At 41.7% G+C, this 144,179-nt stretch overlaps 4 protein-coding genes across 4 annotated transcripts; 3 read left to right on the top strand and 1 right to left on the bottom strand.

The window, feature by feature from the left end:
• The first annotated feature begins 3,595 nt into the window (after positions 1-3,595).
• Positions 3,596-20,128, top strand: Afp (alpha fetoprotein). Its single transcript, XM_057772770.1, has 14 exons — positions 3,596-3,686; positions 4,296-4,347; positions 5,468-5,600; positions 8,978-9,189; positions 9,372-9,504; positions 10,470-10,567; positions 12,025-12,154; positions 12,754-12,968; positions 15,023-15,155; positions 15,766-15,863; positions 16,353-16,491; positions 17,957-18,180; positions 19,212-19,344; positions 20,084-20,128. The coding sequence occupies exons 1-14, from the start codon at positions 3,602-3,604 to the stop codon at positions 20,126-20,128; spliced, it is 1,830 nt and encodes a 609-aa protein (XP_057628753.1). The 5' UTR covers positions 3,596-3,601.
• A 5,025-nt stretch (positions 20,129-25,153) lies between these two features.
• Positions 25,154-46,220, top strand: Afm (afamin). Its single transcript, XM_057772626.1, has 15 exons — positions 25,154-25,241; positions 27,489-27,525; positions 27,732-27,864; positions 28,637-28,848; positions 29,671-29,803; positions 30,424-30,521; positions 31,128-31,257; positions 36,795-37,009; positions 38,387-38,519; positions 40,343-40,440; positions 41,261-41,393; positions 42,759-42,988; positions 43,965-44,097; positions 45,196-45,253; positions 46,116-46,220. The coding sequence occupies exons 1-14, from the start codon at positions 25,154-25,156 to the stop codon at positions 45,241-45,243; spliced, it is 1,821 nt and encodes a 606-aa protein (XP_057628609.1). The 3' UTR covers positions 45,244-45,253; positions 46,116-46,220.
• Positions 46,221-52,438: 6,218 nt separating this feature from the next.
• On the top strand, positions 52,439-92,452 carry LOC130876384 (alpha-fetoprotein-like). Its single transcript, XM_057772894.1, has 14 exons — positions 52,439-52,523; positions 55,149-55,200; positions 55,337-55,478; positions 57,499-57,710; positions 61,101-61,233; positions 61,907-61,950; positions 63,272-63,401; positions 69,915-70,129; positions 71,670-71,802; positions 73,770-73,867; positions 76,741-76,879; positions 78,483-78,709; positions 85,857-85,989; positions 92,384-92,452. Exons 1-14 carry the CDS (start codon positions 52,439-52,441, stop codon positions 92,450-92,452), a joined length of 1,812 nt encoding a protein of 603 aa, XP_057628877.1.
• Positions 92,453-98,389: 5,937 nt separating this feature from the next.
• On the bottom strand, positions 98,390-134,724 carry Rassf6 (Ras association domain family member 6). Its single transcript, XM_057772642.1, has 11 exons — positions 134,667-134,724; positions 126,521-126,619; positions 111,841-111,919; positions 110,255-110,397; positions 103,737-103,834; positions 102,538-102,719; positions 101,880-101,981; positions 101,590-101,641; positions 99,256-99,374; positions 99,052-99,149; positions 98,390-98,951 (listed from the first exon to the last, which is right to left on the bottom strand). The coding sequence occupies exons 1-11, from the start codon at positions 134,702-134,704 to the stop codon at positions 98,876-98,878; spliced, it is 1,086 nt and encodes a 361-aa protein (XP_057628625.1). The 5' UTR covers positions 134,705-134,724; the 3' UTR covers positions 98,390-98,875.
• Positions 134,725-144,179: the final 9,455 nt, after the last annotated feature.

The following is a 144,179-nucleotide window of genomic DNA, read 5'->3' on the forward strand; positions in this document are numbered from 1 at the left end:
TGGATAAATAAACCCCCATCTATAGAGTTCTACTCCATACCAGGGCTCATTCTGAGCTATTAATTCTTGATAGTTTGTTTAACCCTAATTTATTAAGAAGGTACTAGTTTTACCATAATTTTATAGATGAATATGTTGAAAATAAAGCCTGGGTTGAGTTGCTTGCCTAATGTCACCTGACTGACAGTCGCTACAGTCAAGGCTGGAACCTTCCTTATCCCAAAGTCCAGTTGGTCAGGCCATGTTGGTTTTGTGTGGTTCCATGGACTTAGGAAGAAGAGCTGGGGACAAGCATCTGGGGTGAGCTCAGCACTTGAGACCTTAGGTTTGTTTGCTTTTGGTGTTAGAAACCTTACACAAAGTCAGGCAGCAGATAAGTAAGGGGGCAAAATTCAAACCCGGTAGCCGTATCCACGAGTTTAACTGTGACCCTGTGTCGCCATTCCGGTCACATGCTTTGGAACTGCAGAGTTTCACGCCACAAGGCAGAGTGCACAGATGGATTCAAGGACGATGCAAATTCAGCAGGCCCTGAGCTGATCCAGGCCGTTCCTCCTGGTTTAGGTGTAGGAGCATGCCAATGACTTCGGTAGCCCATATAACATGCTTCTGTCTTGATGTGTACATATTTTCTGCAGTTAATTGCATATTTATGTGCATCTTCATATATAGCATGACTTATAAAAACCCAGATACAGATATTGGGGTTCAACCTGAAGACAAGAAATCAAAGCAGTCAGCCACTGACTCTTAAACCTCTCAGCTCTTCAGAACATCCTGCCTCACAGAAGAGACCATCAGATATGCTAGGCCTGTAGGCCAATGATAGATGTCTCATTCAAATGTAGCATGATTAATAAAAGCCCAGTTACAGATATTGGGGTTCAACCTGAAGACAAGAAAAGCAAACCAGTCAGTCATTGTCTCTTACCTTCACTGCAGTCCGAAAATGGCGATCCTGCCTCTAGGATTCATAATTTTAAATATCATATTTACTAGATCTTATTACACATGATCTGTCTAGTTGTTTTGAAAAGATGATGAAACTGGATGAGTGGCCTTGCAGATCATATACATACTAGTCTAAAACTTGAAATAGGATTTGTTAAGGTTGGAAGATCTCAGAGTGGTCAGGAGTGCTGGAGCACACCTGTAATCCAGGACTTTGGAAGCTGAGGTAGAAAACCCACAAACTCAAAGCCAGTTTTCCACAAACCAACTATCTAAACAGTTGACCAGCCAAGCGACCAAACTAAGGAAAACATCTCAAAGCATATAAATCCTGGAAGTTATCCAATGGAAACTCTTATTCCACTTTAAGCCCTTGTCATTGGCTAAACACCTTTATCATCCGTTCAGAAAGGGTTGAGTTCTACTTTGACACCACACTCAGGGACACACGTTGGAATTGTTTATCTGAGTTAGGGCAAGTGTGTAGAGCTTGAACCATAAAAACATATTTCAGTTCTTTATACCCAGTGCTTTACAGTCTGAGCGTTTCAGTTCTTCTTCAGAGTACTGTTGTCATCACACGTGTGTAACATCCAGTGTTAGGGCACTGCCATCTCCCTGTGCCGAAAGGCTGGACAAGGAAAGTCTGCCATTCTGAGAGGGTTCACAAGCTGGGCCTGTGTCTGAGATCAGATTCCTCTCGGGATGAAACATAAGATGGTCTGACCGTGGGAAGTGAAAACATAAGTGGAACAGCACAAGAAGCTCAGAAATCAGCACTCGTGGTGTGATAAATGTCTCCATCTGAACTGCTGCTGGTGAGTTAAGCCTTGGTTTAGACATTAGGTCACTTGATACATCATGCACAGTCTAAAATATACCCAACTTACTTCAATCGTTTATTGCTATTTTATTCAATGAGGAGGGAAGGAAGGAGAGCGAAGAAAAAGGAGAGGAAGGAAGGAAGGGAGGGAGGGAGGGAGGGAGGGAGGGAGAGAGGGAGGTATTAGTCACTTGCAATCTAGAAAGCTAACGCTTAGATGCCATGACATGCCATTGCTGTGCTTTAGTCTACTTATTTTGAGTAGAGTAAGGAGAACAGGTATGTCCTAAGAACGATGTCATACTACGTATTTGTTTTTCCTGCTTTCTATTAATGATACATTATGAGAATCTTTCCATTGCATTAAATATTGCTCCACAAAATTGGTTCAATAGCTGCCTTTCTCTCTATATTATGAATGTACTATATTCATTTTCTCATACAGATCATTTGTTTCTGTAATCATCTTTTTTTTAATATGGGCTAGACATATTACTCGGTAGTTACTGCACCCCCTGCTCTTCCAGAGGACCTGGGTTTGATTTTTAGTACCCATATGGCAGCTCACAATAATCTGTAACTCCAGTTCCAGGGGATCTAACACCATCTTCTGACCTCCTCAAGCAATAGCCATGCACATGATGCATAGACATACATTCAGTCAAAAACACTCAAGCATATAAAATACATGTTTAAACAATGAATTAAAAAAATAAAAACTGCAATAAAACTGATCACATATGAAGTCTTAAAAAGCACTGATGCCTGGATCTTAACTGCACAGGTTCTGACTTGTTAGCCTGAGTTATAGTTTAGGTAATCATGGAGAAGTTTTAAGAGTTTCCAGTCACTTTACTGTTTGGAGAAATTAGAAGTTACCACGGGCTCTGTGACATAGAGGTGAAGGTGTGAGAAGAAGCACTCTTAGGGTCAGAAGTACATCAGTGCATATTATTTAGTGTGGCCGTAACCATCTTGAGCTTCCGAGGGGTGATGGAGCTGACCCACTACCTGTGGCATACATAAATACAGAATTGTGGGTGATGGAGCTGACTCATTTACCTGTGACATACATACAGATTTGTTGATGATGGAGCTGACCCACTTACCTGTGACATACATCAGAATTGTGGGTGATGGAGCTGACCCACTTACCTGTGACACACATACAGAATTGAGAATGATGGAGCTGACCCACTTACCTCTGACATACATTGTTCTTTGGTATATTAATTAGAATAGGACTTGTTTCATCAAGGTTTATGCTGTAAGTTTTCTGTGTTAAATCATATACATCACATTAAATAAAATACACATTATTGACAGATGTTTTTGAGTTAAATAATAACACTATAATAAAATAGATTCATTAATGAAGAGTCTGATTTATGTTCAGTGACTAGCATATGATATGTGTTTTATTATTTTTAAAAGAATGTGTTTGAGTTACATAGTAAATCTTGTATCTTTCCTTTATGGCTATATCAATGTTTTAAACTGAAATAAAAATTATTCTTTAGTGTAGGGGACATTATCTATTTGAACACGTTAGTGGAGAAGAACATTTGCAGCGTCTGCAAGATGGTGTTTTTTTCTTTTTTCCACTCTGAAATGGTCTGTGTCCTTGAACATAAGATACAAGTGACCCCTGTGCTGTTAATTATTGGCAAATTGCCCAATCTCAATCTAAGGAAGTAAAGTAACATGTTTGCCAGCCGATGGTTACTAGTTAACAGGCATCACTTAAGAAGGGTATAAAAGGCCGCCAGCAGGACCGCTCCGCATGTTCGGCTTCCACCACTGCCAACGACGAACAAACCAGCCACCATGAAGTGGAGGGCGTCCATTCTTGTCGTCTTCCTGCTAAGTTTTGCTGACTGCAAAGTGCTGCATAGAAATGATTTTGGAATAGGTAAGATGCTATATAACTTAGGAGCTATTTTTCTATAACAAAATTCTTCAGAACTCTCACATTTGCATCTCTTCAGCTGTCTTGATTTGGGCGTCATATTTACTGTTGTGGACAAGGAAAGTATTTAACTGGTGGCTAGATCTGGGTGAAGCATAAATGTAATTTGACAAGAGGCTTAGAAAACCACAGCAATGTTTAACACGATTAGTTTTTGTGTAGTCCATGCTCAATCATTCTTGATTTATTTAATCTCATATGTGTACATATATACGAGAAGACATGAAACCAGGCCACACTCCTAGTTCCTTGAGATTGAGTAAAAGCATAGCATTTTTATTCTCATTAAGGTTTGACTCTATTCAAAGCATCACTGTGGATACACCAGCTGTAGCATAATTATGTCCAAAGGCTACTAAAATAAGCCAATGAGAACGCTGTACTGTTAGGGTGATAAATAGTGTCAAGTCTGCAATTGAACAGTCTGGTTAACTTCGTTTCTTAATCTTCGAGTTTTCCCAAGGGTAAAATTAAGATATCTGGGTTTAAATTCATCAGTGCTTGCTCTTTCAGGTGAGATAATCACTTGTCAAAATCTCTTTTGTTTTCCAGCTTCGACATTAGATTCTTCCCAGTGCTCGACAGAGAAGAATTTACTTAGCCTGTAAGTTTTGCTAACATTACAGATATGCCATGCCAAAAAACAAATTTAGATAATTGAATATTAGTTTTTTGGGGGACAGGTCTAGACAGGGTTTAGCTTTGGAGCCTGTCCTGGGATTCTCCCTGTAGGCCTGTCTGGCCTTGAACTCATAGTGATCCGCCTGCCTCTGCTTCCTGAATGCTGGGCTTGGCTCTGAATATTAGTTTTAAAATTACGAGAGAGAATCGGGCAGTTTAAAGGCTTCACTTACGTGGAATATCAAACAGATATACAAAATGTTGAGTTTTGGGGCAATGCCTTGCATATTAACCTGTACACCGCCTGGAATTCTATGAAGCAAACCAAATCAGATTTTCAAAACCAAAGATTAATTTCTCAGCAGTCAGTAAGAGTTCTGCATGAGTGCAGAAATCTGTCTTATCAGTAGGAAGAGAGTGCAGCATTCTCTAGGTTGCAAACTCTTTAGTATCAAGTCATAGGATGTAGAATACGGTTATTTTTGTTATTTGTGGAGGACGTTTTATCCCTTTAAATCTTGCTCCATTCTACCCATTTGAAATTTTATAGTAAAAAATTTAAATCTATGTGTTACCTGTTTGAAATTTTACAGTAAATAACTTAACCCTATGTGTTACTGGTGATGTTTGCATGTAGAAACCTGGACACACACCACTTTGAGTCAAACTGAGACTACCACAAACTAGGATTGAAATTCAGTCGTGATGGGAGCAAACGTAGCCGAAGGTCTAAAGACTTAATCTTTGCTTAAATTAAGAAAAAGAAAAACTGTAAGGACTATAGGTTTCCCCAGTTACCAATGCATCACAGTGAGCAGTGGTCCAGAAAGGAGGACATACATTTTCGGAAAGTCCGTTTACTTTGACTCGTAAGAGTTACACTTTATTTATGGGTGAGGGTGACAGAAAGAAAAGTGACATTCATTTCTGAGCGGCTAGAACTCCATCTCACATCGATCTTTTGCGCGCGGGGCGTTGGGGGGGGGGAGAGGGGGTGCCATATAAAAAGTTGAGGACGTAAGCCACCTAGAGAGAAAGCTGTTCTTGGAAGACAAGTGTGACCGCGTCTGGTCCCTAAGCCCCTGTATGTGGTTTTATTTCAGTGCCACCATCACCTTTACCCAGTTTATCCCCGAAGCCACTATGGAGGAAGTAAGCAAAATGACTAGCGACGTGTTGAAGGCGATTAAGAAACCCACAAGCGAAGAGCAGCAAGGAGGGTGTTTAGAAAACCAGGTGAGTGGCCTAACCACCACTGAGGCTGTGGAAGAGAAGATGCCGGGAAGATGAGGTTTAGTTATTTGAAAGCCGGCTGTATGAACGCAGGGTTCATTTGGTTCTGGAGTCCTGAACGGCTCTGATGCGATGCAAGTGGCTGCTAAAAAGAGCCACGATTACCATGGCGACTCGGCTAAGGTTACAGAGGGAGGTCCTCTGAGTGACTGTGAACACACTCCCTTCTTTGAGCTTTTATATCTACGCCATTCAGGGTGTCATTAAGTCCATTTAGAGTTGTCATAGAGATTTATGTTAACTACGAATGGCGGTTCATTTTCTCTTAGGCACACAGTGTTGCTGACATCTTTCTAGGAATTACTGCAAATGCGTTGCTAATCGAAACACTACATGGAAGATGATGTCCACCAGTCGAAACATCTGTCCAGTGAGCTAAGAGAACTTGGCTGCAGCTTATTGTCAGAATCCACATCTTATTTATAAATGCTAAATCATCAAGTTATATAACAATCTCTATCTGTTATATAATCAAAATCTTATGTAAAATTTTATTATTATATTATATGACAATAATAATTAAATTAGTTAAATCTCGATAATAATCCTCCAAGGTTGGGAACAGTTTTCCTGGACAGAACACTGAGGCCCAGAGGATTTATTCCTTTAGGGAACTGTAGTTTGACAGGACTGGTTTAAATGAGGACCTCTGGCCCCAGAAATAAGGCCCTTAGCAGGCTCCTCCCTCTGTTCAGCAGTGCACAGTGAGTGTGAGGCTCAGCAGGTTGTTCCAGTTGTTGGATACAGCAAACACACAGGAGCGTCAATGTCTGGTACCCACGTACGTCAGAGCTTCAGAAGAACAACCGAGTTCAAGTACACAGTCGTCCTGGTGTAGAAATAGTTATTATTCTTTAGTTTGCTTTTGTATAAAAATGGACTTTATATATTTTTTTGAATTATTCAAGAATGGAACAAAATTCCCAGAACTCTGTCCCAGTGGAGTTGAAGTGGCCAAAATGTTATGTGTCTGGGCACTGTATAAGAGATCGTCTAAAAATGTATATTTTAAAATGTATTCTTTGAGACTTTCTTCCAAAGTATTTTAATCACACTCATGTTCCTTTCGTGTCCTCCAGATTGCCCCTACTATTATGTCTCTATCTCAGTTTTGTTTCTTTTTCTTAAAAATCCACAGTCTCTTCCAGCATGTGTATGGGCATAGGGCCATCCACGGGCACATGTGCCAAGAGCCACACCCTATAGAAAACCTCCTGTTGTATTCCAGCAGCCAATGACTTCCAGTAACTCCTCTGCAAAGGCTGGGGCTTTCTGAGCCCCTTCCTATCCATGCGGGAGTTTTGACTAGCTTGGTTTTATGCAGGTCTCGTACAGACAATCACAGCCATCGTAACTTCACGTGGACAATTGCCCTGTTGTTCTGAAAACAGTTTTTCAGAAGTTCTCCTTCAATCTGTGGCTCTTACACCCCCCCCCTTTCTCAATGGACCGTGACCCTTGAGGGTAGAGAGTGCCCCCTCTCTATAGGTGTCCCATTTTGGTAGCTGATTTGCACTTTGATCAGCGTATTTGAATCTCTGTATTAATTGTCAGCCCCTGCAAATAGGAGCTGAGGGCTGCACTAGGCTCTGGCTATCGTGATGAGTGTTTAGAAGGCAGTCTGATGCTATGTCCATCCAGTCAAATAAATGGATGTAGGTTTTCTCTTAGGGCCTATGAAATACTCAACCCTGGATTCATGGCTCAGTTTACAGTGCCAGGTATGAATTCCACACTGTGAGAGCTGGCCTGAAATCCAATCAGAGCCGTGGCCCACCCTTGGGAATTTATGCCTGTGTTGCACCAAAGGATACACCGTAGCCAGGCTAATTGTTACTGTGCAATTAACAACTGTACAGTTTGCACGGGATAAGACTATAGATTAGATGACTTTTCAACCCCAGCAGCTTGCGCGGAAACTGCTGGCATTATGAAATCTAGCCAGTAAGATGACAACTTCAGATGCTTCCTAAAACGCTAAGATGCACGAGTTGCTAATATTCCTTGGTTTGCATATTTGGTTTTGTCTTTCTTTGTTAGTCAGTTAAAAACGTATATATGAATTATGCCTAAACACCTCGTATCGCAACTTTTTATTCAATTAGAGTTCAGGATAACGTTACAGATGGGGTGCTTTGACCCTGCAAATTCAAAATGTTTCTCTAAAAGGGTGGATTGAAACAAGCATGATGGTACACTCCTGTAATCTCAGTGCTCAGAAGGCGGGGGCAAGGGAATCAGAGTTTGAGGCCAGTCTAGTTTACATAGGGAGTTTCAGGCAGCCAGGACCACATCATGAAGAGAAACTATCCTAACCAACCAGAGAACATCAATAATCAAAAGTGAATATTGAGAAGTAGGGTCTTAAGTAAGACTGTCAAGATTTTAAGAATGGTAGTAATCATAATAGTTAAAGATTTTCCTAAAATGAATGAAACATGCATTTTTAGAGGCTTTCTTTAGAATACCAGTCTTGTCTAATCTCAGTGAATTTAGGCACTAAGGAAGAAAGCATCTTAAAAACCTTGCAGCTACGTCTGTGATTATGACTAATGAAGGGTGGTCCTATTTTTACTCCATTTTGAGGTCATTCCTATTTTTAACTGGAAATAATATCCAATTTTAGACTATTGTCCTGTTGTTAGAAGACCAAAGGGAATGAGCATCTATAAGACAACAAGGAAAGATTTTATTTTCTGGCGGCTAAATTTTTCATGAAATGAGAGAGTAAAATCACTTAATTTAAAACCAAGATAGGAAAGATAAACAATCGCATGCTCCCCCTTTCTTTTTTTTTCTCTTCTTTTTTTCATTTAATACATTTTATTTTATTACATATTAGTCCCATTTCCACCTCCCTCCTTTCTTCCCCTCCCCCCAGCTTCCCCTTATCCCACCCTTATCCCAACCCCTATCTGCTCCTCAGTGAGTCTAAAAGTGGTATTGCTGGGTCTTAAGATAGGGTGATTGCGAATTTTCTGAGAAACTGCCATAATGATTTCCAAGGTGGCTGTACAAGTTTGCATTCCCACCAACACTGGTGGAGTGTTCAACTTACTTCTCATCCTCTCCAGCACAAACTATCATTAGTGTTTTTGGTCTTAGCCATTCTGACTAGTGTAAGGTAATAAGCATCTCAGAGTCATTTTGATTTGCATTTCCCTGATGGTTGAGGATATTGCACTGTTTTTTTTTCATTTTCATTTTTTACTGGTTTCAATTCAGCTATTGGAAAACTTTACACATCTGTTCCAGTGGAGTTCATGGCTTTTCATAAAACAAACAAACAAACAAAAAAACAAAAGGCTTTCTTTTCCCAGATGTCTGTGTTTCTGGATGAAATTTGCCACGAGAAGGAACTCTCTGACAAGTATGGATTCGCAGACTGCTGCAGCCAAAGTGGGGAGGGAAGACACCAGTGTCTGCTTGCCCGCAAGAAGACGGCTTCCGCCTCTGTCTTGCCCTTTAACTTCCCGGAAGCTGCTGAGAGTTGCGAAGCATACAAAGAAAACAGGGAGATGTTCATGAACAGGTAAGGGCCCTCCACAGGGCAGTCAGTGTTTCTGCCGTCTGCAAGAGTACTCCAGAGTGTGTAGAACTCGGGAATAATAACCACATGCAGACCCAGCCTCCGGAGACGTTATCTCTTTCCCACTTCAGAGTAGTTGCCGTCCATTCGTGTTAGCAGATTTTCACGCGCTGTCACCTCCACAGGGTCATCTACGAAGTGTCAAGAAGGTACTCCTTCATGTACGCGCCTGCCATTCTTTCCTTGGCTGCTCAGTATGACAAGGCCGTCCCAGTATGCTGCAAAGCTGAGAACCCGGAGGAATGCTTCCAGACAAAGGTGGTAATTCTGTGCAGCTCTGTGAACCTAGATGGGGTCTAGCTATGACTCGGGAAAGCAGAGTTAAAAGTGGAACTATGGCTCGTGTGGAGAGAGCATGCCATTCTTCTCCATCCTAGTGAATATCTTTCCCATTATCAACGAAATCTCCATTTATTAAAGTTAAAGTTAGAAACAATATCCCTAATGGTAAGGCACAAGTTTAGGCCAAAGTAAAAATGTGTGTACTTTGCGGCTCCATGAATCAGCATGTACTGAATCTTTAAAGAAAGTGGAAGCAATAGCAATCTCCATGGAAGAGGTGACTTAGTAGCTATAATCCGGACAGAAGATGGAGCTGTGTCTCTTCTGCAGGGCAGAACAATGACATGCTCCCTATAGCTTCTCATACAAACATGAAACAATATTCATACACAATCAACAACCCCATGGCTAACTGATGGCACACTACAAGTTCAGCCAGGGTTAAAGAAGCTGAACACTGGTGGTGTTCATACATCAGCGAAAGGGAGCCTATTTTAGCTTCTGGTTTTTGCTTGCTTGCTTTCCTTTGCTTTTTGAGACAGTCTTGTTATATCGCCCCAACTGGGCCCAGATTCCTAAGAATCACATGACTTTCCTCAATACAGATTGTGATGCAATCTTGTGTTTCAATGGAGTAGGAGTCAGCAGGCTTCTTGCCTGGAGGCTGGAAAGGCACAGCCGTCCACATGGTCCCAGTATCAAAACTATGATGTTTTGTTTTGAAGTATTTTAAACAAATCTCAACCATATATGCATAAGAATTCATCTAAAAGTCATTAAGAAGTAATGTGTTTAAATGTCTGGTGATTCTAAGTTTAGTAAAAAAAAAAAAAAATTCCTCCATGCACGTTCATGTGTTGCCTGAATTCACCGCTGTTTTGATTCTTAGAAAGAATACATGCGTTTTCTCTTTTTAAACATTTCACCTCTTCTGCATCTAGAGAGCATCAATTGCCAAAGAACTAAGAGAAGGAAGCTTGCTGAATGAGCACGTGTGTGCAGTAATAAAGAAGTTTGGATCCCGCAACCTCCAGGCCACGTAAGTTTAAGCTTCTATGGAGGCAATCAGTCAGGCGCTGTAGAGTTGTGTTCATTTTTCTCAATGTCACTCTTGCAGAGTAAAGTCCCCTTTGGTGAGGTAGACTGAGACTACAGTCATGAAATCTCAGGATCAGAAGGAAGTCAGAAGATCAGTTGGCCATTGATTACAAAAGCCTCACTGGCATGATATTCGAGAGAGAACTTTAAGGTTTATATTGTTTGCCTGTTCTAGACACTTCAGTTTCTGACCACAATCAAACTATACCACCTCGTTAGACCGTATTTTCCTAGCTCTTCTAAAAAGCAGGTCAACCCTCCTGGAGGAGCATCTCAGACTTGTTGCCTAACAAGAAATTCTTCATGTTCACAGTGCTTCCTAATCTGCTCCATTGTCAAGTGTTGCTTCTCATTAAAATTTTGCCTTGAGGCAACAGCTTTAGAACCCGGCAATGGCTGGTGAAAAGAGAGTTCTGATTGACATGAGTCACGAGTATTATGCGCAACTGAGACTCGATAGGTGTTTTCAGTCATGCAGTGAGTTCCAAAGACTGGCCGGCACTTCCTGGAAGAGACCAGACTTACCCTTTAATTATCTCCCAATTCTGCTAGAAAGTTAGCAGTCAATTCGGGAAGTACTTTAAAAATCCGCCGTAGGAGTAAAATAGAAATGAAGAAACAATTAGAGCAGCGGCATAACGTATCTATCAGCAATAAAAGTCGCATGCTCCCCTGTTACGGCCCCACTCCCTCTTCATCAGCTGCAATGACTCAAGCATCTACTCAATGAAGCAGGACATTTGCGCGGATCGCCCTTCGCATGAAAGGAGTCCCTAGCTGGAGGGAGCTTTATTTTATACTGTCCTTCTGCCCTGAGCTGCTTGCTTGTCTCCAACATTGAGTCTTCTCCACTTCGTTCATTTCACTGATTTGTGCATCTGCACCCCTCCCTGGTTTCTCACAAGTATTTATTTCTATGAAATGAAAAGCAAGTGTTATTTTCCAAGAATTTTTCTGCCCCTTCATCAGTTATTCTGTCATAAAAATACCTATTTGAGGCAGAATCTGGTAGTTGAGGCTGGACTCGAATTCCCCATCCTCCTACCTCCACCTCCTGCCTGCTGAAATTATAAAGTGCCACCATGTGTGCCACAAGGGCACCAAATGCTCGGGTCAGGGAAGAACAAACAAGGACACCACGGATCTTGAGTCCCTAGAAAATCTTTGCGATGCTGTAAATTACTTCCCAATCATTTGGGCACCTAGCCCACAATCTACAGAGTTTCTACCTAGAGAGGTGGGGCCAAAGCTGATGAGATCTAAGATATATTTCTTGTAAAATAAGGCATCTCAGATCTTTCCCCCTTGGAGGTTCTCTCAACAGATACTCTATAGAAAATGCAATTTTATTCTGATGAATAACCAAGATGATTTTTAAAAAAAATCTTCCTCTCCCAGAACCATTATTAAGATGAGTCAGAAGTTCCCCAAGGCGAATTTTACTGAGATTGAGAAGCTGGTCCTGGATGTGGCTCACATCCACGAGGAGTGCTGTCTAGGAAACGCGCTGGAGTGCCTGCAGGATGGGGTAGGAGTCTCTCTCTTCCTATGAGATGGTTTCTGTCGCCTCTCTTTTCACTTCAGCTCATTCTAAATGAAGGCCACCGGGACCAGGCAGAGCACAAGACCGTTGGCTCAGTGAAGTTACAGATTTTCTCTCCAGGCGCCCGTTCGTTGTCTAGAGACTGCCCTCTGGAGGTCAGAGTGGCTCACTGCATATCTTTCTGATCAAGATGGAGGGGAGAGCTAGCAAGGGCAGAATGCCTGCAAATTTTGTCCACTGGAAAATTTCATTACCAATAAAAAGGTGTTATCTGGTTTGAGCAGCACTTTTCCTTCTTTTCTTGGAGATTTTTTTATACTAAAATAGAAAGTAGGACATAGATAAAGACTATGGGAAGAGGTCTGCAATAAATTGGAAAGCAACGAGGAAAAGCAAGATTGAGCAGAATAAAAAGGGAAAAGAGAGAGGGGTTAAAGACAGAAAGAGAGACAAGGCAAAAGCCCGTATTGACCTTTGGTTTTTCCCTTCACCTCTCTATCTCTTCTTCCACTTCCTTTCAAGCTTCAAGTGTCTACCTCAAAGGATAAATCTTTGAATCTTATATTGTGTTATGCCCATTTCAGGAAAAAATCATGTCATATATATGCTCTCAAAAAGATATTCTGTCAAGCAAAACAGCAGAATGCTGCAAATTGCCCACACTGGAACTTGGCTATTGCATCATTCATGCAGAAAATGACGACAAACCTGAAGGGTTGTCTCCAAACCTAAATGAGGTTTTGGGAGATAGAAATTTTGGCCAATTTTCTTCAGAGGAAAAAATCATGTACATGGCAAGGTAACATTCCCTGTAAATGTGTGTTCACAATGATCAAGACCATCGTGTGATTGGAAGCTTTGTTGTGTGGGAATGGGGGATGGTGGCTATAGGTTTTGAGCTCCGTTGAGGCTGTCTGTCTAGATGCGGTGAACCCAAGGGTTCACAACCACAGAGCTAGAGACTAGGGAGTGAGATCTATGGTAGAGAGACCAGACTTCCACAATGACCACTATTATTTGGCTTGCTTATGAATCTAAATATTGTTTTATATTTTCTCTGAAATGAGGAATGACATTCTATATAAGTATCTCATATGATAGCCATCATGAACTTATAAAGGTAATCTAGATATTTCTGTAATAAGGAAAGCTTAGACTGCCAAGGTGGCACAGGGAGTAAGAAGTGCTTGCCACACAAGCCTGACCACCTGAGTTCAAACGAAGGAAATTGGGACGATTGGACCAATTTCCAAAAGTGCTACTTGACAACACTCACATGCTATGGCATATGTGTTCCTCCTCCAGAACTAATAAATAAAGAAAATTAAATTTAAAAACAAGAAGAGCTCAAGATCATGAATAGAGTCTCTTGCTATACATGCTTTTAAGAACCGTTCCCCTAAATATAACTCAATAGCTAGAGCCAGATATAAGGCCTTTCGCTGTAGCAGGTTGCTTGCTATTTATTGACTTTTTAAGCCAATGAAAATGTGTTTAGAGATACTCGCACAATGGTAATTTTTGTAGTATAATCAATAGGCACGTACTCATTCTATTCGTGAACAGTCAAGTTAATACCTTTTCCTTTATTGTATGTAACTGTGGATGCTGTTAGAAGAGGAATTCGTGCAGCTATTAGGACATTAATCTTAATGGTTTTCCAGGGCCTTTCTCAATTTAAGAGCCTGGTTCTAATGCAGCAATGAAAATGATGGCTCAGTTTTCTCCCCAGTATTCCCAGAAGATGTAGCTCTTTTGTTGTGTCAAAATCAGGTGTTCACACATCATTTGTACTGCTAAATAAGATTGTGAAAACCAAAACAAAGACTAGATTTAGGAGACACATCTAGAGATTTTTTTTTTTGTTGGTATAAGTAATCACTACCAATATCTATAATTCTGGAGCACAATTTATACTAAAGAGCTATCCTTAGGTTTATATATGCATACAGATCTAAAAAAGTTACTAATTTTCTTCATAGAAACAGGCCTTCAGTGGCAAAGAAATTTCAGTGAAAATCTCAGCTAAGCAGGATCTTCCTCCAAGGCCTTGACTTTCCTCCACACACTCCTCTGCCACTGGATCACTTACCCAAAGGAGGTGTGCTTGACCACAAGCCAAATTAGTGACCACGCCTCTTTGGGTGCCAGCTCTCTTCTTGCCCTCCATCTTTCTTTACTTTTCTCCACTGATTTATCCCTACCGAGGATAGATGATCCAGTTAAGTTTGCTTCTGCCTCCTTATAACAAACGCTTGGGGGAGGAGAGGTATTTTTCTCTTTCATGGTGTTAGCTCTTCATTGTTCAGAGCAATTTTAGCATCCAGGACAGTCTGAAAAACATACCTGTTGAATGAATGATTATAAATCGCACAGCTGAAAAGCCGAAGTGGGATACGAAACAAAATGAAATAGCATTATTTGCAACATTCTTCTTTAATTAAAAATCATTTCACATACATGCATACATAGTTTTAGACCTACATTACACATATGAGAAAATAGGCACTGTTTACCTGACTCTCTGGCTTATTCGCTTAACCTAATGATTGCCAGTTCTATTTTCTGGAAAATGTCATGATTTCATGAAAGGACATTTTACAGGGTGATTTAAGGGACCATATATATATATATATATATACACACACATATATATGTATATATACATACATATATATATCACTAATAGTTTTGCTGTTCATAGAATTCAAATTATGTTTGTTTTTTCTGCTTTACTTGCTATTTGAGTTTTTAATGTGCTCTTCTCTGACTACTATATTGGAATACTTAGGGAATGAACAGTGTAACTTCGTCTTAGTTCCAAAAACATGATATTTTTCCTACATATTTCAGATTTATTTATGAATATTCAAGAAGAAACACTATGTTTGCCGTCCCAGTCATCCTAAGGATTGCTAAAACATACCAGGAGATAATGGAGAAGTGTTCCCAGGCTGAAAATTCAGCTGCATGCCAGAACAATGGGGTAAGCTAGCTGTAGAACTTAGGGGATAGTCTCTAAACCTGCACTGATGGGAACCACTGAAAATGCTGTTTGTGAACCGGTGAGATGGCTCATGGCTCAGCAGGTAAAGGCACCTGCTCTGTGAGCCTGGGGAACGGAGTTGGGGCATTGGGACCATGTAAAGGGAGACGGAAAGGAAATCTGCTTCACGAAGTTGGAGTGGCTTCCACACGCGTTCTTTGGCAATGCTCCTCACTGAATAATAAAGCATAAACTATTTTATTAGAAAAATTAAAATAAAATTAGCTTTATTAACTAGCAATTAGCTAGTTATACTTATAAACCAGCAATCTAACCATTAAGTAATTATGCTAGCCACTAACCAATGGCTTATATAAGAAAAAAAATGTTAGTCAAAAGCTCTATGGTGAGTAGAATAGAGAGAATATTCATTATTTGACAGCTCAGAGAAGACAAAAATCTTATACGGAAACTGCAATCCCCTACCCAGTTGTTATATCCTCTAGAGTTCATCTGTTTTAATCTCAAAAAAAGGTCACATTCTGTCATCTTTAATGCTTGTGTGTCTGGGAGGGGAGAGAAATGCATGTGACGCTGTTTGCATTTTTAGGAAGAAGAGCTTGAGAAACACATCCAGGAGAGCCAGGCACTGGCTAAGCAGAGCTGTGCTGCCTTCCAGAAGATGGGGCCCTACTACTTACAAAATGAGTACGGTTTTTCTAGTGTTTTCAGTGACTTAAAATTATTAATAGGTGAGAGGAACATGAATTGAAATTCTTAAGCCACTGCGACTCTCACTTCATCCCAAGTTGGATAGAAGTCAGTATAAATTCAATCACGTGATTCCTCCCAGGTTGTTCCCCCTTAATTGACAAGAACACCTGTGCAGTCTGAGCTGTTGAATTGGCCGCGGGTTCCCAAAACCCTGCAGTTTTCTGCAGGAGAGGTGTCCGATCCGCTCACAGCCCGCCAAGGTTCCAACAACCAAAGGTCACAGTTGAAATCAAAGTGCTGAGGTTGGGAAGAAAGCAGTCCACCGCGCCATCTGCACCCCATAGGAATGTGTGGGGAGGTCAGGGGTATGAGGTGTGGTTGTCAGAATGGAGACTTCTTCATTGCTGGGCCACAAGCAAAAGCAGGTCCTTGAGGAGTAATAAGCAAAAACTCGTGACGACACTGTCAAAATGCCTCTTTCAGGTTCCTCATTGCTTACACAAGGAAAGTCCCTCAGTTGACCTCAGCGGAGCTGATAGACCTCACCAGGAAGATGGTGGGCATCGCTTCCACGTGCTGCCAGCTCAGTGAGGATAAATGGTCTGCCTGTGGTGAGGGAGCGGTGAGTATTTCCATGCCAGGAGAAATCGTGGAAACCTTTGTGGAGAAGGTGTCGCTTGGTTTCTTTAGTGAGCTCAGCCGGAGGCTGGTGTGGTCGTGCGGTTTCTCATTGGTTTGCCGTTAATGGGGCTTCCTATCCTAAAACCCCTGGTAGAAGTGCGTGCAGTCGCTTTATTCAAGAACATATAAGTAAACTTTATGCATAGGAAGGATAATAGCCAATGTGTTATTCAACTTATTACTTCTTATTCTCTAAAGTCTCACTTTAATATTGAAAAGAAAGGCAAAGCTTTATTTATAATAGATTGCAAAAAGTTGTGTTATTTTAGCCATACTTAGGGATCTGCCTTTTGCAGGCCACTCTTACCATTACAATGATATTTGGGGCAGTTTGTTTCCAAGGTAAAGTACAGGAATAAGATCCATGTTCTGGATAATAACCCCTTCATTTTCATGTCACATTGAAAGGGGACTTTTGCCACTAAGCTTGAGGTGTTTGTGTTTGGTATTTAAGAATAAAAATTGTACCATTTTTTGTAGGATAACCGTCTTAGACTAGGTAATGTGAATGATTCACATAGGCTTAGCCTGAGAATAGTAAGCACACAATTATGCTAAAAAATGATTAAAATTTATAACTAGGTGTTTAAGAGATATCTTAAAAATATGTAAAATAGGAAGGATCTATGTTAAAGCTTAAACACACACTTACCCATTTTTTTTCTATTAGTTGTGTGGGTGTGTGTGTGTGTAGAAAAAACTGCAAAGGTTGGATTTGTTCTATTCTTACCTCCAGAATGTGATTCATTGCATCAAAACCCAAACTCAAATTGAAGAGATAGCTTGGACAATTAAAAGTGTGTACTGCTTTTAATCCCAGCACTCAGGAGGCAGAGGCAGGCAGAGCTCTGAGTTTGAGGCCAACCTGGTCTACAGAGCAAGTTCCAGGACAGCCAGGGCAACACAGTGAGACCCAGTCTGAAAAAAAAAAACCAAACCAAATCAAAACAAAAATGTGTGTACTATTCCTGTAGAGGACCCAGTTTTGGTTCTCAGCACCCACTAAAAATGGCTCTCAAACACCTTTTCCTCCAGATCCAGAGATTTGGTGCCTCTGCCTTCCACAGGCACCCACACTCAACTGCACTTACCACCCCTAAGTCATATAATTAAAAATAAAATAAATATTTAAATAAAAGCAAAACTCAACCAGATACACAGAGAAAACGACTTACCCATTGATTTGTACACATCAAGATAGAGATTTTTTTTGAAAGTCTGTATGCAGCTAGAAGCATGTTTTGGACAGTCACATGGCTTTCATCAATATCACATGTGTTAGCATCTGCTACTACACAGTAAGTTCCTGGACATTGGGTGTCACTGCACGAGATTTCTGGAAACGGGAGTCAGCTCGGTAGCTCATTTCATTTCCCTGCTTTCTTCTTTTTCATTCTCCCAACCAGGCTGACATTTTCATTGGACACTTGTGTATAAGACACGAAGCAAACCCTTTGAACCCCGGTATCGGCCACTGCTGCAACTCTTCCTATTCCAACAGGAGGCCATGCCTCACCAGCTTGGTGAGAGACGAAAGCTATGTCCCTCCACCATTTTCTGCTGACAAATTCACCTTGAGCAAGGATCTGTGCCAAGCTCAGGGCAGAGCCCTGCAGACCATGAAACAAGAGTAAGACATTTTTATTTTCCACCATGGAGCTTGACATTTCACGGGTTCACTAGACCATAAATGCCCTTGAAGCACTAAAGAATCTCTTTAAAATTAGTTCTGTTTCAGAGTTCATACAGCCTTGTGGGCGAAGCTGGTTTGGGGAAATCCACTAAGGCAAACAATTTTCTGTTTATGAAAAATTGTCTCTGTCATAACAATTGTGACGTATTTTGGGCAGAAGAAAAATGGATGGTATATTCTGAAAGATCAGGAGAGATCTGTGTAGTGAGTCTGTGACTTCCATTCCAGCTATGGGGAATGAGTGGTTATAAGCAGGTTAATTATATCTGACTCAACAATATAGTTAAAAAAAAGAATAAACACACATTTTATTCATGACAAGAGATATTCTGTAATGATGGGGATGAAGCCAGTAAAACTCACATTCTTCAAATGCCCATGCATTTTAATTTAAATTTTATAATCACTGACTTTGCACATGGGATTCCTTCCTTGGGATGTTCCATTTTTCTACACCCCGGCCAGAGGAGTGTTTCAAGAGGTAATCAGAATGGTGCTTCCCCTCTCCCCCCGCAAGCCTTCTCTATTGCTTTTGTGACTCTAAGTCCAACATGTAATCAATGCTACGTGAGGAGTGTAGATAGCCAGTGATCCTTGGGTTAAGGTATGACAATGGCTGGTGTCAGCATCTAGACACCTGGGCTTGTGTGCATGGATAAACCACACTGCAGAAGAGGGAAAAGAAAAGGATAAAGTAGATAAGCCAGACAGCGATCACAGTTCACCCCATAGAAGCATGTAGGATCCTGATATTGTGTTTCATCTGTCACCTGCACCAGGGGAGGCCAGCACTGGCATGTTTTGAGCCTCAGTCTTTCTGATGAGAAATGTGATTACACAATGATGAGAATAAGGAGTGTTGGCCGAGGGTGGGGACCAGGGCTCAGAAAACGTTCTACTAAAAGCATGTTGGGAAAATGCCAATGTATGACAGACTCTCCTGTATCTCCTTTTGCTTTAAACCCCAGGCTTCTCGTTAACCTTGTGAAGCAAAAGCCCAGCATAACAGAGGAGCAGTATGAGGCTGTCACTGCTGATTTCTCTGGCTTCCTGGAGAAGTGCTGCCAAGCCCAGGAGCGGGACGTCTGTTTTGCAGAAGAGGTGTGTGCTTTACTCCCCAAGGTCTTGGCATAGAGTATCCTGCAGTGAAGGATGGAAATAATAGCCTACAATTCTGCAACTTAAATTTAAGTTTTCTTTGGAAATGTTATGAGGTTTAGAATAATAACATTTTTTTCTAAGTACTAGGGAGAATTAAAAATTTAAACTATATCAAGAGGGCTGGAGAGATGGCTCTGTGGTTAAGAGCACTGACTGTTCTTCCAGAGGACCTGGGTTCAATTCCCAGCACCCACACGGCAGCTCACAACTGTCTGAAGATTCAGTTGCAGGGGATCTGACACCTTCACACCAATGCACATAAAATAAAGTTAAATAAAAATATTTAAAAAAAAACAAATAAACTATATTAAGAGAACCAGTAATTTTGATTTATTTTCTAATAGAGAGAATGATTATATATGTATATATATATACATACACACACACACACACACACACACACACATATATATATATATATATATATATAATTGACAATAATGTAGACTGTTTCTGAGCTAAAGTTAATCAATTTTTATGAACTGGATCAAAAGGTTCACTAGTTAGTGTTATGTAACCGAGACGTCAGGAGAAAATGTTTAGGACATATAGTTGAAGTCATGAGGAGCACATTTTTGTACAGCCATGGTAGAAATAAGGAATTGTCTGAGCTGACCTTGTGACTGGCACCATCCCCCATCCCTCTCTCTGAACATTTTTATGTGTTCTTGACTTTCAGGGTCCGAAGTTGATTTCAAGAACTCGTGCTGCTTTGGGAGTTTAAACTCCTTCAGGTAACAACAGTTTCAGACCAGGCTACATAATGGTGCTAGTTCTCCCAAAATATCAACCTGTAGTGATGAGAACCCTAAGAAAGACCATTAGTTTTCTTTCAAATGAATGTAATATAATAAAACAGGTTTAGTTTTAAAATACCGAAACAAAGGTTGGGAGACTTCAAAGGCTTCAGAGGATGCCTTCCTCAGGACTTTCTACATTCCTATCAGCAAAACATTTTTATTTTCTCTGCCTACTCAGTTAATAACATGAGCTACTTTTATATTTCACAGGGAAGAGAGGACCAAATGAGTTGATGGTGAGAGCTTTCTGGCCTCCTTGTCATTCACACTACTTTAATGACATGGTGAAGACTTCATGTGAGACTTCTCTTCCTAAGAAATAAAGACTTCCTAACTGGTTTTCTTCTCTGAGTCTGCTTATTTATGAAAACATAATTTCCTTAGGGAGACCTACATGTCATGGCCTAAAACGGGTCCTATTAAAAGTCACAAGTAGTGGCGTCGTAAAAGATGAAAGCCACCCACAATGGATCTATCACACTAGAGGCTGGATGCCTTGGTGATCTGAGAAAGCATTCTCAAGATAACCACGGTTAGATGCTGCCTGGCCCCAGTGCTCCTTATATGACTACTTAGGTGTCCTAGTAAAAAATGAAACAGATCATGAGAAATGAAGTTATTATGCTTTCATAGGATACATGAAAATCCAACATGTATTTCTTAATCTTGTTTGCTTCTCTATTCACAAGCATTTTAAAACATGTCCACCGTGCTGCAGTTGAGCACTGGCTGGCTGGCAGATCCCCGTCTCAGGAATAGTCACTCTATGATGGCTGATTCCCTAGTCACTGGTTTCTTTGGTGGAGAGTAAGAGAGACAATACAAAAGCAATGGCACTAAGCTGTGACCGTAAAGAGGTGATAACATGCTGCCGAGAGAACCACAGGGGGGGGGGGCGAGATCAGTTTGACACAGGAAATTGGCACAGTCATCGAAGACTCTGGGCAGTTGAGGGTGGGTTCTCTAGTTCCTGCCCTGGCACAGGGCTTTCCACAAAAGGGGAGAACACAACAAGTGGACTGGGCATGGCAAAGCAGCACAGACGGCTCCTGGGAGTATATCCATTATACTTAGAAGCAAACATTACAAAAGGTATGAATAGGCTGTATACAGAAAACTACAAAACAGTTTTGAGAAAGGTTAAAGAAGACCTTTAGAAGTGACGAGGTGTGCGTTGTTTGGAGGTTGGAAGATGAAATATCAGGGCCAGACTACTTTATTTTAAGGACTTTATAAACCTACATTAACAAAAATGGAACATTTATGTAAAAGCAGATAAACAGGCCAGTGTGACCGAACTAAGTGGCCAGATATGAACTCACACAAATATGGATAACTGATCTTTGTAGTGTAACAAGTTCAACACAGGCAAGGGGAAGGTTTTCTAACACATGGCTCTGAAACAACTGGAAATCTGCCCTACATTCTTGGGGAACTGAGAGCTATGCTTTATACCACACACAATGAACTAAAGTGGATCATAATGCAAAATGCACAATTACAAAACTTAGAAAATATTTTGGTTTGAGAGGCAGACTCATTCTTCTTAAATATGCCACCAAATGCACAGTCCATGAAGAAATAAATTGAAAATTTTATTCAACTCTAGAAGGCATCATCAACAGAATGAAAACAGATGAATCCAAGATTGGGGAAAAGGCTTTTGCAAGGCACAGACAAGCAAATCATATGTGACAAAGTGATGGAGGAAGGTCATTGGCTAATAAAGAAACTGCCTTGGCCCATTTGATTGGCCAGCCTTTAGGTGGGTGAAGTAAACAGAACAGAATGCTGGGAGGAAGAGGAAGTGAGCTCATATGCCTTAGCTCTGCTCTTTGGAGCAGACGAGATGAAGCTCCGACCCAGGATGGACATAGGCTAGAATCTTCCCGATAAGCGCACCTTGGGGTGCTACACAGATTATTAAAAATGGGCTAAATTAATATGTGAGAATTAGCCTAGAAGAGGCTAGATATAATGGGCCAGGCAGTGTTTAAAAGAATACAGTTTGTGTGTTGTTATTTTGGGGTATAAGCTAGCCAGGAGTCCGGGAGCTGGGTGTCAGGAACACAGCCTGCAGCTCCTACAATAACAAAGAGCTCACTTGTATCCAGATGATATTAACCATCTCAAAACTAAACAATGAGCAAGTAACTAACACAACACAATAAAAAGGAAAAGGTAACTAACTGATATCTTTACCCATGCTGTACCAAGTAGGCATGAGGGCAAAACCAACCAACTAGCTGGTTAACCAATCAACCAACCAAATAGAACAAGAAGACAGACCAAATATAAATCATCATTTAAAAGTAAAATGAAGCATGATCACACACCTACTAAAATGGTTGTAATTAAAATATTGATTATATCAATTATCTGCAGGTTTCCGAAAGCTTAGGTCTCACACTTTGCTTATGGGAATGTCAAATGGTTCAACTGTTTGTGAATTTGAATTTAAACACACATACATTATGGTACAGACATTCTGCTCCCCGATATCTACTGCAAAGATATTTATGTTCACACAAAGAAATGCACTCAAATCTTCTAGCTTTATCTGAAATGTCTTAAACTTGAAAGCAACACAATTGTACAATAGGTGGGCTGGTGAGACGAGCATGGAATATTTGCTTTTGTGATGCATGGAAAACTATGTAAGAAAAAAAAGACAATTGACATATCAAAGGGCGCAACTACCACTCCCAGGTACCATTAATGAAAAGTAAGATAACAGAATGCACATTTTATTATTACTTTCATATAAAAATAGAGAGAATGTAAATCACTGTATAATGATAGGATGGAGAGATCATGGTTTGTTTGAGGACAGATTCATATCTTAAGTGAACCCATCTCCATTAATCTGTGTATTGCCACGAGGCTGTGGCTTACCAGGTAAAGTTTTGTCTCGGGTGGGACTACATGGCTTCTCACTGACTCCGTCTTCTTTCTCCCAGCATTCAGTTTAGTTTGTTCTGCCCTGCTCTGCTATAGGCACAAAGCAGTTTATTTATTAACCAATGGTATTCACAGCATACAGAGGGGAATCCCACATCACCCTTTGATCACACACAGATCCTTCAGACAGAAAAGAATCATGGGAATTTTAGATTTGTATTATGCTTCAGACTAGACAAACTTGAGACATACACCGAACATTCTATTTAACAACAACTGGACATGTATTCCGTTGGGTGTCTGTGCAACTGAATTCTACCACAAATTAGTGCCAATCATCCTCAAATGCCTGCAAAATCAAAACGTTTTTTAAAGAGAAGTTTCCAGAAAACAAAAGTAACAACAACAACAACAACAAAAATAGCCATCACCTGAGTTAAGGATGCTACAAGCTGGGCTGACTGATCAGAACCGTGAACGTGGAGAGCTTGAAGGTTACAGCTCCACAGCAAAATCACCCTAGGCTACCTCCTGTTGCCATAGCATTCATTTATCATCCACCTCTGTGTTCAACCCAACATCATTAGGGTTGTCAGGTAAAGTCCTTTTGGGAATGGGGAAACAGACCCCTTAGCTCTACTAGCTCAAAGGCTGAGTATTTCATCAGAAGACATCTGAGGCCCATCACAGATTACCCACGTTACAGGAACATGCCTGATGATGCGCCCACCATACATTTCAAATATATCTTCATGACTTTCTTTGTTCTGTTAGTATGAAAACTTCATAAAACCATTACCACATTGGAGTAAATCAGATCTATAACCCCAGGTCATTGTTACACGTAGTTAGGTCCAGAATCAACTATCCTGATTCCCTTTGAGATGTGAGCTGCCTATCTATCTGTCTGTCTGTCTGTCTGTCTATCTATCTATCTATCTATCTATCTATCTATCTATCTATCTATCTATCTATCATCTATCTATCTATCTATCTATCTATCTATCTATCTATCTATCTATCTATCTATCTATCTACCTACCTACCTACCTAATCTAGTATATATCCTATCTATTTATTTATCTAATAAATATTTTTTTGAGACAGGGTCTCTCTATGTATTTTATACATATATAAAACATTGAGTGATTGAGTGTTCTGAAACTTGCTCTGTAGATCAAGCTGGCCTTGACTGCAGAGATCTGCCTCCCTCTCCTTCCAAGTGCTGGTATTAAAGGTGTGTGCCACTCTGATCCAGAATAAGGAGGCAAAGGGAATTTCAAGATTATTGGTCCTTACTAAAAGACTTGTTTTCTAAAAGCTTTGGATATATGAGCACTTTTTTCTCTATATAGTTCCAGAATTCTATGTTTTCAGTGTTGTCTTTGTTCTGTTCCTAAAGATTTAGTAAATATATTACTTTATTTTTTTTTGATTACAAGTGAAACTGTGTTTTGCTTGTCTCTATGAGTTTGCATAGGTGCAGCTGTTTGTGTGCGTGCGTGCGTGCGTGCGTGCGTGTGTGTGTGTGTGTTAGAGTTTCTCAGTGGCCTGAACACCATCAAATGGTGTAGACTGGCTGGCAGCAGAGTCTCGGGGACCTGCCCTGCTATACTCTTCAGCATTGAGTGATTGGTAGCATACACTAGCGTGTCTGAGTTACACAAGTTCTGGAGACTAAACTCAGGTTTTCTTACTTCCAGACGAGCACTTTATGGGCCGGGCTACCTTCAAGGCCCCAGAAACTTAATGCTTTTACAGTGCGTTTCCTTTTTAATGTGTTAGCTACTCTTTTCCTCTTTCACCCATGGACTCTTTTGTTTTTCTTTTTGGCAACTCGAGAAAAATTTTCTCCCAGTTAAACATAGCATAATTTCCCCCTAGTTAATAATTAGCAAGAAATTTGCACCATGACAAAAAAAGTCTCTGCATTTGAGACATAGATTAGCTAGGTTACTTTTTAACAACTGTAAGGTCAAAGAATACGATAAAAAGTTGATTTTGCCACAGTCACATTATCTCCTGTATGTGGCTACTTTTTCTTGAACATGAAATACTTAAAATTTATAGGCTTTATTTTTTTCTTATTCTCTTTGACTGAATCCCTAGTCCTACCCACAAAGCCTCAGGATGTAGGTAAGGAATTATCTTGTATATCATTAGGGAATGACCAAATTGGGGGGAATTACTTTTCCCTTTAAAATTTTTAATTACTTGTGGTTTTATATTTTTCTCTCTTTTCTTCATGTATGTATACTGGTCAGTAATTTTAAACAACATACAGATTTCCATTTTTATTTCATATTACCCAGTAGACAGGGTGTTTGAACTCAAAAATGGCCAGTAATCTATATTGGATAGAAAGTGTCTTTATATATAATTTGGACTTTACAATATCAGTAATTTCTTGGGCCAGGTATATTTATTCTAACAGAAGAACAATAGATATAGTCAGTATATACATGTACACATAGATAAAAATTATATACAATCTTTAAAAAACATTTGGCTGTCCAGCATGTCTCCCAGCTAGATGGCAAATACCTTCAGGGTGTATGAGACCCTTCTTGCTCCCTCCTTCGGCTCTCTGTTACACACCTACAGCAATAGACTATTCAAGGAGATGCCAATCTGGAGGAAAGGGTGATTTTCACATTGTTTTATGTCCAAATGAGGAAACTTTGAAATTTTTTATCCAAAGGTAGGTCTTCTTAAATCTTTCTGGCCAGAAAGATACATTCCTCTATCTTGTGTACATGAATGTAATTTGCTTTTTGTCAGTCCAGAAAACATACATACATATCGAATTAAATAGGAGCTGTATGGGCTGAGCATGTTACATATATGTATTGAAAGTATATATCTATATTATATATAATGTATGTAACACTGATTAATGAAAAATAGGCCATAAATTTGAAATAGAGCAAGAAGGGGTAAATGGGAAGATTGGGAGGGGGAATGATTTAATAATATTACAATTTCAGAAAATAAATTTAAAAAATGAATGTAATTTGCACAAAACATCTACCAGATCGCAGTGGTCCTGTGTCGTATCGGTATCCTACCAGACAACCCACGAGGTATCTGGTAGTGAGGGCAGTCACAGGCTTGATGAGATGCCAATTCTTGAGGTCCTCCTCTTCTTTCTCCATATAACAACCCATTTCAGATCCTGCTACTTTTGTCTATTTAATGGGTTTTATAACTATGTTTTCTTTCCTTTTTATTACTCCTAGCAAAATTCAGGTCCTGTTGTTTTTTCCAATAGAACAATTGTCACAGTCCCCTAATGGTCTTATAATTATATTCTATCCAATTATTCTTCCTTCTTCCTACTTGACCAGTAGTTCTGATCACTTTCCATTTCTTGGACACTGAGGGAGGGTCCAGAACATAGGATGCTTCATTGCCTGGTGTTTAATGTATAAACATGATCATATTTCTATCTCATATAAAGATCTCAATGGGCTACAACTGAAGCCCACAATTCTTGGTATACATGCAAGATTCTCATAATTTAAATTCTAAAAGAGACCTCATTCTTCTTATGAAATGGATTGTGTGTCTCCAAATATGTCTCGAGATTTCCTGCTGTTGTGTTTTTGCTCACGTTTTCTCTACATTTAAGACTGGGAATCTTACTCTCCCAGTGTGATTTTTAAAATACTTTTTCAGTCTTAATTCATGTGGCACTTCTTCTAAATCTTTTCTGGTCCTTTGCTTAAGGATTACAAAGCATTCATGATGAATATTTATATTCTAAATTGGGCTTCAGTCGTGTGAGTGCACAGGAAACCAAAGTTCAAGAAAGGTGTCTTTATTGATCATTGTTGATTGTTTCCTAGTGCCAAGAACAATATTTTATAAAAGACAAGCACCACAAAATATAGTCCATGTGGAAAACATAAATATTCTGTGATTTGAGAAGGAATCTGTGATTTTGGGCAAAGCTAGCGATCACATGACTAGCACTAAAAACTACCCTGGCTGCCACTAAGCATATTGTCATACCTTGCTTTGATGACATTACTGATCCACTAATCTTCATGCGACTCCTCTTGTAAATGATATATAAATGATAGACACATGAAATGGAAATGGCAAACCATCACTGAAAAATCTAAAATCTGCTCAGTTTTAGTTTAAATAAACAAATTCAATTTATATTTCCTGAATACATACTCAGCTGTGATTAGGTTTTATATTCATTATGTGTGTGTGTGACTTTTATATTCCTTATTAAACATGTTAAAATATTCCCACCATAAGTCTTTTATAGTTTCACACTTGAATAACCTGTAAAGCCATTTATTGGGAAAATGTTAAAATATAAGGATATGGAATAACCTAACTATTCTTGCTTTTCAAATCCCTTCAAAGCTACCCAGAAATTCATCGAGGAGAACACAGCATACCTGTGAGTTGCTCTGGATTCCCTTTGGTTGTGGGGCTTGCTCTACTGTTGTCTGACCCATTCTAGGAAGGCAAATGCTTCCCAAAGATAATTGAATTAAATAGCAGCTGTATTAAGAGTAAATACATTATCCATTTCTATGAGCTATTTTTAGACCCAGCTAGAAATTCTGCAGAAGGTCACTGTGTGTCCTCCGTGGACTGTTGCAGGACCATCATCGCAGTTGTCCAGTATGTACAGGAAGCATCCTTTGATGAGGTGGAAATGCTGGCGAAAGCCATGATGGCTTACAGGGATAGGTGCTTGGCTGATGGGACACTTCCGGAGTGTTCAAAAACAGCAGTAAGTAAACTCTGTGGGATTCTTATCCAAACAAGATCTGAGAATGGTGCTCTAGACACACAGAGTTTCCTGTGTAGTGATGTGGGCTTACAACAGCTAGGAGAAGTGACCGGAACAGCCCCAATGCAGAGAACAAACAAAAGTGACATGATCAAATTAGATACTTGAAACACTCAAGAGAAATGACTGGGCCAGCCGCTATGAAAATGGCTTGCGGGAGTTCCCGATTGGAGTTTTGCAGGACATCGGAGCTTCCTCTCCACAAATGAGCATCTGGCTTCTCATCCCACTGTGGGCATTTTTATATCATGGGAGGAACAACGATAACCTCTATGAGAAAGAGCACAGTGTGGTTAATATCCTTAGGTATTTGTGGTCTCCTTTCTCCCTGTCACAGAATTAGGTAACCAGCCTGTCCCAAACAGGAAATTTTAGAGGACACTTGAAATACATATGCTTGAATCTGAGACAAGGGAGAGCCTCCTCATTCCCAGAGACCACTTTCAACAAGCTTAAGGAACATGTGGTGATGTCTATTCTAGAACTGAAATGTAAGCATTAAAGAAATAGGCCCAGGATGCTTGCTGCAGGATGAAGTTTCTTAAAGTGTGGGATGATCGCCCAAGGCCATAGATAAAACCATTCTGTAGATAATCGTGGAAACGATAACATTTACCCCAAAGATAGTGCTGTCCTTTGCATCCCCTGAGCCTCTTCAGGAGGTGGAAGAGCTTTGCCAGGGCAGAACATTGTCTTCTTCTCTGCTGTGCAGAATGAGGTCATCCAGGACATGATCTGTGCTGCGGAAGGACTGCCACAGAAGTACAATTGTTCTCACTGCTGCAGTAAAACCAGTGTTGCAAGGAGCCTCTGTTTCTTCTACAACAAGAAAGCTAACACAGGCTTTCTGCCCCCTTTTCCTACTCTGGATCCAGAAGAGAAATGCCAAGCGTACAAAAACAACAGTGGATCTTTTCTAAATCTGTAAGTTTAATTTTGGTATCAAAAGGATTTGTAGTATTGTTCTTGTTATCTATTTTTTTTAATTTTAAATTCTTGTTTTCCAACCATCTTCTGCTTTTCTCTATTTTTGTATGTCTGGATTCATTGAGGAATAGACTAATTTATGAGGTCATTATTCAATGTTTATTGTGTTGGGATCTGTACTCAGTGAGACTGTAGCCATAGACCCTGTTCTTAAGACTCTTACATTAGCGCCCTCCATCCTCTGATGTGATGACCCTCAGCACAGAGGTGTAGACACAGCATTTAATAGCTGGGATACATGAGGATGGAAGCATTTTCTTCCCAAGGGCAGTTGTACGTTTTACCTTGGGAAGACTTAATTTCTTTGCAATAATGATTGCAGAAGGAAAGATTTTTTTTTTTTTTGGTAAAGTTATTGTGCTTTGAAACAACCACAAGTTTGTTTGAATTTAAGGAGGTATGGTCCTTGAATCCTGGAAGGCGTGTTTAGACGGCTATTGTTCTTTAATATGGTAGGGAGGTAGGATTCCTATGTCAGAGGGAGGGAGGAGAGGAGAATACACACAGCTCAGTTCTCAGGATGAGAACTGCCAAAGTCTTCCTTAAGTTGGAGTTAGCAGCTCCAAGGTCGAGGGCTGGAAACGGTTGATTCTGCTTTTCACTGAACTTTCCAGCAATAGTTGGCCTTTCTTAACCTTCCCTTCGTTTTTACAACTTCTTTTTCTTGCCTTCTTCTCCCCACCCCTTCCTTTTCCTTGTCAATCATCCTTCTCCTTCTCCCTTTCCCTTCTCTCTTTTAAAAACCTTTGTGTTTTATAGCTATATGTATGAGGTTGCCAGGAGAAACCCCTTTGTCTTCTCCCCTGTTCTTCTAACTGTGGCTGCTCGGTTCGAGGAGGCGGCGGCCACGTGTTGTGAGGAGCAGGAGAAAGCCATCTGCTTTCAGGCCAAGGTGGGTACCACGCTTGTTTCATCAAGGGGATGAAAATGACCAACGCCATAGCTCCAGATCTTTACTTAAAATTAAACATTACAAAAAGTATGTCTTCCATATTCAGTGTTATCTTACCACACTCACTGATGGTAAGTTCATTGGTCACCCACTGATAGAGTGCACCATTTACCCGAAGCCTATGAAAGACTTTCACCGATTGCCAGGGTCCCACTTTGGGTTTTGTTTTCCTTATAAATTGGAAGAAAGCCCAAGGGCGGGAATGTCCAGGGTAAATGCTGACATGGTGCTTCTTGTCCATGACAAACTTTCTTTTGGCTTTAATCACAAGATGGAATCATGCCAGTAGTGGCTGCCATGTTCAGGGAACAGGCTGCAACGAGCCTTCTCTTACCAAGTGCAATGCTGTCATCAGGAGCACTAGCTCTCCACTTTAATGTGCCGTTAAAATCCACACTTTAAGATACACATTTCTCTCAACGTGGAAATTTACTAAGCTAAAACTTCAAGTGTTTTCTGTAGCTGGAAATTTTCTAGAGTTGTTGATTTATGTGTAATTAGAAACTATGAAAACAGTGAGATTTGGCTCTAATTTCAACAGAGTTTTCTTTATCTTTCAGGCAACTCCTATCACACAATATTTAAAAGCATCCTCTTCTTACCAAGGAAATGTGTGTGGAGCCCTTAGAAAATTTGGACCCAAAGTCTTAAACTCTATGTGAGTTTCATACTGTGTCTCTCATATTTTCTTGCTTGTGGCACACAATTTTTTGGTTGTTGTTTCTATTAAATAGCTGGTGAGGTTTTTTGTAAACTTCCTGGGTCTTAAGGGTTTTGAAATGATGAGCCTACATGGATAGCTCAAAACAAGGTCTTTAAGGCAAGATGTGAAAAGACATAGGGTTGAAAGGATGCCAAGGGAAAGGAAGTTGTTCTGAGATGCGTTTTGGATAGCATGTGTGATTTTTTTCCGTAACTGCCATGAGCTCACATGCTATAGTGTGTGCGATATTTTTTTCTATAGCTGCCATCAGTTCACATGGTTTGCTTGACTGTAATAAATATGGGACAGAGACTTGCTCAGGTCATTTATAGTTGGAATCTAGAATTAGGGGTGGAGGTGGCAAAATGCCCAGCCTTCAACTTGCCATGTGACCATGTAGACTATAACAATACCATCAGCTATTTGGTAAGAGCATCTGTGTGAAAATCATGATATCAATTGTCTTTGATACTTATACAATTTGTGTTACATGAGAAAGGACCTTCTTCTTCATCTGTTGGCTAGCAAATGATCTTAGTGGCCTATCAATGATCTTTCCAGAAACACTGCTGCATTCAGTAAAAAGTTCCCCAAGATTGGATTTAAGGACCTTACTTCTATCTTAGAAGATGTTTCTTCCATGTATGATGAGTGCTGTGAAGGGGATGTTGTGCAGTGTGTCCGAAGCCAGGTAAATTTCTCTCAAAGAAAGCAAGAAACTGATTGTAATAGTTGTTTTAACTTTATATTCTAATTATCACATGAAATTGCTCATAGCTATGACATTCAGTGCAATATTGTCATGCACCTAAGTGTACCATGTATCCTGATCAACTCAGGTGTTATCAGTCTGTCCTTTCTTTATGTTTAGAGACTTCAAGGCTCCTCTCTTCTAGTTCTTTATAAAATATGTAATGTGCAACTGTGAGCAGGGACCATACTAGGTTAGAACTCCTGTTGTCTGTCATCACTATCTCTTCATGCCCATTAGTAATTATTCTTTTTTATATCAGCCCTCAGTAAACCTCAGAAAATGGCATTATTGTTTTATTAAAAGTTGGTTTATTCGGTTTCCTAATGTCTTTTCAAATAACTTCAAATAATCTTTCTTCCCTCCCTTTCTTTATTTCTAATTGACAAATAAATATTATATACATTAACATACATATGTTTTGTGGGAAGAGTACATTCAACTTACTTCCCTGGCAATTTTCAAGTTTACTAACTACAGTCTACAGTAGAATTTCTGAAATTATTTCTCCTATAGATCCAAAATTTTGTTTTAACCAACATCTCCCCAATTCTTGTACCCACCCTTGTTGTAGGAGGCCACTTGTTCTTTCCCAGCTGCCCAGACTCAAAATAACCACAAAGAAACTGTATTAATTGAATCACGTGTGGTCCAGTAGTTCTAGCTTCTTATCAGTTAGCTCTTACATCTTAATTTAACCCAATTCTATTAAGGTGTGTGGCTTACCAGGTAAAGTTTTGGTGTCTGTCTCCAGTGTGGCTACATGGTTTCTCCTTGGCTCTGCCTCCTTTCTCCCAGCATTCAGTTTAGTTTTCCCCCGCCTAGCTCGGCTCTGTCCTATCACAGGCCCCAGACAGCTTCTTTATTAACCAATGGTATTCACAGCATGCAGAGGGGAATCCCACATCACCACCCCAGCAGTATCTGGTACCCCTTAAAAAGTGTTTTTTTTTAAAGGAATATACCAGTAAACATTTTGCTGCAGAGTTGGAATTGTTCACACACTTTAAAGGGAACATAATCTCATTAAAATACACAGATTTAAAGTGTGTGCCCTGGCGCTTAAACACATGTCCTTAGGCTTACAAGGAGAGTGCCTGATCACTGAGTCATCTCTCCAGCCCTCTGGCGGAAGTGTAACTCCCAACTCTTCCCCTTCTCAGGGGAGGTGTATAAGGACTCAGTTGTCTTTAAGGGGCTGGCCCCTGGGAGTTTGACCAGGATCCAGTGGGCTATTTTTATCCCCCCCCTTTTATGGGGGAAACAAGGATGGGAGGGAGTAATAGGAGTGCATTGTGTGGAATTCCCAAATAATCAATAAAAATACTAAGTTGGAAAAAAATTAAAAACTAAAACAAAACCTACAAATTTCTTTCTAGTTAAAATTAAGCTTCGTTGTGAAGGCTTTAATTATTTAAATAATTTCAATTTTAGGATTTGGGAAATATCTGCTTTAAATTAAGCAGGAGACAGAAAATGTCCTCCCAAATTATTTTATTTTCAAATGTAACCCAATTTTAGGGATGTCACTTGTAATTTATTTTTGTAGCATTTGGTTGTTTATGGAAATGTGGGTTTAATAATGTTAAATCTAATATACTAAATTAGTATAATAATTTAAATTTTTATGGCTTGTAGTTGAAATTAAGGGATCATATTGTATTTCAAATTTCCTCCTCTTTAATGTCTTTATGGAGAAATAGGAGAAATTAAATTGTCATTCACTGAAAATAGAAATAAATTCTCAGGAACTTAAAACGTGCATTGCCTAGAACAATACTGGCTTCAGATGAGATATGAACACTGGGAATGTGGTATGAGTTCCTATTTCATTCTCACCTTGGCCTTTGTCCTCTGTCCACCGGAAGCTTCCAGATAGGGGGATATATTGAGTTCAATCAGGAGACCTAAAGTGCCCAGAGAGTGTGGGATAGTTTGAAAGTGCAGGGGGTCTGGAGGAGATTGGGAGCCATCAGATTTGAGAATTAGTCCTGTGTGACTAAGACAACTGTCATCGTTCCCTTGCTTCCAAGCCTTACGTAGAGCTAAGAGCAGTTATGAAAGGAGAAGACAGGGATCCTCTTATATACTATATACATTTGATTATTTGAACAGCCTCAAATTTATAGTAGCCATATGCAAAGGATTACATAAATAAGAAAGCTTCTTCTATTTGAGAAGTCTTCACTTGATAGTTTCTGTAAGGCTAACCTTCTGATCAATCCTTTTCTCAGACAATATAGTTTGGTCACATTCTTTCCCTTCCCCCAACCCAATCTTCACCACCACCTGACCCATCCAACTTTATGCTCTTTATCTCTCTCAGAAAAAAGAAAAACAAACAAAACAAACCAAAAGGCAATACCAAAACAAAATAAAAGGCACACACACTGACATATACACACCCACCCCTACACACATGGATACACACACATGCATGCACACATGGATACACACACATGCATGCACACACACATTCATGTACACACACATGCATGCACACACATGCACGCACACATGTACACACATGCATGCACACACATGCACACATACATGGATACACACATGCACACACACATGCACGCACACATGCATGCACACATACATGGATACACACATGCACACACATGCATGCATACACACACGCACGCACGCACATGCATGCACACACACATTGATACACACATGCACACACATGCATGCACACATGCATACACACATGCATGCACACATGGAGTTTGTTTTGTGCTGACTAACAGCTACCCCTGAGCACGGGGCCTGCTCTGGAGTGTGACTGATTCACCCGGTGACACTTCACTGGCGAAAACTGATTTTCTCTCTCCCAGAAAGTGTGAGTTGCAAAAGCTTTTTGGTTAGGGCTGGGACTTTTTTTCCCCTCCTGGGTCTGGAAGACTCTGTTTTCTTGGAGTCATTTACCGCCTTTGGCTCTTATAGTTTTTCTATTTCCTCTTCCACACAGAGCCATAAACCTTGAGAGGAAGGATCTGATAAGGACATCCCATTTGGGAGCCAGTGTTCCAAAGTCTCCCACTCTGCACGTTGGCCAGTAGTGAGTTGTGTTATTTGCCAACTATTGCAAGGAGATTCTCTGATGAGGGTTGACTATGGTGCACTGACCTACGGCTATAACAATATGCCATTATGAGTTATTTCAATGCTATGTTCATTTTTTACCAAAACAAATATAGTTGCAGGTTTTCCTCTAGGCTCATGGCCTGTCTAGTCTCAGGTTCTTGGTCACATTATTTTTATTTTAATGAATAAAGCTTTCCTGAAGATCAGAGTGCAAAGCTATCCACACTAGTCAGCTATACATGTCAGGCAGTGGTGGCACCCTTAATCCCATCCCAGCAGCCACACTAGTTAGCCATAGAGGCCAGGTGGTGGTGGTGCACACCTTTAATCCCAGAACTAGAGAGGAATATAAGGTAGGATGAGATGGGAACTCGCTCTCTTTCAGTCTGAAGCTTTTGGAGAGGTAAGAGCTCCCCTAGTGTCTTGGCTGCTTTGCTTTTCTGATCTTCAGCTTGAGCTCCAATGTCCGTCTCTGTGTTTTTATTATTGGTGATACAGGTCACTTTAGTAGTGTCAGGTATGGGTTCCGTCTCAAGGAGGGGGGCTTAAATCCAATAAAAAGTGGTTGGTTGCTCGCATATCATCTGTGCCACTGCTGGAGCAGTGTATCCTGCAGTCGGGTGACTTCTGTAGTTACGGGCTTTGTAACTGGGTGATATTGATGAATACTTTTCTCTCCTGGTAGAGTTCACAGTACCTTCCAGTACCATGAATACCAGTTAGTTAGGGGTGAATCCAGTTGGGCACTAGCTAGGTTTCACCATGCTCAATGACAGAAGTAAATGGTGTCTTAAGCAATATGGCCATGGAAAGCAAACCACAGAACTGACAATAGCCTAGGTTTGGGGGAGATCTTTGGAACACCTTTGGCCAACAATTCAACAAGATGTAACCCGTTCATGTTACTGGGGTTTTACTTGTTAGTCAAAGATGTCTAGTTGGGGCATTTTCTCCCTTGTTGTATGATAGCCCCATTTAAATCCCTTTCATTCCTGTATGCATTTTAGGATGCTTCTGTAGTAGTTGGTGTCACAGGGATTTTTCAATAGGTCTTTAGTGTTAGTTGTCCCTCCCCATATTCCTTCCTCTCTGCCATCTTTCTCTTTCTGCCCTTCACCCTCCTCCTCATTGAATTCTAGTTTCTCCTTTGTCCCTTTGTTAGACTATAGTCTATTTGCCTTTCCTTCGAAGATCCCCTCCTTCCTTAAAAGATTTATTTTATGTGTGTGTATGTGTGTGTGCGTGTGCGTGCATGCATATATGTGTACCACATTTGTGCAAGTGCTTGCATAACCCAGGGGGCTTTAGATCCTCTGGTACTGGAGTTATAGGCACCATGTGGTTGTTAGGAACAGAGCCTGGGTCCTTGCAAGATCAGTCCATGTTCTTAACTTCTGTTCTTGCCTTTTAGTCCCCAAACCAATATTTTATTCACTTACCAAATATCTGTGGGTTTTGCCACATCCTTGGAAAGATAGTTTTAATCCCCAAGAGAACTAGATTAGATGAGGAGATGTGTTGCTATGCCCTCAGTGGCCACCACAGAAAGCACAGACAACTCTCATGGGGTACAGCAATATTAGAAGATAAGGTATCAGTGAGACCAATGAGCTGTCAGTGGGTAAAGATACTTGTTTTCAAGGCCGAGAACCTGAGTTTGGTCCCCAAGACCCATATGGTGGAAAGAACCAACGTCCACAAGTTGTCCTCTGACTTCTACATGTGTGCCATGACAGACATGTGTGCCCACTTCCCTAGGACTGAGTAGATAAATACAGTAATTTTTTAAATTTTTTTTAATATTTATTTTTTATTATGTATACAATATTCTGTCTGTGTGTATGCCTGAAGTCCAGAAGGGGGCGCCAGACTTCTTTACAGATGGTTGTGAGCCACCATGTGGTTGCTGGGAATTGAACTCAGGACCTTTGGAAGAGCAGGCAATGCTCTTAACCACTGAGTCATCTCTCCAGCCCCAAATACAGTAATTTTAAAGAAGTAAAGATTTCAATGTATTAGAGAAGTGGGGAGAAAGTACTTAAAACACTAATACTTAACAATGAATGTAAGTTTATGATAGAGCCCCCACCACCACTTTTTTATGATTGTATGACCTAAAATCCTAAGGGAAGAAAAGTGTTGCACTAATGTGAAACTTCATGAATATTAAGCCAGTGTAGAATTTATGTGAATATTTTTTTTGTATCTAATCCGTTGATGGATGGGTGCTACCATTATAGTAATGATTGGTTCTGTTTATAGGGTGGGTACTAACGTGATGTTTAGGGTTGGCTTTCTAAACAGCCATTCTTTTATGAAGAAGCAGCCAGTCTGGAAGAAAATCTGAGTGTCAAAACGTCCCTTGTCCTTATTCCATGCAGAGCCAGGTCATGAAACATATTTGTTCAAAACAAGATTTCATCTCGAGTAAAATCAAGGAGTGCTGTGGAAAGAAAACAACAGAACGGGAAGCCTGTGTCATTAACACAAATAAAGAAGAGAAACCAGACGACTTATCTCCCAGAGATCTCAGATTTACTGACGACGAAAACATATGTCAAGAACGAGATTCTCACCAGGACAGCTTCTTTACTGAGTACGGTAACTCTCTATTGAAAGTTTAGAAGGCAAACAAAATTATGACATTTTTATTCTGGCTAATTTGGGTGGAGGGATTAGACATCATGTAATTCACTGGTATCAAACAATTTATAAAGATTATGGTTTGCAATTAGTTACACTGTTCAGTTAGAACAACGATAATATTGCAGTGATGGCTAATGTTTACTGAATGCTTCATATGTGCCATGCAATAGGCTAAATATCTAAATAATTTAGACTATTCATTTGAATTCTAAAATCTACTTTTGATTGAGTTTATAGAATAAGTACCATTGCCCCGATGTTTTGAATGAACAAATTGAGAAATAAAGGAGTTAAGTGGCTTGTTTAAGTTTCACAGGTAAAACCAACAGAGCAAGGCACTGACCCCAGGTTTCTGGTCTTAGGAAGTCACAGGCTTGACTGCCCAGCAATGTCAACCCACAGTTCCTAAGGGGAAGATTAGTGGACTGTAAGCCACAGGATTAAATCTGAATCTTATTTGTCACTAGGGCAAGTTAAACTCTCTACTTTATTTTCTGTTATTATTGATTTTTAAAGTCAGTGCAGAGTGGTGGTTTTCATTCTGGAATGTTCATATTTATATGTCCCTGTACTTGGGTCCCATTCATCCCATTCTTCCATCGCCTTCTCCTGTATTGTCTGACCTCCGTTTTCTGCCCACTGTCCTCCCCACAAACCTTCTCCTTCTGCTTTTAAATCATGTGAATCTCATTGACCTCTGTTGAACTCTTCTATTTACCCCCCCTTTCTCTCTCTCTCACACACACACACATACACACACACACACACACACTTAAATCTAGATTCCATATTGACAGAAGCACACAGCACACAGTGTTTGTCATTTTGAGTCAGGCTAATTTCTCTTACAATAATGATCCTCAGTTCCCTCTATTCTCTTGCAAATGTCATGATTTTAATTTTTCTTTATGGATGAAGAAATGCCATTGTGTATATATCACATTTTCTTATTTATCTGCTTGTGATTCTATTTCTTAGCTATTGTGAGTAGCATAGCAACTCAACACAGGTGTGCACACTTCTCTGTGATCCGTTGACTTAGAATCCTTCAGAAACGACATAGTTTTGATACAACAGTATCATGTGTTGAGTTATTCTAAGAGTTATTTTTAAATAATTCCAACAATTCTATCCTCTCTGACAAGGAAAGAATGTTAGTCTGCAATATATTACAGAAATAATTCGTGTAAAATGTTCTATGAAGAGATTAAATTCCAGATTTAGCTTTGATAGCAGACACGATATTAGATCTTACTAGATTCATTGATAGCAGAGTTGGGTCTTTTGTTCTTTCTGTGAGTTCTAGCATAATAAATGTTTTGCACAGGTTTCTTCATGAATACTCCAGAAGACATACTGATTTTTCTACAGCAGAGCTTCTAAGAATTGCTAAAGTGTACAAGGATCTCCTGGAAGATTGTTGCAGTAGAGAAAACCCAGCAAGTTGCTATCGCGATGCGGTAGGTCCCGTTGATGTAGATTCCAAAATCCAAAAATAGCGATCATTTTTTTAATGAAAACTTTCTGATTATAATTGTACAATACATATACAGTATATGTGCTATAGAATTATATTATTATCATAATACTATGCTAAGTATTTTCTTTCATATTTTTTCTGTATTTGCATATGTCTTAAATAATATTGAAAAAGTAAATTTCTTGGAAAATGTTTGGACCTGTTAGTATAACAGGAAACTTTCCATTTTATATTACACGGTGCTATATTTGTTTCCTCTTGTGGCCACACAGCTAGCGACTTAAACAACAGAGATTTATTCTTCTGCCCAGAATGTCAGTGTGTGAAATAGCAGGGTGGGGCTCAACTCAAGTGGTAAAGTGGCTGTGTTTCCTGCACAGGTCCCAGGGAGCAGCGCCTGCCAGATTCTAGCATAGAAAACCTTTCCCTCCCTAAGCTTGGCGCTCTGTCTTAACGATGCGCACTCACTGTCTCGCCTGCTCTCCTGCGGTATGTGGGCCCTGGCATGTTTGGAGCGTGTCTGCAGTTCTGCACGTGATTCGTAGATGGGAATCTAGTCTACACATTTCGCTGAATATTTGTAGGATAGAGCATCAGTTGAGGGGGAAATGGGGTCAAAATATGCAGACTTTTAAAACCATTGGACACAAACTGCTGTTAACTTCTAGAAGATCCCCCCCACCCCAGTTGAGACCCAGAGCAGTGCTTGAGTGTGTTTGCTTCAACATCACCTTTGCCAGCATTTCACATGCAGATCAGGCTTCATAGATTCTTGTACAAAAAGTGGCTATATTTTAGGTCTTTGCTTGATTTTTAAAATTATATCAAAAATTTCCTATACAAAAAAGTGGATATGATCAAAAGTTTATGAAATTCTCAGCTAAAAAAATTTTGTATAAGTTTTGATACATTATTTTAAATTTTATATAAAAATTTGTTTATGTTTGTTTCTTGTTTTCATTTTGAAAGGGATAACTTTCCATTTCTCTTCACATACTTATAAACTATAACTCCATATATTAAAGAAGTATCTGGCAATTTTTCACAATTCCTTTGTTATATACTACTTTTGTTTTATTTTATATTTTTCTTCCACATACTGTGAAAATCAGTGTATAATCATTTAAATCTAGGCAATGTAATAAGAAAAAAGTTTTTTAAAATTGTCCTTTATGCTCTGACACCGTCATTAACAAGCTATTCTGCTGCTCATCTGAGGATGAATCACGGTACTAGGAAATTCTCACTTTTCAATGGAGACACATTTGTCTCCCTGTGTTCATGGGTTTCAGTGTGGTTCTCTCTCATACCCCCATGAAAATGTTCAATTATGCCATGACAAAAAATGTCCATATAATTGAAGACAACTAGGGGAGGCTTTAAATGCTAAACCTAGATGACAGGAAAAGACACAAATGAAGATAAAGACACCTACAATCTTAAACAGCAAAGTTATTAGCTGGGTCACCCTCGGAAAGCTGATTAAGTTCACAAAGCTATAGTCCTTTACTAACTATGCAGAGAACAACTTCTCTGGCTGCTCCTAGATAAGGATCAAGTACAGATATTGCTAAGATAAAATCTAAATTTTGCCTTGTAATTCCTAAATCTCTAAAAAGGATGAGATCTTTGAACCATTTATCTGTGTTTGCATAGTTAAAATTCTTTCTGTTTGATGAAAAGTACATAGTAATTAGAATTTGGATGTAATCTGTAAACAGAAAAGATCCTCAAGAAGCTGACCTGCCACTCGGTCCAGTTTTAGACGAAACGCTTGCAATGATGATTGCTTTTAATTTCCAGGAGAATAAATTCAATGAGACGACTAAGAAAAGCGTTGCAATGGTTCAACAAGAATGCAAACACTTCCAGGAGCTGGATAAGGACGCCTTGAAACTCCAGTAGGTTGTCTGCATCACTGGGCTAACACTTGTGACCAGGAGCAAATAATCTTTCAAATATAGAATATTAGGTCAGTCCTTCAGTTATGCCAATTCATCAACTCCGAGAAGGAACAAGAACATAAAACTCAAGAATTCACACTGAGTCTTTATGTGAGTCCTTGATCAGAAATGAGGCCACAAATGAAAGAAATATTAAATTCTAGACAGAGTGCTCCTGTAACGCTTTAGTATCTGTGAACTTAGATTTCTCCCCTCCAAATCAGGATTCTTGGATTCTGTCCTGTGTGAGAGCAGAATGGATAAAACTTCAGGTGGCTACTGTTTTCTGGGAATAACGGAATTATCAGTGGATATTTGTAATATTTACCCTTTTGGTGCCTTTATGAGAATTCAAGAATAATATGCAGTTCATTTAGATTTAAAAATAATGATCATGCTAGTATTGGATTTGTTAAAGTTCAGGCTCTTCAATTCAAGTGTGATTTCATTATTCCTGTAAAGTTGTTGTTAGCTGTGATGTCAACCTCAGTCCACTTAAGGTTCTTAGCTGTCTTTATCTTGTTCCTAACATGTCTGCCAAATGCTCCTTTTAGATTTTTTTACCTAAACAAACAACACCTATTATTTACCAACACAACCTATTTCAAGAACTTTACATTACTGCCCAGGATGTTCTACATGGCCTGGGGAATCACAATGTTTTGGTGCTGAATGTTCCTATCTCTCATGGGTTTGGTTGATCTGGAGTGCAGTAGTTATTCAAGGAAGAATAGTTATCTGCCATAATCCAGAACCAAAAAGGTGTGTTTTCTTTCAGTTACCTTGTCAAGTTCACCAAGGTAGCTCCCCAGCTCTCCGTGGAAGAACTGAACTCCCTCAGTGAGGGAATGATGGCCGCGTTGACAACCTGCTGTACCCTAAGTGAAGAGTTTTCTTGCGTTGATGACTTGGTGAGTATGGCCCATGTACCTGACTCTTCTTTTTGTAGTTTGTGGTTCTCTTTTTTTTTTAATATTTATTTATTTATTATGCATACAATATTCTGTCTGTGTGTATGTCTGCAGGCCAGAAGAGGGCACCGGACCTCATTATAGATGGTTGTGAGCCACCATGTGGTTGCCGGGAATTGAACTCAGGACCTTTGGAAGAGCAGGCAATGCTCTTAACCACTGAGCCATCTCTCCAGCCCCTAGTTTGTGATTCTTAAAGTGTAACTACATTATTGCCCCCCACTCCCTTTCAAATTCATGACCTCTTTTTCTTTAATTATTGTTGTTTAACACACACAAAGATAAATGTATTAATAAAACCCGATGAGTCCGTTCAGTGTTACTTGGATGCAATGCTTCTAGGTTTGACCATTTTTTGTTAGTTAACTAATTAGGGGACTCACCCCTGGGGAAGACTAGCTCTTCCTCTCTCCCCAGATGTCAACTGCCTGTAGGTCTGGAGGAGGGGCCAACGAGATTTCACTCCCATTCACATTAACATGTCCACGGGGGTTCTGTCTATTACCTGTTCCTGTTTTTGAGACAATCTCCTGTCTAGTCTTAGCCGGCCTAGAATTTACTATTTAGACCAGGCTGCTTCCAAGTTGTGGTGATCCTCCTGCCTCTGACCCTTGGGTGCTGGGATTGCAGATCTGGTACTTGACTTTTCTTACCTGCTCCTTCCTCTTGTTGATTAATACGAGATCTCTACTCTTCTCTGATGTTTTCAATGTTGTCCAAGCAAGAAAGATCACTTTCTTTTTTGGCCCACCATTTGAATTTCTGAATATCAGAAGTGAAGGTTCTAAGTTGTTTTCAAGGATTCTTCTTTTAATTCTTATATATGCTAGGCAGGCTACCCCTACACTACATCCCAGACCAGAAATCTTACCATTTTAATTAGTTTTACAGTGTTTGCACTTTGCCCCCAAAGGAAGAGTTCAGAAAAGAAATGCTGCTTTCTGCCTAGTCTTTTCTGAGTGGGGCAGAAAGTACCCAGGATGGGAATATACCCAGAAACCATTTTGCTTGTCACTTTGAAGTGGTTGTTCACGAGTCCCTGTACACAGTAGAAACTTTGTGTATATAACTTGAAAAAATAATCTGTAGGTATTTAATTGCTATAGATTGAATTTCTGTAGTATTGCCATTTAGCCTTTCAATTCTTGCAACACAGTACAATAGCCCAGTCCCGCGAGTACCCACGTTTTCCTAAGCAAGGTTACCAGTGATTTCATTACTAGCTGTTCATCTACCCATATGTAGTTTCTTTAGTGTCCTTGGAGTTTTTAAATCATATCCGCATTCCACTTCTCATCGGTATAGGCAGAATTAGTTCTTGGAGATTTATGTGGCGTCAATGAAAATCGAACTATCAATCCTGCTGTGGACCACTGCTGCAGAGCCGACTTTGCCTTCAGAAGGCACTGCTTTTTGCATCTGGAAGCAGACACCACCTATGCGCTCCCATCTGTCTCTGCGCTTATACCAGCTTTGCGTGCAGACTGGTGTCAAGCTCACAAGGAGGACGAAGACCTTCAGAGTAGGAAACACAGGTACGAACTCCCTCGCAGCCCCTTCCTGCACCCCGAAGGTATATCTGACTCAGAAACATTAGCTCAAAGGCTAGGCTGATCCAATTTGTGTTGTGCAACAAATCGTTTAGTCTCCTAGCCACAAAACAAAATGGCGTATTTGCTACTATTGTCATAAACAAACATCTAGCTTTTTTCTTCTCTTACTGGAAATTTGGAGCGTCTTTCCACCAGGCTGGGATTTGGAAAGAAGGGTCAGGCAGTGAGCCAGAGAGCTACTGGAGAGGTGCAGATGAAGTGGATTCTTTTTCCTTTTAGGAGAGGAGGATGTGGATACTTAAAAATGTTATTGCATTCACTTAGTAATTTGTGTATGCATGCATGCACACACGAATGAGCACATGCCACCACACGCACCACCACGTACACAAGTTGAGAGGTCAGAGGACAGCTTGGAGTGGTTGATTTTTCTCCTTCCGTCCTGTGGGTTTTGGGATGGGACTCAGCTTGTCTGCCATGCTGGCAGGCATCTTTACCCAATGAGCCACTTCACCATCTCCTATGACAGGGAATTTTGTCTTGAGAATTTTAGTAGTTTAAAACTGATGCAAAGGGGCAGGGATTTCCCTTTTATTCTCTCAGGTACTGTTTAAATGCCAAGAATAAAGACCCATGATTTTGGATGCAGACACTTGTCCGGACCAAATGAAACAACATTATCTGAGGAAAGGGAATTGATTTAGACACGAATCTTCTAGCAGATCTACTATGTTCAATAAGGTCCACTTTTTTTGTTTGTGACTATATAGTTCCCCAAGAGTCCATTCTATGAATTAGAAAGAAAGTTCCATAAGACCCTTGCAGAAATGGAATCTTTAAACTTTTACACTCATGAATTTGAGCCTAGAACATGTGTGTTTCTATAATGAACACTTGGAAGAAGCAGGGTTGCAGAGAGGAGTCATTGACTGATTCTGTTGGGTGTCTGTGAGCACAGGTTTATCATCAACTTAGTGAAGTGGATGCCAGAGATCACTGCTGAGGAGCGTCTGTGTTTGTTCACAAAGTTCAGTGCTGCCCGGGAGAGGTGCGGCGACGTGCAGGAGCCTGAAGCCTGCTTCCGTCCAGAGGTTTGCTGTTTTTCCACTGAAATTCTATTAGTGTTTCAGGAAGGATGAACAAAATAGAATTTCCTACTGGTTCTCTCTTCTCTGTCAAGTCTAAGACCCTTGGGTTTGAGAGCAGTCATCACCAAACTGAAGTTTAGATGTCCATGATAGGAACTCCAGTGTAACAAAACTGTCAGGCAAACTAGGTTCCCATCCTTGCCATCTTTTCTGTATAATTTAGACAAAATTGTATCCGTCCTCTGTAAATCAGGATGGTAATAAGGGTGCTAGACTTACACCATTGCTCCTAACTCCTCAACTCTCTCTTGTCATCAGTACAATGGAGTCAAAGTGACTTGCCAAGGAAGTCATTGCCAGCTGGGAAGGAAAAAGGGCAATGGTACTAGGAAAGGAAGGCTTTTAAGATGGCTATTTGCTCTTTCTGCATCTTTCCAAGGTCACTCAGTTGACAGCATTTGGGGAGTTGAGGGTAAGGAAGTGGGGGAGATCAGGGAGCTGGTCCTGCTCCTCTTACTACTGTAGTTGTGGCATCTGTAGAACCTGCTGTGATGAGAGCCTGGTACCTGAAAGTGTCAGCCCCAGCTGGTGACTCTGGGGAGCATGTGATGAAATCTTTAACTTTCTTTCTTATTATTTCTTTCTCATCAGCTCCTGGTGTATTTCTCAGCTATGCACACTCATGCACACTCATGTACACACATGCACACTCACGAACACTTACAGGCACACACCTTAGACACATATTTCATCCTGCTTGAGAGTGACTTAATCTTTGAAAACACAATAAAAATTATGAGTTTGCCAAAATGTTATTATTTTAGAGGACACTGACCTCCATCTAGCATTTGCCTGAGTGCATCCTTAAGAGCCGTCTAGAAAGATAGATGAATTCATTTGTAGGACATAAAAAGACTTCGGTGTCTTTACTCAAGGTTGCTTGAAGAATGTTTTCTCTCTGTCTTCCTTCCCCCTCCCCCTTCTTGTGTGTGCATGATTTATATCTTCATTCAAAATTCAGATGAGTGTGCTTCCCTAAACTGAAACACGACTATCTCAAACTTTTCTTCCTATGATTTTATCTCTTTTTTCCCCTCCCAGGGTTCAAATATTGGTAATGAAAGTGGAGCTGCTAATAAAAAAAGATAAAACACCAGAGGTAAACATTTCTATCTCAGTCAAATATTAAAGCTTGATGTGATACTTGGCTTCCATGGCTTATTCCTTCCTGTGTGTCAAACATATGTTTCTGACTTAGTCCATACACTAAGGAACTCAGAGTAGCCAGTTCAGGTCCTCGTGTGTTTCTCTGGAATCCTTGTATGCAGAGCAGGAATGCTGCATCATTCCAGGAGTGTTCAGTTTCTGAACAACCCAAAGGCCCCCAAGTCTCTGCTTTTCTGCATTCTTTTGTCTGAATCTGAAAAGAGAGACAGTTGAGTCCCCGGAAAGGTAACCCTGGTGAGGAAGCACATTCCTGTAATCACAGCTCTTGGGATCCTGGGACAATAGAATGGCTGCAAGGTCTAAGCTGGCCTGAGCTACACAGTGAGCTCCAGGCTAGCCAGGACTGTAGAGGGACAGTGTCTCAAAGAGCTAAGGTGGGGAAGGGGCAGAAAAGTGTCAACTTCTCAGGAAGTACTAGACAGACAGACTACCTCAGTAACCTTCCAAAAGTCTCCTTTTAGAGCCTCATTGAAAATTGCTGTGCTGAGGCATCGTCAGCCTCTCAAAGGAGAGCCTTGTGAACAAACACATGTTTGTAATTTCAAAGAATATTCGTAAAGGATGCTCCTTTCCCTGCAGATTACATATCACTTTTGACACCAATTTCTAAAGTACAGCAACGATGCCCAGCGTCAGGAGAGAGGGACCTGAACCCAGGAGAGGGCTGGTTGGCAACACTATGTAGAGCTCATAGTTGACACTAGTGAAGTCTTATTAAATATATGGCTGTTGTCTGAGTTCAGATTCTTTCAATGCATAATTTTTTTTTCTTTTCAACTGGTACATGCTTATAGGTTTCCTCTCCATCCCATTACGAGGTTCAGCTCTTAAGAAGAATGGAATAGAAGATTCTATAACCCTTACTTGAATCATGTTACTGCAAAAAGCAATAAAATAAAATCATAATGTCACCTGTCAGACCAATGTCATCTATCAACCTAATCACAAAATTAATCAATTGTGTTGCAGTCAGCAAAGTGATTGCTGCTTGTCCTAGTTTGGTTCCTGTTACTGTGACAGACACCGATGACCGGAAGTGACTTGGGAAAGAAAAGGCTTATTTTACCTTACTCTAAAGGTCCTTCATCAAGGGAAGCCAAGGCAGGAACTAATAGAGACAGGAGCCTGGAGCCAGGAATTGAAGAAGAGGTCATGCAGGAACAGTCTTACTGTGTTACTCCCAGGCTCATATTCAGTTACCTTTATCATAGAGCCTAGGTTCATGTTTAGAAGAATCAGACCACCCACAATGTTCTGGGTCCTTCTACAGCAATTAACAATCCAGAAAGTGCCTAATATACATGTCTAGAGGCCAATCTGGTGGGCACAAATTCTCAATTGAGAGTTTCTCTTCTCAGGTATGTTAAGTTGACAACTGAGTCTAGCCATCTCTCTGTACAATCACAGGGACCTGAATCTGATCCCCAGAACTCACATAAAAAGTTACTATGTTCGTATGCACTTTTAATTCCAACCCTGGGGAGAGGAGAGACAGGCAGGTCTCTTGAGTTCCCTGTTCATTCAACCTGTCTTAAAGAAATTGTGGACAAATCCTGAGGAATGGTACCCTAGATTGACAAGTACACAAGGTGTACTTGTGTCTTCATAAACATGTGCTTACACACACACACACACACACACACACACACACACACGACTAAACAGTCATGATTCAGTTATCTTGTCAGCATCTTTTTACAGTGCTGAACTTGCCTTACTTTGAAGATCAGAACTCTTCCCTGTGTGGTGAAAGAGTTTCTGGGTCCTTCTGATGCCACTGAGAGAAGGAACTGGGGAGCCGAGGGCATGAACCCATGGCAGCACACTGTGGGTACTGCTCACAGCCAGTCTGTGGGATGCACAGAATGCTGCTCCAAGTGCTTTCCATGAATTACTCCCTTTAGTCTTAACAAATCTCTGAGTACATAATTTAATTCCAATTATACAGAGACCTGAGGTTTGGGGAACTAATCTGTTCAAGGGTACAGCTAGTCAGTGACATAAAGAACCAAGGCTTGTATCTTCTGCATGTAGAACAATATTGTGAATGTCACATCATAGGTACAGCCATGTACCTATAGTATACATAGGTATACATTAAAAACCTCTTATTTAGGACAGCAAGATGACTCTTACAGTAAAGGCCTAATGACCCGAGTTAAATCCCTGGGTCCTGAATGGCGGAGAGGGAACCAACAAGTAGTTCTTTAACCTCCATTCACATGTGCCTGTACTCATATGTAAACACACACAATAAATAAATACACATTAGAAATCTTTCTGTAATCTTTTATGCAGAGAGCCTGGGGAACTTTTACAATGTCATCAGTAGTTAGAGCGTTTTCTCTGTGCCCCACACCACAAGTTCTGTTCTGCTGGAGCTGTTAATACTTAGCAGAAATGCCTGAGCATGGTTCTGAGCTTCATAATCCTGACTCCTCTGACTTGCCTATCTGTCCTCAGTGTGTTGTCTGAGGCTGCTTGTTTGTTCCCAGCCACCCAGACTAAAAATAGTCACACTGAAAATATATTAATTGCAACACTGCTTGGCCAATGACTCTAGTGTATTCCTAGTAACTCTTACATCTTAAATGAACCCATTTCTAGTAATCTGTGTATTGCCACATGGTTGTGGCCTACTGGTAAGGCTCTGTCCAGCATCCAGCCTCTCTTTGACTCCACCTACTCTCTCCTCCTCTGTCTGCTTGGAATTCCCACCTCGCCCAATTCTGTGCTGCAATAGGCCCAAAGCCATGTCTTTATTAACCAATGGTATTCATAGTATACAGAGGGGAATCCCACATCACCTCCCCTTTTCTGTTTAAATAAAAAAGAAGGTTTTATCTTTAATATAGTAAAATTTCATATAACAAAACAGGTGTCATGCAAGAATTATAGTTATAATATTTATATTTACTTTATTTTTATTGTAACTAAGGAAAACTGTATTATTATTATATACTCTTCAACTCCATTAAAGACTCCAGAAGGATATAATACTATCTAAGTAAACAGGAATTGTATTGTAAGCAACTTCCAAAACTCTAGAATTGACAGAGACATCTCACTACCTGGACAGTCACCCAAGTTCTTCTGTACCATTGGGGCATCCATCTTCAGCCTTTAGGCCCATAGTACCCAGCAGACTTTTTCACTAAGTAGGAAATTTTAAAGACAGTTCCGCCTATATTGGCAGTTTGTCAGTCACTTTCTTCTGTGTTCTGCAGAAAGTCTGGCAGACTCTTTTATGAAGCAGGAACCCCGAAGATTCATCTCACATTTAGACAAGTTCAACAGTCATTTCTCTGCGGGTTCTGCATGTCCAGTTCATCAAGCCATCCAGGCAAGAGCAGTTTCTTGCCCAATAGCTAACAAACTCCATAAGTAGGCTCTTCAATGCTCATCTTCCTCTTGAAGTAATTGGTGCTGCCAGGAGCAGATGTGTCTCATTGTCATGAAAAGTCCTAAGTTCTTAAACATTTTAAATGGTCATATTCTGAAAGTCTTTAAAAGGTTTAAAGAATGCCTATCCATCTGAAATACATCTCTGTCCATCTAGAAAATCTAACATGACTACAAGTTTGACTATTATAGATGATTATCTATTAACCTATATTCCTTAATTATACATTACAGTTTTAAATGAGCTGGACAAACACAATACCTTCATCAAGATCAGAAATACATATTCACACATATACATTTGCCAGAGCACTGTGATGGTTGACGATGCGTGTGTGGTAGTGGAAGGTGCTTCAGATTTTACTGCTATGAACTTGATGTAGGGCCTTAGACTCTGTGATTTTGTGGAGTCTTTTGTTGGTGTGTGTGTGTGTGTGTGTGTTTGTAAGGTATGCTACCATATTAGGAATAAATGCCCTTCATTATTATATTAACTTCATTCACTATACTAACTTCATTACCAAGTACATTGGCCACCAGATGATAACACTGAATTTATGAATAAATTCATAAAGCTTTTTGCTTTTTGATTATTTACCAATGAGCATAATAAGGACATTTATTTAAACAATATGTAACAGATTATAAACAGGAGTGAAGAAGACAGGATTGGCTAGTTCAACTCTATGCCTAATATTGGAATCAAGACTGGCTCTGGGCCACAGATGTAAAGCTTGAGTTCTGGCAGGTGCTGCCACCACACAGACTTTAGTCACAAAGGATGTTGTCCCACCAAAGGAAAGTGCTGCCACGCCAGAGAACCCCCGCACATGTCAGGGGGGCTGTGGGATGACAGCAGAGGAGGGAGGAAGGCCCACTCTCACGGTCTGGTTTCCCTTTGTTCGGAGAAGAGAGGATTTAGTCGAGGGAACCTCAAACTTGCTACGTATGCTCACATACATAGCAAGGACTTGAGTGACAAGTAGAACACACTTGGACTTGATGCAGGAAGGCGTCTACAGCATTCTAGAGGTGCTGGGAAGCACAATAAGCCTCATGGTACAGCCATGCTCACTAGGCACTGAGGTTGTTTTGAAATCCAGTCCTGGTCTTGGTCCTTTTGAACTCTACATGGGCAAGGTTAGGTTATTCAGTTCACTGTGAAGATAGTGTTTATTAAAATGTCTTCACTGGTGAACATGGTAGAGATGTCTGCAATTCCAGCTCTCACTCAGGAGTCTGAGGCAAGAAGACTGAATCTTGAGACAGGCAGTTAGATAACACAACCCTGTCTCCAGCAAGCAAACAAACACAATCCCAAATTACAATTTTATTTTGTATTTGGATACTTTTCTTTTCTCAATCTCAAAGGCCAGCATGAAAAGATTTTTTTTTAATTGACTGTTTTCTGGAAAATTGCACAGAATGAGTTACATCATGAGTCCCATCCTTTGACCACTGTTTAAACAATCCTCACCACTTGTCTGAATTCTACCATTAGTCTCTGATGGAAGATGACAGTATCTTTCTGTGTCTTCAAGAAACTCTTAGCAATATTCAAATACTTCTGAGAGGAGGACTCCACCCTTAAATTTGGATTTTTTAAAAAAAGGCAGCATTAATTTTGTACATCCCTGTCCCCCTCCCTGTCCCAGTGTTAATTACCATCTATTGATGTGGCTGAACTATGAGGAATTCTAAGACTGGGCTGGCGTGGGCCACAGGATTAGTTAGTGAAGTCTGCATGGGGTGGCAGTCTGGCATTTTCATTCAGGGAATTAGCACTGGTCTAACAGTTCCCTTTCTGTAGACCCAGGAGGTTTAGAATAAGATCTTAAGGGAACGCTGCTGAGGATGTACGGCAGGAGAGCTAGCTAGCTTGGAGTGGTGCTGCAGATCTATAATCCCAGAAATTGGGAGACTGGGGGAGAAGACCATGTTTTCAGAAACAGCCTGTGATACATAGTCAAAACCTGTCTCAAAACCCAAACCCGAAGCCAACCAACCAATCAAATATAAAGAATGGAGAGAATGAACATTAAGAATATTCAGAAGGCACCCCAAAGCATGATGACAACTGATCAACAGTAACTTTCTGTTGTTAACCAAGGTTTTCTCTTCCACAGGATCTTTCATAGTCTTAAGCTCGTGCAACCCAAGTCTAAATGATAACCAATTTGGTTTTGTTTTTAGGAAAATATCTCTGTCTACTTTGTCACACACATACACACACACACACACACACACACACACACACACACGGACAGGTTCCTCTTCAGAAAGGCAGAAAAGGGAACATGTGGGTAGCAGAATCAATTGATGGACTATATATATGCCTTTGGAATTCTCTTTTTCTTTTCCTTTTATTTAACATAGATTTTTTTTTTCTCAGAATATATCCTGGTTACGGTTTCCCCTTACTCTACCCCTCTCAATTTCTCCCAACCTCTCCTTCCGTCCAGACCCAGCTCCTTTCTGTCTCTCGTTAGAAAAAAATAAAAGACTTCTAAAGGATAATAATTTAATATAATACGATAAATCAAAAACTAACCTAAAAGAATATGACAAAACAAACAAAAGAAACGGAAGGAAAAAAACTCAAGAAAATGCACAAGAAACAGACCCACTACTTCACACACCTAGGAATTACGTAACAACACTAAACTAGAAGCCATGATGTATTCAAAGGACCTGTAGGGTATAAAGAGAGACAATGTATACAAATAAAATTAAAAAAAAATAAGATAAAAATTTTAAAAGGTTTTAATACAACATTATGAAACAAGGCCTACCCTCCCCCAAAGGTGCCACCGAATTAGTTTCTGTTGGTGTCTACTGCTGGGCATGCAGTCTACCCGTAAGAGTAGTTTGTTTCGCTGTGGGGCTGCCTTGGAGAAAACTGAATTTTCATCTGCAGGTGGGTCACATTTTGTAAATGAAGAAACTGAGGGAAGGAAAGGCAATCTCCTCTCTCTGACATTCTGATGTCCACATGACCCCACACTTTCTCTTTACTGATCAAGTCCCCCATTCCTTTGCCCTGGACCTAAGAACTAGACGAACAGCAAACAGGCAGCAATAGGAGGTAAGACAGTGCAACCCTTGGCTGTGTAGGCTCTCAAGGTAGATGGACCTGAAGTGTTGCCTGTGAGCCCACCAGCATGTGATAGGAATCAGTCTTAATATCCCTTCCAGACAATGAGAGTATGATTGCAAGAGAGAAAGCCGTGTGGTAGTCCGGGCTGACAACCAGCGCTCGCCGAGAGGTGCCATGCCTTCGTGCTTGCTGGCAGCGCTCCTCCCTTCAGAGTCCTGGAAGCGCGCCCAGCATCGACACCTGAGTTCTGACCACTTGTCTGACCAGGGGTAGTTTGCTTTCTCTTTGTCTCTTTAGAACTCTGCCCATGTAAACAAGAATTTCAGCGAAAGGAGATTTTGTAGGCCGGCATTTACCAAACCGAGCCGATCAATTTTTATCACAAGGCCTGTGTGTTGTAATCTTGAACAAATTGTAGGTCGACATTATTTGTTTTAAAATCCTGTACTCATTAACGAACGCCAACATTTCTTCATTGCAGAGTTCTTCAACTTTACGAGAATCCAAGGGAGCACTAAGAAAAAAAAATTCACCCGACAAGTTAATGGTTAATTATAAAGGCTTGTAAAGAATAGAAAGTCTTCATTTCTCTCAAATGGTGGAACTTCATCTGAAACGATGGAGGTTATTAAAACTCTATTTCTTATTGCTTTCTTCAGCTCCACTAAATGTGAGCCTCTTCAAACAAGTTTACTACATGCAGGTAGGAAACCCCGTCTCATGCCCGTGTGGCCTGAGTGTAAGGAAGTATTAAGTGACCATGTGTGTAGAAAAGCTTATCTTTCTCAGCGGTCATCCCCGTCTAAAGAGTCACTGGAACTTGCTAGACACGAGCGTGCGGAGCGACTACAGGAAGGAGGCTAGTTCAGTGATGCCACTCACCTGGGACGATCTCACTTCAGCCTTCCTTCCTTGTTCCCATCCTAGATAAGAGAACGCTACACTTGAGCCGATGTTTGGAACTGGCTAAGTGAATTTAAATAGAGTGAAACTGTAAATGACTGCAGACACAGTAATAGAAGCTCCGGTATTTGTACTTATCATTACTAGGCAGTATGATGATCTTTACACATTTTACTTTACACATTTTTTTTTCTCTTTTGCATGTATGTGTGTATGCACGTGCATGTGTGGAGTGTGGTGTGTTCCTGTCCATATGTTTTTATGGACATATGTGCAAGTGTATGTAGTGGCTGGAAGCTGACATCAGGCATCCTTCTCAGTTGCTCCTCAACCCTTATTGTTTTTAAACAGGATCTCTCACTGAACTTGCAGCTCACTGATTGGCTAGACCATCTGACCAGTGAGCTCCAGGGATCCTCCTTCCCTACCACCTCCAACAATGCATGCCACCGTCCCAGGTGCAAGCCACCGTCCCAGGCTTTTGAAGTAGGTTCTTGGGATCTGAACTCACATCTGTAATGATATTTCATTATAGCTGGACAACAAGCACTCTCCTGGCTGGGCCATCTTCCCAGCCCCTCATTTAATCTTAATACCCACCCAAAACACTAAAATATATTTCATACATAAATGCTAAGAAGTTATTTCCTTTCTACTTCCGTGAATAGAAGTTGAAATCTGAAGAGCTTTCTCTAAAGCCTTTATTGTGTGCGGCAATAGTCATTGCTAATGATTGTTTACTTAACCAAAAGTTGCTTAGTTCCTCAGAGACCGTTAGTGTAAGAAGGAAGACACAGCTCCGTTGAGATGCACGTGTGTATGATGAGTGGGTGCTGAGAATGGAGGTGATGAGCAATCCAAAGTGTGGGAGATGCTTTCTTCGCTAAATCAAGACCCACAGACTGTTAATGTTTGGGATTTTATTCCCAAGTGCTGACGTTTACTTTTGAATAGCTTTTAATGAAAGAATAGAAGAGTTTAACCAAGTCACTAAGTTTAAAGAATCCAGGGCATTGCGTGTTTGTGTGCATATATAGAGCAGAGTACAATCTTGTGTGTTCTTCAGATGCCACCCATCTTGAGTTTCAATTTTTTTTTTATTTTTTGAGAGTATGATACAATCACACCATTTCCTGATTCCATTTCTTTTCTCCACACTCTCTCAAGTGATTCCACTCACTCTCCTTCATTTGTGGCTTCTTTTTCTTTAATTGTGTGTGTGTGTGTGTGTGTGTGTGTAACTATACTGCTCAGTCAGTATAATGTTATGTCTATGTCCTTAGAGCTGACCACATGGCACTGGATAACCAATTAGTGTGCTCTTCCTTGGGGACGACTATCTCTCCCGCTGCTCTCAGCATTCCTTTATCTAAGGTTGTGCCCTTGTGAGCTTCCCTCCTCTCATGTTAAAATGTCTTTTGGTGTTGTTTTGTTTTATTTGGTTTTTGATTGGCTTGGAGCTTGCCAAATAGGGTAGGCCAGCTGTTTGTGAGCCCCAGGGATCCACTTGCACCCACCTCGCCAGCGGGATTACCAGCTTGCACCACCATGCCTAGCTCTTTTTTTTTTTTACTTTTTTTTTAATTTATTTTTTTATTCTTTTTTAATTAAAATTTCCAGCTGCTCCCCGTTTCCCATTTCCCTCCCCCTCCTCCCACATATTTCCCCTCCCCCCGCTCCCCTCCCCCTATCCCCACTCCTCCCCCAGCCTAGCTCTTTTTTAAAAGTGAATTTGGGGAACTGAACTCAGGTTTTTGTGCTGAGACAGCAAAAACTTTACCAACTGAACTATTTCCCCAGGCCCTAATTCAGAACTACAATTCAACTACATGTGATTTACTTATAACCAGTGACAGAGTTCAGCTGTATTTGAATATTTAAAAAAATCACTCACAGGAAACAGTTTAAATTCAAAGGAAGATATATACTGGTAAATTGTTCTTATGATTACAGCCAATGAAAATAAATCTAGAAATTTGTGGACAGATAATGAGATTGTCGAACTTAAAGTGGGTTTTCAATCTGGGAAGTTTCCTGTTACACAGTTGTCTTAGTCCATCTGAGCCACTTTACCAAAAATGCCACAAGGCGGGAGAATTATAAATATAGAAGTTTAGTTCACCCAGTACCTAAGGCTCAAGAGTCTAAGACCAATTGCTAACACCAGTATCTGTTGAAGGCTCTCATATTTGGTACTTTGTACATAACTGCTTTCTGGCCCATGATGTCTTCTTGCCATGCTTGCATGTGGTAAGAAGGATGAATGACTCCCCTGGGCCTCTTTTTTAAGGACACTAATTCCATGGATGAAGGTTCCACCCTTACGACTCTTACAAGTTCTTACCTCAGGTTCAGATTTCAACACAGAAAGTCAGGGGGCATAAACGCATTCAAACCACAGCAGCAAACAAGACCTTTTTTCCAGCCAGGCAGCATATTAACCGCCGGGATCACCTGGAGGAAAACCTAAGAGATGCGTGAGTTTGATTATCATTATCAATATCCTTTAGTTTGAAATTTGAATCGAAGTCCTTTTGGGGAGAATAGGGTGAGACAACAAAGAAAGAAGGGGCAAAGTCGTTGTATATTCAACACACAGATCTTATGTTTCAGTGCCATCATTATGGTTGCTCAGTTTCTTCAGGATGCAGCTTATGCCAAGGTCCAAACCATAGCTGAAGAGTTGCTGGATCGTGCTGAAATATGTAAGAGTCTCAGACCACACGAGTCACCTGCAGAGTGCGCTCACCAGTTGGTAGGTGGATCACATTGCTTTCTTCTTATGGTTTTCGCTAGATGGTAAACAAAAGATGTTGCTATAAACAGGACTGCTTGAATAGTTAGACAGGACATTGCAAAGCAAGAGTATGTGTATGAATCACACCCTAGATATAATCTTTGTAGACTTGTAAAGCTACGTTTAATCATTTCTCTCTGGGAACCCAGGTTCTGAGGGCCAAGCACTCGAGGGAATGAGTCACAGCCCTGACGATCAGTAAGCTTATTTATGTGAACTGCTCTGCCCAAGTCACCAGGAGGCTGGCATCTGACATCTTCATATAAAGAACTTTGGAAAACTGAACTAAAATTAAAATTCATTAAAAAGAATTTCCTTAAGAATACGAAAAAGAGACAAATACTTTTAAAGATCCCTTTCTCAGTTAGAAAAAAATGGACATCATCGTTTCGTTATAAAACTGTCTTGTGACCTGCAATTCCAATAAAATAGGAATTTCCTAAAGAAAATTTTTAGTTTTAAAATTATATATACATATATAATACACAAATATGCATATATATAATGTTTATACCGTGTGTGTGTGTGACACACAGGTCAAAGGACAACTTTCAGGAGTCATTTCTCTCCTTTGATTCTGTGGGTCCCAGGGATTGAACTCAGGTCATCAGACTCGGTGGCAAGTGCCTTCAACCACTGAGTCATTCCGTATCCCCTCCCTGAGTTTTAGGATCAGTTATTTTCACACTAAATAATGGACATATAAGTAAGGAGTAACGTTTTTTCTTGATTTGTAGAGTTTCCTGCTTTATCTCTCGGGACTAACGCCTGTGCATAGTGTTTCAGACTGAATGCGAGGGATGACATCAATCTTCACTAGTCCATGTTTTAAATGAAGATTCTGCCAGTGGCTACACTCATTTTAGAGCAATCCCTTCTTTATTTCTGCCTCAAAAGATGGCTTTTTTTTTTGTATTTATTCCTCAAATATGGAACGTGCATGCCAAATGAGGTTTACCAAACGCCAAACATTTCCTGCCACATAAAAACATTTAAAAACATTGAAATGATTACATTTCCCATTGGGAAGGTGACAACAAACTCACACTGACTCAGAGTTCAGTTCTTAAAATATGTTTCCATGGAAACAAAACTAAAAACGAGTAGGAAAAAAGCAAATTAGTAGCATTTTTTTTTTTTTTGGTGGAGAGTTCTCCTTAAGAATATCTTGTCTTGGAAATTCTGAATTATATCTAATTATTTCTCAAAAGCCTGTCAATTGCTTGAGAATGAAGCAACTTCTTGGGAAAGGAAGAAATGGTAAATTCTCTCTGGTCAACACTAGCATATGTGGATTTAGATTTAAAAACCTAGAAGGGGTTCAACATGTGGTTCAGTAAAGGCACTTGCTGCTAATTCAGACAGCTCGAGTTTGATACCAGCAACCCAGAAGGTGCAAGGAGAAAATGGGCCCCCTTAAGTGTCCTCTGACCTCTCTACCTGCTCCAAGGCACACATCCCCTCACCATATATAACAGATAAATGTATGTGAGAAAATTAATACCTAGAAGATTTTTCCTTAAAAAGTATGCCTGGGGGCTGGCATGGTAGCTCAGTTGATGAAATGCGTGTTCTACCCGTGTGAAGACCTGAGTGCACGTTCCAGTATCTGTGTCAAGCCAGGCACAGCCGTCCATTTCCTCAGTACCGACAGTGGAGTCCCGAGACAAGCGATTCCCAGAGCTGGCTGATCTGTCAGCATAGCTGTAGGTTTATTGAAAGACCTTGTTTTAGAGTTAAGATGGAGAGTGAGAAAGACCTAGCATTGGTCTCTGCCTCTTCACATACGTGTGCACACATGCACACACTTACACATGTAAGAATACACATGTACACACAAAATGAAATAACTAAAATTAAATCTGTGTCCCGAGATTATTGGATTCAAAGTCAGCATTGTGCATCCAGTTTAATTTTCCCATAGTAGGGAATGTCGGTCTCCTACTCTTTTCTTGCACATCTCCCTTTCCTCCTACAGATGGGTACCTTCCTCACCCATATTTGCAACGACCAAGGGCTGGTGGGCAAGCAAGTGTTCAGTGACTGCTGTAAGATGGAAATTACAGCAAGACTCCAGTGCTTCCTGTCCTCTAAGAAAGATGACGCAGACCGCATCTATGTACCCCTGATTCCAAGGCCTGAGCTGACCTGTGAGAAAGATGAGGGGACTCACGTGTCACTGAAGACAAGGTAAACCACTACTCTTTGTCATGGCCTCATCAGAAGAATATTTTCCAAATTTTAAGACAGACTCTTTTTGCACATAAAATTCTCTAAAAACTGATGCTTTATTATAAGGAATTGAAATGTAAATGAGTTATGATACATCTTTTTTCTTCTAAGGAGAATGTGGTCAATTAGCATCCTGTTGGAACAATAGGGCCTGGGAATCTGCTGTGGAAGATTAGCAATGACTCGGCCCTATAAAGTGCTCACTTCCTTGATTAGGAAGACCAGGAGCTGGGTGGGAAATGAACGCTAGCACTAAACAAATGTGGGCACTAAAACAGCTTGTAACACTGAGGAAGGTCACAAAGAGGGCTTGTGTCTGCCTACAAGCAGCCAGCCTGACTAGACAAGAGGAAAGACAAGGCTCTGGGAAGATAGCAATGCCACTGTTGATAGCTCTAGCTGACTCCCACGAGGCCCACCTGCACCCTGTGAGGAACACGAAACAAGGAAGGAAGGCAGCCTTGTCCCTTCCCCTGATGAATGTCTCAGCAGCGTGAATAGTTGCACTGCGTACATGTGTTGCATGTAAAGCAGCAGGCTATTGCAGATAACACTGGAGGTAAGAACGGCCTCTAAGCAGACCTGTTCCAAAAAGGAGACCATCCCAGACCACCTCAGGGATGACCAGGGGCAGAGAAATGGTAGACTAATATCTAAGTCCAGATATCAGGGGTGTCTTTTACCTGTGCTGCTTGGCCTGGGCCACCCTGTCCTGTGGAGGTGAGCTTGTGCTTCTTCTTCTTTACCTGCTGACGTAACCTTGCCAGTGCCACCATGTGAATTCATCTTCTTTGGAACCATAAAAATCAAGATGGCTTCAGTGCTTGGCATATGAGGGAATTCAGAAGGCACCATCTATCCTTCTATCTATCTATCTATCTATCTATCTATCTATCTATCTATCTATCTTCTATCTATGTATCTATATATCTTTCTATTTATCTATCTATCATCTATCTATCTATCTATCTATCAATCATCTATCTATCTATCTATCTATCTATCTTCTATCTATGTATCTACCTATCTTTCTATCTATTTATCTATCTATCTATCATCTATCTATCTATCATCTATCTATCCATCCATCTATCATCTATCTATCTATCTATCTATCTATCTATCTATCTATCTATATCTATTCTTCCATGTACAGCAAAAGGTCCAGATGACTAGGTGTCAAAAAGCAGAGAGCCCTGGAGACAGAGGCTAGCAAGAGTGCACTGTCCTAGGGAGAAGCATCAGTAGATACCAGACAGGGCATCTGAGAAGTGTGAGGCAGGTTCTGTCGTTTGAGCCAAGAAACAAGCAATAATTGTAGATTAAACAATTACAATTGAAGGTGAGTCTTCAACTGAAAAATGGACTGTGTAATCCTGGGGCAAGTGATACAGCTAGCACTGTAGCATTACCAAGTTCATAGTCTGGAGTCCTAATCAGCATGGAATTGCATCTTATGAGAGACAGGTGCTAACAAGAAGTCAGGGAAGGGTCAGGAAAGGACGAGAGGAACAAAAGATGGTGGCTCTCATGGAGTGTTGCTGTGTCTACTTGAGTCAGGCACTAACATGAGGGATAATCCTACATCTGACTGATGGACCCAGAGTCTAGGAACTTTGTGGTGATTTGATAATGGATTTTACTCACATCAGTCTAGAGGAGACTAGACAAAATGAGAAGAGGAACTCAAGTTTTTTTAATTTACCCTCACAGGGGCAGAACTGCCCTCAGAGAGTTCTGAAGCTTTTAAAGGATGTATGTGCCCTCATACTCTTAGTTAGAAAGGACTAAAGGATCACATGTCCAGCAAGTTTTAAAATGCCTGGTGTTAAGGGTGAAATATTAGTACAGCAATTCATGTATTAAAATATTGCTATTTACAACAAGCTTCAGCAACCCCAAAGCATCCCACAGCAGATAAAAAGCACAGCAGGTATTCTAAAGGGCACTGCTGTGGACTTGTGTCACCTGGGCTCCGTGCTCCCAAACAGAGCTGAGCTCCTCGCTGCAGTGCCTACTCTCGGAGACCTGCTTCCCAGGACTTCCAGCAATGGCACTTCCCGCTTCAGTTTCCTGTGCTATTTTCCACCCTTCCCCCTGGGCCCATGAAACTGTCAGAGCTTTTCCCAAGGGGCCTCAAGAATGGGCAGATTCAGTATCTGTGGTCATTCCTTATTGAATAGAAAGATACTGTGCACAAGCATGTGCATGTGTGTGTAGGGGGTCAAAGGATACCTTTATGGGGCCGTTTCTCTCCTCCTCCCTTCAATTGTGTTCCAGGTATCAAACTCTGGTCACCAAGGTGCCCACTGAGCCATCTTGTTGAATACTTAGGTTGATTTCTATGACCTTCAACTGGCCTGCTCATTGGGCGAGACAATGGAATCAAAGACCTAGAAGTCTTCCTTTAGCTCTCTCTCCCCTTTAGCACCCTAGTAAATAGTTACCTGTGGTGTAACTGTGACTTTCATCTTGGTTTCCCAACTTACTTCACTACTTGGACATCTGGCAGCTCAGTTTTGCCCAGCTCAGCTCAAATTCCTGTTTAATGAGTAACTGAATCTCACGTGCCTCTGTGTTGGGCTGTACCATTGGGAACACATGTTTATAAAGGAAAGAGGATCGAGAGTGTAGTAAAAGAAAAGTGGCCAAGCTTAGAAGTGAGGCACGGCATTCCAATTAATATTTTATTGACCACAACTCTCAACTTCACTACAGGGGCTGGGAAAGTGGTCTTCCTGAGTACATAGGAAAAGGAAATGGATCTTTGGGAACACACAGGTTTGGTCTATAGTGTTGACTTGTGCTGAGTGCATATCCCTGTGTGTGTGAGTCTGTTCTTGAACAAGTTCTACGGTCTTGTGTGAGGAAACATAATTCCAGGGAATTTAGTAACAAGCGAAAAGTACTACATGACAAGTCTCAAGGCACAATGATACTGACTTTGTTAGTCTAGGAAGGACTTCTGGGTGACCTTGAGAGGCTACTGACCATCATCAATAATTGTCAAGTCAATTCCTGAGCCAGATGAATAAGCCTGCATTACAGCACAACTTGGACAACTGAACTTCCTACATCCCTGTCTCTCGAGGAACATGGGGGGATTTCATTTCTGGTCATGTTTAACCCACCTATTACAGTCACTTCATGGGCACCCAGGGAATGATCCTGCTGGCCTGTTCACAGTGAGTCTTGGAGGATTTTAGGCAAAGCACTACTAAATCTCAATTGCCAGAATTTCCAGAAGTTCCAAAGAGACAAAGTATAAATAAATACTGTTTATGAGAAACGACATTGGTATATGTGCCTGAATTTCAAACCACACAACTTTGCAATTGTAAATTTCAGGTCCAGCTATGAAATTTCTCGAAGGTATCCATTCTTATACGGACCCACTATCTTGACCATGTCTGCTTGCTATGAAACAGCTGTTTGGTTATGTTGTCAAGAAGAAAATAAAACCGAGTGCCTGCAGACAAAGGTAGTGTATATATAACTCAGTTGTCATTTTGGGCTTTGCTATGGAAACTGTAGGTTGTGGACCAGCAGCATAGCATCATCTCACATTGTGTTAGAGATGCAGACTTTTCTCCAGGCCTGGTAAATAGAATTTGTTTCTTAAAAAAGGTATGCAGTTCTAAAATGGGAGAAGCATGACAGACTTGAAAATAAATATGTCAACATTACAACCCAGATTTTGGAGATGTAAAACAATGATTATTATTTTACTACCTTTAACGTTTGTGAATCAGGAATCCAGGAAGTAGATCACCTGGGGGTTTCTGGCTCATGAACTTTCATATAATTGCAGTCAGATAACATGTGGATCTAGGATTCAGGAGGAGCTGGAGCCTCTGGGCATTGGTGCAAGATCTCTTCTCTTCATGTACAATATCAAGCGTGTGCATGTAGTGTTCTTACCTGGGCTAGTCTGAGCTGTTTCACAGCATCCAGTGGCCAGAGGGGTTGCTTATGTGTAGCCAAAGGCTCGGAGAGGATTCTTCAAGTAGACCAAGAAGAGTCTGTATAGCCATTTGTAATCTAGCCTCGCAAATCATTCCTGCCCTGTTCTCCTGTTTGAAGCACCATATGACCTTGTCAGCTGGAAAGGGACTGCACGTAGACTTTGCTTCTCTATGGGATAATGATGATCATGTGAAATCAGGATTCAATTCGATGACAAAATAGCAAGAGCGGTGTAAGTTTCCTACGTGATTTGTGGGCTGTGTTGCTGCGAGGCCAGTTGTTTTGCCTAAACTACTTTGAAAAGTCATTTGCACATTATTTAACAATGTCTGTCCAGATAAGCCTGGAATTCTTTTCTATACCTATGCTGCTTCTCTGTTTAAAAATAGCCCAGTGGTACAGGAGTTGAGTATGAAATCACTTAGTCCTCAGCTGCTCCCATTATCTCCTCCATCAGTTTATCTCAGTTGCTCAGATCCCTCAGTGTATAATTGATTTGGGCCTTAAGATGTAGGGACCTAGGGCTGGAGAGATAAAATATATCCCACTCTCTTGCAGAGGACCCGTTAGGTTCCCAGTAGCTACACTGAATGGGCTCACAAAGGTCTGTAACTCAGCTCTGGGGAACCCTCCTGGATTCCTTGGGTAAATGAACTTATCTATGCACATTCTCACACACAGACACGCCTATACATATCATTACAATTATAAGTAAAACTTAAAACATATGCAGGAACTTGGCTCGGCATGGTGGCATATTGCTTATAATTCCATCATTTGAGAGGTAGATTCAGAAGGATCAGGAGTTCAAGGTCACTCTGGGCTACATTGTGTGTGCAAGGCCAACTGGGTATACAATGAATAATAATGATGACGATGATGACAACGATAATGATGATGATGAAGATAGATAGATAGATAGATAGATAGATAGACAGATAGACAGATACAGAGACTAACTGTATCTTCCTCTATCATAAAGACTAGAGGCAAACATATGCTCTTTTCTCTTGAAAACAAGGATGGAGCTGACTTTAATACATCCTCTCCAGCCTGGACCCATGTATTTTTCTTATCACTGTCTTCCCCCGTGAATGATAGCAGCACTGGGCTTCCTGGAGGGCAGGGATATTTTATTTCCAGAGAAACTCCAGAGACTTGTCAATAGTCACAACGGAGCCCTGTGCCTCATATGTTTGTCTTTGTGGTGAGGTTGATTCACAGAGAACGTTTCTCAGGTTATCAAGTTGTGTGTTTCAGTGTCTCAGCAGCTCGGTGTTGATAGCAGTTCCTTAAATGATGAAGATTGCTGTATTGAACATTATTGCGATTTGATCTTTGTGTGGGTCTATGTATTATAACCAAAGTTAAAAGAAATACCTCCTTGCTGGTTTAGACGCTTTGTGTTACTTGAAATAGAAATTTAAAATATTGAGGAAAAGAAAGAAAGAAATGGTATAATTATATTATAATCTCAAAAATAGAATAATTACTAAAAGCCAAATGCTATTCTCATCTTAAAACTCTTTCAAGAGACTTAATTTTCTTTACAGAGAATTGATTCTGCTCACTAAAAAGCAACCTAAAGCTAACTTTTCTGAAATTGCCAAATTGACCACAGATATTAAAAATCTGCATGAGATCTGTTGTGAAGGAAATACAGTGGCATGTGCACTGGGCACGGTAAGACATCTCTTTATAATTAAAATTCTTTATTAATTAAATTTATTCTTTGAAAATTTCATACATATGCAATGCTTTAATATTTTCTATCAACATCCCATATTAGCCTATAAAAAGTTTAAAATTCTTAAGCAACAGTACAGCAGTAAATAATAAAGCTAGAAAAGTAACGACCTCTTCCTTTTACCAGTAGAATGCCTCCTCTCTCCTTTCTTTCCCCAACCGGTGCACCAATTCTACTCCTTCCCATTGGCCATTTCCCACATTCCTTTAACTTGTTAGGTTTCAGGAACTGGCCTTTAACTAAATTGGGACTATATTCCACTCTCCATCGCTAACTGCATAATGCCTAGAGTTGCATCTGACGTCAGTCGGTGGGAAAGGAAACCTGTCAGTGTGGTGTGGGACACCTAGGACATGAGCAGTAAACAAAGACATATGTTACATCCAAATATAAAGTCCCCAAGTCCCAAGGAAGGAGCGAACTGAGGCTGCCCATGCCTGCTAAGGCCCCAGCCAAGTCCCGAGCCATGATTTTTGGTGGAGTCTGCAAGTCTCACCACAGACGAGAAGACCAGGACAAGCTGAAGCCTCATTTCATGGAAAAACTCAAAAGCCTGTGGGCAAAGACCTCCACCCCCAACCTTTTCTGGTCCCCTCATGCACAATTTAGAAGACACACACTGAAATAAGAGCTAAAGGGGGGGAACAGGAAGATCCCCGAGACTGTCAATCTTCAAGTGCAGGCCCAAGTGACACCTTCCGGTAATCATTGTGACTGTCGGTATTACACTCAGCTTTGCCACTTAGGGACAGCAGCAGCTGTCACTCCCAATTCCTAGAACACTGGCTAATGGTCAGACTCATGAACAACACTTTTTTGCATGTTTTGGGGGTGCTGCCTCTTTGTATTGAACCCAGGGCCTTGTGCCTGTCAGGCAAGTGCTCCCCTTTTGAGCTTCTTCTCTTCGGGTAGACTGACAGATCCTTTCTGACTGAAGAGTGGGTACATTTGGTAGAAAAGTAAAGGGACATATGGCCCTGATAGAACCCAGTTCAGACAAAGCAAAATCTGAGAAGATCCTTTCCTTCACACATAAACAGTCCCCATACCCAGCGAGTGACTGCAGGACCGCTGCTCTTGCAGGATGGACTGCAGCAGGCAAGCCAGAGCAATCTGCACTTACCTAATTTTATTGTCTCATATTCATAAACAAGTTCAAGTAACGGTAAATTGTTCTGGCAACCCTGTCCCAGTTCAGATAGCGATGGAAACAGCTCTGGGGGTTCCTGGTTTGCCAAAGATAGTGTTTATGTGTCCAGAGAGTTTTCATTACTCTTTAGGGAGGTCTGGCGTGTTTGTTTTTAGTCTGGATGGGTTCTGAACATCACATGTAGGCACTATTTGCTTATCTTTGGGTGGCCATTTGATTTTCTATCTTTTGACTTATTTGCCAGTGGATTTTATAAATGAAGTACTTGTCACACAAGTGTGAGGACTAGAACTCACATAAAGCTGGATGTGGTGGTAAGACATCTGTATTCCTCGCGTGCCCACAGTGAGCAGGGAGCTGGAGGCAGGAGAGTTCCCAGAAACTCTCAGGGCATCCCTGCTAACGCAGCAGTGGCTAACAGTGACTAACAAGCCCTGCTTCAACCCAGATAGAAGGCTAGGGCTGATATTCAGGGTTGCCCTCTGACCTTCACATGTGCACCATGGAACCCACGCACCTGCACTCACACGCTCACACTCTATGTACACACAAGCACGCTACATACCCACCAGAAAGACAGAATGAAAACATAGTCCTTAGATCTTACCCACTTTTACAAATCTCATTTTGCTTCATTTTTGGACCTGTGTTATTTATGTGCTTCTATTCGAATTTCCTCATTCAAGCTATTACTATTTCTATATGCCTTATAAAGTTTGGATATTCATTTATGCTCATTTCTAAAGACAAATTTAATTTTCTACCTTTAAAATATTTATTTTTATTTCATGTATGGTTTTCCTCTTATATGTCTGTGTACCATGTATGCTCCAGCTCCCAAGAGGACTAGAAGAGGGTCAGAGTCCCTGGGATTGGAATTTCAATTGATCATGAGCTGCCAAGTGGGTACTAGGAATACAAACCCTGGTCCTGCGCAGAAGAAGCCAGTGTCTTAACCAATGAGACATCTAGCCCTTTAACATTTTCCAGATAGGACTGAGGTCATGTGTTCTGGAAGGATTTGAGCTTGTCTGTTAACCCTGAGGTTGTGGTAGAGACAGAAAATAGCAGAACGCTTCTCCGTGTCTGCTGCTGTGCATCAGTCTAAACGTGTCCCCAGCAAAACCTCATAGCTCGTGGATTCTGTTATTCTAAACTCATCTGCTTACCCAGATGCAAATCAATATTCACAGCACTTCCATGGTTGGTCCCACGCTAACACACGCTTAGAGCAACCAAACATTTGAGCCGCCCAATGCACATACCACACCTTCGCGAGGCCCAATGAGGCACTGTTCTGTATTTGCTTTAACTCTCACAGTATAAATGAATGTTCTTTTTATATGCAGTGCATTTAATGGCAACATTTTTGTTGGTAATTCTGATGCTCAAGGTTATTACAAATACAGCGATGAAATGCTGTGTTAAGCACAAGATGATGCGTCTTACAGAAAACAACGTGCAGGGTAGATGGGTTTCCTCCCTGCTCATGTCAGGCAATCCACTATGCGTTCAATGTTGAGCAAACAACAGCTCGTATTAAATAAGGCACCTCACAAAGAGACAGGCACTAAGCGAGGCTATGTCTCGATTGGATAGCGGTGTGGCCAGAGGCCAGAGAGAGTCCTGCGTCTTTCTCGGAGTGGCGTTGATTCAGTATGCACCAACTCAGTGTTTAGACGGAGTCTTGGCTGTTTATGTTGTCATGGATTTAATGAAATTCCTCTTCAAAACATCTCACTTATTAGCGTTTTCTCATTTAGGGTTATTGAGCTCTTGGTGGTGCTATCGTTTGAAATAAAAACACCATCAATTATGTAATTGTATGCCCCTTTTCTTGTGTGTTTGGTCTTCTTTTTAATTAATTGGCTCTGAAAGGGGATGGTTTAATTTATTGGCCTTCTCCAAAACAAATTCTTGGATTCACTCGCTGGGTTTATGCTTTTAATTATATTGATTTTCCTCTTATTTTTGTCTGTTGCTTCTATCACAGATGTTTTGGTTGACTGCTTGTTGGTATTCTCATTCTTTTAAATGCAATCACGTTCACAGCTATTTATTTTGAACAGTAATTTTTTTTCCCTTCTGGTGCTGAGAATTGACCACAGGGCCTTGCATCCCCTCAGCTGGGGCTACCCCACTGAATTATACTTCCAAATGAGACATTTCTTTTATCTACTGCCTCCCCCCATGCATGCTGTGTTAGTAGATTTCTCTCTTATTAGCTCCTTTCTCCTTCATCTCCGAGGAAAGATCTTTACATTGCACACTGTAGAGCCACCTGTCTACAAGCTCTGTTTATTGTTTACAGCACTTAGTGTGTTTCACCGTGTTGATTCCCAGCTCTGCAGTGACCGAAAGGAGAATGTTTATTCCCAACTTTAATCTGTGATATTGCTATAATGTTATAACGTGATATTCTCATGTCAATCACTAGAAGTCAGTAAGCTTCTCTCAGCTTCTCTCTGACTCCACAGCCCTGAAGGAACAACTGTCTAAGACTGTGGTAACTGCTGCACCACTAATTTTTTAAAGGCTGGTGACTAGTACCAAAACTAACCCTTCAATTTTATCTGACTCTTAGAATACCTACTCTATTCCTGATAATTATTCCATTTTTTAATGTATTTTCTGCAGTCTTACCAGGTATTATTTTATTACTCATTTTGTAGACTAGGAAGTTGAGGTACAAAGAGGCAAGAAAGTTTCCTTAATTTGCAGTCAGAAAGTGGCAATTTAAGGAGTATACTTAGCTCTTAACCACAGCATTATTTCTCTACAATAACAGAATTTTGGTTTTTCAAGACAGGGTCTCTCTGTGTAGCCCTGGCTGTCCTGGAACTCGCTCTGTAGACCAGGCTGGCCTCAAACTCACAGAGATCCTCCTGCTTCTGCCTCCTGAGTGCTGGGATTAAAGGTGTGCACCACCACCTCCTGCTCTGGCTTCCCTCTCCCTCTCCTTTTCTTACTACCTTTTGAAATTCAGTTTCCAGGCAGCCTATGCTCAGCTGTTCTCTATGTCTACATGTGCCTTGGCAGAGCTGGGGAGTAAACCAGCAAAGGATTTCTCTTCCCTTCCTGTCTAGGCCATTTCTGGACGTGAACTGTATTTCCTGCCTGTCTGAAAACCAGGTGGGGCCACTTGCCTGAGTCCTAGCTAAGAGTTATTCCAGTCTTTTGAGGTCCAGCTCACAGCTGTCTCCTGGGTTCCATCCTACAGCGCACTCACTCCTGCTAAAAGCAAAGGCCATGGTGGCCTGGGAACACTTGTTGAAGTGTCTGGATTCCTGTGCCCCACAGCAAAGAACTGTGTCAGGAACACATAGTTAGCAATGGTGATAGAGATCGTTTATTCCAAAAGAGAAGGAACTCCTGAGAATTGGAGCAGGCTAGTGAGCTAAGGGAGAAAGCACCCTCCAGCCCCACTCCCCACCCTGTTGAAATAGGAGCGGAGGCCGCTTCCCGCCACCCAGCTAGCTTTACTGGAAATAATTACACGGAAACTGTATTCTTTTAAATACTGCTTGGCCCATTAGTTTTAGCCTCTTATTGGCTAATTCTCACATCTTTGATTAACTCATTTCTAATAATCTGTGTAGCACCACGAGCTGGTGGCTTACCAGGGAAGATCTTAACCTGTGGCTGTGACCGGTGGGAGAATCATGGCGACTGCCTGACTCGGCTTCTTTCTCCCAGCATTCTGTTCTGTCTACTCTACCTAATTTTCTGTCCTATCAGGCCAAGCAGTTTTATTTATTAGTTAACCAATGAAAGCAACAGATAAGGATACAAGACCCACCTCCATCACCACCCCCTCCCTCCAGTCCCACCCCTAAGGGTCATGACCTTTTCTAGGACATTTCTGCAGCACCATCTTGTCCTCATTTGTATGCCATGAGATTTTTCTCAGCATGCTCTGTTCATTAGATGAAGTCCAGAGGAAGAAGAGCTCTGTATCTGTCTTTCTAGTTTCATTTATGTTAATTTTGATGCTTCAGTTTCTAGCCTCTACTCTCCCACCACTCGCTCATCCCAGTAATGTTTAATGATAAGGCAACACCAGAAGTCACAGGTAGATGGTGACAAAGCTCCTCTTCTTTCCTGGAACTGCCACCTGGAGGAGATTCACCTTTCCTCCCTAACAGGAGGGAGCTATGCCTTGATTGTGCTGAGCCAACAAGAGCATGCTGGCTTCCTAGTTAACCAGCACACACACACATCCTCAGAGTCTCAAATTGACTCCATGATTTGGCTTCTATATGACTCTTAGATTTCCATGTTATTCTTTCCTAGATTTTGTGGGAACCCCTACTGCTCAGGGCAAATCTCCCTGTAAATGTCTTATAGACGCTTGAAGTCATTCTGAACTCTGCACACCCCGAGCACATTCTTTGGTCTCATTCTCCAGCCGCTATCCTCATCTGTTCCCATCCTTGACCACAAGTTTCAGTGAATCCTACTTCCCACTGTCCCAAGTAACCCTACATCCCATCTCCTCATTTCCCTCACTCCCTTTTGTTAAAACAACTTTTCACTTCTACCTATTAGTAGCCCCTAGTGTAGCCAAACCTCAAATAATACTCTCAATGGCTTTCAAATGACCCTCTCCCAACCATGTCATTCTTTCTAACTTCTAAGATTTTATATACCTATAAAAATAAATACTCTAGGATGACTTTGTGTTCACCTGTTTCAAATGAACTTCTGATTGTCTTTAATGACTCGAATCATGCAAGACTATCACTGTGACTTCCATTGTAGACTGTCAATTCCTTTGATTTCTTCTGAAGAATCATACAATTTTCTAAATATGACCACTTTGTGGTTGTTTCGTTTCATTATTGGACTCTTTGAGTAGGTCTCAAGTTCCTAATTCACACATAGAAACAGTTATCTGTGCATTTAAGAAGATACGTAAGTAGAACAGCAACATGGACTACACCAAGTAGCAGGCAGAGGATGATGTGGTTCTGGGACCAATGCTTCCCTGACTGGGATCCCACAATAAGAACAACAATAGAAAGACAATAGAACCCTCTGGTTGTGGTTTTTGGACTAAAAGTGAAACATTAATACAATCTGTCTTCTATCTTTTTAAGATAAGATAGTTGAGACTCTAAGTAAGGTCAAACAGACAAGTATTTCTTTCCAAAATAAGTTAAGATGAATGTCTCCTTGGGCCTTTCTGTTTGCCTGGGGTAGAGCAGTGTATAGTATCAAGTTTTCCTCTGGCATTCTAATTACAATAGATTAAGTTGAAACTAAATCAAATAATAACTGTTCTGTTTGTGTCTCCCAGCACCAGCTTATGAACTACACCTGCTCTAACCAGGCCATCTTGTCCAGCAAGTTTGCTCTTTGTTGTGAACAGCCAGAACCATTCCGTGGGGAATGCATTATCAACCCAAAAAACGATGACAAGCCCAACTTGACATCCCTGGCACTCAGAAAGTTTACTGAAGACCAGTCTGCATGCAAACAATTCAGTGACAGGCAGGACGACTTTCTGCAAGAGTAAGGCAGCTTTTCCGGGGTGCTTACGGATTCAGTTGAGAAATGGTGCAAACATGAAAGAAAATGGGGCCAGTGATGGGCACTATGGCCAGGAGGAGATGCTTTTTGGAGCCTGAAGTTGCCAGTAGTTATTCATCTCCACTCATGATGTCAGTGGGAATGTGGGTTTGGATGGTTGGAAACAATACATGAAAGAGAAGCTAGATGTTCCTTTATTCTCAAACATTGACAACTAGTGTAGGGTTAAAATAAAGAGACTAGCGATAGTCAAGTGTTACAAGCATTGGGATGAGGGACTCGGGGATAAATAAGAGGATCAAATTGGTATTCCTGGCTAATACTTTTATTCTAATTAATTTAATATACACTGTCAAATGCACATACCATTTAAGCATTAAAGAGTTAGGATATTAACATTCAGTGGCTATTCAGAAATAAACGTTAATAATTTTTGCATTACTACAACAACATTGTGCTATTAGAATGCCCCCAGAATCACTTGTGAAGTCACAAGAATTGAGTTTTCCTCAACATTAGATGACTTCACTTATATTTTACAAACTATGCCTGATACTAGCTAATAAAATTAAATACCACTATCTGAACCCACTCATATAAATTCCTAAGCTTGCATTTGGTGTTGAAAAATCAATGGACCTGTGCAGACTAGACCCGGTAGTGAAAGGCACGTGAACTTGTGAGTTGAATCGCTTTGAGATTCAAAAGCTGTGTGTGTGGTGGTTTGATCTCCCAAGCAGTGTGTTCGAATGGTAACCTGAGGCAGTTGACGAGGAAGCACCAAAGATCTCATTTTCATCCTCTAAGTTTTTTGAAAACATTCTAGAATCAGTTTTATTTTCCTTTTTGAAATTATTATAATGCATGTTTCTGCACATGCCGAGGCTAACAATATCAGAGTTCCTTAAGTCGGAATTATAAGCAGTTGGAAGTTCCTGGTCCTCTGGAAGAGCAGTGTGTACACTTAACCATGGAATCATCTCTCCAGCTCCCATTTTATTTCTTTCTGATGACCTAGAAAAGTGTGTAGATTATGACTGGACTTGTCAGACTTAGCAGTTTATTTTTTAAAAAGGGTTGGTGGTGGGGTGGGATGATTTAATTCCTCAAAAGTACATTAATGGAAGGTCCTTTTAAAAAACAAAACAATCCCAAAGGTAACTGGAAAATATGTCATCCCATAAAATGCTCGAAATTGACCTGACATAGAATTATCTAGAGGCTGAGCCAGAACCTACCAGTGTTTCAGGTACAAGTTCTGAATCTGCCATTTATTACCATGTGACTTTGGAAATCATGTGATTTTACTGATTTGGTTTTCTTATCTCAGAACTTAGTTATAAAGCCCCTCTGAAAGCTTCCCAAGGTTCTAAACGCCTTCAAGTCGGTTCAATTTCATGGTCATTATGGCTTTTTGAAGAAAAAAAAAAGAAAGAAAAGAAAACAAAATAAAACCAAACAAATCCATGGCCTTTGGGTTTTAAGCTTAGCTTGGTCTTCTCATGTGTCTTACACAATACAGGTTTCTTTATGAATATTCAAGAAGACACCTGAAGTTGGTAGTTCCAGTGATTTTAAGAATACTTGCAACATATAAACAGTTGCTGGAGGAATGCTGCAAGTTAGGAAGCCCTTTGGAATGCCACCACCGTGGGGTAAATTCCTTTTTTATTTATTTTTTAAAGCATGTTTCTCACTAGTGGTTCCAATTGGTGAAAGTTGCAGGCCTGTTAGTAGCACATTCTTTTGTAAAATGAGTTTGCATGTTTTCACTAATTACCAACACTCGGCAACCAGCAGGATTTCTCCCTAAACCAGACTGTCACACACACCATAGTGACCTGTCAGTTAGAGTGCTTCCTGAGACACCTCCCTCCCCCACACCCTGCAGTGTCCTCTTTGAAGTGAATGTAGATGCTGGTTTGGCACAGTACAGCCTGCTTGGGTCCCATGTCTTGGAAGACGCTTCCGTTGCAAGCTACCAAGCTGCCTGATCACAGTCAGCATCTCTTGTTATGCGTTTTTATGGGAAACCTAGAGTTCCCATAAGCTTTCGCTTTGATAGTCATGAATTACCAAACAAGGCCTAGTTCAAGGGCAGCCTGGTCTTTAGAGTAAGTTCCAGGACGGTCACAGCTACAGAGAGAAACCCTGTCTTGAAGAACAAACTAACATGGAAGCAATGAAGAGCAAAGGTATATATCTTTTGGTGCTGAGTTCAAGCAGGTCCAGCTGGTATTACCGTTTCTAGAGAGAAGGCTATGTGAGGGTATACCCGCTCAAAATCACAGGCTACTCTACTGGGAAGTTCTGTGACAACTTGACACAAGCTAGAGTCATCGTAGAGGAGCGAGCCTCTGTTGAGAAAATGCCTCCAGAAGATCAGTCTGCAGGCAAGCCTATAGGGCATTTTCTTAGTTAGTGACTGATGTGGAAGGCCAGGCCCCTTGAGTGTGGGGCCACCCCTAGACTGGTGGTCCTGGGTTTGATAAGAAAACAGGCTGAGCAAGTCAAGGGGAGCAAGCCAGAAAGCAGCACCCCTCCATCACCTCTGTGTCAGCTCCTGCCTTCCAGTCCTGACTTCCTTGATAATCAAGACAGCTTCCACAGGAATTTACAGCTGCGGCACCATGCAGGAGTGTGGGTGGTCAGAGGTTATGCTATACGGCAGCCTTACCATAGCACCCAACTGAATCAATCTCTTGGTAGCCTGGGAAAATAGGCAATGCCACAGTTTCTAAGTGCTTACTGTAGATAAGATTAAAGTTCAGAGGGCCAGGCGATTTGTCTAATGGGCCACGGGCAATAAAGACAGGGAAAAGAATATAGCCCAGGCCACTCGCTTACAAGTCAGAGGGAATTTTCTCTATGCCAAACACTGCTTATCAGGATAAGGCTTACTAAGGAGATATGCTCCTGTCCAAGAGTTGAGTCTGCAGGGTTACTAATGCCTTCTCGCTGGAGTCTATTTCATGGTTCAAGAACACTTTGATTTACTTTCAGCTCTGAAAATCCCATTTGGTCCCTTACAGTATATATTTGTGGCATGTTTTATAGCCATGACTGTTAATGTTTATATTAGACCATAACTCTTATCACACCTTGATATCTCTATACCTATATAGTTTATGTTTATATTGTATGCATGCTGCTAATAAGCCTAATGATTAAATGAACCAATGGACATACACACATACACTGGGATACACACACACTGGAATACATACCTGCACACTAAGACATACACACACACTGGGACACACACACACGCACACACACACTGACCAGTAAAAGAGATCTATATGCTATCTCTTCCTTTCTCTTTCTGGCTTGATGACTGATTTGCCTTATGGTTATAGAATTTGGCACTGAAGCCCGCAAATGAGTCTATATCATGGTAAGATAAACACTCCATCTTGCTGCTTTACTTGTTTCCCTCAGAGCACATGATGATTTCTCTCTCAAAAAAAAAAATTTTTTTTTGAGTTTCCCAAACTCACTAATTGGGAAAAAAAGAGTTGGTTTAGCAAATATTGTTATTAAGCTATTAGGGAAAATGTAATCCTATCTCAAGGCGTATTGTTGTGACCCTGGATAAACATTCACAATGTCTGTTTTTCAGAAAGAGATGTTCCAAAGAGTGGTCCGTGAAAGCCGTGACCGTGTGAAAACTTACTGTGACTTACACAGGACGTTAGGAGGCAGTAACTTCCAGGACAGGTATGCTCCCAGGTGTCCCGGCTTCGTCCTCCTCAGTGCCTAGTGGTTAATCGCCATGCTAAGATTTTCTCAGAATTTGTACCCACTCTTCGGTTGAGTATTAACTAGCCTCCTGTGCTGATTCGACAGATACCCACGTAATTTTGATAGCCTCCATCCTGCTTCCAAGCCCAGTTCCCCAGCTGCCGCTGAGGTCAGGGAACAAAGCAGACCCTGCAGGGCCACCATGAACTCTCACACCTGACCATTTTACCTCGGGGCTTTGACTGTGACTTGGAGTCAAAGCTGCAATAGAGATGAGAATCCAGGATTCCTTAGCACTCGTAAGTCAGGTTTTTCAGGCAAGGCTAGTGTGTTGACCACCAAGCAGAGAGATAGATGGATGGATGCCTTAGTTTTTTGTCAAAGGGAATACGAACACCTTGGGTACAGAGAGCCTGGCGAATCCTATTTATCAAGGATTAAGTAGCCAAAAAGTAAAGTCCACTTGAGGAATTTCTGAGGTCTTGCTAGAATGGTCTGTTTAGAAACACAGTATTAAGAAAAGTTCAATTTGATATAGTATCTCATAATATCGAGTTTAAATTAAATGTCGAAAATAATGGAGCGCAGACAGTACCCTGGCTCTTTGAGGCGGGGTTTTTGGCTCAGTGCTTTCCTGTTGTGTTGTGTTCAGTTGCTAATGCCCATTGTAAAGATTAGATTTGTGGCTCTCAGCTTTAGAATGCAATAAAATCTTTCAGAAGACATACAACCCAGGCCCGAGATTCTCCCTGGCTGCTGTAGAAACTCTCCTTCTTCCATGTGTATTCTTCCAGCAATGTGGCAGTTAATTCTAGTTGTTTGTGGTCTTGAACAAGCTGGTTTGCAGTCTTTCTCTTCAAAACCACTCCATGTCACTCTGTCTTCATCACTACTTACTATCCCAAGTCACATTTTCTTTTACTTGTATTGCCAGAATGACTTTAAAACAGTGTGATGCTCTGCTTTGACTGTTGTGAATTCCCAGTGCATTCTTCTCATAGAAGCCATTACCTTAAAAATGATGCAAAACTGATATCATATCTAACCCCCGTCAAAAAACAAAACAAAACCAACGAAACAACAACAACAACAACAAACCTCACAGTCAATGATTTCTCAAATCCCCCATCCTGTGCCCTTCACCTGGCTCATTTAGAGGCATTGTCATTTCTCAGTTCCGAAGACCTTTCCTCAGGATACCCTGCCTGACCTCCTTGGATGGGAAAGATACCATCTTTTATGTCCTATTAGGGAAATAACATTAGAAACAAAATTTGCCAAGGTAATATTGAAATAGATTAGTTTCTTTTTAATTGAATAAACATTAAACCAGAAAGAAGTCCCACTCCCTGGCCACAGCTAAGCAGACACAACCCTTTGTGCACCGGAACTGGTGAACTCATTCTGCACAATGACCAGCACTCAAGATGATTTGACTGGCAAGCTTGCCAAAACTCACCCTAGCTTTACCTGTCAATTTACCTAGCTCTTGTTCACTATGTCTACAGAGATCAACAGATCAAAACCCTTCTTACATCTTTAAGCAAGGAGGTCCTTTGTAGCTTGCAATAGGTTTCTTCCCCAAGGTAAGCTTTCCCCACACCCAAGAACTGGGAGAAAGGGGGAGCTGCCTGTCCCCAGATCCTTGGTCTCTGAAGAAGACATTGCTAACTTATAAAGTTGATAAAAATGTAGATCAGTTTTTAAACATGAGTTGTGTGCACTTCAATGAGAGGAGAAAGCCTTGTCGGGTTTTCTAAAGTGAACGCACTAAGAAAAATAGAGAGAGGCAGAGGCAATTCCTTCCCTCATTTTCAGCAGGAGACTCGAACCATTTTAAAGTTCTTACTGAGCTCACAGCACTGGCAGCTCTCTGCACCGGCCACACACAGTACTTGTCTGCCCCTGCTCACTGGGGTGTGAGTCCCTGGAGAACATGAGCTGCTTCACAAGAGGCAAATGGTCTCTAGGAGCTTCATCGCGGCTCCTCTCAGAAACCGCTTACTCTAGGTCTGATTTTTAGCTTTGAACGTATCCCTGATTAGTCCACTAAAAATGGGTTAGGACAGAGGAGGGCATGGGTGTGAGGACAACAACAATTGTGTCCAGTTACCCTCTGAGTCATCAGGATGGCAGAAGAGATTGTTAATCCTAGTCTAATGCCTCGTTCTTCTTATATCAGAGATAATGTTGAATACCATGGGAAACTGTCAGCCAGTGGTTCTCAACCTTTCTAATGCTGCAACATTTTAATACAGTTTCTCATGTTGTGGTGAGCCCTATAGGTGGAGTTTTCTATTCCACAAACCACTTCAAACTACCACACAGGCTTATTAATTGCAAATGTTCAGTCAATAGCTCAGGCTTATTACTAACTAGCTCTTTCATTTTAAGTTAACCCATATTCCTTATTTACCCTCTGCCATGTGACAGTATCTTTATTAGCATGGCATGTTCAACTCCTGCTTCCTCTGTATTTGACTGGTGATGCCTCCAACTCTGCTCCTCCTCATCCCATCATTCTCAGCTTGGCTTTCCCACCTGACTTTATCCTGTTCAACTACTGGCCAGTCAGCTTGTTTATTAAACCAATCATAGTTAGTAACATATATTTATACAATATACAGAAGGATTATTCCAGAGCAGACCCCCAAACATAAAATTATTTCATTGCTACTTCATAACTGTCATTTCACTACTGGTATGAATCAAAATGTGAATATTTGATATGCAACCCCTGTGAAGACCCCCCCCCAAAGGGTCACAACCCACAGGTTAAGAAGCGCTGGTGTAGATGGATATCTATGAGTGCGCATAATACCACGAGTAAGAAGGACTTATCATTTTAGGCTTACCATCCTTTATACTAAGAAAGCCCCACAGCTGTCTGTGCAGGAGTTGGTGGCGTTCACAAGAAAGATGGCAGCGGCTGCCAGTAGATGCTGCCCACTAAGCGACGAGCTGCAGTCTGCCTGTGTGGAGGATGCGGTAAGGTCACCCTTGAGACATCTACCATCTTTCTGAAGTTCTGCTCTCCTGCCCCCAGGAATCAACCTCATTTCTGCGGGCATATCTCTGACCTACCAGTTAATAGTCCTCAGGGAGATGCTTTCCAGGCAGCTCATGCCAACTGTTTGAATTAGCAGCAGGGGAGGACTGTCCCCTCATGCCGACTGTTTGAATTGGCAGCAGGGGAGGACTGTCCCCTCTCAAGCCTATGTCCTTAGTTTCACAAAACTTTCCCCTGGTCTCCTACAAGAGTCCACCAGCCTGGCTTTTAAAGTTGACCAAACTGACTTCGTGGGCAGCTTCAAAGATGCTGCAGATGCTTGACTCAGGCTCATGGGACTCGTAATATTTTATCTGTTCGTGCCCAAGTGTGCATATTCACAAGGAGCAACGTGGCCCCAGAGCTAGAGGTAATTGGTTATAGTAATAGCCTAGCCTTTTCCTCCATCAAAATATTAGGGAGGTTGAATTAAAATAGGGAGATTAGTTCACATGAGCCGAAAAGAAGGGCAGGGATGGCCTAGAGCGCATTTCCTTCAAGGTCTCTCGAAGCATGGTTGTAACCATTCCTGCTTCACCATGGAGACTGTTCCTGAGCAGCTCGGTGCTCCAGCCCCTGAGATTTAGCTTTTGAATTCTTGTTTAGTGCTAATTTCATTTGTCCTATACTCGCAGTAGATTGTATTTTTTATGCTAACTCGCTATAACCTTTCTTCTAATAAAGCATAGTTATTTGAATTAAAAATCCAAAGTTATTATCTAGCACTTCCTTCATTTTAACTTTAATTTTTTGGTATGGAATCATGTTTTTCTTGGGGACTTCATCGGACTAGGTTTGTATGTTCCTAGAACTTTGCTTTGGGGCAGTTGCCTTGTTACTTCTTAAACGGACAAATTCATAATTCAACATTTGTATTGAGTGGTTTGGATAACTTCATCCTCACAAACATGAGTGACAGGGCACTTGGGTGGCTAGTGTACTCAGAGAGTCACTCATGCAGAGTTTCCAGACAGTGTTACAGTGAGTACTTGTGCTGTGGGCCTTGGAGCGGGAGCAAGGTAAGGAGACATTCTAGAACAGGTCAAGAAAAAGAGGGAGATAACGCAGACGGGACCAGACTCCATGCTCATGCTTTGGAACACCCGTGAAAGACCTGCTGTGTGTCAGTTCTGCAGTCACTTGCAGCTGTCCGTTACACGATGTTGGAAGACACTGGCTTGGAGCTTGTTGAGAAGTCCCATCGGCAGCTGCACATAGAGTCACACAGACCGTAGGGTGGGCTTGCTGCTTGACGCCGAATTGGTGGGTTAGGTAGGACTAAGAAGCTGTAATCTCATGCTGAAGCTGGTCTATCAGATGATAGAGATGACTCAAAAGCACCTTAGCCTGACAGTGACACGAGACGGAGCACAAGCTGTGGCTCAGTCCACGCTGACAACCTTCTGTTTCCCGCGCAAAGTGAATCCAGGTGGTGCTAGGGCGTGCGCATCCAACCCCGGCATGCGCAAATAGAATCTCATTGTCTGTGGCTGAAGGACAATCTGACCGCACCGCTCTCATTTTAACTCTCCTCTGGAAAAGGCCAAGCTGATCCTTGGAGCTCTGTGCCGACGACATGACGCCAAGCCTATCAACGCTGGAGTGGGCCGCTGCTGCGACGACTCCTATGCCTTCAGAAAGCCCTGCTTTGATGACCTGCGAGTTGACGGAACTTATATTCCTCCACCTTTGTCTTGTGACCAAGTCATCAGCCTTACAGAGGACTTGTGCCGAGCACAGGAGGACGAGCTCCAAACTGAAAAGCAAAAGTAAGCCTGCATTCACTTTGGTGTTTGCAACCAACAAGGGGGCTGATTGGGGGAGATTTAAGGCGGCTATTGATATGGCTTCTGCGTAATGAATTCAGCAACTAAATGTTCTGTTGGAACTTAGATGGAATTAAATCGATTAGGCAAATTAGTCAATATAGCTACTGTGTTGCAGTCCCTGCTTGGTCAGTTAATGAGAATGAAACAAATTAAAAAAAAAATACTGGCAGAGGATACATTAATATAATTTCTCCAAAATGTTGATGTCCAGGCATTAGTCTGATATGCTTTTCCATGCAGAAAGCATTCTGTGGAAGAAGTTTGGAAGTGATGTATTTCCTTTCTCTTCTGAGAAAGTGACACTATACACTGGAAATGGAAGTCAGGAAAATCTTGCAATAAAGTGATCTGTTTAGTTTGTTCTTAAGAATCAGTGAGGGGGCTTCAGAGATGGCCCAGTGGTTAAGATGCACACTGTACTTGCAAAAGACCTTTGTTTTGTTCACAGCAATCCATGTCAGGAGGATGTCAGACATAACTACCTGTATTACAACTACAAGGGATCTAATACCCTCTTCTGTACTCTTGTGCACTTACACACACACACACACACACAGACACACATACTAATTAATTAAAAGTTTAAAAGGACTCATTTAGACAACAGAACTTACCAGGATTTCACAGGACTCGTATGCTGAGAAAGTCCTTTGAGCTACTCCATCAGAACGGGGGATATAACCTCATAGCATCTCCTTATATTCATTGTAGCATCTTCAGGGGCTGTTAGGAGCCTCAGTTTGTAAGAACAGGTTTTTGATGGTAGTAGGCGGCGGGGTGGTTGTGGGGGAGGGTACGGCTGGTAGAAATGCAGTATCAATGACAGTGCAAGTCTTCAAATCCTCAATTTCTTTCCTTCTTGGGGGTGGGGGGGGATCTCACATAGTCCAGGCTGGCCTTGACTCACTATGTAGCCAAGGATGATCTTGAATCTGTGTTCCTCCTCTACCCCTGGAGTGGAGATTAAGAGGCATACCCTGCTGGTGACCAAACTCTGAACTCCATGCTGAGCTACATCCCCTGCCCTTCCTTTTTCTCTTGAAATGCAATTCTTTGCACCAGATAAAGCTTTGCAGTGACTTACTATAATACAAGGAGACAAGCTGTCCCTAGATGCTCCAATATAGCACATAAGCATTCCAAAGCCATTTTCTATGAAAACATGAAGTCAAAGCACCATTGGAGGAGTGTCAAGTCCTCCCAACACCAAATTTAGGAACCCCTTCCAAAACACACTTTGTAGTTTCTTCATAGCTATTCGTAGTTACTGCTGCCTGTTACATTAGTAGAAGTGTTTAATTATTAAAAAAACTCATCCTCTCATTATAGAAGTCTGTTTTCTTGCCAGTTCCCATCACAGTTCTACTTCTGAAATTACAGTGAAAAATACTTCACAGGCACTCTGTGTTATGGACACATTTTTAATATATATATATATAATTTTATTTTTGAGATTATAACATAATTACATCATTATACTTCTTTTCCTCCCTCCAATAATAAGAATGAACCTATTCTTATTACCTGATGTTTAAGTGAAAATGAGACAGAGTTCTTTTATTTTAATCTTAAATATAATAACTTAATCTATAGTTGACCTCCAGGGAACAATGAGAGCAACAATGACCATTGCCTTGCAAACTTACATTTGGCCATGGAAATGTGTCTATGCCTATAGTATTTAACTAAACATCAAACACTAAATAGTGGATCTTTCCACTAAAGGCTACTGTATGTTAGCACAATTAGCCCAGGCTTGATGTGAGAATATAAGAAGTTAATTTCCCTCTAGAAAGTAGGGTTTGCTGGTCTTTGCAGAGGTGCAAGGGTCATAGCTCAGTACCATTTCACGTTGTTACTTCATTAAGTCCTCACTGTGTGTTTATGAGGTAGGGTGACACCAGGACCCCTTAATTGTGGAGAAGCTAGGGATGAAAAAGGAAGTCAGGACAGATACAGAAGCAGAAGCTGGGGTCGCAGAACAACTGAGAAATAAGAGATAAAAAGGAAATAGAAACCGGGCCTGCTGGAACAAACCTACAATCCTAACTATTCAGAAGGCCTACAGTGAGTTCTAGGCAATACTGGGCTACTCAGTGAGTTTGAGGCCAGCCTGACCTACGTAGAGAGAGACTGTCTCAAAATCTGAAACAAATACAAAGAGGTTCGGGATATAGCTCAGTGTGTATAATGAGTAGAGAGCTGGGTATATACTCCTCCAGAGTAAGGCTTTGGCTTTTAATCCCCAGTACTGAAGAAAAGAAAATAGGTAATAGAAGTTCAGAGAAAAAATTTAAAAGCACTCACAAAAAAAATAATTTGAAAGTTAATTTTAAATAGTATATAAACAATCATTTGTTTTAAACGAAATGATAGAACCACTAATACTGTAGAAACAAAAACCTGGAAACAAATTGGTAGTAATAAGGGTTAAACCGGACTATTTTTTTATTGCTCTTACTGAGCTATCCATTTTCCCCACTTCCCTTCCTTCCTCTGCTCTCCCTTTCTACCCGTCCTCCTTCCCCCTGGGCCCCCACACTCCCAACTCGTCTTCTCCTTCCTAAGTGGATAAAAATTTAAAAGGTAAACTAGAAACTGAAGTATGGAAAATACTAAAGGACTAGAGGCAGCCAGGTCGAGATTGGGGCTGTGGAGAGGTAGGGAACAGGAAAGGTTAGCCAACCCCAAAAGACCCACTCCCCGAGCCCCCGTGTGACCGTGATGGGGAGAGCCTGCAGCGAGGCAGCACAGCGCTACAGCCCTCCCATCCCCATCCCCGTTATAGAAACGGCAGCTTTGGGGTTCGGAGTAGCCAGATGTCACAGCTCCCGAATGTTCCCGCCCAGGCACAGTGCCTTTTCTCCATGTTACAGGGAGAACTACTGAACTCAACCCGTGTGCTCTTCCTCTCTCTACTGGCCATTCCGAGAACTGCATCCAGAAACTTGGCTGAAGGGCTGGCAGAAAGAAAGCCGAGTGCTGGGGGAGGAAAAGGAAAAGATATTTCCAGAGACCAGACTAGAGCTTTTGTTTGGGAGGTGTCAAGTCACGGAGGTGTTTGGGAATTCGCAGTTGTGAGTGAGAAGAGAGAGAGGAGTGCTTGTGAGGGTTTCATCATCACTGAAGACTTCATTAGACTAGCCAAGACACTCCCTGATGATTCGCTACTAAGTGAAGGCATAGGAGAGCTGTGATGAGGAAGTCATTTGTGTGTGTGTGTGTGCGCGCACACACACACACACGTTTTAGAAAAGAAGGAGACCCTAGTTGAAGAAACCTAATTCAAAATGGGTGAAGTGACCCTATCATCATCACCAGCACTACCATCACAGATTGTTATTTCTTTTGAGACTCACTTATTGAGTATTTTCAATGTGCTAGACGCTCCAGTAGGTTCTCTGCTCGGTCTTTTATTTTATTTTTATTTTTTATTTTTTTTTTTTTGGTTTTTCGAGACAGGGTTTCTCTGTGGTTTTGGAGCCTGTCCTGGAACTAGCTCTTGTAGACCAGGCTGGTCTCGAACTCACAGAGATCCGCCTGCCTCTGCCTCCCAAGTGCTGGGATTAAAGGCGTGCGCCACCACCGCCCGGCTCTGCTTGATCTTTTAGTATGCCATCTATTCCTCTCTCCTTCCATTACTTTGGGATGTTAATGGCCCAGGCTAGACAGAGGAGCTGAAAGCAGATGTTTACACACAGGGAGGTCACATGGTGCAGGCTGCCAAGGTTCATGATTTGATCTTCTCCGTGACGGTTAGTTTCTGTGGCCTGGGACCCGAGTTAAACTAGTCCCTTTGCAGGTTTCCCAGTGCTTTTCAGTGACACAAGCGATTCTGTTTCAGTAGGAAAATATATCCTGAGACAAACCCCACCAAACTGCAGTGGGAAAAAGTCTGTATTTCTCACTCTGAATAATCAGTTTGCTACAATCTGATAATTAGTATTAAAAGGCGGCATAAACTGATTGGGTTAGACACCCAAACTATGTGTACATCGTCGGCATGGAGAGAGAAATGTGCAGCGTTTGCAAAAGGGTTTTGGGTCAGGTCTAATAAAGAATAAAGGCTGAATATTGATAGAACTGCTGGCTAGAAAAATTGTATATTCTGACTTTTATAAAATATTGATTTGTTTGAGAATAAACGCAACTGTGATCGTTTATAAAATACAGACAAATAGAAAAGAAGATTCTGTCATTCAAGCCCACGGTGTAGAGACACACACTATAAGTCCATGTGCGGGACAGGAGTACGATGTCGTTTTCGTAGGGTGGGTGCCCACTTTTGCAGATTGCTTCCTGCCCGCCAGCCTGCTGGCTCCTGCTACAGCCTGCTTGTGTAGCATTTCTGTACCAGCGATCGTCTACAGTCCCCAGGAGGGAGTTCATGAGGCGGTCCGCTACTCTGAGATTTCCCCAGAGCTCTGCAGGCATGTAACCACAGCACTGATCCGGACTCGTTGGGAGGGCCCCATAACCACCTCATCACCTGCCAAGCTGCTGTTCCTCTCCCCTCCTCCCAGAATGACATGCTTTCAGAGGTGCTGCCATGGCACAGCCATGCCTTAATGGTTTGCAGACTTCAGAGAAAAACATCCTCTGGGTACTTTTTCAATGAGCTAGTTGCACCCATTCCTGTATGATTTGGAATGGAGTCTAATGAAGACCCAGCAAGCAACTACAGAGTTCTCCCTGCTTCCATGGACCCAGTCTCTCTCTCACTAGGTAGACATGACTTCTAGGAGATCTGCCCAAAGAATCTGAGACCACTGTTGCAAATGCAAAAGGAAGGATATTTTCTAATGAAAATAGAAATAACACTGAATATCATAACTAAAATTATGGGCAATTACCTGAGGCACAGTAATAACAAGCATACTAGGAAAGCTACATTCAGCCATACTTTAAATATTTCTCCTTAAATATAGTGTGCATTATTTTATATACATTTTGTCATTAATTATTCTTTACAACAGCATTTTAATGGTTTTGAAACGATCTGCTATACGAATCCAATCATTTACTATTGCTAGACATAAAAATTATCTTCGATTTCTTTGATAAATTATAGTAAACAAATTTTTCATATATGCTCTCTGTCACCATATTTGGCTTTAGCTATATTCCTAGGATCTTGAACTAGGGGACACATGGGCTTAGATGAAGATCCAGACTTCCTTTGGCTCTGCCTTGCCACTTCTCAGAAGTAGCTAATGTTGTGCTTCGAAAGCCAGCCATGACTTCTGGAAGCTTCCAAAGACGGGGTAGCCTGTGCTGTTTCAGCACTGGGAAGAGATGGGTTGGGGTAGGAAATCTAGGAATTTCTGTGTTCTGAGACAGTGGCTCTCTGTTGGTTCTAGCTGAGCTGAACTTGCTCCGTAGGCCATGCTGGCTTTGAACTCACAGAGCCTCTTAGCTCTGCCTCCCAAATGCTGGGATTCACAGCATGCACCATCACGCCTGGCAGAAGCAGGAGTTTGTAGGATGCATGCCAGATGGGCACCACACCAAGCTGCAAGTCTGCTTTTATCACTTCATGCTGAGTCTGCAGGCTGCACTCAAGGTTTTTATTTATTTATTATTTTTTTTATTTTTTGAGACAGGGTTTCTCCGTAGCTTTTGGTTCCTGTCCTGGAACTAGCTTTTGTAGACCAGGCTGGCCTCGATCTCACAGAGATCTGCCTGCCTCTGCCTCCCAAGTGCTGGGATTAAAGGCTTGCGCCACCACCGCCCGGCTGCACTCAAGGTTTTGAGGACCTGTGGGCACCATTTGAGTTGGATTTGGGGAGTCAAGAGGGCTACTTCTAGAGCCCAATATGTCCTGTTGGTGACCACACTGCCTGCCACCCAGGATCTGGTCTATATCACCCATGTTTGGGACATGCGTGGTAGTGGCTAAGAGGCAATAAAGAGCAGGAAACGTCCCAGTCTCGGGAACCAAGGTCCCCATGACCTCCCTTGTTTTGGGTAGCTCCCAGTTGTGTTGAGACAGCAAGGAGAGCCGTGCTCAGACCTGAATGTCATGGGGACAGAGAAATAGACCATAACATGCCCTCGACTGTCTTTGTATTTATTTGATGAAAAGGATCACAGTCACTTCTGCTGCAAGGGCCAAGCCATGTCAGTCTAGTGAGCCAGGATTGGTGGGCTCTAGCGTTTTCCCACTCCCAATATTAATACCTGATTAGTATCCTCAGTTTTGTTTTTGAGTCAGAAATCCTGAAGCATGACTGTCCGAACCCAGGTGTAGACTGTCAGAGAAGTAATGGCTTAGAACTTTGAAGTATTTGCTTTTATATCCATTTACGACCCATATCTGAGTGCTGGGTATTACCAATGTTCATCTGAAAGAGACTAAAAGTGGTTTTGAGATAAGTAGTATAATATTGACTAATGCACATGTCCCAATTCTTTCTTTACATGTACATGTGTGTGAGCACTCGCACATGCGCACATGTGGTATATGCATGTGTGTGGGCGTGTCCAGAGGCCAGAGGACGACACTGGGTATCCTGCTCTGTCATGTTCTGTCTAATTCCTCTGAAGCAGTGTCTCTCACTGAACCAGGATCCAGGCTGGCAGCCGTACCCCACCCCCGTGACCCTCCTGTCCCCACCAATCCCACAGTGCCGGTGTTATAAGCAAGCGACAGGGGCCAAACTGGCTTTTTAGGTGGATGCTGAGACCTAAACTTAGATTCTCATGTTTTGCAGCAAACTCTCTTCCGGGCTGAGTCACATTCCCAGCCGCCTGTTACTTATTCTTTGTTCTCATTTTTCTAGTGGTTAAATCTCTCTTGTCATAAAGCAGAAAAGAAAGGAAGGGAAGGAGAAAGAGAAGGAGGGAGGGAGGGAGGGAGGGAGAGAGGGAGAGAGGAAAGAAAACATGGTGGCTGAAACTCTCTTGCTAGCTGTGAGAGGGTCATCCATGAGGGAATTCGGAGATGCCAGGCAAGCCACTGAATCTTCAGACTCACTTACAGGTCTTGTCATTAACCACATGAACGTGGATCTAAGCCAGTAAGACAGCCTGGCCTTGCCAACTCAGGTGCTAACCTCCCTCCCAAACCCCCTTATTTCCGCTTTAGGCTCCTCAGTAACCTCGTGAAGCAGAAGCCACAAATGGCAGAAGATGCATTCCAGGCCATTGGCGCGGAGTTCACACAGTTGGTGGAGATGTGCTGCCACGCAGAAAAGCGGGAAACGTGCTTTCAGGAAGAGGTATCCCGTCTCTTGAGTAAACAACAGAAGACGCTGAGTGTTGCCGCAAAGGAAACCCATTCCCTCTGCTCGAGGACTAGATGTGTAGGAGTGACTGACCATGCAATGCCTGGGCTCTGGGTATCTTAATAGTTATGTATGTTTGGAGAAATTAGGAGACACAGACAAAAATAGAATTAGGCACAACAACTACGGTGCCAGAGGGGAGGGGATGCTTACAGGCACGAGTGGGAGGAGGGATTGAAGGCCTAGTCTAGTGGTAGAGACAGAGTCATTTAAAAATTGGAAATTAAAAAAAAAGACAGTTAAAACATGTTAGAAAAAATTGTGAGTTTTTTGCCCCGTAGAAATTTCTGGGGCACAATCAGGAAGAATTCCTTGCTGTTGTTTGAGAGCATGAGCTGAGGATTCTATTTCCTCCATGGACAGAACTTCATGAACACAGTGGCTGAGGAACACAAGAGGAAAGACGGGGCCAGAGTATGTTCAGGTGCATGCACACACACTCATACACACACACACACGCTAAACTCTCACACACATGCTAAACCCACACACATGTTACACACACACACACATGCTAAACTCATCATCATGAGACCATTTTTCTATAATTAGTGTCCCTGTATTTAGTTATGGATGTGATTTTTCACAGGACTGTAAAGTTGTGCAACCTAAGCTGCCTAGCATGCCATAGGATGTGACTCCACAAATTCGCAGAAAGTCTCAGCGAGGAGGAGTCCATGCGGGAGAGCAGGAGGCACAGCTTGTCTGCGAACTTGACTGGGAGGTAGATATGCTAGGTAATAGGGTCTGTGCAGGGGCATGTGACTAAGTCATTAAAAAACAGGCCCCTCTACATTGAGCAAGGCAGGCTGGGGCTGGCCAGGCTGGGGCTACATTTAGCAATGCTCTCTGAAATATTTTCAAAGATAATAACCTTCATTATGGCTTTGATTACTCACCGTGGCTCCCTTCTGCCATTTCTTTGAACTTTATGCCTCCAGCAAGTCATCTAACAGATCCCTCTCAACAATGAGGTTCTGTCCTGATGGATCCGATCTAAGTTGGAATAAAAGTTAAACATTCAAGAAACCCTGTCTCGAAAAACCAAAAAAAAAAATAAATAAAAAAAAGTTAAACATTCATTTAATACGAGTGCCACACAGCAGAGCTTAGCGACACTATTCACCTTCCTTGGGTGGCTGAATGCGAACTGTTGGGATAGCACAGCCATTCTAAGCTTGGGAAAAGATAAAAATTTAAATTTAATGTGTATAGCTTTCACATAAAGTAAAACTGTGAAGGTGGACATTTACCTTCTCCCTCTCCCAATATTTCTATAGGTCTGGCTTTGGGTGAGAAGCCAGAACCAAGGGTAGCTGTAGAAATAGAGAAGAAACCACTGGAAAACAACACTGGAAAGAAAATGAGAGAATTCGGAGAATATTAAAGATGATTATTTAAGACTAGAAAATGTTTTAAACAAACCTTGTAATGCACAAAGAGATTTGTTTTAAAAAGGTCGAAATCAACAATGAGAATATTTTGAAGCCTTTTCTTTAGAAGTTTATACCTCTGGCTTCTATGTTGGTAGACAGATTCTAGGTTTGACTAGCGACAAAGAATAAATAGAATGTTGGGATGTCCTGGTCTTCCTGGAGCTGAGATTCCAGGAGAGGGCTCGGCCCAGCCCCCTGAGGAGGTTATGAGAGCTGACTGCCGCCAACACCTGGTGGAAGGCATTTCCTTTGTTTCCTGAGACTGTGGCCACCAGTTAGGTAAACCTGTTCTGCCTGCTTAAAGAGAAAGTGGGAGAGCTTGAGACTGGCTGTTCTTCCTCTGGGCCGTGAGAGGGGAAAGAACTTTTAGACAGGACAGATGTGACCCCATAGCCAAAGAAAATTCTAAGAGGAGACCAGCCAGAGCCAGTGGCGAGAAAACAAAACACGGAGATAAGACAGTTCGGGAGCTGGCCCATTTTTCGTGATGAAGATGAAACAGCCAAGTGTGTAGAACCTCTCCCTATCTATCCGCACCCCAGGTCGAATCTAGACAGCCCAAGGAAGGAGACTTCAGAGTTCAGGAAGCAACAGGACTACAGTCGTTAGCAGGCACAAGGAGAACGTTCTCTTGGCAGAGATTCTTAAGTCTAATCATGTCAGCCCTGCAGTGTGGAAGGGAAACTACTGCCCAGCTGTTTCTCCAGTCACTGATTGTGAGACTTGAGCAAAGTTAACAGAGTTAGCAGAGTTGTCATGAAACGTGGTTGCTGATCAATGTGAAGTTAATAAGAAAGATTAATTTTTGCTCTGAGATGTGGCTTCACACGAGTTAATGCAGAAAGAAGCAACGATGTTGGCAGTCTAGATTCTATGTAAGTGCTGAGTCTTCCCAGCTTAGTGAGTCTACTGTCGGTTACTGCAATTGCATGCTGTAATTATGAAGATAAAATGATGATCTGATTAAGCAAGAGAATTAGCTAAATATTTATTGATCAGGTCACATTGACTTACTGGCCCCAGTTTCTTTTGATTAATTACACAAGTTTAAAAATGAAGTAATGCATGATGTGGTTTATAACAAATGAAGAGGAGCAGGGCAATTCCCCATTTCTAAGAGACAAATCATTTGAAGTCTTTTCATCCCCTTGTGATTATAATCTTGGAGCAATTTAAGGAAATATTATCATCACTTAATTAATATAGTATAACTACACTTACTATACCTACACCTGTAGTCTATCTCTTTCTGTCTGTCTGTCTGTCTCTCTCAGTTTAAGTACTATTAGTCCACGAATTGGTTATATTCAAGTTTTTGCTTTTTCAACTTTACTGAGCAACTAATGATTCCCCTAAACTTAATGAACACGTCTAAACGTCCTTACTTACAGGCATCCTTTCCATGTTGTAAGGGTGGAGATCATGGAGGAGGGAAGAGAAGGAAGTCATTCCTCCCACGTTGCCTGGAAGAAAGAACCTGCTTTGTAACCGTAACATGTATGCCCTCGGCTAACAGGCCACTACTAAAGTAGCCTATCCGAAGGCATGTTTCCTGGAAATCCTGTTCACAGTGGCAGGCCAGGCTGCTGAGGTTCAGCTATTTCTCCCCTGCTATCTCTCAAAAGAGACATTACAGCTGCCGCCATTGAGTGAAGTCATGTCTCTTTGGTAGTCTGCCATTAACCGCACAAAATCATGCCACATCTGGTTTTATGAGTCTGAATTATAGTTCCCTGATATCCCATCCTTTCTGAGAGCATGTGGTTGCCCTTTTCCATGCTCATAAACAAAGCATAAAGCATCTACTTTTATCACACCGTTTTAGTAACTCAAGTTTTGACTTACATAGTTTCTGCACTAGAATGTTGCATTGTCTTTCAGTTTGGACTGAGTTAAACTTAGACCCTACTCTTGCCTGGCTTCAGTGGGCATCTTCTTCATGCATTCCTGGGCAAATGGAAGTACTTTATTTTCTCATGCTGGCTCTTCCTCGGTCATTTCAGGTTTTCTGATCAGTATTTTCTCTTTTATAATTGTTTTTTATTGAACTATGTATTTTTTCTCTGTTCCCCTCCCTTCTTCTCCCCTTCCCTTCTTACCCTCTCCCATGGTCCCCATGCTCCCAATTTACTCAGGAGATCTTGTCTTTTTCTACTTCCCATGTAGATTAGATCAATGTATATCTCTCTTAGGATCCTCTTTGTTGTCTAGATTCTCTGGGATTGTGATTTGTAGGCTGGGTTTTTTTTTTTTTTTTTTTTTGCTTTATGTCTAAAAGTCACTTGTTAGTGAATACATTTGATATTTGTCTTTCTGGGTCTGAGTTACTTCACTAGATGTTTTCTAGATTCATCCATTTGCCAGCAAATTTCAAGATGTCTTTTTTTCTGCTGTGTAGTACTCCACTGTGTAAATGTACCACATTTTCCTTATCTATTCTTCAGTTGAGGGGCATTTAGGTTGTTTATAGATTTTATCTATGACAAACAATGCTGCTATGAACATAGTTGAGCACAGGTCCTTGTGGTACAATTGAGCATCCTTTGGGTATATACCGAAAAGTGGTATTATTGGGTCTTGAGGAAGGTTGTTTCCTAATTTTCTGAGAAATAGCCATACTGATATCCAAAGAGGCTGTACCAGTTTGCACTGCAACCAGCAATGCAGGAGTGTTCCCTTTACTCCACATCCTCTCCAACATAAGTTATCATCAGTGTTTTCTGATCAATATTTTCTAAACTTATGTGTCAGGATGAACATTTGTGGATTTTTTTCAGGATGAATACCTGGGTGAAAGCCACACACACATACATACACACACACACACACACACACAGAGAGAGAGAGAGAGAGAGAGAGAGAGAGAGAGAGAGAGAGAGAGAGAGAGAGAGAGATTGAATTTAGGGCTTCACACATGATAGGCAAGTGCTTTACCACTTCCAAGCTCTGTTTTGTTTTTAAAAGTTTTTATTCAGGGTCTCACCAAGTTTCTCAGACAGGCCTTGAACTCGTAGTCCTCCTGCCTTAGGTTCCTGGGGGCCAGCTGGCCGTGGCATTTTTCAAAGATTATTTCTTCCACATATTTGCACAGTACCTTTGCTGGTCTGCCAGCAGAAATTCTTTCATTGTTACTTATAGGGTTAGACCATGTCTAACCTAAATGAGAACAAGCTTATCGAGAGGACACTGGGAACTTTGGGACTCTGGGAAGTCAGACTGATGCTTATAAACTCCAGCACTTGCAAGGCTAAGTGAAGAGCATCCCACTCCAAACTGTGTGGGAGTGTACAGAATGAAGAAGGACTGTAACCATGTCTCAAGGAGTTGAAAGGGGAGACAGGTGCTCATCATAAATGCTAGTGTTGGTGTGCTTAGTGGTCTGCAGCAGGCCTAGCTTCAGAGGCCGAGGACGGGAAATCCTGGCAGGGTGAGGAAGAGATCCCTCTCCCTCCTGTCCTCCATTCTATCACAGGAGCTATTTTTTTAATTTTTAAATTTATTTTTAGAAAGGGTGTCATCCCAGAGCTCAGGCTGGCTTGGAACTCACTATGTAGCCAAGGCCAGCCTGGAGTTCACAGTGATCCTCTTGTCTTAACCTTCCCAACTCTGTGGTTGGAAGTGCTAGTGAGCAGGCACACAAAGCCTTGTGTGGGCTGCATCTTGGGCCGTGTGGTTCCCATTCCAGGGCCTTCTTCATGTTTTCACTGCTTTTCCGGGCTCAGGACATAGCTGTATAGCTTCCTGAGGGAGCATTTGCGTAGCCCACAGCCATGGCTTTAATCCACAACACCGCAGACAAACAAATAAAATGGTTTTCCTGAATGCTTTCCTCCAACCTTATCTTAGCAAGAGACTTATTTGCATATTGCTGGTTATCATAACAATTACATTTTAGGGACAAATGATGTCAGAAAAGGTAGGTGCAGAACAGACTTCTGTTGCTATTAGCTTCTGAGAAATGACAATCAAATAAGGTCTTGTTAGCTCAGTTGGTAGCGGATGACTCTAAATCTCGGGGTCATGGGTTCGAGTCCCACATTGGGCACTAAAATATAGGCATATTAAAGAGTTCCACAATAGCCTGGAATGGAGTATAGCAAAGGTTTATTTATTTGGAGACAAAACTCATGGTATGGTAGAGATCTGCGATCTTCTGTGTGCACTGGAAACTGGGAAACAAATACAGCGGAGGGGGCAGGAGGGAAGGAGAAGCCATGCATGTTTTTTGTCTGCACTTATAGTACCTCCAACCACACCCAAAATGGGCCCGTATCTAAAGGGCGGCTGCTAAAGGAGATCCCACAACAGTCTTGGGTTAAGCTCATGCAGTAATTTCCCATGAAAATTGATGTAAAAACTTCCAGATTATTGGAGGAGGAGGAGGAGTTTCTTAAAGTCCCAAGGGGTTTGTCAAAGCAAGCCTGAAAAGAGGCTGATAGAGTGTGATGATGTTTGAGGCCAGGAGGAGGGACTGAATTAATGCACTCTTAGCATCTTCCCAAGGAATGCCAGGGGTGAAGGGATGCGATACAGCTCATGTATGGATATGTGTGTGCTATGTGTATTTGTGCATGTGGGTGTATGTGTATATGAGTTTGTCTGCTTGTATGTGTGCATTATCCTGCAGCAAAAGAGCCTGCTGGTCTTGAGAAGAGACGAAAATATTTCAGATCTGATTCCCTGAAAGAGAGAAAGGACTTACGATTAACTGAGTCTTAGTTAAGAGATGGGGACTGTTGGTCAGTCTGATACCTGCAGGAAGGGGCATAATGGAGCTGCCTCAGGCATCCAACAAAGAGAGGAGTGCAAAGATTTTTCTGGTTAGGGACCAGGACCATAGTAGTTTGACTTCTCTTTCCCAATCAGAGGTATGCCTGTTCATTTTTCCCTAGGGACCCCAACTGATCAGGAAGTGCCAGTCTCTCTTAGAGGCCGACTCATCCCAGAGAGTGCCGATGTAGGATCACCAACATGGAAGATAACAGTTGACCAAGTGGTTTCTCGTCGGCCCAGTGTTGGAGCAGAACGCTGGCCAGTCCACACCATCTTTCCTTTCCCATTAACAAATGGCATATTGACTCCCAGACTGGCCCCTCAGAACTCCACCACCACAAGTTTTGCTTCTCAAGAGCAGTGGCAGATGGGGCTGGAGAGATGGCTCAGTGGTTAAGAGCACTGACTGCTCTTCCAGAGGTCCTGAGTTCAATTCCCAGCAACCACATGGTGGCTCACAGCCATCTATAATGAGACTTGGTGCCCCCTTCTGGCTTGCAGGCACACATGGAAGGAATGCTGTACAAATAATAAATAAATAAATATTAAAAAAAATGAAAGAGCAGTGACAGAGAAGAAACTCAAAGAGCACTCAAGGTCTTCAGCCAATTTAATGTGCAGCCACATCTGTCTGGGAACTGGCTGCTGGGTCCCCACAGTGAAGACTTAAAGGTCAACACGGAGCTGTCTGTACCACTTCTGGGAATTACTGTTGATGAACTGAGGGGAAGATGCTAATGAAATTACCTTCCTGAATGGGTTCTGGTTCCTAGTCTATATGTAATGTCATGATGATGTTGCCAGCAAATGGATCCTAATATATTTGTATTCATTTGAGCATTATCGAGTGACTACTTTTTTCTCTGGAAATTCCACTGAAAGTGATGAAAGGACTTATAATTGGGCTTTTAATTTTTTTCTATGATTCTTTTATGTAATAAAACAAACAGTAATAGTTTAGTGCTTATTAAGTAAATGAATTGTTTTGACACCACCCACTGTCACAGAGACCAGGAAAGGTCACTGAAGGACAGAGCTTTGCTAAGAACTAGACAACAAGAATGGCTTCAACCACTGGGCAAGTAGTGAAGGCTTCAGAAAATGTGAGCAACCTTTGGGTTTCTGTATTGGGTTTTTAGCCTTGTGTGTGTGTGTGTGTGTGTGTGTGTTTGAGTGTAGGGACATGGAATGCCATGGCAGGTGTGTGGCAGTAGGAAAAGCTCAGGGGTTGGCTGTCACGGTTTGCCTTGTTTGCCACAATGCACACTAGACTGGCTTGCCCATGAGAGTCTCAAGATTCTCCACTTCCCCTCTTGCCACAGGAGCCCAGGGATTGCAGATGTGCACCATCGCATCTGGCTTTCCGAGCGTAGCTGGGGATCTGAACTCAGGCCCTCACGCTTTCAAAGCAAGCGCTTTGCGCCCTGAGCCACCGCCTTGGCCAGTCTGACTGGCTGGAAGACAAAGGTAAATAGGTGTGGGCAATCGGGCTTAGTGGAAGATAAGGCTGCCCTGGAGGAGGGATGCCCATGTTGTGTGCTAATTTAGATATAGTAGATACTTTTCCTCAACACTTCTTATGCAAAGCACCAGCTTTTACATGTGTTACTCACATTGCTCTCATAGACAGCTGTCCAATGAAGTAGCTAACAGGCGTCCCTATGCAAATCCCGCTCCTGTGAATTAAGGCTGAAAGTGGAGTAAGGACACCTCAGTATTACCATACCAAACAGGTGCAGGTGTCTTTCCTTGTCATTAGTCCCTAAACAATATAGTATAATAGCTATTTGTTTATCATTTATCATTTATTTGCTTATCATTATCCTAGTAAATTACCTATCATTTACATTGTCCTAGTAAATTAATTATCATTTCTATTATCTTAGTGAATAATCTCTAGTTGTAAGTGAGCTAGAGAGGAAACATGGGGAGGCTGGAAGTTACATGCTAATTGTCCATTTTATACGATGCATTTCAGCATCCTTAGATGCTGATGCCTGAGCAGGGTCCAGGAACCAGTCTCCTAGACCACAACTCTTAACATCCACCCTACTAGCCATGAGTTCAGCTTCCATCTATTTCTTCTGAGCAAGACCCTAGTCTATTTCCTAGCCTTTTCAAGGCTTACTTTCCTCATAAGTGAAATGGGATTCAAAGAATAATTTCCCCGTGAGATTATATGATCAATACACTAATAAATAGATATAAAGCCATGTAAGGAAAAAGGCAAATGGTACTAGTTTTGTGAAATCTCAGGTTTTGTTGATCAAATATTTATGTCAGTGGCTCAGCCTACCTAGTATTAGATGCTATTGAGTGAACACATGGATGTCAGTGAAGGATTTTGCCTTACTGATTACATCCTACCATGTGCTTCCCATGTACATACTTCAACCTAGTGCTTACACCTGCTGTGTCTCCTTCACCAGCTGCCTCAAATTGAATGCCCTCCTGTTCTCAGATCAACATAGCCCGCAACTAGATTCCACAGTAATGCTGGCCAACAGAATATTTCAAAGTCCTGAGCTAATAAAATATATTTTGGGAGGGCTTTTTTTGGAGGGGGGGGGTGTTGATGTTAAGTAAAAAATATAGCAAACTTTCTAGCTCCAGATCAGACTTGTGAACAAAGTGATGCTTGCATAGTAGAGTTTATAAGACTATTTTAGATGGGTTGTGGTGGTGCACACTGGTAGGATTTGCTGAAGGAGGCAGAGGCAGGAGGATCACGAGTTCAGGGTCAGCCTGCTAGAAAGAATATTTTAGACGATTAACTAATTCATGAGTCATTTATTTGTTTTATTGAGCACATCCTATGTTCAAGACATGATATGAAGTATAAAAAGTACAATGATAAATGCAAAGAGTCTATGATTCATAACCCTAGTATGATATCTAGCAATTAATTTTAATTAACATGTAACTGACAATTAAATATTTGGATCACCTAAAACAAGGAAAAACTATTTTGGCAAAGTTTGTGGTCTTTCATTATGCAAAAATAACTGAAAACGATTTGGCCTTAGAAATGCATTAGTAATCTAGGGCTATGTAACAATGTCAGCATTTAGACACACAGCAGACATTCAGGTCACAAAGTTTCTGAAGATCACGAACCCAGGAGTGGTTCTAACAGGGTTTCTGGCTTAGGGTCTTTTTGAAGTTACATTCAAGCTATTCTGTTAAGAACTGGTCTTTGAAGGCTCGTCGGAGGTCTAGAAATACTCTTTTAAGACAAGCATCCAGCATCGATGGAGCATCCAGATAGCTGCTTTCAGAGAGGAGAGTCCCCTGGCTTCTCGTAGAAAGGCTCAGTGTGGGACCTAAAAGGCTTTCCCCACGGGCTGCTCAGACCTCATACACATAAGGAGGTGACCCAGGGGGGCTTTCAATAAACCTCAACGACTCCGTTATCAATCTCAGGAATCACTCACTTTGCTCTGTTTTTTGGAATTTCTAGTTGATCAAAGAGGGGCTGTTTAAATGTTCTCATCTTGGAGACGTGATAAGCAAGCCATGTGATTTAGTTGCCCGATTCAATCATTCCACATCCTAACCTACAACACCGCATCAAATACCATACGTTTATAATTGCTTTGCCATTAAAAATAAAAAGCAGTCATTACGTCCAGCTGACTTGCATGAAGATTAAGGAGGACAGATAGGAAAGATGTTTTAAACCACGCAAAGGTAAGGCCAATGTCTTATTTTAGTAATTAATTAAAAATATTTTGCATCTAGTAGGAATCTATTCTTGCATGTACTTCCTGCTCTTTGTGGGTAACTTTCATGTAATGTATTTTCTCTTTCCTGATGGGAAAATTAATACCTCATTGTGTAATAATAAGCATAAAAATTAGAGAAACAGAATTACAGATAATTCTGTATTCTATACATAACTTGTTTTTGGTTTGTGAGTGGATGTGCAATATTAGCGTGCAAACATAAAAGGAAATACCCCTCCATGAACCTAATGGATGAGTATTTTACAATATATTATATTCATAAGGAGACTTTAACTCTTTTATTAAAATATAATTTTAATGGCTGTAACATTCTGAGCAAATATTTCTTGCCTTTTAAATCATTTTTCCCGTTTTTGAACATTTAGTTTTATTACTTTCTTTTTTAAGGATAAACAGTGTAATAAACAATTTTGAAAAATGCCTTTGTATCTCTGATGTTCATATAATATCTTACAAGTAGAATTATAGAGTAAACTTTACATATAACTTGTGTTCAAGGTAAAAAAAAAATCCGTTTGCAGTACACATCATCACTATTTGTTGAGCAGTTTAATCTTTGCTATCAAGGACTTTGTTGCGCTGATATGTCAGTTTTAATTGTCACAAAAAAGCCTGTGCAAACCGTGTGTGTGTGTGTGTGTGTGTGTGTGTGTGTTTAGGGTAGGCTGCTTTTTTCTTTCCATTGTGGACAATATTCTATAACGTCAGCAGAGGGCGCTAGAAAACCATTTCAGTCTTTGATGCCTGCCCAGACCCTGGAGACAGGATTTTTCCAACACCCTGTCTGCATCCAGGTGTTTCTCCTCCAATGCTGGCAGCCAACGAGCTGCAGCTTTCTCTGTCTCTACCTGGGCTGCTTCTCCAGCGTTTGTTTCCGTCAGTGGTGGTATAACCTGGAAACAAGTGTAGGCTGGATCCTTAGTCAAAATCATCGTGTCTACATTTTCTCCCACCTGCACAAATACTCAAGACAGGCTGTGTGGGGCTCGTTTGCCAGGTGAGTTCTCTTCCCATCCTTATTGTTGCTGCCCTATTGTAGCTTAATAAATCTTCATGCTAAACTCTGCCTTGGTTACTGCACAGTTTCTTTCTCCTGACCTGAACGAGGAATACAGTTAGATACAATACTTTGCATACACTTAGTAGCTACTTGTAATTTCTCTGCTGTGTTTCCCTACTTTCTTTTTCTATGCAAGACTTGCTGAGTTTTGTATGCACTTTGTAGACCACACACACACAGACACACACACACAGACACACACACACACACACAGAGTGTGTGTGTTTTGAGAGAGGGCCTTACTCTGGCACCTGGAATTCACTATGTAATCCAAGCTGGCCTGAATTCATAGTAATCTTCTGGCCTAGACTCCTGAGTGGTAGGGTCACAAGGATACACCACCATACCTGGTGTGTTTTCAGTATACTTTGTTCTTTTGGTCTATTTTTCGTGCGATGAAACTGTGTCTTTCTTGATCAACAGGCAAAGCTTTAGAGATACATAGACTTGGTTTCAATCAACGAGGGAGACTTCCTGGGACAGAAATGCCACAGAATTCCTACACTGTCACCCAGTTCAGGGTCCAGGGATACTGGGAACGAATAGCTTACTCTTATAACTGCTTCACAATTTGATGTTGATAGTGTCAACCTTACCTTAGTACAGGTGACATAACTGAACAGTTTAAGATAAGGAATTCAAATAGAAGTAGGTAGGGAACAGAAGAATATTGACTAAAAGTCCACATTAATGAATAGTTTACAAGTAAATCTCATAATATTTTTTCCCAAGTGGGCTTAGCAGATGTGTGAGTACCTCGAGGGTGTGTCTTACTCAGCAGCAAGGACGCTATGATGCCCCCTCCTAGCTCAGCTACAGCAGCTCGGCTTTATCTACAGCAATCAGCAGCAACAACTAGGTATTTGAGGTCAAATCGTGTTCTACCTTCTGTAGAACAGTCTATGTCCATGATATATTTATTTACCAACTTTTAAGACACGTAAAACTAGCTTGGAACTGATCAGTAGAAGTGTGTGTCGGGGCACAAATGAAAAGCCCCAGTTGACAGAATCAGAGTTTAAGGTTTTATTTTTTAATTTAATTTATTTTTAAGTGTATGTCTGTCCACCATGTGTGTGCAGTGCCCACAGAGGTGGGTGTCAGATCCTCTAGGACTGGATGAGTAGTCGATGGCTGTAAGTGACCACAAGGGTCCTGGGGAACTGAACCCGGGTCTTCTGGAAGAGTAATCAGGGCTCCTACCCGCGTAGCCATCTCTCCAGTCCTGAGTTTAGCTTTCTTGACAGAGTCCAAAATCATTTTATTCCAAAAGGACAGACAGCTCTGATACTAGGAGTTGAAAAAAATGATCAATTCTTGTAGAGATGTCTCTAAATTTTAGGAAAGCACTTAAGTGTTTACCCAGTTATGAAACATAGTCAGTTCAGGTCCTCGATGGCTTGAGAATGTGTGTCTTGTTGACAGCAAGGACTGGAAGTATTTATTTCCAACCTCTGATGAGTCAGCAAATGTCTCTGTTCTTTTCAGATAAGAAAGTTTAAACTGCATGGTATCAGCAGAGGCCGCTTAAACTTGAGCTCACTAAAGAATTTGCTATAAATGCTATTTGGAATACACAGTATCCAACTTCCTTCAGTTACTGAAATGAAGTCCAATCTTGCCTTAGTTCAACTCTGAACCACAGCCAACCTCATTTCAAAGAGGAAGCAGGCTGTTTGGCATTCAGTTTTTTTTTTCAGCTTCCAGGTCCTGAATACCAGAATGCAGAGGCAGATGGGTCGCTCACCCGACGGTGCCCTCTCCAGTTCTGCTGAGGTGTTCTAGTCAGCGCAGGTGCTGTGCTTCTAGACTGTGGTCTCTGTTTTTGCTGCCTGTTTACTCTGAAGACACTTCAGGATAAAGGCCCTTTCGGTTCTGAATCTGAAACAGAGAGGGGAGAACAGAGAGAGGGAGAACTGGGTACCTGGAGCTCACTGAACCTACGGGAGGATAAAATGCCCAGTGCACGCTCTTGACTTACTTCGTCATTATTCTCTCAGTCTCCCTTTTCTCTTCTTCATCTAATCTTTGGAGAATGGATTCCAAGAACGAAAAGTGGAAATTAATGTACTGCGCCACCTGAAAGGGGAAACAGAAGGCTGGATGAGAGAAGAGCCTAGCCAGAGAGAGACGAGCACGCGCGCCAGCGCACCCGCCCCGCCCCCCAGGCTATCGGCGTCCATACATCACTGCTAATTTCTTCTGTGTCTTTATCCATGAGGAAGATCCGTGCATTGCTTTTGGATGGGCCTTGCAGAAGCCTCTGCAGCAGTGGGACATCACTCTTCTTTAGTTTTCTCTGCTCTGCAAATGAAAAGGGACAAGCGGCAGCAAGAGTTAAAATTCTAGAAAAAGAAAGGAGGGTAATTTTGTCTCTTGGTCTTCCTTTGGTTTGTTTTGGAAGCAACAGGAATTGAGAACTCACTCAAAAATAAATAAATAAAAAGAAGGAGAGTCATGCCCCACTATCCATCATGGATATGCTCCCATACCTCAGTGAATACACGTGACGCTGTAGATGTTATATAGTACTGTACATCTGTTTGTTCTATACATATACATATCCACGATAAAGTTAACATATAAATTAGTTATAGTAAGAGGGTAACATCACTAGGACCAATTACAGAAACCATATATATTCTAATGAAACTGTCAGTGTGAGGCCGTTACCAACAGGAAGGGAAAAGGCATTTGAAGATGAAGAGTACGGTGCCTTGATAGCTGATCTGATAACTAAGGTCACACTAAGTGACAAGTGGGGAGGCTGTGTCTGCAGAGTGGGTACCATGGACACATGGAGGCTTCATCCCAGGAAGGGGAGGGAAGGGCGTCATAAGAGTCTATCACTATACTCTGAGGGCACACAGCTTCAAGCTTGTTGGACTGTTATTTCTGGAAAAATCCATTCATTATCCTTGAACTATGGTTGACCATGGCTAACTTCAACCATGCAAAACGAAATTGTAGATAGGGTTAGACTATTGATTAAAATTAAATATGAAAACCTTTCCAAGAACTACAAGTGAGCCTCTTCCATTCAATACACGGTCAAATAATTTTACCTTTTAGTTAGGTCAAATAATTCTACCTTTTAGTTAGGTCACTTAGACAAAGCTCTAGTCCTACCGAGGGAGCAAGATGGCTCAGTTCTTTACAGTTTCCTTCTTTCCTTCGTTCATCCTCTCAGCTCACTAAGTATAAAGCCATTTTACAGTTGTTCTCAATTCTTCCCTTTTTCTACCTCACATTCAATTCTTGGGTATCCCAAGAACTAAACTACAAACGCAGAATTAGTAAGATTAGTTCTTTTCATTATTTGAGGGTTTCATCCATTCAGCCATGAAAATGAGACAAAAGAAATCTGGTATATTCTCAGAATTTCAAATTTCAAACATTACCATAAATGCCTCACCACAAAAGTACTGGCATTTTGTCAGCGTGGTGCCTCATCTGGGATTTCATCTTAACAGAAGGAAGCACAGAGAAAGCTCCCAGTGCCCTCAGGTTCATCTTTCCTTCCCATCTCCCTGTTTTTCACTTCCTTCTTCAGAATAATCAAATCTGTTTCCCATCTCTGGATTCGATTTATTCCCATCTCCATTCCAATCCAGTGCGTGCTGATGTCATCTCTCTGACATTTCTGAAGCAACAGGAAGTCCTCGCGATCCTTCTCCTCTCCTCAGCACAGCAGAATCCTCTCCTGACCTTTCCATCGAATGCCAACTTCGTTTCCCACCCTCAGTGCCTTTCATAGTTTACACCCCCAAGTTCTTGCTTCACGATCATCTGGAGCCATTACTGGAAACATAATCCCCCAACGAGCTCTGCACGTGGTCTCTTCTGACCAAGAGAGCTCATTCTCTTACAATGTGTCAGACTCAGTGTCAAATAGGGAAGGGTAAAGGAACAATGTCAGAGAGAAGGGGCAGGCGGTGAGGACCAAAGATAGGGCAAGGAGGGGAAGGGAGAAAGCCCAGCACCTCCTGCAGAGCCAGCCCTCCAGGGATGGATTCCTGAAGTTCTGTTCTCCACTCAGACAACATCTGGCAAACAAGCAGAGTCCTTTGGATTCTAAACTCTTTGGATGTATTTCTGCTTGGATTATCTTTGGAAATGGAGCAGATACATGGTATTCTAGCACCATTTCTCAGGATGGGCGTGGGGCTCAATGATTCAGTGTGTGCTTAGCTTGCACCAAAACTCTGGAATTAACAATTATAATGAACCCTTGAACCCTTTCCTGTCTCTCTTCTGTATTCTGTATCCTCCCTTCCTCCCTTCCTCCCTTCCTCCCTTCCTCCCTTCCTCCCTTCCTCCCTTCCTCCCTCCCTCCCTCCCTCCCTCCTTTCTTTCTCTTTCTTTCTTTTCTTTCTTTCTTTCTTTCTTTCTTTCTTTCTTTCTTTCTTTCTTTCTTTCTTTCTTTCTTTCTTTCTTTGACAGAATCAAGCACTCTTCTGTCTGTCTTCTTTATGAACTGAAAATGAATGAGCTGGGGCCAGGGACTACATTTTCTTACCTCCTGTTCCAAAAATAATATAAAGAGCAAAATCCCGAGGGCTATTCTCAATCTGTCAATGGGAAAAAAATGAATAAATTAACTTTCAGATGATGTTAGGGCCAACAGTGTCCCTCCTGCCCCTTCCCTGTCAGACATGTCCTCTTAGGCTCCTACAAAGGCTGTGATGCTCTGAGGAAAATAGCCACCAGAGTTGAACAGATGATGCTGGTTCATAGCCAAGGGCATTTACATGACTCCATTGGCTTACATACATGCAAGGGACAGCTCAGGTCAGTGACAAGGATTACCTTGAACTTTTGGAGAAGTTGCTTTATTACTTCTTCAGTTCTCATAGTGCTGTTTGTTCTGACCTTGGTTTCTGATCCGAAGGTTGGGGTGAAAATGGATGTCTAAAGGAATAACAACAAAACCATAGGAGTCCTCATGACTCTGTCTAACAACGGTCAGTATCCTGAACCTGAAACGGATTAAGGGGTCCTGAGAAGTCATGCTATCACTCCTAATGATGTCACAGAGTTCTCAAATAAACACAGATTTAATAATAATTATTGCATGAATGATAATACTAAATATTGTATAAAACTATTCTAAGCCCTTCATAAGTATTATTAATTGACTTAATTCCTATAAAAGTAATAAAAATTAATTTTAAGCTGTATGATATAAATGTCCCGTGTTTAGGGGGCTGAGAGATGACGGGTCAGTGGCGAGAGTGCTTGCTGCTCTTGCAGAGGACTAACTTAAATCTGTGCTTCAAAGCATCTAAATGAAGAAGAGAACAAGGTTGCGTTTAAACTTAGTTTACAGTTCCTACAGGGAAAGACTGATGAGCGCTAGGCATCTGCTAACAGTGCTCTTATTATTGGTTTAAATTCTAAGTTGAAATAAGTAGTATTGGTAGTGCAGCAGACAGCATTATTCCGCATGAACGGAACCGGAACTTACCTCGTGGTTATAAAAGTGTCCATTGATAGAGGCTCTATGGCTCTGTCTGTCTTTTCTGTACGTGACTGGAGCCTTCGCCCTCCTTCTCACCAAAGCCGCTTCACTCATGGTCCTATAGAGCAGTGGGGATTCCGGCTCTTCCTCTTCATATGGCTTCAGAGTGCTGTGATAAGATAAATATTCTGGGAAGGATAAAGATCACAAGCCCGTATCATTCAGCTGCCTATCGTCGTCCATCGTGGGGACCCTGCTTTGCCTTTACTAACAAGGAGGAATGAGATTTCCTGGCTGTTGAGAGCGCTGTACTTGCTGCTTGGCTTATACTGATTTATCAGGTGCTGCGTGAGATTGGTCAAGCAGCAAATGCTGCTGGTGAGTTATGTCTCATAGGGTTCACATGGTCACATGATTGGTGTTTCCACTCTAATCTCTTTTTATTGGGGGTGTAAATTATACACAATTTTAGCATGGAAGACCTGGAAAAACCCATTCCTGTCAGTCTGGACTCAGGCAGGTAAGATAAACGCATGGTGAGTTGAGGAGCATTTATAGGAATATAGTACTTCCAAGTGATGGACCAGGCCTGCATCCCTGTTTTGTCCCGACATCAAATTTATTAGACTTTTCCAATGAAGACAGATCTTGGAACCTTAGTGACCCTTTAAAGCCATGGAAGCATTCTTGAGAAGCCATTCTCATCGAATACTGAGGCTTAAGAGAATTTCTTCCTAAGTTTCCTGAAAGTAAAGCAGCAATATGCTTTGGGCTAGTGGCTGCTGCTGATGTGCCACACGAGCAGCGTGGTGACGTAAGTTACCACCACACGAGCAGCGCAGTGACGTAAGTTACTACCACACGAGCAGCGTAGTGATGTAAGTTACCACCTGAGCAACTCAGTGATGTAAGTTACCACCACACGAGCAGCGCAGTGAAGTAAGTTACCACCACATGAACAGCGTGGTGACGCAAGTTACCACACACGAGCAGCGCAGTGACGTAAGTTACCACCTGAGCAACTCAGTGACATAAGTTACCACCACATGAGCAATGCAGTGACGTAAGTTGCAAGGCCCTTGGGAATGTTTAAGAAGCACATATATATGAGTTCTTCAGGTAGTACTGTGTATGAGGTAAACATTGGGGAATCATCATTTATGTTGCTAAAAAATAAACCAAATTGCTAACACTTTGGTACTGACCTTCTGAGGAATGCCTTCCTTCAGACAGCAAGACTTGGCTCTTGTCCAGCTCACTGATACGATAAAGGTCATCAAACTCTCCCCAGCGAGTCATCCTCCTGAAAAGTAACAAGTCCTGTCACTGAGACTAATCCCACGTGATGGTCTCAGGTTTACAATGTTGGTACTATAGTTGTGGGCCTCGGTAGGTAGATGTGTGATCCAAATCTAAAACAACTTTATCATGGTACAAAGATTACAGTCCCTGGGCAGTGGTGGCGCACGCCTTTAATCCCAGCACTCGGGAGGCAGAGGCAGGCGGATCTTTGTGAGTTCGAGGCCAGCCTGGTCTACAAGAGCTAGTTCCAGGACAGGAACCAAAAGCCACGGAGAAACCCTGTCTCGAAAAATCCAAAAAAAAAAAGAAAAAAAAAAGATTACAGTCTTACCATAGTGATAAGCATGTTTTAAACACATTCTGTATATTTTTGGAGCGAAATAATGCACTAATATACTTAAATGAAAAATTATGTAGATTCTGTAAAAGGTATGCTCAGATAGGCTTGGTAGAAACCAACGTGAGCCACCGATACACAGATATCTCATCAGGTTTTAGAGGAATTTAGATACAAAAATGTCATTTATACTCATGAATCAAGTATCCACAGCATTAAAATAATTATATAAAATGGTTCTAACATGATAAGATATGGTACTTATATTTGGGCCTAAACTGCTTTGAAAATATAATTTACAAAATAGAAATGTATGAAAAAATTATCTATTAGAAAATTATTATCTCATGTAGGATATTAGCAAACTTCAAAACATTTTAGTGTCCAGAATATATGAAATGTAACAACTGCTTATTTTACATCAGACTAACATTCTTTTTTATTTTATTTATCTGGCCTTAAACAAGTTGGTTATGAATCCTTTTTTGGCCTCAGTGTCCTCACTTAGAAAATGGGGATAATAACAGTATGAGGTAGGATAGAATTGTTGGTAGGATTTTAATTTATGTAATATCCTTGAAACAATCCCTACTTATAGTTAAGCATTCGCTAGCTATCAAAAACATTATCAGAATAATCTCATCCTCAGTGGCACCATCACTACCATCACTGCCATCACCACCACCATCATCACCATCTTCATCTTCATCACCATCACCATCATCATCTTCATCACTATCATCATCTTCATCATCACCATCATCATCATCACCACCATCACTATCTTCATCACCATGACCACACCACCACCATCACCACCACCACCACCATCATCACCACCACCATCATCATCACCACCATCATCATCATCACCGTCACCACCATAACCACCATCACCACCATCATCACCACCACCATCATCATCATCACCATCACCATCTTCACTGCAGTCACCACCGTCTAAATTCATTTCATGATGGATCAGGCACAATTTGGGTTCCAGTGCATTTCTGGACCTCTCGAGGCAAATGGACACTATTATTTGCAGGAATACTTTTTGTCCCGTGTTTTTGGCCATAAAATCTTTTATAGTATGAACCCCGAGTACTTCCACTTGGGGTGTCTGTGACTCTACCCAAATGTCCCTGACTGGCAGTTTGAATGATCATGTCCCCAAAGGCTCACATATTTGAAGACCTGGTCCTCTATTGGTCCTCTATTTGCGGAAGTTTGGGCAAATGTAGGAAGTTGAGTCTTGCTGGAGGGAGAAGATCACTGAGTGAGATTTGAGGATTTGTAGCTTTATGCTGCTTTGTGTACTCTCTCCCCCTCCCTCTCCCTCTCCCTCTCCCTCTCTCTCTCTCTCTCTCTCTCTCTCTCTCTCTCTCTCTCTCTGTGTGTGTGTCTCCCCCTCTCTCTCTGCTTCCTGTATGTACATGACAATGTGATCAGCCAGCTTTCTGTTCCTGTAGCCATGTTATACCTTCCTCTCCAGGATGGACTCTATCCCTCAGAAAACAAAAGCCCAAAGGAACTTTTCCTTCCTTAAGTTGCTTTAGGTCATGACATGTTATCACAGTAATGGGAAAATAATCAACACACCGATGGAAAAGCTCTTATAAATGTAGCCGGCACTGGCAAAGCAAAGCTTTCACTCTCCTCTGGACCTTGGAATTCTCTTGAAGTCTTAAACTCTTATTCGATTTACAGTACCCATAAGAAGTACATAATGTGATCATAATGTATTTGTTAATACAATTTAGAGCAAACTCTACTATGTGGAAATATTGTCAGTTAAAATATATGTCACAAAGAGGAGGAACTATTTACATTAGCAGTCCGGGTGTCCACCCACACTCTATTCATACGGCACATAAAATTAAACATCTCCAACGTACAGCTTATTAGCAATCTAAAGTAGTTGTGCTTGATCACTGTTGAAGAGGGGTGGCAATGGGAGCTAGATACTAATGAAAAGTTAAAACTAAAAGGCAAAGCGACCAGGTGCTGTTTCCAACGGGGAGACCAGAAGTTCTACAAATAATGACCACTTATGATTCCCATAGCTGGTTAGTGGACTCTGGCCAATGTGACAGCCACCCCCTTACTTTTCTCAGCTTGTTTTTATTTTATTTTATTTTTTGAAACAATCTTTTTTTATTCTACATACCAATCCCGGTCCCTTTCCCTCCCCTCCACCCGCTCCCCTACCTTCCTCTCACCCCACCTCCCAAACACTCCTCAGAGGGGTGGGGCCTCCCATGGGGAGTCAGTCCTTAAATTTTTGCAGTATAGTGGTGCCACGTCAATATAGGGGCTGAAAAACAGCTCAATATATTCATTTTGCCTCTTTTCTTCATGGCACTCCTTGCCAAAGTCAAAAGCTACAACCTCACAGTTTGGGGCTGTGTAATTCAAGAACCATTCCATGTGCAGTGCATATGACCAAACATATGGACAGTCGGCCACACCTTTCAAGCAAGAAGCAGCTAGAACTTTAGCATCAAGCAGTTGAGCATGTCCAAAGACGGAACAGTTTGTGTTGCTCTGAGCAAACACCAGGAAGTGTACCAGGGGCAAATCTAAACACTGGAAAGGGGCTATAATCTTTTGCAAAATAAAATGGAGGTAGAAATTTGATATGCAAATAGAATGCAGCCACTTCTCTATTTATAGCATAAGAAAAAAACATTATTGATGCAAATCAAATATGCACCTGTTCACAACTTGCTCTTTATTTCCTTCTGCCATGACTTGTCTAAATTATGCCAATACTGATGTTAGAAAGAATTAAAATAGAAATGAAAACCAGCAAAAGCAAAAGTAACCCCAATCAGCCACCTCTTCTCTGTTTCATTTTAAACACACAGTTTCTTTCTGCAAGGAAACATTTGGCCGAGATATGAGAGATCAAAGTCTTCCTATAAAGTCATTTCCATACACACAGTGGTCAGAGCTCAAACAAACCGATTTATTTTTTGGCCTCCACCATTCCCATTTGGCTAGTACTTTCTCAGTGTGACTCATTTCTGGTACGATTAAAGCGAGCCAACATGGCAAGAGTGGTTATTTTTCTTCAAGGATGAATGGACAGATACGCAATTGGAGTCCTTGCAGCTGAGCACACACTGTCCACATCCTTCTCTGTCCACTAACCCATGGGGGACAGCAAACCTGAGCAGTGGGATTAAGTCCTGTCCATAGACACAACAGTATGGGAAAAGGAAAATGAGAGAAGGTTTGGAATAAGGAAATGGTCAAATTTTTTACACAATTTAATTGAGGCACATAATTTAAAGGAGTCACCGGAAAGGAGGTGACCAAGGGAAGGTACCTGAGATGAACTGAAGCCAGGGAACAGTACCGAGGGTGTCTGTGTATCATCAGAATCAGAGACTGCGCAGAGCCGTTCTAACTGAGCCTTCCTGCCTGAATGCTCAACTGATTGCACCAGGCTCTCTTGACTAATCAATCGTAACCACAGAATGCTATCATGCTCGTGTGTGTGTGTGTGTGTGTGTGCGAAAGAGAGAAAGAGACAGAGAGAGACAGAGACAGTCTGCATCGTATACATAAGGGGTAGGATCTCTTCCTGCTAATTCTTACTCATTAGAAAAATATGGTTCACCACACAAGCGTTCTTGTAATGTTCTAGAAAGTCTTGTTTCTACGGTAAAGGACAGGTCAGTGTCCGCTGTGTTGTAGTTCATGTCTGGTTACTACAGTGAATCACAGGCTTTTGCAGTTGTCCAGCTGGCCTTCCTCAATTTTAAATAGTAAGAAACAATGTCTGTCTTGCTTCCAGGCTGTTAAGGCTTGAACGGGAAATGTACTCACTCCGTAGACGCGAGTGTTTGAGCACCTGCACCCCGTCTCTAGTACTGTCTGGGGAGGCTGTGAAGTCATTGATACCATTTCTAGCTTGCAGAAGGGGGGGGACAGAGCTTGAAGACAACTTGATCAGAGCTCCCTGCTACTTGTTTTGCTGAGATATGAATCAGCTGTGGCTCAAGCTCCCACTGCTAAGGATGGAGTCCCTTCAGCTGCCATGCCTTCCCTGCCAGGATGGTCCACACATCAGAAACTGTAAGCCCAAATAACCTTCCGCTCCTTTATGCTGCTTCTGCCATGTTTGGCTGTGGAAAGAAGGGCTCCTAACGTACCAGCAACGTTCTCAGGGAAAACAGGCTCTGCGGAAGACGTACCCGGAAGAGACAGTTCACAGTCCACTGCAGCATATGAAAGAGCATCATCAAAGCCACGCTGTCACCCCCAGCTCCTAAGCTCACCCCCAAATCCAGTATTTTTAATTCAAAACTAATATTTTATATTTGAGAAATTAAAAGGTATCTTTGAATAGCTATTAAAATAATGGTTTTGCAGGCCAGCAGAAGTGCCTTCTACCTCCTTGACATATATCACCTTAATGTCTCAATCTTAGGAAGTTTTAATGAACCAAAAGGGATGAAAATGCAGCACAAGGTGTTGGCTTCCTACAGAACTTTGCTGTGAGTTCTTAGAAAGGTGTGACATATGATTGCTAATTTTGTGTGTTCATATCATGTATAGTTTTTTTCTTTTTTTTTTTTAAAGCAAGGCTTGCTTGCTTTTAAATGCTGCTTCCAGTCATTTGAGTGGTCAGCCCTGTCATTCATCTTGTAACTCTGGGATGCGGGTCGGCATCAGCTGCCCGAGGCTGTGGTTCCATCTGTGTTCTCAAGCACCATGTCCTGCGCCCACCCGCAGCCCTTTGTGCGGATGGGAGGGCGGTGAGGGGAGGCAGATGGGGTGAGGTGGTTGTCACACAAAACGTGTGCAATTTATTCAATTCATTTGATCTTATTCCCCCTCACCCATGTTTCCTTTCTCCATCTGTCATATTCCCATATCCCTCCTTCTCATGCCTCTCTCTCACTCCTCTCTCTTTTCTTCCCTCCTCTTTTTCCTCTTGGTGCTGGGCACTGGGATGCAAACACAGTTCAAGATGCATTCCTAGAAACTCACACGGGAGGTGGAGGACAAGATGTGTAAAGTCCAACTGACTGCGTGCCCTGGAGGTGCCAAAGAAAAACTGTCTGAGTGGAGACTGAGGGATCAGGAGAAGGCTTTGAGGGGGTGAATCAGGTAACTGGCTATCGCTGAGCAGGCTGGCTTCCGGGCAGGCAGCGTGAGGAAAATAAGAAGCTATACTATGTGTTTAGGGTATTGCAAAACGTTCACCATCAGTTCGAGCATGAGGTTCGAGAAATGTTGGAAAGGTAAAATCATGGTGGGCCCTGGGTATATTCTCCAAAGGGGTACCTAGTTTTCCTTAAGAGTGCTGCCAAAGGTCAGACCATGCAAATGGACCATTCTGGTAGCTGTCTCTGCATTTTCTTCTCTGGTAGAACCCTAACTCCTCCAGTAATGGGTGGGAGGACAAGAGGTGTGAAGAGAATCACAGTGGTCCGGGTGTTTCAGGAGGGAGGGGAGATGGGAATGAAAGATAGAGAAGAAAGGAAGCGAGTCATTTTACGATAACCAGAGTAAATATTAATTTTCAAGAAAAATTGGAAAGGATAATGACAGAACGCCACCCAAGTCAGACATCCAAGCATAGTTGCATCCACCCCCAGGGAGCTGTTCTGTGCACTGCACTTCAAATGCACTTTGCTGTGCCCAGCTAAACAGCTCTGCATGTTCTGGACATGAGCAGAATCCTTTGTTCCCAGGAGTGGACAAATTTAAGCTTTCTTCCCTGATTTTGATGGTCAGGTCGTGACTATTCAAATCTTACCTCTCTATCTTGTTTCTTCCAGTGAGCAGATGCAGTCTTCTGGGAGAAGCACTGGGGCAGAAGGGCCCATGAGCCTAGGCTCTGGAGCCCGAGGGACAGTGCCTTTGGTGCTGCCAGGCAGTTAACTAGGGATCATGCATAAATTCACCTAGCCTCATAGACATGGTTTCCAAATGTCCAGTTAATGGTAATGATATGAAACTGTCTAAAAGTATTCATGCATAGCTATAAGTAACTTATGCTAAGAGCAAAGACCACGAAGGCAGACAGCGAGGCCCTCTAAGGAACTACAAGGGAGGACAGCTTACCCTTTCCTGGAAAATGTTTCTGTTGCCTTCAACAGATCAAAAGAAGAGATTTGCTTCTCATCTTGTATTTTCAGCTGTATGGGTCGTTTCACTCCCCAGAAAATGTCCAGCATCCCTTCGACAATCAGTTGTCCGTCTTCAGTCTAAGGAAGAAGCCGTCACCCACAGTAATTGTTTTCATATCATTTATAGAAAATTAAATGCCTTAACTGAAGATGTAGAAAGCAAGTCTGTAGGAGGTATTTTTAGGTTTAAAATCCCCCTGGATGGATTATTTGGCTTCTCAGCCTATCTGTACCACAATTCTAATTTTGAAATAGCCATTTATTTTGCCCGTGTTTTTGGCATGTCCACCAATGGGCACAGTGCATTAATGACTTTCTGAGCTCTGGCCCCTGGATTAAGTGGCATTATATTGCTTTAGTTCCATTTAATTTAAAAGGTATAGCAGATTTAAAAACTATACTGAGTGAGAAATCAGAATAGTTACTAAGAGCCTTAGTTGTTTGAATTAGCAGGAATAATTTAAGTCATAAAATTATGCAGAACAAAAGAAAGACTGATTACTAGGGGAAGGTGGTGGCAAACACCTTTAAAATAAGCAACCAAGAGGGGAGTCAGAGACATCATGCTCTGGCCTCCTCACGTGTGAACATGGTACATATGCTTACACACTTGCATACTCATGTGCATGCAGTACACACACACACACAAACAATTAAGAATGTATTTGTGAAAAAATAATAATTTCTGAAGTACTCCTTCAAATGGAAATAGTATATATAACAAAAGGAGTAAATGTGTAAGTGAAGAAAATTAACAAATGGATATGATTTATTTTGAAAATACCTAAAGAAGTATGAAAACAAAGCAATTCTCATACAATTTGTTTTCAAACCTATCTTCTCTTTTATATTTAACTATCTTTTTATTAAGCAATATATTATTGTTATAGAAACTTTGAGAGTAAAGAAACTAGAAAGTTATAAAGTCATTGGTTATTATGAAAAGCCAACTTTTAGGCAATTTAAACTGCTGAACTATTTCTCTAACATTTTAATAATAACATTTAAAACTGTTGACATGATGAGATAGCATACATTGGCTGGAAGTGAACTTGTTCATTTTAATGAACACATCCAACTCGACCTTACAGATCCAGCATGACTTGCTATAATAACACCACACTGCTGGATACAAGCATACCATCACATTTTCTCATGGCAAATGGTGTCACAGTGCACCCTTCTCCACACACACGTGGTGCTTCAAATGTCAGAAAATAGTGGACTTACTGTTCATAACATTATCCATTATTGAGACATACTCCATTTTAAAACAGGAAGCAAGTCTGCCCTTTTTTTTGTACACTTTCCTGGACCAAAAAATGCTTAGAAACCTGCAGGCATGTCAGAACTACAATTTTGTGAATTAGTCTAAACATGAAAAATCAGAATAAACTAGAGATTTACCTGCTTCTTTAGACCACATGTGTCCCTAGGTTCTAGACTCACCCTGATTCAGCTACATGCTTAGAGAATCTGTTTCCTGTGAATCAAGCTGCTGCATTTCTTTAGTGGGCTTACCTGTCCATACAAAATATGCAGATTTTTCTGGTTTTCATAGAAAACATTATAGGCCTCCAGTAAAGAGTTAAGTTGTTCCCTAAAGTAAATAAATAAACAAATAAATGAATTCAGTTACAATCAATCTTAAGCCCTAGATTGTGAAACACAATAATAGTACTTTTGCTTCATAAAAATATGAGATGACAGAAACACTTCGGAGGAATCGATATCATTCTGCCATTTTAATTTAAGGTACGCCAAGGGAATGACAAGCACTCTTAGAACATGAAGACATTTTAATATGCTCACTCATAAATAAAATGTATGTGGCTGGGGTGCCACAGGGCAATGAAAGACATGTGTGTGGCTGGAGAGCTTGTTTGTTTCACAGCAGTTAAGCCCCAACACTAAGCATCTAATGCATGTGATATTATGGTCCTCTTTGATGTTACAACAATGGTCAGTCAATGGTTTAACTAATGTTGGCTGTTCTGAGGAAGCTCACTCAGATGACAGGTAGACGCTGTGGGGACACTGGTTCCTGCCATGTCTCCGCCCTTCCAGAGAGCAGTCTTCACATTTGGAGAGGCTTACCACCTCACCTAGATTACAGAAATGACCTCCTACAAGGCTCCCTATATCTATTGTGCATTCTTGACAACAGGAATTATTTTAATTAAAATAATTGGTCAATAACTTGGCCATCTTTCTCCTTTGCACAAAATTCTTCAACGTCTTCTCAGAATAGGATTCAACATCCCATTGTCATGGCGACTTGAGTGACTAGGTTTGGTTTAGTCTTCTGTCAGCCCATCTATCTCCTTCCCGATCGCTCTTCCCCACACTTTCTGGATGTCTCTTGAATAATTTCGGTCTTAAGGCTTTGAACTTTCTGATTGTTCAACTAGAATGTCCTCTGCTACCATCACACTGCTAGCTCAATCGTTCATCTTCTTTAAACATTTAATCAAAAGCAACCTATGGGGACTGGAGAGATGGCTCAGTGGTTAAGAGCACTGCCTGCGCTCCAGAGGACCTCGGTTCTTTCTCGGCACTGACATGTTGGCTAACAACATGTCATTATACCAGATCCAGAGGACTCAATACCCTCTTCCGCAGACAATTCATGACCTGGTGCACAGACATGTAAGCCCGAAAACACACATACAAATAAAATAAAAGCAAAATCCCCCACCCATTTTTTTTAAAAAGCCACCTATGTAAGGAAGCCTTCTTGACCACCCATTCTAAATCTTCACTTCTCCCAAAATTTCATATCTCGCATTCTTCCTTCACATCCTCTGAGGTAACCTCTAATACTCTATAAATTTAATTTGCTGATTTACTCCTTTTCTCCCTCCCTTCCTTTTTTTTTTTTTTTTTTTTAAATTAGGTTTGTAGACCAGAAGCCACCTGCTTCTGCTTCTAGAGTGCTGGGATTAAGGGCATGAGCCATAATGTCCTGGTATAAATTTGACTTTTCAATTGTGTGCTCTGTCTTTTCCACCAGAATGAAGCTCCTTGAGAGAGGGGATGGCTAGAAGTTTTTTTTTTTTTTTTTTTTTTTTTTCAGATTTTCTGTATCCCTGTGTCTCAGTCAGGGTTTCTATCGCTTTGACAAAACACCATGACCAAAAAGAAAGCTGGGGAGAATGGGAGTTATTTAGCTTACACTTCCATACCAGTGTTCTTCTCTAAGGACAGGAACTCAAGCAGGGCAGGATCCTGGAGGCAGGTGCTGATGCAGAGACCACAGAGATGCTGCTTACTTCCTATAGCTCACTCATCCTGTTTTCTTATAGAACCCAGGACCAGCAGCAGCCCAGGGATGACCCCACCCACAATAGGCTGGCCCTCCCCATTGATCACTAATTGAGAAAATGCCTTACAGCTGGATCTTACGGAAGCATTTCCTCAACTGAGGCTCCTTCCTCTCTGATGACTCTAGCTTGTGTCAAGTTGACACAAAGCCAGCCTGTACACCCTGGTAGTATTGGTGCATAGTAAGCACCCATAATAAAATAAATTTTAGTTCAGTAAAATACTCAGAATCTTCTCTTCCTAAGAAAACCAATAGTAGCAAGATAAAGGAGAAAATACTTGTTTAAAGTAAATCTATTTATCAAAAACTATTCTATATCATTTAATTTAAAATATCTCATTGTCCATATTTACCTGATCCTCAAATACCGTTGCCATTCACATAAACGCACAGGCTCTGAGAGCAGTCAGCTCAGTTGCGCTTCCTGAATTTTCCTGATGGTTAGGATAGATACTTGTTCATTGTAAGCTGTTATTCAACAAATACTCACTTAACACTGAACAACAGGCTTTATGCACAATGTTTTTACATGTTGGAGTCATGTAACCATGCTTTCTGTACTGACTTTTCCTCACTTGCAATTCGCAATGTGACATTTCCAGGGGTCCATACAGTCTACACAATGGCCACAGAAGGAAATCCCAGTGAAGGCCTCAGGCCACCATTCCATTTCCCAAACAGCTTAAAAATTTAATATTCATGAATATTTCTGCTCTACATTTCTCTGGCTACACTGATTGTCCCTGGGGGTCATGACTGTAAGATATTCCCTTAACATTGTTCTCCCACTAAAGATCCCAAGAGCTCTTTATGGGCTCTCATTCTTTATGCCAGAGCAGCACAGTGAAGCTAGGGATGCAAGTCCTGATGTGCTGAGCTCAGAGCACCATTATGGAAGCGCACGAAGCTTTATAATCTCACCTCCTTAGCTTCTGCTTCTGGCCAAACCCCAGTATGTAGCACGGCACGAGTCTTTGGAGCATCACTTGGGACCAGGCAATGGAAACGTTCAGTCCCTGAACAGACTCTGACCAAATCCCCTCACACCAAAACACGTCTCCAAATGACTTGGGGCGCTGCCAACCCCTGGCCCTGGGGTGCTTGCTTGAGTAAGTGAATTTACGATGGCATCTAGCCACACTAACGCATTTGCTTACTGTCTGTGGTTGCTTCTGAGATCTAACTGCAGCGGAATGTCTCCGACGGCAACCATACGATCCACACACTCTGAAATAGTTAGAATTTGCTCTTGGCAGAGGAACCCTGCCAACCCACACTCCACTGTGCAACACGGGGAGACGGCAGAGTTTTCCACATTTACCTCACTACGAGCGGGATCTTTTTGATTGAGTATTAAGGAAGCGTTGAAGGATTTGGGAGCATAGAAGACTTTAACTCAGGAAACTAAAGCGTTTAAATTAATTTTGCAAAGCGAGTAGTAAAAGGTAAAATCCGGAATCCAAAATCTAGAAATTATGTGAAAAACCATAGCGATGGTGAATGCTTTCAACAAGGGCTTTTTTTTTTTTTTTTTTTTTTTTTTTTAAAAAAAAAAAAACTGTATGTATCTTACCAGAAAGGGGATTTTAGAAGGTATTAGATTATGGGCCCAATGAAGGAATGGGTGGACATGACACTGGGAAGAAAGGTGAGCTTGTGATGCATGAGGCTGATGAGTTGAAAGGAGGGGCATAAAGAAATAAAGAGTTACATCCATCGGTTCTCTGTGTCTACTAACTCTAATTAAGCATGCTAACAGAAAGGCTGAACTAATGGCCGTTCATTCACTATGTCAGCATCACTGTGTGAGTGAGAAAGAGGCACAATTTGTTAGTCCCTATCTAACACAGACCAGTTGGCCAGCACAAGCCCTCAAACAAAGCTCTCAAACAGTAGCACAGAAAGGGGCTGCCCATCTGGTCCTTTCTCATGAACTTGGGATGTCTAGAAGACACAGAGACAGCAAAAAAACAAAAATAAGATTAAAACACATTTGAATGAGTCATCAAATCTTGCCTTTCTGGGATTTTTGGAACATAAAATATTAAATCACAGTACATAGCATGGGCTTTTAAGAACATCTTCACACATTATATGAAAGGGAAGGTATTTTTATTAAACTGAGAAATGCCAAATTTTTTATACAGACTGAACTTCTAACTGAAGGGATTCATGGGACCATCAGCTTCCACTCAGGAACTGGCAAAATCCAACACTGGCATTGCAGTGTGGGGATACTGGGAGGTGCTAACGCATGCCCAGAATTCTCTAGCGTGGGTTAGGGAAGAGAGCAAGTCAGGAAGGAACTGGCAAGGGGAGGAGGGATGCTAGGGGCACCTGTCCCTCTAAGGCCCTGCTTGGCTTTAATGAGTTAAAAGCCTACGTGGGTGAACTGTAAGATGCTAAGGCGTATAAGCGAAGGAACTGCAAACACTAAGGTGTACTTTGTACCTTGTGGCCAGAACTGTAGCTGCTCAGCAGATGGGAGCCACCCACATTCTGACGTGTGCCATCCATAATGACCCTAGTGAGAAACGAGTTCCTCTTTCTTACCATACCTCAGCTGTTTAGAGGAAACACTTATTTGATTTTGTAAACTGTAATAAACACAGGCAAGAGACAGGATGACGGCTGGGAGGGAGTTTAGCTTCCTATCTAGAGACACATGGATCTCAAATCTGAGTTGCAGTATAATAATAATAATAATAATAATTCCCCTTGGCTTTTCCGATTGTTCACAGCAGCATTACGTGGCTCTTCTACTCTTTTCCTGGAAGCCAGTGAGCCATGTTCCATTGTCGATCCTTGTAACTTGTGCCCAATGAACGAAGGACAAAGATTGTCACATGCTGTGACACAGCATGACCTTCAGAGTCTACCGTGTACCAAGTAACGTCCATGGCCATGCTTGGCTGTGCCCCCTACGTCGGTGGCACTCTCTGGGAGGCGTGTTGAAAAGTGTTGATGATTCCAGTGGTCGCTGAGCTGCAGCCTGAGGGTGGCATTTGATGATCTTTGCGGATCCTCCCAGGCTTTAGAGCAGCTGTTTTACTTGAGTCTCTTCAGTACCCAGGGCAGAAGAAAAACACCCCTTACTCTTTTTTGCACATTCAGTTTTCTTTTCTCCATTGACTCTGTTCATAATGTTAAATTTTAGCGGTGGGATTATTTAACAGTTTTATATAGTCAATTCAAAAGCCTTAATTTAAAACATTCCATATGCTTTATAAAACAATTAGAAATTAGGGGCGGCTGGAGGGGGCTGGAGAGATGGCTCAGTGGTTAAAAGCACTGGCTGCTCTTCCAGAGGTCCTGAGTTCAATTCCCAGCAACCACATGGTGGCTCACTGCCATTTATAATGAGATCTGGTGCCCTCTTCTGGGGTGCAGGTACGCATGCAGGCAGAACACTGTACATAATAAATACATAAATCTTTTATAAAATTTCTTCATGTATATGTATGAAAAAATTTGAATAAATGTTTAAAAAAAAAGAAATTAGGGTATGGAGAGATGGCTCAGAGGTTAAGGGCTCTATCAGAGGACCCAAATTTGGTTTCAAGCACCCATTTCAGGTGACTTACAGCTGTCTGTAACTGCAATTTCAGGGGCCCTGAAGCCTCTGGTCCTCACGGGCACCTGAGTACACACACGTACACACACACACACACACACACACGAGCTTTCTCTCTCTCTCTCTCTCTCTCTCACACACACACAAATCTAAAAAGCAACTAGAAATTAAACAAATGGGCATAATGAATTGACTGCTGCCGGGATTATTGTTTTGCAGGTTGTAATGCTACACACTTTCCAAGCTGTGCATTTAGTGTTTAATGTATTCATGATTTTTCATAACTGACATCCATAATTCATAGTATAAATGGTTGTCTGCCTCTGGAAAGGCAGAATCAGGAAATACGAGAATAACAAAAAATAAATCCTTATTAAACCAGCTAACGCTGACGTCATCCTAAAGCACTGATGTCCGCAAGCACTCGTAAAATCCTCAGAACCCACTTTATTCTTCCCTACTATCCACTGGAATCCTGGAATTGAAATCCCAAACTTTAGCAAGGCCCTCCAGAGAAGAAACCTTGGGGGTCAGGTCTCCTTGCCTTGGGCCTCTTTTTCTGGCTGCTGTTGACAAGAGAAAGCCTCACCACCTGGCAGACAGACCTTCCTCAGCTTAGCAAAGTAGGTTAGTCACATTTCCATTGCAAATGAAGGGATTGGGTTCCAAGCCTGAAAGCTGGGGCAGGGAATGGGGAGGGGGGACAGAGCTGGGGAGAAGAGGGCCATCTTGACAGAAGCAAATTTTGCCTCTCTTGATGGCAGAGTCCTGTGCTAGGGCACATGCATCAAGTCTCTGTCCTCTTCAAAGAGGAAGAATTCCTGGCTGCTCAACACACTCCATGCTAGAGTAATAGGAGCTGTCCCTGGTCAGAGGTGGGGAGGTGGGGAACTGGGTGGTAGATGACAGAAAGGCTCCAGATATTTTAACTACGCAAACTACACTGTATGAGAGGCCTCTTGCTACTTGGAACCATGTTACTAAGCCGTACAAGGTGTGAACAGGATAGAAAGATGGAACCTTATTCTGTAGCCCAGGTTGACCTAGAACTCAGGCACTCAGGAACCTCTGTTGCTGCCCCCTCAGTTTTAGGCTTTTAGGCCTGGGTCTGACCATCTCTCTCTCCCTCCCTCTCTTCCTCCATCTCTCTCTCTCTCTCTCTCTCTCTCTCTCTCTCTCTCTCTCTCCCTCTCTCTCTCTCTGGTTTTTCAAGACAGGGTTTCTCTGTGTCACAGTTCTGGCTGTTCTGAAACTCACTTTGTAGGTCAAGCTGGCCTCGAACTCACTGAGATCCTCCTGCCTCTACCTCCCATGTGCTGGGATTAAAGGTGTGTGTCACCACTATCCATCTGGGCCTGACCATTACAGAAGAGTAAACATCAGTATTGAAAAATGTTGCCTCCTGGAGGGTTTTCTATCCACCAAAGAGAAGGGGCACCTGCTCACTTTCTTTCATGTTTGGATTCTAAAGTTTAAGATGAAAATGTTAACCTGCTGTCCAACCGGCCACTGCAATAACAGGCTGTGCAGCAGATCTCATCTGCGAACACAAGCAGCTAAACACCTGTGGCAGCTTGGGCTGCCAGTTGGCAGAGGCCAGAGTGAAGGTGGGCTCCACCTCGCCATCTTCTCCTCTGGCTTGAGACACAAAGCAGCAGGGGCTGGGTCACAGTGCTGATGCTCTTTATACATGAGAGCCATTGCTCATGCTCTGATACCAATTCAAAGGGAAGACTTGACACTTTTGATCAATGGACTTTGTTCCTTGTCAGTGCTGTTTTGGGAGGGGAAAGAGTGAGAAGCGCTTGGTGGTGAAGAAGCTCCTGTTTGAAAGCTCCACAGACATGGAAGTATGGCAGACTGCTCAATGTATGAATGCCACGAAACCTAGCAATCCACATGCTAAATCCAAGTTTCTCATCTTTGAATGGACAGCAGCATGGTCCACAGAGCTGCCAGAGACAAGACTGCTGAGCTGTGCCTGCCAAGCTCCTAAGGGAGGAGGTCTGCATTCCTAACAGGTACTCAGTGACTCTGGTGCAGCTGAGGGACCCTGATGTGGGATTCTCCTCTGTAGGCTGTGAATATGTTTTATTACCATTGCTTAATAAAGAAGTTGCTTTGGGTCTGTGGCAGGGTAAAATAGAGCTAGGCAGAAAAACTAAACTGAACGCTGGGAGAAAGAAGGCGAAGTCAGAGAGATGCCATGTGGCTGCTGAAGGAGACAGACACTGGACAACCTTACCTGTAAACCTCAAGCCTGTGGTGACACATAGATAAATAGAAATGAGTTAATTCAAGATGTAAGAGTTAGCTAATAAGAAGGCTGAGCTAATAGGCCAAGCAGTGTTGCAACTAATATAGTATCTGTGTGATTATTTTGGGTCTGCGAGGCCGGGAAACAAACAAGTGGTCTCTGCCAACAGGATCCACTCTTTTACATCAACACTGAGAACTCAGATAGTATTAGCTTCTTAAAAGCGGGGAAGTTTTTTTACAGGGAGATCGACAGTGCAGAGATGTACTCATTCCGACTAGAGCTACACTGATTATGTCTAATGACTCTAAACATGTATGTACATTAAGAAAGAGAGATGTATCATCATGCTACCGTCGTTATGAAAACAGCATCTGGGGATGGGACTTGTGAAGTCAAAGTCATGTCATGAATAAGGTCTGCGAGGTGGCCGCTCCTGTACTCAGTTCTATCCAGGGTGCTCTGGCGAGGGACAAAGAACAACAGCGGTGTAGGAGAAGCAGGGTTCAACCTGGAACAAAGCTCTGGGGCTTTGATGAGAATTGACTTTCTAGCAAGGGGCAAGGAAAGAAAACAAAACACAAACAAGTCCATGTGAAAGTGGGTAAGATTTCTGAGAGGGAAACATGATTCTATGGTATGGCGCTTGGGAGAGGCGGCTCAGGAAGGCTGGGATGGTAAACTGAGGCCTCGGGAATGGGAGCACACAACCAGAGGAAGGGAGAGATTCCAGGCAGACACAGAAGTGTCCCGAGGGCAGGGCTAAACTTGGCACTTCTGAAGGGAAGGAAAAGAAGAGATTCAAAGAAGCTGTAGAGTTCCTGTGGGCCTCTGAGACTAGACTGAGGGGGGGGGGGGACATCGTGCTCTGAGCACAGCAAGGAACCTTTGGAGGGTGTTTAGCAAGACACTGGGGCTTACATAAGACAGAAACATGTGGTAGCTCAAAGAGGACAGGCCTCAGGGGGAGGCTGTTGTAGTTGCCCAGGCCAGGGATCAATGGCCTTCAACTGTGCAGGGCTGTTGGGGCTTGGGAGTGGAGATGATGAGTTGGTGGAGAGCCCAGAGAATGGTCCCTAAGGATGTTTTCCTCTCACCCTGGTGCATGCTTATATTTCAGCTTTTTCTAAAAACAAGGCTTAATGGAAAATTTTGAAAAAAAAAAAAAAAGTCACTTGAAAGGTAAACATGGCTGTGCCACACATCACTGGTCATTATTTGGAGAGGCACAAGTGTGTTGTGAAACAATGTCCTTTGTGTGTGGAAGGTGAGGGACTTTGTGCCTACTAGGAATGCAGACCAAAGGTGGCTTCACACTCGGACGCCCTGCTCCTTTTGGTGGGGGAAGCGATCCAACGATTGTACTTAACGAAGTCTTCCACTTGCCACCCAGAAGTCCTCCAGCCTCACAGGCCTGTGAGAGTCCTGCTGGAAGGTAACTCTCAGCCACTGATGTGATCAGGGGCTGCTGACGTAAGCCGGCAGGAGCTCCAGTGGGAGCTTTCTCCCCACATAGCCTTACGGCCACAGCCACTGTAACTGGCTTTTCTCTCAGGACTCTGACCACTGAGTCTTGTTTTCAAATAAATACACTAACCAACTGTACTGCTGTTCTGAGTAACACCCACCTGTCACTCACATGATGTCCACTGAGCACAGAACATATCTAACCAGATCTTCTGCTTCCCTTAGCATCTCTAAATGTCTATCTACATCTCTTTGAGAAAATCTTCCAATCCTTATATTGCACCCGGTCCTGTGTGGTCCCTCTTCTGCTTTCCTTCTTAGTGTCCTTGTAAGAGAGACTTTCAGGTCTGGAGAGGTGGCTCAGAGCTTAAGAGCATTTACTGCTCTTCCAGAGGACCCAGGTTTGATTCCCAGCACTTAAACATGGCTCACAACTCCATTCCCAGAGAATCTGTTGTCTTCTCCCGGCCTCTGCAGGCATCAGGATTGTACGCTGTGCACAGACAGGACATCCGTGCACTATAAATACCTTTCATGTGTCCTGTACCGCAGCCAGTGTAACCATTTGCTTGCTCTAACTCACTGGCCACTGGATTCGGAGGCTTCCTGCACCAGATACTTCTTGGCCCTGATTCTCTAAACTGCCCTTAGCTCTCCCGTAGTCAGATCTCAGTATAAAGTCTGTCCTGGGTCTCAGTCGGGGAGGGCGGGGGTGGGGGGGGAAGCGGTTTCTCTGTTTGTTTTGCCTCCTTAGACCTGCACTTCCTAAAGTGCATGGCGGTTGAACAGGCTGGGAACGTGGACATGAAGACACCTACCCCATGCCAGTGAAGATACAGGAACTCCCAGAAAGAGCCTGACCTCTGGGCAATTTTCTGGGCAAGTTGAGAGCTGTAGTGTCAGACAGCAAGCTCCTTCTAGAAGGGTCCTGCTTTAAAAACACCCTAGCTCTTCTTCTAGCAACAGCTTCTGGCTCAAGGTATACCCTCAAATACTCAAATATCATTTTTTTAGGGAATAAAATATCTACTCTGGGGGTTGGGGGGGGGCACAGATGATACTATGCATTGTGACAGAACACAATTGGTAAGACATCAAAAACTCAAGGAATCCTATGCAGGCAATAAGTGGAGAGGCAGAGTGTTTGAAATTTGACTTCAGAGTGGAAAAGCCTCTGTGTATCTTGGAAATATCTTGTTTTTGAACCCGCTGAAGTGACAGAATGGGTGACACAGTAGATCAACTGTGCTGATAGCAGCAGGGAACTGTCATTGATACACTCACTGAGGACTGACAGCACATGCTTTTGGGGAAATACTGGCTACGAAGAACTTTTAAAAAGTACCCTCTTCCCACATATCTGGGGACATTGCTGTGCTCTCTGTGATACAGTCCATATGATCATTCAGTTTTTTAAAGTAATAATCTTTTATCTTCACCAGATCATAATTATAATTTCACAGATAGTAATACTGTGAAAACAGTATTTTAAAAGAATACCTACACAGAAAAATGTCCATGTTTTAAAGAAAACAATTCAAGCAGATGCTTCAAAACCTTTGTCTTTGTCTCATTTTAAACTCTTGACTCTGAAAACTTTTAGAGGGGCCTTCTGTATCCTGGTTAAACCAAGAAGGGGCCTTCCTGAGAGCAATGCATCTCCTTATAGGCCTGGCTGGCTGGGGCTCGGTGTTCACTCCTCCATCAGGAGACTCTGGACTCTTACAGTCTGTCACAACACCCTCTGGCTCTCTGAGTCAGGTAGGAGGCAGCCTCAGGAACACTGTCCCTTTGTGTCTAATCTGTACTTAGAAATAAATGTGGGTGGCTGGTTCTTTTGTGTCAGCAAAGGGTCCCGGCCAATATGACTGGAAAAAGCAGCTCTAAGGAATAATGTACTTCCTGCATAAATGCATGACATCATGCCCTTATTTTACTAAAGGCAGGCAGGAATACACGTGCACACCTTTAGGTCTCTTTGGGTTGATATCAGGTTCTGAGAAGCACAAAGCCTACTGGGTTATGAAATTTGATCTGCATTTGAAACTGGATTGAACATTTTGTTTGTTGGCTTCAGATACAGGGTTGGTGTTTACTCCTTTCTGATTTACAAGGTAACATGGAGGTGCTTTGAAAGCATTCGAATGGAACCGTCTCTAATCTGGAACATTTGCATGGATGCCCACCACAGTGGGGACTCGAGGCAATGAAGCAGCAACTGGAACCATGGTCATTGGAGCTTGAAAGAAACTAGTGCCAATGCCCGTGAGCCAGAAAGTCTGGAGAACAAACTGTGACCCAGTCCTAAGAGTGCTGGCTGTGGGACCATGACCTCAGGACCTCTTGCTTATATGTTAATTCTCATTAAATGTGCTGGAACTAAATTTTCAGTTAGGTAGATATTGCTTTTTCATAATTTCTAACATTTTCTGCATTTCGGTTCAGGCAAATGAAAACACCGTAATAGTTGACAATTTCTGTTTTGTTTACTACGATGCCTACTGCAGACAGGGAGCTGAAAAACCAAGTAAGCGAATAACCAAGAGGAAGCTGTTTGCTGGCTGTGTATACACTGGATACCATAGTGAGCAACACTATTATCATTTTTGATGACAGTTTTACAGAGATTTCTTATGGCTTCTGGAATTTTATGATGGAAAAATAGAAGTTGCCAGAACTCCATCCCTTCTTCCTCTGAGCAGCTCAGAGTTCAATAGCTTGAAGAGTCACCTGACCAGTTCTGGGACAGAGCTCAGTGTCTGTACTGTTGGTGAGATTCTGATTCACCATCAAGTGCCCTACAGACCGCACATTCAAAGGTTCTATCTTGTTGTACAGTGACTGTGAATTCTGCTGCTTCCTGATGATACTCGGTCATAGAGCGCTCTCAAAAGCATGTAGAGAGCCATGGCCTGAAAGACGTCCTGGACTACAGAAGACAAACTCTTATGCTCTTCAACTGATTGATTCAAAGACAAAAGATAAAGGTCACGACAGTCTGAGCATCTTCTTGGAAACATCCCCAACAATGTGTGGTTTTACTGTGACATATTTCATTGCAGAGAAATAATACCGTGGGAACACACACAGGTTTTCAAAATGCATTCCTTTTTTCTTCTATATTATAGCTGAGTGTTAGAAAATGCTTGTCAAAATATTTTTAGAGATGGAAATATTAATTTTACATATTAGATGTTAAAACTAATGTATAAGAAAGACAAATGTATAGGTGAGTTAAATAAACCTGTCCTTTCCCTCCCCTAAAAAAAAAAAGAGAAAGAAAGAGAAAGGAAGGAAGGAAGGAAAAGAAAGAAAGGAAGAAAGGAAGGAAAGAGGTCAAATGCGGTCTGGCTGAGGGCTACGGCAGTGTTCTAGAGCTAATCATGCATGACTTTTTAATAATTTAGGTCAATTTAAAGTATTACCTATTGCCAACACTTTTCTAATTGACTTTGCTTTCCTTTGCTATTTTTTCTATTATTTCTGAAATTGTGCATACTTTCATTTTCTTAATACGTTCTGTAAGTGTTAAGACGAGCATCCATGTGTCACTTAAAAATCATTTCATGCTCTCAGCTCACCCACCCGGCCAACTTCGTGAAACATACACAAAAAATAGGCAGCTCTTGCCCTCAAGCGATTTGCATTTCACCTAGCATAACCAAGGAAGAGAGGCCACGAGACCGTCAGCTGTTGGTGAGAGCAGATGTTTTTAGAGAGCTAATTTGAAGAAGTAACCTTACCTTATTTGTACGCATTGACCCAGGGCTATTTTACAGCCAACCAGCCTTAGGTAGCAAAACAAAACTACAGCCATGTTGAAGACAGAAATTAGGGAGTGGCTACAGGGTGTGTCTCTGTATCGCTTCTGTATTATTGAATCTATCATTCAAACATTTTAGAAAGATTTTCTTTAGTGGCATGAGGAAATATTTATAATCTAATGATGGGCTTTTTGAAACAGTGTGATCTCAGTTATGTAAAATGGATTCTGTTTAAGGTAATAAATATGCTACAATTAAACTGTACTTTCCCTGAATGTTTGATCTGGATACTTTTATTCTTTCAATATGCATATTTTAAATCTTAGCTTTTCTAATTCTGTAGGAGCAACATAAATATGTGAAATATGTACCAAGCTAGCAGCATAAAGTCCTTGGCGCTTCCTTTCCTTTGAGGGCTTTGTTAATCTCATTGGCATCTCAGCTGGGTGGTCTACTCCAGTCCTTGCTCTGCCTCTCTTGCCACCATGGTTCAGGACACCATCATCTCCGCTTTGAATGATCGCTTCTCTGCCTCTACACATGCCCTTCTCCAGTGTGCTCCTCAAACAACAGCCAGCCCAATGCTGTCCCTGGTGTATACACTGTCTTCCCATGGCTTCTCACCTTAATTGGTAGGAAAGGCCAAGTCTCAAAATGGCCTCTGAAACACCATGCATTCTGGGCCCCGTGGGTCTCTGATATCTGCTTTGTTAGCTTTCTACTTTAGTTCCTCTACACTGGCCATTCTAATACTGTCAGTGTGTCCCTGTTTCAGAGGTAGGGATGCTCACAGTTGCTTAGCTGAAGCTTTTTCTTCCAATCCTACATCTTCACTAAGGGCTTCCTTGAATACTTCCTTGGGTTAGCAACTCCATGCCTGTCCACCTCCAGATGTTTGGCTTGTTTTCCTCTTTATTTGCACGGCTCATTTATTTCAGTATTTATGTTCATATTGACTGCACTCCCAGTCCCTGGAAAGTAAGGGTTTCGTTTGTTTCTTTGCTGAGTGCCCAGTGCTCATTATAACCCTTCCGCACTGAGTAGTCGGCAACTGTCTGAGCAACAGAAAAGGAGATGGCTTCCTTTAAGTTGGCTGTTTATGTTTTCTGCCCTTTCTTCTATTTCAGCGTTATCCTCTAGGGGTGGCTTTTGACCACACCTGTGCCCCGTTGCCTTGCTACTCTGTCCTACAACATGGGACCTCCACTTCTCATCTAAGCCCCTGTATGGCTTGGGGCATGTTTTGGTATCACTGGAGTCGGCACTGCCACTTTCTCTCTCCTAGGATCTGCCCTGCCCCAAACAAAGGCAGCTCTCACCTCTCTAAGTTTTTAAACTTCCATTGTTCACAGCACATTAGAGGATGCTACTTACTGTGTGTAGGAGATTAGGTAGGGATATTGGCCATATCTTGTATAATCTCATGTCAAAAGCAAAGTGGAATGTTTCAGAAGCGGAAAGGCAGAAAGAGAGCTAAGGACTGAATACAGGATTACTGGCCTCAGAGCAAACTCTGCTCGTATTAATATCATCCATGAGCTTGATCTTCTTAACTCAGTCTTCACACACATTTGAATTGTTAAAACTGAAGCAGAATTTTCAATGAAATCAGACAACTGTAATGAAATATGAATGACTCCATGACAGGGTATGGCCAGCAGTCTCTAGGAAGATACCTTACTTTCTTATCAGTATCTTATCTAGTCATTCACAGCACTGATCTTGTGGATCATAGGTCATGCTTAGAAAAGTCTGAGTGGCGTATTCTATCAGTGACTGGAGCAGACTAACAGACCATATAGGTGTAAGATTACCTGGTTATGAATGTCCTCTCATTGACAAAGATCCAAGAATGGTACTGGGGATCCATCATTGTCATTCTTTCCCCCTTTCCAAGATGACCCGAGGATGCCCTAAAACATTAAAGAGTATTAATATGCTGTTGTTGGGAGACACCCCTAAGTTAGTTTTTCTTATTTAAACTGGGTACTTGTTTATGTTCCTATGAGATTGGCGCAGACTAACATAGCATATAACATATAGGTGTGTGAGGTGGTTTTACATCTCTGAGAGTGATCACAGACCTTCTACTGCAGCCCCTGACCCAAAGTGGCTGGACTCTGGATCAGGACCACATTCCAGGCACTGAAGTCAAGTCTCAGCTTGAGAGTTGATTAAGGATGATGTCATAGCCCCCAACTATCCTGCAGGCTCTGGAGCCCGAGATCAGATACCAAGGAGCTCCTTTATTACGAGTTCACATAAATGGCATCAGGGTTTGATCAGAAATGTTAAGCATATTTTCTGCTTGGTCTATTTCATATAAATACACCCGTAATTATTATTGTTTTGAGCCTGGAAAAATCACAGGCACTATATTTAGAATCAAAAGGAGGGCTGGAAAGAAAAGCTTAATTTTCTGAATAAAAAGAACCTATATGGGATTCTTTTTACTTCCATAGCAGGTTGTTTGGGTAGGGTAAGAAGAGTGGAAGACATTATAAGTCCTAATTTCCTCGGATACCAGGAGGAAAAGAGGAGGAGGAATAGTTAAATAGGTATTCTACTAGCCTCATGAAATCCTGCTGCGGCCTCTTCCTTCCAGCGCTTTGCTGATCTCAGCAGACTTCTTGCATCAGACTCTAAACTGGGTGCATCACAGCTTCTACCATTCTGACCATCACCTTGCTTTCTTGGTGCCAGCCTTCCTGGATTTCATTCTTAGTACCCACAGCCTATGTCTCTTAACCTCTATATTTTCCTTACTTGTTCTCAAACCTATCTTTACATACTCAGCCCTGGAGTGTGCCTTCAATGACAAGCCGTGTGTAATGAAATTTCATAGCATCAAGTCTCCCCTCATCACTTGTTTGACCACACGGTTATCTCCACCTCAGGTCCAGATGTGTCTCCCTCATACGGGTCCCTTTCAGGTCTCCTCAGGCCGTGTTATCTGTACCACTCTGGCCGTACATTTCTACCTCCCAAATTGTCATTACTGATTCATGCCTTATTTCCTTTTCTACTGCCCTTGTCCAGTGTGGGAGTGTCTCTTTGATCGTACATCGTTGCCCAAGGTCTGTGTCATGGAAGACTCATGCTAGAAGGGACAAAATCCTAGCTGTCATCTTCTCCATGCTACGTTGCCTTATAACAAAGACATAGTTAGCCTGAGAGCCTATCAAACTGCGCTCACCCATTCTCAAGATTTGATCAATCTGGATGTCTAGTCACACAGACCTTGGTCTAGCATCTAAACCCTGAGTTTTGCTTATATATACATACATACATACATACATATATATATATATATATATATATATATTTCATTCTTAGAATCTATGAAAACACATTGCAGGTATCCCATGCCAAGATCCTCCTGTGATGATGATGTGACCCAAACAGAGCAACGACAACTTTGCCCTACACTTTCTTGCCCCCTCACAGCTCTCAGTGTCTTCGTCTGCTCTGTTCACTGCTCTATGTCTTTAAATACTGGCCGGTTGGAAAGTCTATCCCATCTTCACTTCTCTACCTCTACCTCCAAGCAAATGAATCCGCTAGTCCGCTTGACTCCCGCTCACTTCTAGATCCGTTACCACCTAGTTTCTATTAGGATGCCTAACCATCTTAGGAGCAGCATGGATGTAAGAGAAGCATCACTTCCTCTCCGCTCCAGTTTTCCCTTCCCCACAATTCTTTCCTATATGTCCGACCAGGCACCCAAAGGAAGTCTTCATCCTAGTCTTCCCTCCATCATAAGCAGACCTGATCCACGCGTAAGTACTCTTGGACCATTCTCCTAATATACAACCTGAACTCAGGATCTAGAGAGCTGCCTTGCCTGCTCTTATAATGTGCGGACCCAGAAGTCGCCACCTATAAGTCAGATGGCAAATTCTCACCCGATGCTGAGGAGATTTGGAAGTGAAGAATATCATGGCAGTTCTGTGTGAAAAGCAAGTGAGAATGAAAACGATAGGCTGAAGAATCATCGCAGTAGCTTTCCAATCAGTTCCTTCTCTGTGTTTTCATACAAATCTAAAATATTATCTTAGAGGCTAACAATTAGGAGGGCAAAGAGATCACTGTTTGCCTAACTGTGATCTGCGCTAAAGCACTTCGCAGACAGGTTCCTAAGACTCTGGCAGGTAAAATTCTAGGAAAGAAGGCAGTTGAAGAGAATTTAATGGATAAGGATTAAAAAACTGCGCTCGAAGGTAGGACAAAATAACTGAGTAAAAATAATATTGAACACGTATGATCCGAAAACTGCCTAAAATGTTCAGAGAATTCCAACAACTAAAATGTAAGAGAATGATTTGGTAAACTCTCAGAGGTTTGTTTACTCAGAGCAAGCAAAGTGTGGCTCTGTAAATTCAAACAGTCTTCTCCTTTTCTCTTTTCCTAGACCTGTACACCATGACTCAGCAAATCAAACCCTGTGCAGCTCTGATGAAAATCTTCTAAGTTGGTAGGGCTTGGTGGGTTTAAGGTCTGAATCGGTTATCACAAAAGTGCAGGAAGGAAGTAATAGAGTCAGAAGCGGCAGAGATAAAGACAATAGAGGGAAACAAGGAAGGACTGGTCGTCAAGAACTTTCTGAGGTCATACTTTGGGCAGCCAGTTCTTCGGTGGAACACAATGCACTGGGGCTTGAGAAGGAAGATGGCTGCCACAAACACGCACTTTGCTTGGACAGTGAATCACTGTCACCACCCGGCCCAGGGGAGAGAACTGATTGACTTAGATTAGGTGTAGAATATGAGCACTGGTTTAATAAGTTTGGTTATTTGCTTTTCCATTTTGCCCCTTAGGATGGATTTCAAGAGACAGAAAATCTGACAGGGCAATCAAGTCTCAGAGAGCCCTGGAGACAACACGCAGGTTTAATTAAGGGGAGACTGCATGGAAAAAGCCCAGGGAAGCTGGCAGATGGATTTGGAGCCCTCAGAGATGGTGACAGACAGCTCCAGTGTGTGGGCTGCCCTAGGACCTGAGAAAAGAAAGAAGAGGCCTTTGGGATTCCCTTTCCCCCAGCTCTGTATTCCTGCTGAGATGTGGGCATGCCTGAATCTGCCAGTTACCACAACGAAGAAGGTGGGGAGAGGAGGCAGAGAATTCAAGCCCCAGCGAATGCAAACAGACTAGTCATTTCAAACATCTTTCAGTGACCAACCATGGGTGACTTCCATGGTTAGTTAGAGCTGGAAATTTTGGTTCAGTCATCTATATCTTGAGTGTCTTCCCTGGGCCTGTTACCGCACAGGGCACAGAAATGTGGCCTAGATCGGAATGTATGGCCAGTGGGTCAGGTTCTTTAAAAAAGCCAAGTAGAAAACCAAACCAAAACAACATCGCTAGCTCCTCAGGCCTTGTATGGCTTTTGAACTTTTATAATGAATTACCCACATCTTGCTAACCACTCACCTGCTCTCTTTCCTTTTTTCTCCCTGAGGTTGACTAGATTTTTCACAGCAGGATTATCACTACTTCATTTTTCAATATTTAGAGTGAGTATATGAAGTGTACACATAAAAATAAATAAAATATTAAATACACTCAATCTATAGGGAAACACTAAAGTATTAATAATTAAAGTTAAGTGCTATAAGAGGGTGGGTGGTTTTCCTTTTGATTGTATACGTACCTTTAAAAAACATATGTAGGCAACTTATGTTATATATGTGGCCACAATAAAAGTAACTATGAGACAAAAATAACCCAGAAATATCACATGGAAAGGGCATATGTGTATTTTAATTATGAGGTAAGATTATTTTAAGGATGATAAACATGGCATTATTTTTCAGAGAAAACTGTTCTAGCGTGGAGAAGCAATGAGGAGGTACAAATAAGTATTTGGCCCTAAAATAAAGGTGCTTTCTCAAAACCTGGAGATGGGAAGAGCAGATCAGCTTCCAGCTAGGGAATGAGACGTAGCTAGAAGACAGACTTAGGTAGAAGCCACCATCCAGTTTTTGAAAGAAGGGAAGGAGTTCATAGAAACCCGGTTTCCAGGAAACGCTTAGCTCCATATTTTCTTTTCTACAGTGCCTTGTTTGTAGAGATGATTGACAGTTGCCTTGGAACTCCTATCTTCCTTCCTGTACTTCCTAAGTGCTGAGATTCTCAGTGTGTGTAACTACACCTGGTTTTACATTTTTGATTTCAACTCTTGAATTTAAGGCAATATTAAACAGGGTATGGATCAGAAGACCAAATTCTAGACTTCCAAATGAGTACACTCTGGCTCTCAATTCATATGACATGCCATTGGAAATGCAAGATGTCTAAAATCTATTGCATATTTCCATGGGGCTTATGCAATGCACTCTATTCTTCTTGGGGTGCCTTGGGGAGATGAGGAAAGTAGGCTTAGAGGGGAAGGCAAACTGGTGTCATGACAATCAACTGAAGACTCCAGGCATCTTGTTCTTCTTCATTGGTCACTGCTGCTGTGGTGGGGATCAAGGACTCTGCTCCATCTGAGGCTCCAAAAGGAAATCCCGAAAGTTGTTGTCCCAAAGTTCATGACTGACTTTTCCTGTTCACTTAGGGGCTGTACAATAATCAACACTTTTTCTTTTGAACCTCCATCGACTGGACCCTGAGTACTGATGAACATTTCCTTAGACAGAGTCCTGACTTCTTTCCATAGGAGCCATCCCTCTGTCCAGCTGCTAGAATCGTGGTACCAACTGTGTGACAATACTATAACTGACAGCTTTGAAAGACACAGATCAACCTTTGCACAGGGATAGTTCTCTACCATAGAGTTTAATACAAAGAATAGTACTGAGAAGTACTTTATCAGAAGCTTTGCTTTCAATACTTGAATATTTCGTTTTTATTTTGCTAAAACCTGTTTTTCCTTTTTTTATGTTTTTTTTGAGATTTGCATACATGAGTACTGCATTGATATCATTTGTACCCACTTTCTCCCTCATCTAATTTTCCTCAAACTACTCTCTCTCAAATTCATGATTTTTCTTCTTTAATTATTGGTAGACATGTGCACACACTATACACATAAACACAACCTGCTAAGTGCATTTAGTGTCACTTATATTTGCAAGCTACCCATTTGATAGAGTATTAATATCCAGAATATAGAGAACTACCAAAAAAAGGCCCAAAGAGTCAAGAAAAAATGACCCAACTGAAGAACAGGCTACTGATTTGTCCCAGTTTGCTTCCCATTGCTGTGGTAAACACCATGACCAAAGCAAACTGGAGAGGAAAGGCTTTATTTCAGCTTATGGCTTCCAATCCATCACTAAGGGAAGTCAGGACAGGAACTCAAGGCAGGGACTGAAGCAGAGACTATGGAGAAGTGCTCATTCCCCTGCTCCCTAGGGCTGGCTCAGCTTGCATTTTTAATAGACCACCCACAGTGGGTGGAGCCTTCCCACATCAATCATTAATGAAGAAAATGCTCCCACAGAGTATCCTACAGGCCAGTCTGACAGAGGCAATTCCTTGATGATTGATTGATACTCCCTCTTTTCATATAGATCTCCTCTAGGTTTGTATCAAGTTGAGAAAAACCAGCTGTACAAGTCCTCCACAAAGAGCTCCCACAGGGCCGGATGAAAATGGCTAAAATACATCTTTAAAGTGGTCAGCATGAAGGCCTGGAGGGATGGCTCAGCCATTAAAGGCTAGGCGCACAACCAAAATTATAAAAGCAATCAGCATCCTTAGCAACTAGGGAGATGAAAACTTAGGTTACTTTGAGATTTCCTCTTCTTCCAGTCAGAATGGTTGAGATCAGGAAAACCACTGACAACGGATGCCAGGGAGACTGTGGGAGAGGGGGAACACACAGTCACTGTTGGTTGGAATACACACGGATGCAGCCACCCTGAAAGTCAGTGGGGAGAACTTGCGAAAAGCTGACCACTACACGGCCCAGCTAGCCCCAGAATCCTCCATCTACACTGTAACCAGGGAATTTACACGAGGAAATGGACTATGAGCATTGAACATCTTAGTCAGTTAGAGTTACATTACTCATTTTAGGAAACTTAGAGTTGAGGGTAAAACACTTGATGATGTCATTTGCTTTATATATTATGTATGTTGAACATAATTAGAGAAGTTCATTATTTCTTAAACACCCTGGTTATTCTTCTCTCTGATTGATTAAAACATTCTATAATTTATAATAAAGTGTTTTATACCTCAGGAATAGCAGATAAAATTATTTGTACTCCAAGACAGCTTAACTGAGAAGATTTACAGTTTTTACTTGGTTACAGAGATTAATCTCAATATTAAAATATTAAATATAGCCAAATAGATTTATCTTAAGTGGGATACTGTTCTGTATATTGATAGAGCTACTAGGAAATAGAAAAATCAAATACTTTAAATTGTATTCAACAATTTACATTCAATATAATAGATAAAAATGTTTAGTTAATACTCTAATTTACTCTAAATGAATTTGATTATTTTATAGGCTAAACTGCACTAGTCAATGTCAACAGCACAATGAAGTTCTGTTAGCTTGGCTTTAAGATTTTATCCATAATTCTTCAGTCAATATCTAATTAAAGGTGCACAGGGAGATTGAAATTCTATAATGAAAAAGAATATTTAAGACAGGGATGATTTTTCTGTCGAGATTCACTGCAAACCATTTAGCAACATTCATAAAACTAACAGTAAGAGCCCCCCAAAGTATCCTTTACAGGATATTTTATAACATAAAGCCACTTCCTTGGCATTTAAGTTGCACTGGCATCAGATTGTTAGAACACAAAGGAAGGTCACTGTCATTTGATTGCAAACCATTCAATATGTGTTACCATAGAAGGGCATGGCCCAGATGGTCTACTTTGATGAAAATCGTTCAAACACAGTCTTTCTTGTGGAACTTAAAGGCCAGGGCTCTACAGCAAGAGATAGACAGTACTTTTCCACTACAGGTGTTCTGCTTCCCTAGAAATAAATTCGACTTTCACAGAATAAAAATGAAGAACCTGTAGGCTTTGGCCACCAGGTACGCTAAATACTTCAATGTGATGAGAAGCGAGACGGTTTTACAGAACCTCAGAGAGCTAGCTGATGCTTGCCCGCTCTTTCCAGCTGGGTCTGAGATGCATCATTCTCTTCGAGGGTCCCCAGAGTCTGGTGTTGTCTGCCTAGTCAGGTCAGCTGCCCCTCCCCACACCACCCATTTTACAGCGCTGCGGACTTGTGGGCGGCAATAAAAGGTGCCATTTGTGGAATACTTGCTACCTCTTTAATCCTACCAAAGCCCCATGTGACAGACAGTATCGTGCTGGTTTTATCCGTGGCAGACTTCTGAGGCTTAGACAGGGGACCTGACTTTCAAAGTGACAAGCTAGAAGTAACAGACACAAAACTCGATCCTAAGACTCCGCGGCTTCAGAATCTTGATGCTAAGGCACAGACGGACATCTATGTAATTAAGGGTATTCTAATCACTGTTTGGTGAAGTCTTCATTATATCCCAAGTCGCTTTCATTGTGATTTGCCTTGAGGAAATAAATATTTAACTGAAACCTCAAGTCAAAGAATCTTTCTCTTACGATGAGGTCATTCAATACACACTTGAAATGCAGAGGCAACGGGTATCACCAGGAGTCGCTTCTCTGCTCCAAACCTTCTTCCCTTCCTCTCTTCCCCACCCTCCTCACAAGTTTACCTTGTCCAGGAAGAGAGTATTCTGAGAAAAATTTGACTTAAGGCCAACTCACACCAGGGTTGGGGTTGCGCTGATGCACGTACCCATTTGCCCTTCCTGGCTATGGATTCCACTAAGGGCCCCGCTCTCAACTTCCCGACCACCTCCAAGTTCACCTGCAAAAATCACGCCGGGCAGAGACTCCTGTGATCTCGCAGCGCGGAGCCTGAGGTAGCGAGTGTCCCAGGCTGTCGTGGGGAGGCGGAGCTGCCTGCCGGTGTCCCGGTGTCCTTGTCACTCACCTGCTCCGGGGCTGAAGCCGGCGGGGCGGCGGGCGCATGGTTGGGGCTGCTCCCGGCATAGTTGGCCAGCCTAGCCGCAGTTAATTATTACTAGGGTGCCCATCGCAGAGGGGTGTGAGCAACCTGAGCCACGCCCAGAGCCTCAGTGCATGTTGGGAGTGTTTACTCCCGCTTCCAAGGCGCCGGCAGGTACACCGCTCTGCTCTCGGTCACCGTCCTGCTGACGTTGGGGACCTTTGTCAGGAGCGGCAGGTTGCATGATTTTCCGCAGCCACCTGTGCTGCAGACAAACGACAGCAGCGAGTACTCTGCGTTTTGGTTTTTGAAGAGTTAATTCGCCCTTCAGTTCGAGATTTCTTCATTTTCTTTTCCTTGGTCTTGGCTTCCCCCATTCCTTGCCAGCACCGTTGCACCCAAGGCATTCTCTTTTTCTCACACCCTTAGGGTGCGCCGGAGCCTCCCAGGCAGCTCGCAACACCAGTGTATCTGCCTGGCCGGACCACCTGACTTAGTGGGTCTTGGGACCGCCTATTTGTATTATTATTATTTTATTAAGCCCCACAGACGCTTCTGCTAGCCATGATTTCATCTACTGAATTGGGTGTGGCAAGTTTACTTTTTCTCAGTACCTTCAGAGTCAAAAGGAATCCAAAAGACTAGCAGATGAGAGACGCTGTGAAAATAATGTTTTTATTCACATACGTGCACACACACATAATAGATGGTATTATTTGTACCTTTTTGTTTGTATGTAAGAAAATTACTGGTAATTCTGAAAAAAAAAAGAGATTGTTTTTCAAGTGTTAAGTTTTGAGCTTACATAAAGGGAGCTAATGATTTTTCAAGAGAACGATAAGAAGTTGCCATGAGGTCTCCTCTGCCGGGGTACTGAATGAACAGAAAGATAGACGGCGACACCAGACCCAACAGTGCTTTTGTGATGTTTCTGTGGTGTCTTCTCAAGTAGAAAGGGTCAGACAGTGGAGGAAGTCTTTGGCGAATGAAAAAGACCAGGGGCTTTGAGATTTACCGGGCCTTGGTGGAAAGGTGTCCTGGACCCAGCCCAAGTGTGAGTCCTGGGGAGGCCGGGCCCCATATTGCTTGTGCCGGAGTGTGGTTACTAGTGTGGACTGACCTTTGGATAAGGAACAGGACCTGCAGGGTTTACAGCTCCGGCTTCTAGAATGTCTCCTCCGATCCTGGCCCCACCCAGTCACCTGTGCTCAAAGGGAGCTCCTGTTTATTTCCAGCGTCTGGGCACCATTGTGTTTCTGCCTGTATCTGCAGCCTTCCAGCTGGCCCTCTTTGTCCTCTGAGTCCTTTATCCTGGTGTAGATGTATAGTTTTTCTTCGTAATGTAAAACCGTATAACATTCGCAGTGTGGAAATTTCGGAAAGCACAGAAATGAGAAGGAAAACTATTCACAAATTTATCTCTGAAATAAAATTGTTGTAAGCAACAGGCTGAATGTCTTGACTGACATGTTTGCTCTATGAACATATGAAAAGTGGCTGCATAGTTTTCTGCTTTATGACCTCGTTTTTGCCCATAAAAGATATTGTGAACAACTTACCATATGTCAAGTCGGGCTATTCCTTTCTTACAGTGTACTGTAATATACCATATGCATAGACCATTTTCTATCTAACCAGTTCCTTACTGTGGGAAAGTTTTACTACTAAGAACAATAAGGTCGATGTTTATGTATAACTGCACCTAACTGTGATTCCAACCTCCAGAGTGAAGTGGCAAGATAAAAAGGAGAACGTCCTTTAAACTATTTTAAAATTTATTTTACTTTTATTATTTGTGTATGGGCGTTTTTTCTGCATGTGTGTACACCATCTGCCTTCAGGGCCTGCTGAGGCTAGAAGAGGCCGTTGGATCCCCTGAAACTGGAGTTACAGACACTAGTTAGTCAACATGTGGGTGCTGGGAACAGAAACTGGGTTCTCTGTGAGAGCAAGCAAGTGCTCTTAGCTGCTGAGCCATTTCTCTAGACCCTAAAAGAATTTCAATTCAAAAATAATGTCATTTTTATAACCATAGAGCAATATACTGTTACGAGTTATTACACTTCCTTCAATCATTTATCAGTTTGAAAGTATAGAATTTATATTTTATTTTAATTTTTTTAAGACAGGGGTTCACTGTGCTGTGCTCCAACTCTTTGCCTCATTCCCTGACTGATAGGATTACAGGCATATGCCACTATCCTCAGCTAATACCCATTGTAAACATGTGCAGAATTAGATACTAGTAAGGGTGAAGTCTTTCTTTACATTTACCTTGTATTTTTCACTTAAGAAGTTTACTCTCTGCTCATCTTCCTCTTTGTGACTTGCAGTGTGTCTTTTACATATGAAGCTTATCAAGTCTTCTTTGCAAACGCTGTAGCTTTCTTCCCCGGGAGATTTGTTTTATCTTAGTCTTGTTTATGGTACTTTTGACATATCAAAATTTCAAAGTTTAAATAGGTGAATTTATTAATTTTCTTTGTTATCTTGTAATTGGGTTTAATAAAAGCTTTTATGTCCCTATATTTATCTATTTTTTTAGGTTTTCCTCAGATATTATTTATTCATTAATTTCTACCCATCTGGATTGCTTACATTAAAAACCATGAATTTTAAATCTTCATTTTTCTAAGCTTCACAACTATTAAATAAATTATATTTATAAATAGTAGAAAGCTTCACCACTACTCACTATAAGTTTCACAACTTTTAAGTAGGCCATATTTATCGAATAATATAAAGCATTGATTCCATATGAAGGCAATGATCCTGTGTATATCTCTACTTCCCCTAAATCTAGTAAGGGGCTAGGCAAGCCCAATATTGGTCAGCCCTTGGTTCCTTTTTCCCCCTCATCCCTTGCTCAGTGAATTGGCAAGTCCTGAAGTCTTATCTCACTGCTCTCCCCTACAGCAGGCCAGCGTAGTCCCCGGTTGGATGCTACAATGACCTCCTGACCTATTTCTCTGCCTTTGGTCTGCCTACTGAAGAATGAGCTGCCCATTTCCCACCTCAGCCATCAGTACCCTTTATAAAGTGTGCAGATCCCATCATAATGGGTTCCTTTGCTAGGAGCCTTTCTAGTGGCTGCCCCAGACATGTGGGATGAAATCTAAATTTGAGCTCCTTACCAAGACATAAAAGACCACTCTCCGCCCAGCGTGGTGGCGCGTGCCTTTAATTCTAGCACTTGGGAGACAGAGGCAGTTGGATCTCTGTGAGTTCAAAACCAACCTGGTCTACAAAGTGAATTCCAGGACAGCCAGGACTGTTATACAGAGAAACCCTGACTTGAAAAACAAACAAACAGACCTCTATTGTCCTTTTTTGGCTGCAGATTTTCTGCTGCCTGTATGCTTGTTATCCAGGGTGAGTTTGCTCCTGGAACAGACCAAACTTGTTCCTGCTTCATGGCCTTTGCACTTGGTCTTGTGTCTGCCAAGAATTCTCAGCTCTGGTCACAGCGTCTTCCCATTATTCTGACATTTTCCCCCAAACACTAGCTCCTCAGAGGCCTTTCTGATGACAGCATTTTCAAGTTTCTACCCTTTCTCTATCACAGCACCCGGTTCTGTTGTGCTCATGGCAGTTATCATTGCCTAAATGCATTTCACATTTCAGGTTATTTCGTTATCTTACATCTCCTCTTATTAAAATACAGGCTTTAAGAGAGAGAACAGGGACAGAGGTTTGATACTGTGGTGGTGTGAATAAACTGTCCCCAAGAGTTTCTTGGACCCCCAATGGGCAGGGCTGTTTAAGGAAGTTTAGGTGGGTGGAGAAGTGTGTCACCGCGGGTGAGCTTTGTGATCACAATCCTCCCTCCAGTTACAATTTGCTCTTTCTGTTTTGGGCTTTCCATCAAGAATGTGAGCTCACAGCATCCCACTTCTGCTACCATGCCTGCTCCCAACCATGGTCAGCTCTCATCCCCCTGGAACCAAGAACTCAAAGCAACCCTTCCTTCTTTAAGTTGCCTTTGGCACCCTGTTGTATCATAGAAACAGAAAAGTCGCTAATACCGGCGGCCCCTCTTTGGCACTCAAACTAATGCCAGGCCCGTGTCAGGGTCTCAAGAAACTTGAATTGATTCATAATAATAATGATGATGGTAAATATGATTGAGTAAACAACTGTACATCACATGCTTCCGTATCTGAGATGGCACTTTATTAAATACATAGACATTGGAATTAGAATTTATACTCTCTTTTATGGCCCATATATCTGCAATGATGTGAGGTGTCCTTCTGTACATGTGTTGCCTTTATTGGTTGATGGATAAAGCTGTTTTGGCCAATGGGTCAGCAGAATAAAGCCAGGCAGAAAATCCTAACAGAGAGAGAAAGAGAGAGAGTAGGCGGAGTCAAGGAGAGCCATGTAGCCACAGAAGGAGACAGATGCCAGAAATTACCGGTAAGTCACAACCTCGTAGTGATACATAGATTAATACAAAAGGATTAATTTAAGATGTAAGGGCTAGCTAGGAATACGTCTGAGCCATTGGTCCAACAGTGTTGTAATTAATATGGTTTCTGTGAGGTTATTCGGGTGGGTCTGGGCAGCCGGGAAATGAGAGTACAGTCTCCGCTTACACAGCAGTGTCCCAAGTGGCATTCCATCAGCTCTGGAGAACAGCTCAACATGACCTTCACTTCTAAAAGTTTCTTAATTATTTTTGCCTTGAACACTGCAAGTGATAGCTCCCCACAGAACATTAAGAGTTAAGTGGATATTTACTCACTATATATATATAAATATATATATATCAAATATAAATATATATAAAATATATAATATAAATATATGTATAAATATATATCAAAAATCTTCTGGGACTAATATACGAACATCAGCAACTGATAGTCTCATGTTGAAGAAAGGTTCCTAAAGTTGAGTGTTTCCTTGGTTGTTGGTTTTTGTTGCTGTTTTTGAATATTAGGTTATTGACGTGAGTGTTGGGATGACGATGGTAAAGTCTCTGGTTTGTTTATCCTCACCCCTATCTCCACCAGGCTTCCTTTGAATTGACCTGCACCAATTCTGGGCTTGGCCACGACACTTGCTTTGGTCTATGGATCAGTCCCAAAGAAGGCTTGAGTGATTTTATTTTTTCACTGTGACTTCCTGATTGCTGCTCTTTAACCTCCCAATGATATTAATGAGGCTGGGTTGAGATATGGGATGATAAGGACCCTTGGTCCAGTTGTGAGGTAACCCTAGTTCATAGTCTGTAAACAGAGCTCTAAACCACTCCGCAGCCGATTAAAAACCTATAAATGACTGACAATACAAGAAAAACTGCCCAGATAAAAGCAGTAGGCATTCTCAGTCAATTAGACCTTTGAGTCACACTAAGGGTGTTATAGGAATATGCTTTTCAAATATACATTTATGTGCCCATCAATATAGTCTTAACTAGAAAGTAAGAAAAATACTCGGGTTGCAATACATTGTGACCACATATAGAAAGAAAACAGAAAAGAAATAGAAAAAGAGACTTGGGTTACCATCAGGCTGAGTAATTTCCATGAGCCACAAAATCACTTCTGAAAAAACATTTAGAGGTCTCTGTGGCTTGAAGAAAATATCTAGAAAACAAAGAGTCGTCCATTTTAAGTATGTGAGCCAAAGAACAGGGTTCATTGCCTTCCACGTCAGCTGGGGCCAAGGGAAGCTGAACCGGAAGCCCTTGATAAAAAGGGGACTCCCATAACATCCCAACTGGAAATCACCTTGTTTAGGAAGCTGCCTTTACAATGAGCTAATTGTCGCTGTTTTTCCAATGTGAGAAGTTTGAAATAAATATATTTTATAATTGTGAATTTTTGCCATTCTGTTATAATAAGCTGCAATAACTACAATTCCTGTGGGAAAATTGTCAACAATTTTTTGCGAACTTGAAGAATAAACATCACTTCTGGTCTGTATTGAACCTGCAGTTGCTCTTCTGTGGAAACAGATTTTAGAATCTTGATTAAAACTGTTTGTGGGAAAAAACCAAAAAGATAAAGAAGGGGAAATTTCCTCCTAGAATCCCCCACAGCTTTAATTAAAGCAATGCTTTTATTGATGTGCAGGTTGTTGTGAATTTCTAGGTAACTGGCTACTTTAGGATCTTTGTTCCGTTGCGGTTACACTGTGGGGCTAATGGTTCACCTCGCATGGCCAGCTGATTCTGCAGCTTGAACAACCGAAAGCTGCTGTATTAATGGAGGGGTAATAAAGTGATTTCCGTTTTGAAAGTGAAATATTGACTGGAAAATTAATCTGTGCCAGGTTTGAAGAGCTGGTAGTACTCAGCAAAGAAGAAAGGCGGACTCTGCCTGGAGGAGCTCCATCTTCAGCTACAAAGGGAAGCCCAGGTCTTTTGTCTGTTGGAGAAAAGATTTCCTAGTATAGGTTCCTTTCATTTTTTTACCAACAGCAGGCAATTCACGGCGTCAATCATAGTGCTCCAGCAAATCCTAAGCAATAGAAAAGCAATGCAATTGTTTTAATCATATGTATTGTTTGAAAGGGGAAGAGAACCATTTCTAAGTAAATGAATGGGGCAGTAGTCTTTGTCACACCCCCAAAGTGACTCTCCTTAAAAATGATTATTTCAAAACACAAGGAACTTTAATGGACTGAGACATGATGGCTGTTTTTCTAAATATGCATTTAGCAAATGTTTTTCTTTAATAAAACTCTATTGATTTTTCTTACCTTCATTTCTATAGTTTCTTAAATTTTTTAAATATATATTTGAGTCTTTCAACAGATTATGAAATACATATGGGTAGTAAAACAGATGCTATATGAAGCAAATAAAATACCTCTATTGTCTTAATTACTTTTTCTAATGGTAAGAGCAGCTAAAATAATTACTTAACAGGAATTCCAAATGCAGAAAATACAACTTCGCGAGCTGTGGTCATTGTGCTGTATATTGGAACTGAGTTCTCTTTAGACTTCTCTGTGCTGCGCTGTCCTTCTCTCTGCTTTGACCTACTTCCCTCCTCTCCCGCCCGCACAAGACAGCTTCCTCTTCTGTTCCTTTACCGCGACATTCTTGTTTTTGTTTTCAGAGTCACAGCCGGTGAGATCACATGACGTTTTTGGTTTTGGACCCTGGTTACTCTCATTTAGCACGATGTCCAAATCCTTTCATGCTCAAGGCCGAATAATTTTTGTATGTCCATATTCCATTTTTTTTTGCTCATTCACCCAGCACTGGGCACTGAGGTTATTTCAGTGTCTGGACTGTAGATAGTGCTGTGCTGAGCACGGCTGTGCAATATTCTTACAGTGAGATAGTGATTTTGTTTGACTACGTACTCAGAGGAGGATTATGGGTCTCTGGCAGTTCTACTCCTGGTTTCTTTAGGAGTGTCTGTGCTGTTTTCTCTAATGTCTGTAACAAACCACATTCTCCTGAGCAGTGTCCTAGCCTCTCTCCACAGGATTGCAACATTTGTTGTCTCTGGTCTTCTTAAGTAGTCACACTAATGAGTGTGAAGCGACCTCATGGTGATTTTAGTTTGTATTTCTTTGAAGACTACTGATATTGAGCATCTTTCCCGTCTTTTTTGGTGTTGTTTTGAGACTGTGTCATGTATACCTGGAACTAGCTCTGTAGCAGGGGATAACCTCGAACTTCATTATAAGTGTGTGCCGCTTCACTTGGTTACGTAGTTCTGGGGGTGGAACCCAGGGCTCTGTGCATGTTAAACAAGCTAATTACCAACTGAGCTATATTCTCAGATCAGACTGGTTTAAAATGTATTGTTTTTATTGCATAAAACATGTTATATACTAGTGTATAATGCTTACCTTGAGAAAAACACATGTGTAATTGCTCAAACTGCTACCCGTGTTTGCCAGCTTTCATAGAAGGGTGTGTTTAAATGAGAGAACACAAACACGTGAACAATGACCAGTCAGGTGAGATGTCCTCAGAAGTGAGCCTGTGACCTCGGAGGACACAACTGAGATTATATGTTCTACCAAAACTGAGGTTTCAAGTGGAAAACAGAACCCGAAAGAGCTTTCCTTGTTGACTCCTTGAGTCTCCTGATGAGATAAATGGTGATCTTAGCAAGTGTGTTTTTATATTATGTAAGCAGTATGTAGATATTTGAAAGACTTTTTTCTATAAGTCAATTAACCACCATATCTCAGTTGATGAATACACAAAGTCAAAGACCTTACATGAGTAAAAGATCCATTCAAAGCTCAAAACAGATTTATAGGTCAGACTAGGAACAGAATGACAAGTTCCCTGACAATGTCTCAGATTCCACCTGGTGATGGAGGTGGTTCTTGTATTTTATCTGTTGCTTTTATTGGTTAACTAATAAAGAAACTGCCTTGGCCCATTTGATTGGCCAGCCTTTAGGTGGGTGGAGTAAACAAAACAGAATTCTGGGAGAAAGAAGCCGAGTGAGTGAGTCGCCATGATTCTCCCACTCCAGACAGACGCAGGTTAAGATCTTTCCTGAGGATGAGACTCTGTGGATTACATCTATCCCGATATGGTATGATAGACCACACCCTCCTGAAAGGTTGCTGTAAACACCTTCAGAAAATTACTTCACTCAACTGCCTACTGAGATGATCCTAACACACAGGTTACACCATGAAAGATCTGAATACAGCGCCCCCATTCAGCAGGAAGCAGTTTGGAGAGAAAAAACTGCGCCCATATTCCCAAATATTGTTTATAAATATTCTTTTACATTTAAAGGGGGATATGATATAGATATGAATAATTTGCATTGGTATGGATTATAAGGTCAATTTTGTTATGTGTATACGTATTTCTGATCTTGATTAAGGTATTGTGATTGTGTAGTTCATTTAAAAATGTAATGTATAATTAGGAAATATAGGTTGCTAATGGATAATCATAAATAATAGTCAAGCTTGTAGTCATGTTAGTTAGATTTTCTAGATGTGCATAGATATATTTCAGATAGGCATTCTTCATATCTTTCAAAGGCTACAGAATATGGCATTTAATGTTTTAATAACTTAGGGCTTTTTATGACAATGAGACACATCTGCTCCTGACAGCACCAATCTACTTCAAGAGGAAGATGGGCATCGAAGAGGCTCCTTATGGAGTTTGATAGCCATTTGGGCAAGAAACTGCTCTTGCATGGACTGATGCATAAACTGGATGCAAAGAACCCGCAGAGAGAGGACTGCTGAACTTGCCTAAAGGTGAGATGGTCTTTCGGGGTTCCTGACTCATGAAAGAGTCTGCGAGACATTCTGCAGGACACAGCAAAAAGTGACTAAACTGTCTTTGAAATTTCCTGTTTCATGGAAAAGTCTGCTGGATACTATAGGCCTGAAGGCTGAAGATGGATGCCCCAACAGTACAAAAGAACTTTGGGTGACTGCCCAGGCAGCGAGATGTCTCTGTCATTTCTAGAGTTTTGGATCTCTTGTTTACTTAGGTAATATTATATCCTTCTGGAGTCTTTGATGGAGTTGAAGAATGGATAG

The sequence above is a fragment of the Chionomys nivalis genome, chromosome 6 (assembly GCF_950005125.1).
Source record: "Chionomys nivalis chromosome 6, mChiNiv1.1, whole genome shotgun sequence".
NCBI classification, from domain to species: Eukaryota; Metazoa; Chordata; class Mammalia; order Rodentia; family Cricetidae; genus Chionomys; species Chionomys nivalis.

What these genes read in the sequence shown, in the direction of transcription:
- Afp (XM_057772770.1), top strand. Translation starts at nt 3,602, where the DNA reads ATGAAGTGGAGGGCGTCCATTCTTGTCGTCTTCCTGCTAAGTTTTGCT. An exon ending in TAGAAATGATTTTGGAATAG is followed by an intron (nt 3,687 to 4,295) that starts GTAAGATGCTAT and finishes TTTGTTTTCCAG; the next exon opens with CTTCGACATTAGATTCTTCC. An exon ending in ACGTCTGTTTTGCAGAAGAG is followed by an intron (nt 19,345 to 20,083) that starts GTGTGTGCTTTA and finishes CTTGACTTTCAG; the next exon opens with GGTCCGAAGTTGATTTCAAG.
- Afm (XM_057772626.1), top strand. Translation starts at nt 25,154, where the DNA reads ATGAAATACTTAAAATTTATAGGCTTTATTTTTTTCTTATTCTCTTTG. An exon ending in AAGGACGCCTTGAAACTCCA is followed by an intron (nt 40,441 to 41,260) that starts GTAGGTTGTCTG and finishes GTTTTCTTTCAG; the next exon opens with TTACCTTGTCAAGTTCACCA. An exon ending in CTTCAGAGTAGGAAACACAG is followed by an intron (nt 42,989 to 43,964) that starts GTACGAACTCCC and finishes CTGTGAGCACAG; the next exon opens with GTTTATCATCAACTTAGTGA.
- LOC130876384 (XM_057772894.1), top strand. Translation starts at nt 52,439, where the DNA reads ATGGAGGTTATTAAAACTCTATTTCTTATTGCTTTCTTCAGCTCCACT. An exon ending in CCGAGTGCCTGCAGACAAAG is followed by an intron (nt 61,234 to 61,906) that starts GTAGTGTATATA and finishes TAATGATGATCA; the next exon opens with TGTGAAATCAGGATTCAATT. An exon ending in AAACGTGCTTTCAGGAAGAG is followed by an intron (nt 85,990 to 92,383) that starts GTATCCCGTCTC and finishes ATTTTTCCCTAG; the next exon opens with GGACCCCAACTGATCAGGAA.
- Rassf6 (XM_057772642.1), bottom strand. Translation starts at nt 134,704, where the DNA reads ATGCGCCCGCCGCCCCGCCGGCTTCAGCCCCGGAGCAG. An exon ending in GAAACATTTTCCAGGAAAGG is followed by an intron (nt 103,835 to 110,254) that starts GTAAGCTGTCCT and finishes GTTACTTTTCAG; the next exon opens with GAGGATGACTCGCTGGGGAG. An exon ending in AACTTCTCCAAAAGTTCAAG is followed by an intron (nt 101,642 to 101,879) that starts GTAATCCTTGTC and finishes TCCCATTGACAG; the next exon opens with ATTGAGAATAGCCCTCGGGA.